The 144,027-nt window shown below is 39.9% G+C and overlaps 2 protein-coding genes across 3 annotated transcripts; one reads left to right on the forward strand and one right to left on the reverse strand.

Moving 5' to 3' along the window:
• Positions 1-12,288: 12,288 nt before the first annotated feature.
• Positions 12,289-45,534, forward strand: DLD (dihydrolipoamide dehydrogenase). Its single transcript, XM_028525559.2, has 14 exons — positions 12,289-12,432; positions 13,930-14,008; positions 22,702-22,781; positions 23,254-23,322; positions 23,890-23,959; positions 25,333-25,433; positions 25,736-25,879; positions 26,896-26,997; positions 41,322-41,512; positions 42,443-42,613; positions 42,929-43,118; positions 43,531-43,668; positions 44,575-44,664; positions 44,759-45,534. The coding sequence occupies exons 1-14, from the start codon at positions 12,394-12,396 to the stop codon at positions 44,822-44,824; spliced, it is 1,530 nt and encodes a 509-aa protein (XP_028381360.1). The 5' UTR covers positions 12,289-12,393; the 3' UTR covers positions 44,825-45,534.
• Positions 45,535-48,435: 2,901 nt separating this feature from the next.
• LAMB1 (laminin subunit beta 1) lies at positions 48,436-120,739 on the reverse strand. Of its 2 annotated transcripts, XM_028525170.2 has the most exons (34): positions 120,589-120,739; positions 120,337-120,446; positions 119,070-119,245; positions 116,341-116,476; positions 113,082-113,155; positions 106,962-107,150; positions 106,808-106,871; positions 102,911-103,113; positions 100,662-100,782; positions 98,888-99,076; positions 98,480-98,659; positions 98,232-98,344; positions 96,836-96,915; positions 83,471-83,606; positions 82,074-82,232; positions 81,046-81,173; positions 80,634-80,757; positions 79,524-79,728; positions 78,755-78,898; positions 78,314-78,545; positions 75,419-75,582; positions 74,129-74,353; positions 72,926-73,140; positions 72,131-72,227; positions 64,770-65,139; positions 61,862-62,046; positions 60,631-60,872; positions 57,762-57,965; positions 56,956-57,100; positions 54,979-55,186; positions 54,658-54,799; positions 50,507-50,683; positions 48,916-49,075; positions 48,436-48,727 (listed from the first exon to the last, which is right to left on the reverse strand). In XM_028525170.2, the coding sequence occupies exons 2-34, from the start codon at positions 120,371-120,373 to the stop codon at positions 48,591-48,593; spliced, it is 5,361 nt and encodes a 1,786-aa protein (XP_028380971.1). In that variant the 5' UTR covers positions 120,374-120,446; positions 120,589-120,739; the 3' UTR covers positions 48,436-48,590. The 2 variants fall into 2 exon arrangements, with proteins under 2 accessions (XP_028380971.1, XP_035866681.1); XM_036010788.1 differs by lacking the exon at positions 78,755-78,898.
• Positions 120,740-144,027: the final 23,288 nt, after the last annotated feature.

Here is a 144,027-nt window from a genome sequence, read left to right on the forward strand (position 1 = left end):
TCTCTTTTTTTCTTGATGAGCCTGCTTAAAGGCTTGTCCATTTTGTTTTTCTTTTCAAAGAACAAGCTCCTGGATTCATTGATCCTTAGAATCATGCTTTTAGTCTCTATGTCATTTCATTCTGCTCTGATCTTGGTTATTTCCTTCCTTCTACTTGCTCTGGGCTGTCTTTGTTATTATTCCTCAAGTTCTTGTAGACATAGGGTTAGGTTGTTTGTTTGAAATGTTTGTATCATTTTTAGGTAGCCCTGTATCGCTATGAACTTCCCTCTCAGGACTGCCTTGGCTGTGTTCCATAAGTTTTGGGTTGTTGTGAGTTCATTTTCATTTGTTTCCAGAAACTTTTTGATTTCTTCCCTAATTTCATTCCTGACCCATTCATTGTTTAATAGCATGCTATTCCATCTCCATGATTTTGAGTGTTTGGGGTTTTTTCCCTTGGAGTTGGTTTCCAGTTTCAGTCTCTTGTGATCTGAGAAAATGCTTAGTGTGATTTCAATTTTCTTGAATTTGTTGAGGCTTGTTTTGTGTCCTATGATGTGGTGTATCTTTGAAAATGTTCCATGTGCATTTGAAAAGAATGTGTATTTAGCTTCTTTGGGATGAAAGGCTCTCTCTACGTATCAGTTAAGTTCATTTCATCTAGGACATCGTTCAATGCCACAATATCTTTGTTGATATTTTGTTTGGAAGATCTATTTTTGACAGCGGGATGTTAAAATCCCCTACTATAATTGTATTATTGTCAATATCTTTCTTGAAGTCCTCTAAGATTTTCTTTATGTATTTGGGTGCTTCTCTGTTGGGTGCATATATATTTTCAATGTTTATGTCTTCTTGGTGGATTCTTGAGTATTATGAAGTGACCTTCTGGGTCTCTCTGTATGGTCCTTCTTTGGATGTCTATTTTGTCTGATATGAGTATTGCTACCCCAGCTTTTTTTTCCTGTCCGTTTGCTTGGAAAATTTGTTTCCAGCCCTTCACTTTCAGCCTGTGTAGGTCTTTTATCCTGAGGTGGGTCTCTTGTAAGCAGCATATGTGTGGGTCATGCTTTCTTATCTATTCAGCTATTGTATGTCTTTTGATTGGAGCATTTAATCCATTTACATTTAAGTTTATTATTGATAGGTACTTATTCATTGTCATTTATGTGCCTGTGTTCCCCCCCCCCTCTCTCCCTCTCTCTCTCTCTGTCTCCCTCCCTCCCTCCCTCCCTCGCTCCCTCTCTTCCTTCCTTTCCTTAAAGCAGTCCCTTTAGTATCTCTTGCAGAGCTGGTTTGGTGGAGCTGTATTCTTTTAGACTCCTTTTGACTGGGAAGCTTCTTATTTGGCCTTCTGTCTTGACTGAGAGCCTTGCTGGGTAAAATAGCCTTGGTTGCAGGCCTCTGGTTCTCATTACTTGGAACATTTCTTGCCATACTCTTCTGGCTTGGAGTGTTTCCATTGAGAAGTCAGCTGTTAGCCTTATTGGGGCTCCCTTGTGTGTTACTTCCTTTTTCTCCATTGCTGCCTTTAAGATTCTCTCTTTGTCTTGATATTTTGCCATTTTCACTATGATATGTCTTGAAATGGGCCTCTTTGGGTTCCTGTTGATTGGGACTCTCTGTGTTTCCTAGACTTGTGTAACTTTTTCTCTCATCAAATTAAGGAAGTTTTCCATCATTACTTTTTCAAATAGGTTTTTTATCCCTTGCTTTTCTTTTTCTCCTTCTGGTATCTCTATTATACAACTATTATTACGTTTCATAGTCTCTTGCATTTCTTTTAATCCCTCTTCATTCTTTCTGAGTCTCTTTTCCTTTTCTTGCTCTTTTTTGGTGTTTTTTCCTACTTTGTCCTCCAATTCGCTGATCCAATCTTCTGCTTCATCTATCCTGCTTTTCATTCCTTCTGCTGTGTTCTTCAGTTCAGAAATTGTATTCTTCATTCCCTCTTGGTCCTTGTTGATAGTTTCTATTTTCTTTTTCATGTTGACACAGTTTTCAGGGAGTTCATTGTAATTTCCCTGTAATTTCTGGTAGCTGATTGTGAGCTCATTGAGCTTCCTGATAATCATTTCTTTGAACTCAATATATTATAGTTGAGTTGCCTCCATTTCATTTAGCATTCTTTCTGAGGCTTTCTCCTTTCCCTTCATTTGGGGATTGTTTCTTTGTCTTCTCATTGTTCGTGAGACTCTTCTTGTCAGCCTCTGTTTCTTAAATTGATCTGTTCTGGTTCCCTGGGTTTATGGTGTGAACTTCTGTGATAGAATACCTGTGAGATTCAGTGGTGCAGTCTTCTTCGGGTATCCTGGTGTTCACAGCTTCTCCCTATTCTTTTTTGTGATCAGCTGGAGGGGTAAGGCAAAATGCTTTAAGACAGCAAGAGAGTATTCTATGATATTTACAGTAACTGCCAGTAGAGAAGAAATAGGAAATCCTTTGGCTATGTAGAGTGTTAACCATGATCTTCCACCCCACTAGCCACTTTTTAGAAAGGATGGAAAGAAGATAAGACTCTTGTTGAGGAGGAAAGGATTGTGAGTTGTATCTAGAAAGCAGTGAGGTTGAAGGAGGTCAGATTCTGAGGTAGGGTGAGAGTAAAGAATAGTAAATAGGTGTTATGTATGAGAGAATAGAGTTAATCACTACAGTAACAGAATTCAGAAAACTGTGAAGTGGGCTAAGATCTGGGAGGGGTGTTGTGTAGTATTTACAATTGTATGGAATAGCTCTTATTTACAGAAGTATTAGAGCAACAATCATATGACAGAATCTATGAGATCTAGATAACAAGAATAGGGAGTATAGGACTTTGAATAGTGTGCTAATGGAAGACAACTGAAGGACAGTAAATTAGCAATACACTATTAATGAGATAACAGGGGAAATCTATCAAATGATACAATATAACCAGCCAAGCAAAGAAGACTATACAGAAAGAAGGGGAATACCAAACTTCTATTAAAATAAAAATGTAAGAATAATGAAAAAAGATAATACAAATATGCAATAACTTGCAGGTTCAAAAAGAAAAAGAAGGAAAAGAAGCAGAAGGTGGAATGAAGAGATAAATTTGGAAAGTAAGAAGGGATAACACTAGAGTGAAAGAAAGAGAAGCATAAGGAATTGAGAGATATAGAAATAAGAATTAAAAAATAAAATGTTACTTAAAAAACAAATAAATAAAATCGAAGAATCAAAGAAAAAAACCTCTTGTTGGTTTCTAACTGGACAAACCAGTTTTTCTGGTCTTGCTGGCTTCACCACACTGAAGGGAGATTGGAATCGCTTTTCTCCCTTCCCGTCAGAACTCAGTCGTCCTCTTGAGTACTGTCCCCAGAGCCAGCCACGCAGTCTCCCCAGAGCCAGTCTGGTGCCTCTCCGAAGGGCCCTGCGTATGGGTCTGGACGCTCCTAACCACACTCTCCAGAGCTCACCTCCGTGAGCTCCCAGGCTCCAGGATCTTGTGGAGCATCCGCGTCTTTTCCCGGTTCACGGTGTAATCTCCGGGGATCCCGAGGGGGCACAGGGCGCATACTTCCCCCAAGTTCTTGGTTCTGGGCACTGGGGATCCTGTGGGGTGCCAGTGCCTTTTCCGTGTTCAGGGCTGTGGGGTCTGCGTCTTCCACAAAACCACATTCTCTCTGGGTTGGGGGCACAGGTCCCCCACCCTTGGTCACACAGGCTGGGGCACACACTCTTCCCAGGGCTAGGCATGGGTGCTCACAGCCCCTGGTGTGATTGTCTCTTAGTTCTCACTCCCCTCTTTGTGCCTTCAAGCAAGGAGGCCTCCCACAATTCTGCTCAATCCCTGTTTGGCCCAGGAGGGAGTGGTTGACCCAGATCTCTCCTGAATGCCCTGAGGCAGACCCAGGAGCACTGGGCCTAAGGCTACAACCTCCATGGTCCCCATATTGATCCCTGGGCCCTTATTATCCTGAGGAACTCTCCTTACCATCTGGTTTTTCAATGTCCGCTACAATTTTTGATCTCCTATTTTCATAAATGTTGTGATATTGTTGGCTTTTTGCTCTGTTCCTCTGTAGATTGGTTAGTGTTTCTCCCGTGTGTAAGGGGAAGTGGAATCTGCTCCCTTCTACTACCCTGCCATCTTCCTGTCTGTCCTTTTTTCAATTTTTTAATGATTAGGATGGATTCTTTCTTAACTGGAAATGTTAAAAGAAACACATATGATGAGTGAGATAAAGTAAAGGGTATGTCTAACTCATTTTCTCCCAAGTACCATTTCCACCAGAAGGGGTTTAAATTTTGTGAGAACAAAAACTATGAAGAGGGAATCTTTCATAAGCTGGCAGCAAGTGGCCTTGAGAGGCACACTCCAGTTCTCCAGTTTCTCTTATCTCTGTCTCAACAAGACAGAGACGGAATGAAGTGTAGGCAGCTACGGATTTGAGAAGCATCAGGAATTTTTCAACTGATTGAACAGATCAACAATATAATTGTATGGTTCAAATCTATTAAATGATTAAAAGTAGGGAATCATTCAAAGGAAAGAGTAATGGACATGAAATCAGAAAACCTGGTCATGAGTTCTGACTTCATCTCTTAATAGATTTGTGAGCTTAGACAAATAACTTCATCTCACTGAATGATGATACTGATAGTACCCACGTCAGGGTAACTGTGTAGACCAGTGCTAGCATATGTGGGACGGAATTTTGTAAACTGTAAAGTGACAGTCACATACTCATTCTTAGAGATACTTAAAGGTTCACATTTCATGACCACCACCTAATTTGTCTCATTATAGATGGGGAAATTCAACCCACTAAACCTGGGTTAAACAGTGAAAGTCACACAACTCAAGATGGATTTTGTTTTTTTGTTTTTAAGATTTTATTTATTTATTTTTGGAGAAGGGGAAAGGAAGGAGAAAGACAGGGGGAGAAGCATCAATATGTGGTTGCCTTCCGCGCATCTCCTACTGGGGACCTGGCCCACAACCCAGGGATGTGCCCTGACTGGGAATCAAACTGGCAACCCTTTGGTTTGCAGCCCATGCTCAATCCACTGAGCCACACCAGCCAGGGCTCAAGATGAATTTTGAATGTGACTTCCATGAAAGTGCCTGATAAATGTCCCAATGTATTTACAGCAGTGTAAATAATTTCTCTTTCTAGGGACCTATTATGTGCAAGATGCATTATTTAAGTTTATAAAAATAATTTTAACATTTAATGTAAGCATTATTCTCTCCATTTTACAGATGAGAAAACAATTTAGAGAGATTAGCAAATTTGTCCAAGGGCATAAGCAAATGGATTGCAGAAGGAGGATTTATGACTCTGAAGCTTTTTTTCATTACCTTTTCCCCTCTACTTTGGTGTAAATTATGTTTTTCTGTCCTTTCTTAAATTAAATTTATTGGAGTGACATTGGTTAATAAAATTATATAGGTTTCATGTGTACAATTCTATAGTACATCATCTATATACTATATTGTGTGTGGACCATCCCAGGTCAAGTCTCCTTCCATCATCATTTATCCATCCTTTACCCTCTTCTACCTCTCCTCACCCCTATTTTCCTCTGGTAATCACCATACAGTTATCTGTGTCCATGAGGGTATTTTTTTTGTTTAATCCCTTTAATTTTTTCATCCAGCCCCTCAACCCCATTCCACTCCCTTCTAACAGCTATCAGTCTGTTCTATGTATTATAAGGCTGTTTCTACTTTGTTAGTTTATTTTACTCATTAGATTTCACATATAAGTGAAATAATATAGTACTCAACTATCTATCACTGGCTTATTTTACTTAACATGATACTCTCCAGGTCCACTCATGCAATTGCAAAAGGTAAGATTTCTTTCTTTTTTATGGCCGAGTAGTATTTCATTGTATAAATGTATGACAGCTTTTTTTTTATCCACTCATTTACTGGTTGACACTTGGACTGTGTCCATATCTTGGCTATTGTAAATAACACTGAAATGAACACAGGGATGCATATCATCTTTTGAAGGAGTGTTTTGGGTTTCTTTAGATAAATTCCCAGAAGTGGAATTTCTGGGTCATAAGGTAGTTCCATTTTTGATTTTTTGAGGTATCTCCATACTGTTTTTCACAGTTGCTGCACCAATCTGCATTCCCACCAACAGTGCACAAGGATTCCCTTTGCTCCACATCATTGTCAGCACTTGTTGTTTGTTGATTTATTGATTATAGCCATTCTGACAGTTGTAAGGTGATGTCTCATTGTGGTTTTATTTGCATTTCTCTGATGACTAGTGGTGTTGAGCACTTTTTAAAATATGCATATTGGTCATCTGCATGTTGTCTTTGGAGATTTATTCAGGTTCCTTTTTTTGTCCTTTATTCTTATTTGCCCCGATGTCTTCATACCTCAGAAACCACATTCTCCTGGGTTTTCCCTTTACTCTCTACTAAAATCCTACTTACCTTTCAAAGGCCAAATTAAGTCATTATTGTTGCATGAAGACTTACTTCCCACAGGTCCCCAGTCCACCCTTATCACTCCACCTCCAAATTCTCACAGCACATAGAATTACCTTTTCTACTTATTCTTGTGCATTCAACAACTTTTTGAATGTATATTATGTGTAAGGCAATATTCTAGGCTTTGGGGATCTATTAGTGAACAAAGCAGACAGAAATATTAGCCCTTGTCAGCTTAAATACTTGTGGCTGTAGAAAATTTTATAAAATAAACACGACTAAGTATTATACAATATGTTAGAATATGATAAGTGCCATTGAAAAAATTAAGTTGGATCAGGGAAAATGAGGGTGAAGGTCAGAGGTGGTGTCTATTTCTCAATGGACAGACCTCATTGAGAAAGTGACTTGACTGAAGACTTAAAGAAGGCAAGTCAATGAAAGGTGGTTGGGGGAGACCCAAGATGGTGGAAGAGGAAGTGGAAGCTACATTAACCTCCTCCTAGGACTAATCTGGAATTACAACTAAAATATAGAATAGTGGTTAGGAGTGGGAGGTGTGAACAGATGGTCCAGCCTGAGCCATCCTGTCGCCTCATATTTTTTTCTTGCTTAAGAAACAACTCTTGATAATTGTTAATTTATTTATTAAACATATCAATGGCTTAATATCTTTGTATTTAGAATCACTTTGAAAAGTTAATGGTAAATTTCTTCATCCCTGCCCCAACATACATATTTTGTTTTTGGTGTTTCCTGCTTTTTTAGAAGTTACCAGGTTGAATGACATGAGACAACAATGTCCCTTTCAGGGCAGGTAGTACTAGAGGCTTTTGACTCTCAGTTCACTTAAACTGTTAACTACACTGTAACTCACCATTACCTACTCAACCAACCACAAAAGTTTGATTAGTGTCTTGATATAATTTTGTTGTTGTTCAAGCATCATCCAAGCAAATGAAATTTATCAAGAACAATGGTCATGATGAGAAAATGAAGTACAGTAATTTCCTCAATAAAACCACAAAATATCCACAGGAGAGAGCTGTACAGCAGTAACTCTGACATCATTTGAGCTAGTTTACCTCATGATAGATGGGGAAATTGAACCCCAGTAAACCTGGGTTAAACAATCAAGGCAGGCCAATGCCAGAGACAGTCTTCCATCACAAGAGTATGAGGTAGTAGAAAGAAGGAGCCAAGGAACTCTGTTCCTTACCAATTAGTCAGTACTGTGACTAGCATGAATGGATGTAACATGGAATTGTGGAAAGAGAAGGGTCACATTGGAGTTAGCCGCTTACTGGCCGCATGACCTTAGGTATGTTATTTAAACTCTCTGAGCTTCTATTACCTTCCCTTTAAAAATGGTCTTGCAGTTATGAGATTAAAAAATAGTTCATTTTTTAACTATAAAGTGACTCATTTTAATAAGTGGTAGTGTGTTGATCATGATTTGGGAGTTCAGGTAATCTCTGAGAAATACTTGCTGGTTCACTTTTGCAGAAAGGAATTTATGGGCAGTCTATAGGATCGCCACAGGACCAATGTGATGTTTTGAGAAGCAGTCCGAAAACTATAGAGATAGCCTAGCTAAAATTTTCCACAGGAAGGTTCTAAATAGGACATTGCCATTGCCACCACTGGCCACAGACATGGGAGCCATGGAAACTGTCAGTGGGTGATTCTAAATTATTAATTTCTTTGTGTCACGCCTTTGACTTAGGTCCTCATGGAAGTATCTAATTAGCCAGGGTTCTGTGCCTGCTCTACCTGCCCGTGTCCCAAAAGGGCCAAAGGTGGCCACTTGGGCTTCCTAGTGGAGTCTGATCTCACACCGTCACAGATTTCTTAAATGTACAAAGGGGTTTCCAATAGGCAACAGCCCCAGAAGTAACAGACATCCCCTGTAAATTTGTACTGTAAATATCTGTGGTTCTCTAAAAGCCAACTCTGCAACTCAATAGCATAGCTTTCTAGCTAGAAGGGAACTTGTAGCCTCTCATTTTAAAGTTTGGGAAACCAAGATCCTGAGATGACTTATGCTAGGTTATGCAGCAAGTGAAGAGCAGTCAGGTCTAGAACCTGGCTCTCCTAATTGCCAGTCCAGTTCTCTTCATGGCATTCTTTCCTGTCTGTAAAAAAGAATAAGATGCTTACTGCTCAGAACACTCCTACAAATTGTATGGATATTAGTTCAAGCATTGCTATCTTAGGGGAGCCTTCTGTCCCTTGTCCAACTAGTCCAAATTTCCTTTTAGATCACCATAGCATTTATCATAATGACAACTTTTCTATCTCATTATGGAAGTATTTGGTTGATATAAGTACCCATTAGGATGTAAGCTCCAAGAGGGCAGAGACTGGTTTTGGCTTTGTTCCCTGTTACTTCTCCAGGTTTCACCACAGTGCCCACTGTAGAGTGGGCCCTCTGTGATTATTGACAAGTACAGAAGTAAATGCATAAAGAGACCTTACAGACTATAAAGAAATTCAGGTTACTATTAGAGTTGTCACTACTATTACTGCAGTGGTCACATGCATACACCAGGGAAGTATCCAGTGAAAGTCTTTGACTTCTCATGTATTTTGGCTTCTCTTTTCTTTTTGCCTATGCCTTTTACCTGCTGTTCACTTGTCATCTACTCTACTCCACTGCCCCCATCCCATGTCTTCTCAATAGGGCAGGATTCTCCGCCTCCAGAACAATCCCCCGATACACTTGACAAACCACTTTACAGGGCTGGGGTGAGAATTTAATGGAGAAATGATGTAAAATCCTCTTCCACAGGGTTTAGAACATCTGTTCAGCAGATAATAACTTCCTACTCTCTTTTCCCTAAGGGAAAAATTATAGCCAGCAACTGATAGCTTATTTTAACAGAGAATGCTAGGGAAAGGAACAATAGGAGTGAATCTCTTAATGGGAAACTTTCAAGTCTGGAGTGAGGGCAGTGGAAAGTCATTTAAGGACCCCTTAAATGTCACTGTGTGGGTATCACCCTTGTCTGGGGCAGTTTGGAAAAGAGTAACAGGATATGGGGATTCTGCTTGTGCAACAGCCTTTTCTAGAGGGCCACACAGATCAATTAGGAGTAAATTAACAGCCCTGGCTGGCTGGTTCAGTAGCTTGGAGCATCATCCTGTAGACCAAAAGGTTGTTGGTTTGATCCCAAGTCAGGACAGATTCATAGGTTGCAGGTTCGATCCCAGGTAGGGACACATATGGGAGGTAACTGGTGTTTCTCTCACACACATAGATGTTTCTCTCAAATCAATGAACATATCCTTGGATAAGGATTAAAAAAATTTTTAAGCAAATTAATGAACAGTAATTGGGACTTGCTCCATGCTGGAAAAATGTGTTAATTGTGCAATCCCTCTGATAGTTTCTTCTCACTCTCCCTCATAAGCTCCCTTTAAGGTGTTATCCTTAGTGAATTCATCTATTCTTACAATTTCAACCACTCTCTGTATGCCAGTAAATTTTCAAGTTCATGTCTTGAGTTTCTATGCTCTAGACTTATGTTTTCAATAACTATTGAAGATCTCACCTGGTTTGTCCAGCTGGCATAAAAAATTCAAAGAATGTAACTCATTATCTTCTCCTCAAAGCTGTTCTTTCCCTTATGTTGCCTATTTCTGTACTGGTTTCACTACCCACCCAGCAATCTAAGCTAGGAGCCATCTTCAATGTTTCCTCCTCTCTCATTTTCACACAGAATTGTTAAAACTTGGTAGAGACCTTATTAGTGTCTTGATTATATCCTTCTAGCACTCACATTTCCCTGCATGCTCACCCAAGGCCTTTTTACTGCAAGCACCAAAGACTCTTTGCCTGAGCAATTTCTCTAGCTGCTGGCATTCACTCAGCTCACTTATTGGGTAGGCCAGAAGTGCCAGAAAAGTTAAAATCCCTGGGAGCAGCCCTCAACCAATGACTGGGCAGTTGATGGATGTATTTTGGGGACAACTCTGAAGTGCTCTCTATGCTGTCTCCTAGAGGCCGCCAGTCTCCCTGAGTCCTAATTGCCCATCTACTCATTAGTGCATCTGGAATGATTTTCATGCCTTTTCCACCCCCAACTGATGCTTCTTTGGATAATCTCTCAAGCAAACTCATTGCACCTGTAAGACAATGCTTGTCTGTGAGTCTGCTTCTACTTGTCAAATAAAACAGTGACCAATTAGATATTGGGATAAGGGGAGGAGTTGAGAATGGTTATAAATTTTTTACTATGTATGATTGGCTTTTTGTAGGTATCATTTATGTTTTAGATATAATTGAAACTGAGGTGCCAGCAGGACAACCCAGTTAGACTCAGGAGAGAAGGAAAGCCTGGAGATAAGGAACTAGGAGTTATCAGTATATATAGGCAGGTGCTAAAGCCATGAAAATGATTATGATGGCCAACATGCTATGTTCAGAGGAAAGAACAGGGAGAATGAATATTGGATGACAAGTAGCAGTCTCTGTAACAAAACTAAATATCATTCGTGTCTTCTTCCCTAAAACTGAGGTAAGGTGTAATTTTGAACTAGTGTTTAAATCCACAGAGCCCAGCACAGTGCCTGGGCAATAACCTTTCAAGAAATGTAGAATTACGTTTTATCCACACTGAAAGGACAAAGCCAGCCCCACTTGCTATTGTGGCATCATTTGTCTAGCAGGCCTATGACCTTGTTAAACATAACCGCCATTTCACTCTTCTGAGCCTGTTCTGAGGACTGGAAATGACTGGAAAGCAAGAACAGAACTAACCACTTATGCCCTATAATCTGTAGGTGAACGATAACATTGGAACATACTGCAGCCTTGTGTTACAACGCCTCAACAGCCTGGGGACCCCACGACAGCAACTTCCCCACCCTTTTTTAATCTAATTATAATCCAATAAAAACGCAAAGCCCCACTCCTCAATGCTGGGGTATCTGTCCACACCATGCCCCTCTCCTTTCTTGGTAAATAAAAAGTTTATGCTTGCACTTTCTTTCCTTTGTGAATTCTTTCACAGACTCCGTCACTGACCACCTTAACACACACTATATACACCGTATTTTGCAGTGTATAATGCTCACCAGCGTTTTGCACACATTATGGTACCCATGGTATGTAATCGTTATGATGTATAATATGCAGCCTTATTTTTCCTTCAAAATTTTGGGCCAAAAGTGCGCATTAAACATGGCAAAATAGTATAGTTATTGCAAAGAAAGAACCAGACCTTAGATTTTTTTGCTTAATCTTGAATACAATGTTTTTCTTATGAAAACCTAAAATCTCATCTACCACCCCACCCATTCTTATTTACTCTACTAGGGAGGTGTGTTGTCCAACTGAGAAGTTAGAAGACAGTGTGTTGTCTACATATTGCCAGTTAGCCTACTTAGAGCAAGATGCTGGTGGTGCCAGTCTGTGGCCCCATCCCTTACACGGCATTTGATATGGGGAGGGGAGGGGAGGAGGGCTGTAAAGTAGTAGTTAAAACCAAAGGCTTTGACCTCAAAGCTGCAGTCATCTTTCCCTTGTGAGACCACCGGGATATAGTCGTAATGTGTTATATTGTTGTAAAGATGAAATGAGGTAATGCCTGGAAAGTGCTGAAATTCTTCGGCCTAACCCAATCAAGATCTTGTCAAGCTTTACTGTCTGCAGCGTGCATTAAACGAAGAATACTCTCGTTTATTTCGTCTTCCCAGTGGATAGCACTGAAATTCCAGGTACTTTTTTACCATCACCACTCCCCTGCCAAATTATCCCGCAATTCCCTGCTGTCAAAAAGCACTATGCTCTTTACGACAGTGTACGACACTGAGCTTCAAAGGAACGACTTTCCCGGTGGGTCCGGACAGCCCGGGCCAATCACTCTGCTTCCGACCCGTGACGACAGCTGCTCTCGTGCATGCGCAGGGTTGGGAGACCTTGGCGAGGTGGTGGAAGCTTGGCGGAGGTGAAAGCTTTGGCGGAAAGGAAAGACCAGCGGCAAAATGCAGAGCTGGAGTCGTGTATGTTGTTCCTTGGCAAAGGTGAGGGCGAGTAGGTGGGGTCGTGCTGAGCCAGAGGCACAGAGACCCGCTGACAGGGTTCGGGACGCAGCCTAACTGATGGGAGTGGGAGAGGCCGATGGCCTGAGTGGGACTGTCCGCGGTCCCGCCCGTGAACCGGCTCTGCCCAGGCCGCAGAGTGGAGGTTGGGACTCGGGTTCCGGAGAGGGCCCTTCGGTTTCAGGGCGGCCAGCTGTCACACACACTCCACCCCACTCCCAGGTCAGGGCCGTGGGGCGTGCGGACGCATAGAGGCCTCTGCACCCTTGCAGGCTAAAGAAATTGCTCTTGTCCGGTCTGGCCTGGCTCTTCAAACCTATCCGTTCCTAATTTCTGTCCCTGCCTAACTTTATGCTGTGGGCAGGTGACCTTGGGGCCACTGCTTGAAAGACCCAAACCCAGTCAGCCCCAACAGGTAGCCCTAGGAATTCCTCAAAGCCCCTTCGGTGTTTGCCGCTTTAAGCTAATCTCCCTTCATCTCTCTTTTCATCTGCGTACCAAATATAGCCAAATTGTATATATATGTGGGATCGTGGCTGAGTACTACGTTGCCGGAGACCCTAAAGACAATAACGCGTGAAACTTTGTTTTCGAAGATGAGTATCCTGCGTTCCTGAAATTTGATGTGACATTGCTGGAAGCCATACATTTAGTGATGGCCAGAGCTCAGTCTCAGGACTCACATTTAGTCTGCGCCTCCTTGGTCTACCTTCCTGACCACGGGTGCAAGAATTGCCTTGGAATAGAGAACATTACTAGATCACTGTAGGTTTTGTCACTGCCTCCGTTTCCTGATGTGGTCGGTGTATTTGCTTTGTTTTTTTTGTACCTCACTGTTCTAGGAAATAGTAGCTATCCATATTCAAAGATTGTGTGAATATTATTGTGCAGTTTGTAAAGCTGCAGTAGCTCTTGAATATGAATATATTAGAACATTTTCCTAAATTACTGTCTAATTTTCTGTTCCTAGTTGATAATTCAGGAACCTCTTCATAGATTTTACATGGTAGATTTGACTTAAACAATAATTAGAAGAAAGGATTGTCATAATGTAGATTAATCAGATGCTTAGGTTAAAACTTTATTTTTAGGTTAAAACTTATTATTTGTAAAATAAAATAAACTTTTATTTTAGGTTAAAACTTGAGTTAAGAACTTTATTTTTGGCATTAAAATGACCCCTGGCACCAACAATTAGCCATGCTTTCTGAAAATTTAATAAAAATTAGCACCATCAAATAACGTTTTTTATTAGGGTAAACATGAGATGTTTGACTATAAGAAAAAGATAATATGGTAAGCTGAGGTTGAAAAGTTTAAATAATTGCTGTTATCGAAGAGGAGAAATGGATGTGTAACTTCTGGGTGGCAACTGAAAGTGCATCGATAATTAGTGCTTGATACATTTGCCCCAAATCACATGGGACCTTAAGTAATTTTTTGTTTATATAATAGGAGCATTTACTGTTTTTCTTCCAGAGAGGCCATTTCAGTCGAATATCTCATGGCATACAGGGAGTTTCTGCAGTGCCTCTAAGAACTTATGCAGATCAACCAAGTAAGTACCTAGTGAAACAGTTTCCCCTCAAAATTGTTCATGTATTTATTCACTTAAATGTTAATTGAAAACCTAGTGTGTTCTAGGTAATGAACAAGGCGAAGTCCTGTTCTTATGGAACTTCTAGTCTGGTTCCATAAAAGACAAATAATACACAAGTACCACATAAATATTTTGGGTTGTGATGGAAAATTAAAGCAGGTAATTGGAAGGAAAATCAATTATTTTAGATAAGGTGGCAGAGCTTTTCTAAGTAGATATGTCTGACAAGTGCCTCAGTGAAGTGAGGGAGTGAGAAGGTGATTTCAGGCAAAGGGGAACATTAGTAAGAAGGATCTGAGGTGAGAATTCGATTGTGAGGTTTAAGGAATTGTAAAAGGCCGGTGTAGCTGGGCAGAGACCTGTAGAATGTAAATCAGAGATCAGATGATGGAGGATTTGTAAGCCAGGCCAAGGGTTTGGATTTTACTCCAAGTGTGATGGGAAATCACCGAAGGATTTTGATCAGGAGGGTGATTTTATATATTAACATTTAAAAGTTCATTCTACCTGTTGGTCAGTTTGTGTTGGTGGTTTAACACTGCATAGAATGGTGAGACGGCGTTTTTCAAATCCTGAATGAAAGTCTTGATGGGCTTATCAAATCACATTTTAAAAAGTAGAAGGATGTGCCTGAAAGGGAGCTGTGGATTGTGGGTTTTTCTTAAATTTTTTTATGCCTTTGAAGTTTACATGAAGGATATGTGTTTTATTTTTAAAAGTATTTAAAACAGAAAGTTAATGGGGTTGTAGTAAGGTATATTGGCCTCCAAGTACCAATGATATTGATTATCTGAAATTATCTTTTCTGACATATACTAGAATCACCCATGTAATTACAAGTAAAGTTACATGTCATGTCTTACAGCTTCATTGTACCAACCATTAGCTGGGGGAAACTGTGACCATCAGTCTCCCTGTATTCTGTGAAATAATTTTATTCTGTATACTTAACTGTTGTCAATCTGTCATCATTCTGGAGATTTTATTCCTAGAAGAAAAAGTAGGGGGAGGATTCTGTCACTTGTAACCAGCAGTGAGCGATTTATACTAGCTTTTAACAGATCAAGAAATCCTTAAAAAATGCTAACTTAATGGTAAGGAAATAAGTTGGACCATTGTACCCTTTGCCCCCTTTTTTTCTTTTCACTTTTATTTAGATACAATTGCCATACACCCTTTGTCTATTTTAAGTGGGAATGTTATTTATTCTGCACTTACACAACAGTAGAAATGTTAGATACTCACTTCCAAAGCATGCAGTTAAAAACTTCATGGCTGATTCTGCACTCTTGAAATTATTCAACAAAGATTGTCTAGTGCCTTCTATCTACCAGGCAGTTTGCAGCAGGAACTTAGATTTTAATGGAATGAGGGTAGCTGAGCCCTCATGAACCAAACAGTTTAGTGATCCCTCGACATTGAGTAAATTACAAGTTCCTTAATACTTGTGTAGATGTAGTATGTAAAGTTCGATTGGATATAGTAGCAAAAGTTTTTGCTTACATATTTATATTAATCTGAGGTATTTATTTAATGGCCAGGACTGTGACTCTTTTTTAGTACTTAAAATGGCACAGTAGGTACTCAGTACATATTTATTCATTATTTCAACAAATCAGACTATCTATCTACTCTGTGCTAGTTGTTTGGGCTAGTTGCTAGGATACAGCAATGAACAAGACAGACAAGGTGCAGCTTTTATGGAATTCATAGTCCATTTGTGGAAGACAACTATCCAACCAATAATTAATTGTAATTATAATAAGGACTCCACAGGCTAAGCATAGGGAACTATGAAATCTACCTATAGATTGGGAATGTTCACAGAATTCTTTCCTAAGGAAATGATTTCAATATCTGAAAAGAGAGTGATAGGGTGTGGGAAGAGGTGTTCCAGGAAGAAGGTACAGCATGTTGGAATATTTTGAGTGAGGAAGGAGCATAGCATGTGAAAAGAGCCACTGTGGCTGAAATCTGTTGAAGACTGTGAATTGACTCTCCAAGTTAGGAAAGACCCTAACTCTTTATTTTAAGGGTAGTTGGAAAGTCACTGAAGTGTTTTATGCAGGGGTATAATATGCTTAGATTTGTTTTTAAAGATTATTCTGGTTGCAGATGGGAATGTTTATGTAATTCTTTTTCTTTCTTTCATTAGACTGTAAGAACCAGGGCTATTACATTTAAAGGTAGTCCAAGAGCTTAGAGTAGTGCTGGTAATGTGAAATGCATGCTGACAGGATTTATCTCTAAGTAGATGGAAAGAATGTACATAGGTAGGTAAGTGCAATTCTGTGGGCATAAGCTAACAGTAATTCACTGTTGTTGAAGCTTAAACTGCATGGTATTAGTAGATAAGCAGAATGTGGTGGGAGATGAGACTGGAGAAATAGTTACTGAAGAGATTTTGATGCTGTATTTACGAACTTGGATTTTATCCAAGAGATGAGAACCAATGAAAAGTAGGGGAATAAGGTCCAAATTGGGTTTTAGCAGGGAGTAACACTGGTATAGCAGTGTGTAGGGTGTTTTGGAGAGTGGGAATGAGACTGATGGTTCCAAGACTAAGGTGGATCTGAGAAGGGAAGAAATATTTATTGAGTGCCTAATAGGCACCTGGCATCCTCCCAGGGTCTTGACATGCATTATCTCTGACCTCACAACCCTGAGATGTACGTATTAACTGTCACTATTAATCCCTGTATTACATCGAAGCCCAGAGAGATTAAATAATTTGCCCAAGAAAATAAGAGGTGGTAGGCCTCATCTTTGAACTCAGGTTGTATTACTTCAAACCCTTTTTTCTTTTACTGTATTTCTCCTTCCTTATGGACTAGGTGGTTATAGGGTTATGATCAGAAAATCAAGTATTAGAATTCAAGATTTCAGAAGCAGAGCAGTTTCAGGGGGTGACAAGTATATGGAAGAAGGTCACTAAAATAAACTGAAGATTAAGGACATTGATAACTTAAAAACAGCAACCCTTCCTCTGCAATAAAACAAGTAAACCTAATGAAGTAGCTTTATACTCATTTAGTGAATCTGGTAATTAATGATTATGGTCTTATGACATCTCTTCATATTCCTGTTTTCTTTTTAAAAACAATTTTCTTTTGATTTGTCTACATTTTGATATGTGCCTATTTCCCCTTTGATATGTGCCTGTTTTCCCTAACTATAATGAAACGTTATTGAAGGTAGTGATGTTTTTCACATAGAGTAGGCATTTATAAATATTTATTGATTTCATTCTGAAAATGAAGGAGGTGCTTGTCATTTTAGTTTGAGTTCCTGATTACCTAGGAAAATAAGGGGTTATCTGAATGTTTGGGAAGGCATGAGAACATATGGTATAGGCTTTAGAATCTAAAGAACTTAGTTTGAATCTTGGCTGGATCATTTGCTAGTTGTGCAACTTTATGCAAGTTAGTTACTCTCAGCCTTGTTTTCTCCCTGGTAAATGGAGGTAATAATTATGTAATAGAGATAATAATGAGGCTTAAGTATGACAGCGTGAAGCATTTAGCTCACTGCCTGACACACAGTAAATTACCCAACATGGCAGATATTATTGCAGACTGACTTCTTAATATACCTCTTATAATTTGTTGATGATTACAGTTTATTTATAACCTGACACCTTTATTTCAGTGTAGCCTTAATAATATAGTATCTTTATTTTTCTCAGTGATATAAGTAACATTTGTATAATAATTGTAGGGCACTTTTTCCTGCTTTTTCTCTTTCAGTTCATTTTATGGCATTAACTGCCATGTTTCTAAAGTCCGTCACCTCTCATTTTACCATTTTTTGAAGTATCAATCTAATAGCTTTCTTCTGGTATTTCACTGCCACCTGAAATGCAGCTTGCTGTCTAGCTGTCTGCCATTTTTGCTGACTTAATCGTTTTTTCCTCCTTCTATCAATTTGTATATCCTTTCCAGTTTTTCTTTTTTTCTTTAAAATTTGGTGCTAATTTTATAAAATTTTCCATCAAATATTCCTTAATGTATTTCATTTAACTACTTTGTTATATCCCTATTTTAAAAACTATATATTAGAACTAAGCTGAGAAATATTTCTTGACAAGATAAGTCAGAATCATGTATTGTAAATTGGTACAGCTGAGAGCTAGCTGGTTTGTTTTTCCCAAAATTTTGTTACGAAAAATTGCAAACGTTAGAAAAGTAGAAATTTTACTCTACTTACATTGTCACATGTGCCCATAGATTTATCCATCAGTACATCTTGTTTTTTGGTGTGTTTCAAAGTAAATTTCAGATATCAGTATAATTCACCTAAATACTGGTTTATTCTTGAAGTTTTGTCACTGGATCATACCCTCCTGTATTCTCAGCTTACAAATCTTTAGATAAAGACTTTTCTGTTTGCCATTCATTTTTTGCGTGCCCAAGTACTCTAGTAGTATTCTGGTGGAATGTTTCATCTTTAGTAAGAAGTGAACTGTTTTGAGTTTTTGGTATTTTTTGTAGTTAAAATTCTGCCCTGGCCAGGTAGCCCAGTAGGTTAGAGCGTTTGTCTTGATAACGCCACACTGATGGTTCAATCTCTGGTCAGGGCACATACAAGAAGCAACCAATGAATTTGTAAATAAGTAGAACAACAAATAGATGTGTTTTTTTTCTCTCTCTCACCCCCTCCCTCTTTCCCTCTCTCCCTCCTCCATCCCTCCCTCCCCCCTTCCCTCTCTCTTCCTCTCTTTCTCTAAAGTCAATAAATGAAAAATCAAAAAGAAAAACCCTAGTAAATTGGGAAATAAAACTCTAGTTTTTTTTTAGCTTTTGTATGTTTAAGTTTTATATAAACCTATATATTATAGTTAGAAAAGCTGTTAAAAGTACAGCAAAGAAACCTGTTTTTGTAGCTTTTACTTACATTACTGTGAAATTAAAAATTAGAACCCAAATTAAGGGATATTGTTTAGGTCATCGTTTGGTTGAAGATTTGAAAATATGGAAAGGAAGAAGTAAAAATGTCATTATTTATAGATGACATGATGCTCTGTATAGAGAACCCCAAAGATTCTACCAAAAAACTACTATAAGTGATAAATGAATTCAGTGAAGTAGTAGGATACATAATAAATATTCAGAAATCAATTGCTTTTTTATATACCAAGAATGAACTATTAGGGAAACCAAGAAGGCAGTCTCATTCACAATTGCTTCAAAAAGAATAAAATACCTAGGAATAAATTTAACCAAGCACGTAAAAGACCTGTACTCAGAATTATAAGACACTGAAGAAAGAAATTGAAGAAGATACAAATAAGTAGAAGGTTATACCATGTTTATGGATAGTAACAATTAACATCATTAAAATGTCCACACTACCCAAAACTGTCTATAGATTCAACACAATTCCTATCAAGATACTAATGGTGTATTTCACAGAACTGAAAAAATATTCCAAAAATTTGTGTGGAACCATAAAAGACCCCGAATAGCCACAGTAATCTTGAGAAAGAAAAACAAAGTTGGAGGAATCATGCTACCTGATACCAAACTATAGTACAAGGCCATACCAATCAAAACAACATGGTACGGGCCCCAAAACAGGTATAGATCAATGGAACAATATAGAAAGCCAGAAATTAACCCATGCCTTTATGGTCAATTAATATTTTACAAAGGAGGCAAAAACATAAAATGGAGCAAAGGTAGTCTATTCAATAAATGGAGATGGGAAAATTGGACAGATAGAAACATGCAAAAAAATGAAACTAGACCACTTTCTTACATTATACATACTAATAAACTCAAATGGATTAAAGACTTAAATGCTAGACTTGAAATGATAAAAATCTTGCACATTTCTTGTAGCCATATTTTTTCTGATATATCTCCTTGGGCAAGGGAAACAAGAAAAAAAATGACTAGAACTATATCAAACTAAAGTGTTTTGGCACAGCAAATGAAACTTGCAACAAAATGAAGACAACACATTGAATGGGAAAACATATTCGCCAATGATAACATCTGATAAAGAGTTAACATCCAAAATGTATAAAGAACTTATGAAACTCACACCAACCCCCCCCCCACAAACAATCCAATTAAAAAAATGAGCAAAGGACCTGAGTAGACACTTCTCCAAAGAAGACATAAGATGGCCAATGGACATGTGAAAAGATACTCCATGTCACTAACCATCAGATAAATATTAATGCAATATCACCTCATACTGGTCAGAATGGCTATCATCAGTAAATCAACAAACAACAAGCCACTGCGGAAAGCAGTATGCAGTTACCTCAAATTAGATATGGAACTGCCTTATAACCCAGCGATACCACTTCTAGGAATATATCTGAAGAAACTTGAAACACTAACTTGAAAGAATATATGCATGCCTATGTTCATTGCAATGTTGTTTACAATAGGCAAGATTTGGAAGCAACCCAAATATCCACCAGTAAATGAGTGGATAAAAAAAGCTGTGGTACATTTACACATTGGAATACTAGTTGGCCATAAAAAAGAAGGAACTTTTATCCTTTGTATGGTAAGCATAAGACTGCATGGATGGACCTGGAGAACATTATGCTAAGTGAAATAAGACAGAAAAGGACAAATACCATGTAATTTCACTCATGTGGAATCTAATGAACAAACTGAGCTAATGAAATTGGAACAGACTTATAGATAGAGAACAGACTGACCACTGTCAGAGGGATGGGGGTTAAGGGAGGCCGCTGGTTGCAGGGGCTGGGTGAAAAAGGTGAAGCAAAAAAAACAAACACCATAGACACAGACAACAGTGAAGTGATTATCAGTGGGAAAGGGGGGTGAAGGGAGGTAGAAGAGGGTATAGAGGGAATAAATGGTGATGGAAGGAGGCTTGACTTGGTGAACACATACAAACTACAGGTGATACAGAATTGTACACCTGAAACCTATATAATTATATTAACCAATGTCACCTCACTATAAAAAGGAAAAAAAATTTGAAAATAGAAATACACATTATTATACATTTAATTCTGAACATGACTTAGTGAACCAAGTAGTGTGGTTAAAAAGCACAAATGAATCAGTAAAAATAGAAACAATACTTTTTTTTAATGTATTGGACTAGCTGTATTTTGTTCTTGTATTAAGTAGTTCTAATTATCACCGATATAACGAAGGAGAATCACTGCTTTTTATTTATTCAGTGGAAAGATTCATAAATTTTTGTGGATAATTGGGTTCAATAACTTCTTAGTTATCTTCCCGTACAGTTCCATTTCTGTTCAAGGCCAGCAAAGGTTTTTTTTGTTGTTGTTGAATAATAATAGCACTCCCATCCCCTCAGGGTTGTGTGTTTTGTGGGGGATAGGATGATAAGAATTTAAATTGCTATTTTTTTATGTCAGAATATAGCTACTATGTAGGGAATACTTATGTATCTTCCAGGTACTATACCAAGCTGTTTTACATTCACTTTTTTATTCTGTATTACAACCCTGGGAGGTAGATATTTTGTGGTCTTTATTTTGCAGATAAAGAAACTGAAGGTGAAGCTGATTTAATTACTCACCTAAGGTCGGATAGCTAATAAAGCTTGATTATTGCTCTTGGGGATTTTAGTTTTATGGTAGTTTAAATCGAGGAAAGGAATATGACTATATTGATTAATGGAAAAAACCCTGGAAGTAGAGACAAAAAGCTTAGTTTGTCTCTGCTAGTTGCTTGCCACATGACCTTGGGCAAATTAATTGACTTCGCTGAACCTGTGTCTCTTATCTGTGACATGTTAGATATATGCCATTCTTACCTTTCTCATAGGAAGGTCTGAGAATTAAACATCATAATATGTGAAAGTGTATTATAAAGTGTTAAAAACTGCTAAATGGTACTGTAATTGGGTTGTAAGGACAGTAGAGGGGAATGAGAAGGGACACTCTCCTAAATTATAAAAGTTGGATTGAGGAGAATGGGAATAATTGGAATCATTTTGTACATTTTTATTGTGATTATTATATTCCTAAGGGTGCTACTCAGAGTTAATTCTTAATTTTTTGTGTTTATATGATAAATATCGAGAATAGTTAATTGAATGTTCTGGTTAGCCTATTATCTTAAACTCTATAAAGTTTATCAGTATTAAAATAATGTTTAAAACATACTTGCCATGTGTTATAGGGAAGCTGATTCTCCTCCCCCTGATATCTCAGAAGTTAAGGACCTGAAAGAGATAATCACTCTTTAAGTTTATTCACCTTACTAAGTTATTACTTTATTTAAGGCAATGTTGTTATTTCTAGATTACAGAAAAATTAAGTGACTTGGTTTTACAGCTAATAAGTGTCAGAGCTGAGATTGAAAGCCAGGTATGTCAGATTTGATAGCTCAGGTTCTTTCCTTTGTATAGATGTATGTATTCCAGTGTTACCAAATTCCTGTCCATTATCAGTAAATAAAATCGTATGGAATTTAGCATGGTTGGTAGATACACAATTCAGTAGTATTTCCATATCCCACAGTGAACAAATGGAAAATGAAATATAAAAATCTGTGCCATTTTCAGTTATATCAGGGAAACTAAGTACCTAGGAATAAAATAGTAGCTTTTTTTTTTTTTGTGGAATGAACTGTTTTTGGTCAGTATTGAACAATTTACTGTTTTATATCAATTTGCTTTTGTTGTAGTTGATGCTGATGTGACAGTGGTGGGTTCTGGTCCTGGAGGGTATGTCGCTGCTATTAAAGCTGCTCAGTTAGGCTTCAAGGTAAGGGTGAGACTAAAACTGGGTTTTTATTTGGGGAGAGTTGATCGTATTCACAAAATACTTGGCAGGTAGATAATGTAAATAATTTCTTAATCCTATACATTCTATTTAATCCTGAGACTAATGAAGAGGGGGTTCATTAGTATTTTCATGAAATGGAAAGAGAAGTCCATTTTTTCCTTTCCTCCAATGCTTTTCATTTTGGCTTCTAAACATACTTTGAAAGATAGAGTAATAGAGCTGAAAGCATGTATTTGCTAATGCTAAACAAAAATATCTCTTAGAGTAAGTCACTTTTGGTGGGTTAGCTTGAGTTTTTTATTCAAACAATAGATTATAATGGACTATGTTTTATTCTAAAAAACACAGCTTGAATAGCTTTTTTGTAGAGGAAGGAAGGCATTATGGGCATTTTAGTGAACTGAAGCATGGCAGCTTATATGCAGTTAAATAATGTTTTCTTTGGTTGTAGACAGTCTGCATCGAGAAAAATGAAACACTTGGTGGAACATGCTTGAATGTTGGTTGTATTCCTTCCAAGGTGAGCATACATTTTTATACCATGAACAGGTTTCTTTCTTTGGCCACCAACTAGAAAGATATATTGAGACTGGAATATTAGACTAATAACAGTTATTAAAAAATAACACCTGGACGATTAAAAAACATGGTTTCCATTTGTAAAACTTAGAGAGCTGTCACCAGTCAGCCATACATTCCTGAAAGAGCTTCCTTGTCTGAGAACACCTAGCATTTCCATTCAGCCAGCCTCTGGTGTTACATTTTTTCCCCCTTTCCTTTACCATTAAAATAGATAATAGTAAATTCTTTTAGGGACTTTATGTATTTAGTAAGCATGACTGCCTTTTGCACCTGCCACCCTGAAATGTGTACTTAATACCTTTGCTTTTAAAGAAAATAAAGATGTTTTGTTTTTTCATTCTTATTTGTTAAACATTTTAATGTCATTATTGTTTGTCTTAGATTAATTACAGAAATTGTGTTGGTGTGGTCATATGTACTGTTATTCTGTGTACAGACTGTCATTTTCTAAGTGTGGATTGCATATAGTCTGCATTTGAAAATTAATAGTCTTGTCTTATTTTAGGCATTATTAAATAACTCTCATTATTACCACATGGCCCATGGAAAAGATTTTGCATCTAGGGGAATTGAAAGTAAGTATACTTTTCATATTTAGCGATATTACCGGCCATGCTTAACTTGACTTTTCTGGCTAAAGATGTGTGTCTGATACGTGTGTAATAAATATTTAGTGAGGGAAGAGTAGGAAGAAGATATTAAAAATATAAAGAGATTTATTTAAGAAAGGCGGCTTAATCCAGATTTACACCATGACATCTTCTGTTCCTTTGTCAGCTTTTGCATGAAGTCTGTGTATGTGTAGTCAGTTTTAATTTTCCTTAAATCTGTAAATCACTGGGTTGGCCACTGGATTCCTAAGTGCTATGGGCAGATGAAGGAAGGAAGGCCTACCTGAGTTGTTAGCAGTGGAAAGAACAGAGGAGAGAGGGAGGGATGTAGTATAGTGGAAAAGGACATTTGTTAACATTTTAATTTGGTTTGTCTGGTCTTCTGACATTCTTTTTGGGTGGTTATTTCATTCTTTCTCTCTAATGATTGTTGTTGACAATTACATCCAGAAAAGTAGTCTGTTCTAGAAACAGCTTTGACACACATGGGAAGGCTGTTTTTATTCTTCATTTGTTTCTTTGTAGCAGTTGGTTTCTGAAAGAATGAGCTATAATGTAGGCAGTGCTTTGAGCACAGAGGTGATGTGTATACACTAAAGCAAGTACTGGATTAAACTAAATGAAGAGTGGAATGAAAGCCTATTTTCCTTACCTACTAAGGAAAGAAGAGACAGTGTTAGTCAAGAGACATGCATTGTAGGCACAGGTTCATGTTCTAGCTCTGTGACCTTAGGTATACCAAATCTCTCAGGATCTTTGCTTTCTTACCTCTTAAGGTGTTTTTGATTTCATGAGCTGATTTCTAAGATATCCTTCTAAAGTTCTGTGAGTTGAGTTTATCTTATATTGTTGCTTCAGAGTTCTCTTCTGAGTTAAATGAGCGATTAAACTCTTAAGCTTCTGTATTTGAAGTTTTCTCTGTGTGTATTTTTACTAGTTTTTATTTCATGAAATTTAGCATTTTCTTTGTATTTAAAACTTCAGGTGATGATTTACTTTGCCATGTATGTTTAATTCTCTTCTAGACTTATGATCATCATAAGGTGTTTGGAGAATATGGTGTCACATTGGGATATCATGTTTTATTTTGGACTGCATTTTTCCCTAAGGTGGATTTTTTTATAGTGATTGATAGGATATGTTACTGATATGATGCTGTTGGCCTTTTACCAGCTAGGATTATTGTAACAGTTATTAAATTTAAAAATGTTAATACTGCCTTTTATATAGTTCTGTAAGCATTAGGCTGAAATTTTCCAGACCTTGATTAGTGAAAAATGTCATACATTGCTTTAAGAATTTAGCTAAGTACTAAAGATTTATTTAACAAATTACAGTGTCTGAAGTTCGCTTGAATTTAGAGAAGATGATGGAGCAGAAGAGTAGTGCAGTAAAAGCTTTAACAGGTGGAATTGCCCACTTATTCAAACAGAATAAGGTCAGTGTGTTTAATGTTCATATTTTTGCTTTATTTCATATACACATTAAACATTGCTTTATGCTGATAGAGCTATGCCATTAGAACTTGGCTGCTGGGGGATAGTTACTTAATTTAAGTATGCTAACCTGGAGTAGATTTCCCTGACATACATAACAAATGTCTTGCTGCTCCATGTATAATATTACCAAGTAAGGAAGCATTTTGTGTTGGATAAATTATTTAATAGAGTAATTTTTTGCTGTTAACCATGTTTGTCAGAAAATTTATTTTAAACTTGTGAATTTCTATATTTTATAAAGGTTGTCCATGTAAATGGATATGGAAAGATAACTGGCAAAAATCAGGTCACTGCTACGAAAGCTGATGGCAGCACTCAAGTTATTGATACAAAGAATATTCTTATAGCTACAGGTTCAGAAGTTACTCCTTTTCCTGGGATCACGGTATTTGTGCTTTTCACAATTGTCAAAACCTTCCTTCAGAAGTATTGGGCTGGCCAAAAAGTCCTTTAATGTTTTTTCCAGATGATGGCTCTGGTAGTGCTTAGTTGTCTTTAACTTCATTTGAAACAATATTGTTAGATTGTATTGTGACATCTGTCATACTAGTGTGTGTTTTTAAAAATTATCAAAATTGGTGAATTTTTGTGTAGCCATTTTAATATTGAAGATAGAAGGAAATAAGCAGCATTTTTGGTGTATTATGTTTTATTATTTCCATAAAGGTAAAAATGCAAATGCAACTGATGCACAAAAAAAGATTTCTGCAGTGTATGGAGAAGGTGCTGTGACTCATCAAACATGTCAAAAGTGGTTTGTGAAGATTCTACTACTGACATTCTGCTACTGTCAGTTTGGTACTACTGACATTTTCACTAAATAATTCTTTATAAGACAGCTGTAGGGCTGTCTTATGCATTGGAAGATGTTTAGCCGCACTTTGACCTCTACCCACTAGATGCCAATAGTGGGAGATGGCTGACATACTCAGAATATCCAGATCAATAAAGTTATTGGTGAAAATGAAAAATGTGTCTTTTATTTTACGGGGAAAAAGTAACGAGCTTTTTGACCAACCCAATACATATTATAAACTACTTTATTGATGTGATTTATGAACTTTGAGAGCTTTCTTACTAAAATACTGTATGGTGACAGTCATTCAACTTTGGGAAGTTGCCTGTCTTTATTCTCTAATGATTTTGACCAGAAATACAACACCTTACATTAAGATGTATTTCAATTTAATATGAAGTTTAAATTGAGCATTTTGTTTTGATATGCTGAAAGATAAAATTTTAGGTATTTTAATTTTTAATTGAGTATATGGACAGAAGTCATAGATACCTCAAAACAAATAAATGACTTAGTATTTTTAGTGATTGTACTGAATGAAATACTAGTTTGTAAATCAGTAGGTTTTTAAAAATAATTTTGATTGTATCCTTTTTATTTAATAGATTGATGAAGACACGATAGTGTCATCTACAGGTGCTTTATCTTTAAAAAAAGTTCCAGAAAAGATGGTTGTCATTGGTGCAGGAGTAATAGGTGTAGAATTGGTAAGTGATGTCTTTTCTGTCTCTTATTAAGTCCTTGGGGTTGGAAGTGACATAATGATCCTCTGTTTGACTATTTGTATAATATTGCATGCAGAGCAGCATTGGGTTTTCCTTAAATACTTCTAATAGTAAAGAGTTTTCAAGATATATATGTAATCATCAGGTAATAGAACATTCTCTTTCATTTTGAAATTTGTTTCCCTGTATCTTCCACCTTTCCTGTTCCCTAGAACTTGAGTAATTTTAAAAATTTTTTTGACAGCCCTTTATCCTTTCAGAAGGCAGCTCTCATTCTAAGCAAATTGCATTTCAGATAAAGACTATGACTTATATGATCTGGCTTCTCCCTTCCTTGCCATCCTCATCTCGTTCCCTCTAACTTACATATTAGAACTGTCAAACTATTTGCAGTTCTTTGAATCATGCCATTTCATACATTCTCTCTGCCTTGTTCTTCCTTCTTGTCCATCTGCCAACTTTGCTGTATTTCCAGTGACCTCTTCCCTCAATTTCAGTTCTCTTTTCCCAGGGCAGTTTTACCTTACAATCACCAAGAATTGCTCTACTTCTAAAATGACAAATTTAGACACTTGATTCTCTAACCATAAATTCCTTTCTTCTCTTATTCAGTTATTTGTATTAAACAGGCTTTTTAACTTTATCAGGTTTTCTGGTCCGTAGATCCCTCTTTGTTTTTACTGTCTTCCCTTTCCTGTCTTGACTGCTTTCCAGTTCAGTTTAGATTCCATAGTCCATCCCTTCAACTGTTGTCTTATAGGGGTTCTTTGCCTTGCTGTCATATGTGCTTGACAAAACTCTTGGTCCTGCCTTCTTCATGCTGTATCCAGGCTGTTGACTATACCAGGAGAAAAACACACCCTGCAGATTAACGCCTATATCAATTCTTGGTCATAAATCTCAACAAAAATCTCAACCTCTTGACAGTCCCATTATTACCCTACTTGGCACACTCTCCTGGTGTCTATAGTGACTGTTTCATTTCCCATTTGTCTCTAACCTCTGTCAGTACATACTGTCTTCCCCTGCCTGCAGATGACCTTGTCTGCTAACTATCACAATAAAGAGAAACCATGAGATAAAAACTACCTCAGTTTGATGCCCCAGGTTTGAAAATGTTTTTACCTGTTGTCATGCCCACTCCCTTGATCTTCTCTTCTGTAACGGTAGAAATGCTATTTTCCCTAAGATGGAGCCCTTCACCTCTGCTTAGTATTGAATTGTCTCCTGCCCTCTCAGGATCTCAGCTTTGTGATTTTTATTTTTTCCTTTTTTTTTAAATTCTTGAAACCCTCCCCTGCTTTTGCTTACTTCTCATTTGTTTTTTTTTTTTTTAATCTTCCCTTGAGGGAACGTTTATTGAATTTTTTGAGAGAGGGAGAGGGAGACAGAGAAACATCGTTGTAAGAGAGAAACATTGATTGATTGCCTCCCATATTGCCCCCACCCAGGGATTGAACCTGCATCATTTTTGGTGTACAGGATGACACTCCAGCCAGCTGAGCCACCTGGCCAGGGCTCTTCTCATTTACATTTAAGCAAGCATCTCTGGGCATCCATGTGCTATTCATACATGTTCATATGCATTTGCACTCAGAGACACAAGCTGTGTGCACATAAATAAGCCTTCTGTTGATCCCACATCCTCCTTCAGTTATTCCCTTTCACCTTCTTTTCGCAACCAAACTTCTTTGAAAGGGTAGACCAGCTGTATTGCACCAACTCCCACTCACTCCTTAGCCAGTGGCTTCTTGTGCCATCAAATTGCATTTGAACAGGACATGAGTGGATCTCTTACTTAGTCCAGTGAACTGTTTTCTTTACTGCTTTATTTGGTAGCAGTCAGCACTGCTGATTTTCTTGGTTTTGAAACTCTTCTCTGATTGCATACTCTGTTGATTTTCTCTCTCCCTTTGGGCTGACTTCTATATTTTCTGTGTACGTTTCCCTTTCTTGGCCTTCCCTTGAATTGTTAGTATTACCCTAGATTCTGTCTCAGTATTCTATCCCATACCCTTTTTCTTGTCTTTCTACAGAGTATTTTCTTCACTCCTATCTCAGTTACCTAAGGACTTACAAATATTTGCAGCCTAGTTCTTCTTCTTTGCCTCTAAACTTTATATCTGAATGCCTACCAGCATCGCTTTATTTGTAGGTCTCTTTGGTCCTCATTTCTGTAAACATATAATTTAACCTTTGCCTCTCCCTCCTCTGTCCTTCGTCCCAAAGCAAACAAAACCAAATCTATTCTGGGACTTCTGGCAATATGGAGGCATAGGTAGATACACTTTGTTTCCTCGCACAACCAAAAGAAGGACAACAACAAATTTAAAAACAAAAAATAACCAGACTGCCAGAAAATCAAACTGTATGGAAGTCTGACAAACAAAGAGTTAAAGAAGAAACATTCATTCAGACTGGTAGGGTGGAGAGGATACAGCAAGGTTGCCGCTGGGTAATGGGCGGGCAGGTAAGATGGTGGCTGGTGGACCAGGTGGTCCCACATTTGTGTGCAGATAAACCAGACAGAACAACTGGGGAGTGAGACACCACGCAACCCAGGGTTCCAGTGTGGGGAAATAAAGCCTCAAGACATCTGACTGTAAAATCTTGTGGGGGTAGTGGCAGCAGGAGAAACTCCCAGCATCACAGGAGAGTTTGTTAGAGACCCACAGGGTCCTAGAATGCACACAAAACCACCCACCCGGGAATCAGTACCAGAAGGGCCCAATTTCCTTGTGGGTAGCAGGGGAAATGACTGAAAGCCAGCTGAAAGCTGAGCAAGTGGCATTGTTCCCTCTCTGATTCCTCCCCCTATACAGCACCACAGCTCAGTGATGTGGGTTGCCCTGCCCTGGTGAATACCTAAGGCTCTGCCCCTTAGAACATAACAGACACACCAAGACAAGAAAATATTGCCCAAATGAAAGAACAGATCAAAGCTCCAAAAATAGAACTAAGTGATAAAGAGATAGCCAGCCTATGAGATGCATAGTTCAAAACACTGGTAATCAGGATGCTCACAGAAATGGTTGAGTATGGTCACAAAATGGAGGAAAAAGTTAAGGCTATGCAAAGTGAAATGAAAAGGAATGTACAGGGAACCAACAATGATGGGAAGGAAACTGGGACTCAGATCAACAATTTGGAGCAGAAGGAAGAAATAAACATTCAACCAGAGCAGGATAAAGAAACAAGAATCCAAAAAAATGAGGAAAGGCTTAGGAACCTCTGGGACAACTTGAAGTGTTCCAGCAACTGAATCATAGGGGTGCCAGGAGGAGAAGAGGAAGAGCAAGAAATGGAAAAGCTATTAAAAAAAAATATGGAAGAGTACTTTCCCAATGTGGCAAAGGAAATAGACTTCTAGGAAGTCCAAGTAGCTCAGAGAGTCCCAAAGAAGTTGAACCCAAGGAAGCACACACCAAGGCACATCATAATTACATTATCCAAGATTAAAGATAAGGGGAGAATCTTAAAAGCAGCAAGAGAAAAGGAGAGAGTTACCTACAAAGGAGTTCCCATAAGACTATCAGCTGATTTCTCAAAAGAAACCTTGCAGGTGAGAAAGGTCTGGCAAGAAGTATTCAGTCATGATAAGGAAGGACCTACATCCTAGATTACTCTATCCTGCAAAGCTATCATTTAGAATGGAAGGGCAGATAAAATGCTCCCCAAATAAGCTCAAGTTAAAGGAGTTCATCATCACCAAGCCCTTATATGAAATGCTAAAGGGACTTATCTAACAAAAAGAAGATGATCAAAAATATGAACAGTAAAATGACAACAAACTGCACTATCAACAACTGAACCTAAAAAGAACAAAGACAAACACTAAGGAAACAACTGGAACAGGAACAGATTCACAGAAATGGAGATCACATGGAGGTTTATTAGTAGAGAGGGGGTGGGGAGAGAATGGGGGAAAGGCAAAGGTAATAAAGCATAAATGGTAGGTACAAAATAGACAGGGGGAAGTTAAGAATAGTATAGGAAATGGAGAAGCCAAAGAGCTTATATGTATGACCCATGGACATAAACTAAAGGGGGAAATGCGAGTGGGAGGGTGATGCAGGGCAGAGGGAAATAAAGCGGGGTAAATGGGCCAACTGCGTTAGCATAATTAATAAAATATATTAAAAAGAAAACCAAAACCTATTTTTGCATAACATTTCCCATCTTAGGGAGTGAGTGGTACTGCCATCCATCTAGAGGTCTGAGCAAGAAGTTTGGGAATTATGTGTGTTCTCCCATGCCTTCATGATCTGGATTGAGCCGGTTACCAGCTCCTAATGTGATACTACTTGATAGAGGTCTCATGAGTATGTCCTATTTTCATATACCTACTTAGCTCTGTGTTCAGGCCAGCATCATGTCTTGCCCTAGGTCTCTCTGGCTTCTTTTATCTTTTTCTAATCTATGTTGCCCATAGTGGCTGGAGTGATCTTTTTACAACAAAAGTAGTCACGTCCCTTTCCTGCAAAAACCTTTCAGTGACTCACTGTAGCTGTTAGGATAAATCCAAACTCTTTAGTGTCAGTTAAAGGTCAGCATGATGTAGCACTGGATCAGATCTCCAGCCTCTTTGCTAGCCCTTCTCCCTCTCAAACTAGGTTTTAGGTGTATTGAAATATTGATTCCTGAATAAGCTGTGCTTTGTATGATCTGTGGGCTTTCCTACCATTTGGAATATTTCTTCCCTCTAGTCTCTGCACTCTAATGAGTCCTTCCCTGATTATTCTAGATGCCCTTAGGTACTCTTGCTGAGTGTTCCATCACACCTTGTACTTCTCATTAGAGTATTATCCCACTTTCTTGGTATTACTTGTTCACTTGTCTCTCTTTCATAAAATCTTAAACTTCATGGGGACAGACATCATGATTGTTTCATTTACTGTGCCTTTAGCATCTAGCATAGTGGCTGACATATAATAAGTACTCACATATTAGCTTTTTTTGTTACCACTCAAAAAGCATTTGTTAATATAATAACTTTCAATACTCAGTTTAGAAGATACCTTTTTGGTGAAAATTTCTTTGTTTTAGAAAAGCCCAAGTCTTTCATTTTTTGAGACAGTAATATAAAGTGTCTATATCTTTTTACCATCTAATAACACTATATTGCATTATTTGTTTATGTCTGTCCCACAGAACCATAAACTCCTTGAAGGCAGGTACTCAGTTATCCATACTTGGATCTCCACTGCTTTTGTTTGTACTTCTTACTAGGTCCTATAGATACCAAATCCATTATTTTGTCATCAGCCTTTTGATCCAGTCTGGTCTGTCTGGATCACTTGTAAATGGTGTTTAAAACTAAGCATAATCTGGATTTTAGAGAGAACATCTTTTGGTATGTGTAATATACCTTTTCTGATGTAATCCTTTAAGATCAGTGTATTTATTTATTTATTTTTAAGCACATAGTGGACTTGCAGTCAGATGAAAACCTTACACATCCTTTGCTTGAGGAACTCTGACTTTTTTAAAACCTAAATAAAGGACTTGGAACCTATAATTTCTCTTCAATTTAATCTACTTCACTTGTACCTATTATTTCAATCTATTTTCTTGACTCTATCATTCTTACACTTAACCTGCTTTTTCTTGCTTTGTGTTATTCATAAATTTGGGAAGCATGTTCTCCGAAGACATGTGCATATTTTCTAGTGACTGGTAATGTTCAGCATCTTTTTATGTACTTATCTGCTGTCTTTATATGTTCTTTGCAAAAGTGCCAATGTAAATATTTTGACTGTTTTTAATTGAGTTTTTTAAATTTTGTTACTGAGTTTTGAGACTTTTGTAATCTGAATGTAAATCCTTTATCACATAGATTTTTTGCAAATAATTTTTCCCAATTTGTGGCTTCTTTTTGTGTGTTCTTTTTTGTTTTTAAATTTATTCATGGGGGTGACATTGGTTGATAATATTATATAAATGTCTGGTGTTCAATTTTATAACACAACATCTGTACACCCCACTGTGTGCCCACCACCCGTAATCTTGTCTCCTTTTGTCACTACATTTGGCCCCCTTTGCTTTTTTTTAATCCCTTCCTCCCCCTGAAAATCAGTTGCCCATATATGTGTGGGTTTATTTCTTCTCCATTGGTCTGTGTGTCTGCTTTTTTTTTTTTTTTTTTTGCCATACCATAGTGTTTTGATTATTGTAGTTTGGTAGTGTACTGTGAAGTCAGGGAGTGTGATACCTCTGGCTTTGTCCTTTTTTCTCAGGATTGCCTTGGCTGTTTGGGCTCTTTCATGGTTCCATACAAATTTGATGACTTGTTCTATTTCTGTGATAGATGCCATTGGGATTTTGATGGGGATTGTATTAAATCTGCATATCATGTTAGGTAGTATAGCCTTAATAACATTATTTCTTACAGTCTGTGAATATGAGGTGTCTTGCCATTTCTTTGTGTCTTCAGTTTCTTTCAAAAGTGTGTTACAGTTTTCAGTTCCAAGTCCTTCACTTCCTTTGTAAGTTTATTCTGAGGTAATTTATCCTTTTTGTTGCAATTGTAAATGGGATTCTTTTCTTCATTTCTTTTTCTGATATTTCATTGTTAGTGTATAGGAGTGTGACAGATTTTTGTATATTGATTTTGTATCTTGCCACTCTGTTTATTGTTTCTAATAGTGTGTTGGTGGCATTTTTAGGGTTTTCTATATATGTAATCGTGTCATTTGCAAATAGTGACAGTTTTACTTCTTCATTTCCTATTTGGATACCTTTTATTTCTTGACTTCCAGTATTCTGTTGAAAACCAGTGGTGAGAGTGGTCATTCTTGTCTTGCTCTTGGTCTTAGAGGAAAAGCTTTCAGATTTCACCAGTGAGTATATAACCTGTGGGTTTATCATATATAGCTTTATTATGTTGAGGTATTTTCCTTCTGTGCACATTTCATTATGTGTTTTAATCATAAGTAGATGCTGAATTTTGTCAAAGCTTTTCTTCATCTCTTGGTATGATCATATGATTTTTATCTTTTATTTTGTTAATGTAGTGTATTACATTGACTTAGGTGTGTTGATCCATCTTTGCATCTCTTTTAATGTATTGTATTTGATTTGCTAGTATTTGGTTTAGGATTTTTGCATCTCTGTTCATCAGAGATATATTGATTTTTTGTTGTTGTTGATGTTCTTTTCTGGTTTTGATATCAGGGGAATGTTAGCCTTCTACAATGAGTTAGGAAGTATTCCTTGATCAATTTTTGGAAAAGTTTGGCAAGTATAGGTAGGTATTAAAGCTTTGAATGTTTGGTAGAATTCACCAGTGAAACTATCTGGTTTTGGACTTTTGTTTTTGGGGAGGTTTTTGTTTGTTATTTCAATTTTCTTACTAGTGATTGGTTTGTTTAGATTTCCACTTGTTCGTGGCTCAGTCTAGGAAGGTTATGTATTTCTAGAACTTGTTCATTTCTTCTAGGTTGTTGAATTTTGTGGTGTATAGCTTTTAATAGTAATCTTGTATAATCCTTTATATTTCTGTTGTGTTGATTATAATTTCTGATTTTATTTGAGTCTTTTCTCTTTTTCCTTAGTAGGTCTAGCCAGAAGTTTGTCAGTTTTATTTGTCTATTCAGAGAAACAGCTCTTTGTTTCATTAATTTTTTTCTGTTGTCTTTTTTGTTCCCTATTTACTTCCACTCTGATTTTTATTATTTTCTTCCTTCTACTGACCTTGGGCTTTATTCGTTGTTCTTTTTTTAGTTCTTTAAGGTGAAATGTTAGGTGGTTTGAGATTTTTCTTGTTTTTTGAGGTAGGCCTGTCATGCTGTTTGCTTCCCCTTTAGTGCTGCTTTTACTGCCTCCTCTAAGCTTTGGTGTGTTGTGAATTTCATTTGTCTCCGTATCTTTTTATTTCTTCTTTGACCCAGTCATTCAGTGGCATGTTGTTTAATATCCACATATTGTGGTTTTCTCAGCTTTCTTCTCGTAGTTAATTTCCAGTTTAATAATGTTGTGGTTGGAATATATGCTTAGTATGATTTTAGTCTTAAATTTATTGAGATCAGTTTTGTGCCCCACTGCTCCATGTTCACTTGAGAAGAATGTCTAGTCCTAAGTACAGCTACACCTGCTTTTCTCTGGATGCCTTTTGCTTGGAGTTTAATCTTTTACTTCTTTACTTTGAGCCTATGTTTGTCTTTGCAGCTGAGAAGGTCTCCTGAAAACAGTGTATAGCTGGGTTTGCTTTTTAATCCATTCACTACTTTGCCTTTTGGAAGGCCGCCCCACCATTATAGCACCAACACTATTCTGTGCCTTTTGATTGTTGAGTTCAGTACATTTAATTCAGAGTGATTATTGATGCATGAGAAGTTATCAAAACCATTTTATCTTTTATTTTCTAGTTGCTCTCTATCTCCATTTTTTTAAGAACACATATTTTATCTTTAAAATGAAAATACCTTTAATATTTTTCTTTTTAATCATTTTTTTAATGTTCAAATACACTTGCCCCCATGTTCCCACCACCACTTTCCCCAACCCCACTCACCCCCACCTCCCACCCTCAGTCCTATCCCCCTTTGGCTTTGTCCGTAGGTCCTTTATACATGTTCCTTGATGACCCGTTTTCTTCTTTCCTCTGTTATTTCCCTCCCTCCTCCCCTCTGGTTACTGTGAGTTTGTTCTTAATTTCAATGTCTCTGCTTATATTTCACTTGGTTTTGTTTATTTGTTTTGTTAGATTCCATGTATAGGTGAGTTCATATGGTATTTGTCTTTTCACTGCCTTGCTTACTTCACTTAGCATAATGCTTTCCACTTCCATCCATGCTATTGCAAAGGGTAGGAGCTCCTTCTTTTTTTCTGCTTCTTAGTATTCCATTGTGTAAATATACTACAGTTTTTTGATCCATTTATTTACTGATGGGCACTTAGGTTGCTTCCAGCACGTGGCTATTGTAAATTGTTCTGCTATGAACATTGGGGTGCATAGGTTCTTTTGAATTAGTGTTTCAGGATTCTTAGGGTATACTCCCAGCAGTGGAATTGCTGGGTCAACAGGCAGTTCCATTTTTAGTTTTTTGAGGAAATTCCATACTGTTTTCTATAGTGGATGCACCAATCTGCATTCCCACCAACAACGTACTGGGGTTCCCTTCTCTCCACAACCTGCCAGCACTTAGTATTTGTTGATTTGTTTATGATGGCCATTCTGACCCCTGTAAAGTGGTATATCACTGTGGTTTTAGTTTGCATCTCTCTGATGGCTAGTGATGCTGAGCATGTTCTCATATGTCTCTGGGCCCTCTGTATGTCCTCATTGGAGAAGTGTCTGTTCAAGTCCTGTGCCATTTTTTAATTGGAATGTCTTCCTGGTGTGGAGTCATATGAGTTCTTTATATGTTTTCGAGATCAAACCCTTGTCTGAGGTATCATTTCCAAGTATATTTTCCCATATAGTTGGTTCCCTTTTCATTTTGCTAATGTTTTCTTTAGCTGTGCAGAAGCTTTTATTTTGATGAAGTCCCATTTGTTTATTCTTTCCTTTTTGTTCTTTACTCTGGGGGTCATATTGGTGAAAATATTGCTCTGTGGAATATCTGAAATTTTCCTGTGTTCTCCTTCTTTATGGTATCATGACTTATATTTGTCTTACCCATCTTGAGTTTATTTTTGTGTATGGTATAAGTTGGTGATGAAGTTTCATTTGTTTGCATCTAGCTGTCCATATTTCCCAACACCATTTGTTGAAGAGGTTATTTTTAGTCTATTTTATGCTTCTGCTCCCTTTGTCAAATATTAATTAACCATAGAGACTTGGGTTTATTTCTGCACTCTCTATTCTGTTCCTTGATCAGTGTGTCTGTTCTTATGCCAGTACCAGACTGTTTTGATTATGGTGGCCTTGTAATATAGTTTGATTTCAGGTATGGTGATCCCTCCTACTTTGTTCTTTCTCAAAATTGCTGTGGCTAGCCAGGGTCATTTATGGCTTCCTATAACTTTTTGAAATGTTTGTTCTATTAAGAAAACAAGATTTTATTTATTTATTTTTAGTTAGAGGAGAAGTGAGAGATGATGAGTGCAACCACATATGATGGTCCCTATTAGCGACCTGACCTGCAACCCAGGCATGTGCCTTGACTGGCAATCAACAGGTGACCCTTTGGTTCACAGGCCATTGCTCAATCCACTGAGCTGCACCAGCCAGGACTCCATTGTTTCTTTTCCTTTGTGTTTCTGTCTGCCATTTGAGTTTGTTGGGCTGTGATTTTTTCATTTTTCGAGAGAGGAAGGGAGAGAGAAAGAGAAGGAGAGAAACATCAGCCTATGGTTCCCTCTTGCACTCCCCATACTGGGGGCCTGGCCTACAACCCAGGTATGTGCCCTAGACTGGGATTGAACCAGCAACCCCTTTGTTTGCAGGCCTGCACTCAATCCACTGAGCATTATTAGCCAGGGCCATTTCCTCTTTTTTTATGATGTGTTTCAGCTCTAGATTTTTGTTATGTGGTTACCATTAAGTTTATGCAAAAAAAAAAATGTTTCATGCATACAGTAGTCCTTTTCCTTCTAATTGCATTTCATGTTCACCTGTGCAAGTTCAGTTGTTTCCTTCTCTCCTTTTATGTTTTTGCTGTCACAAATTGTCCCTTTTTATGCTGTGCATTTGTTTCCAAATTGCAGGAGTTTTATAGTCTTTTAAACAAATTTTTCCTCTTTAATCTTTATGTCATAGGTGTACTTCTGAAGTAGAGTAGCAATTTTCTGCTTCTGTCTGGCATCTTACTCACAGTTTTGTATACTTTTATCATTTTGTTTCAAGTAGAAGAGCTGCTTTCAACATTTCTTTTTTTTCTAAGATTTTATTTATTTTTTTTGAGAGGGGAAGGGAGAGAGAAAGAGAGGGAAACATTGATGCAAGAGAGAAACGTCAGTGGGTTCCTCTCATACATGCCCTTGACTGGTCTGAATCTGCCACCCAGGCATGTGCCCTGACTGGGAATCAAACCAGTAACCTTTTGCTTTGCAGAGCAATACCCAACCAACTAAGCAACGTCAGTCAGGGATCAGTATTACTTATATTCAAATTTTGTGGTAGTAAATCCTCCAAACTTTTGTTAGGGATAGCCTTTATTTATTCTCTGTATCTAAAAGATAATTTTACTGGATATATTATTTTGGGCTGGTGGTTTCTCTCTTTCAGTATTTTGACTATTTCATTCTATTCTCCTGGCTTGTAAGGTTTCTGTTGAAAAATCCATAGTTATCTCATTGTTTCTGTCGTAGCTTGCAGTCTTTTCCCTTGCCTGCGTTGAGAATTCTTTGTCATTAACTTTTGACAGTTTTCATATAATGTGTCTTGGAGATCTTATTGCATGGAGATAATTAAGTGTTCTGTTAGCTTGTTGAATTCAAGGGTGTAGCTCTTTCCATAGGTTTGGGAAGTCCTTATCGATTTTTGTTTGAATAGGCTGTTACCTTCTCCCTCTATTCTCCTGGTAAACCCATTATTTTTACATTGATCTTTCCAATGGAGTCAGATAGTTCTCATATTGTTTTTTCAATTTTTTAAACTTTTCTCACTTCTTTCACTGGACTCATTTCTAGATTCCTATATTCAAGTTTGCTAATTATCTCTCCATCTGGTCTATTGTTTCCTGGGCTGTCCATTGCATTCTTCATCTAAGTTATTGAGTTCTTCACCTCCAGAATTTCTGTTGTTCTTTTTTTTTATAGTTTGAGTCTCTTATTTAAGTACTCGTTTTCTTTGTTGATTTTATTCCTGAGCTCACTGAAATGCTTTTATGTGTTTTGTTCTATCTTACTGAGGTTTTTTTTAAATAACTACAATCATTTAAATGACAGAGATGTCATTTAAATCACAGCCTTCCTTGTCTTTGAGGTCAGTTTCTGGATACATTCTTTTTCATTGAGCTACCCTGTTATTTGGTTATTTATGGTGCTCGATAGATTGTTTTCTCTGCCTGGCCATTTGAGGTAGTAAACTTACCTTTTTTTGGATGCTGTTTTGTTCTGAACAATTTAGCATGGTAAGTAGATGCCTGTCTTTTGGTCTCCAGTAGATGGTGCTATAGTGCAAGTTTTTATGATTTTCTTCTGTGCACTACTGGCACCTCTGAGATCTTGGATTGGTGTGACCTCAGTCTAGAAAAATACCTCATGTCACCTTTGGGGGTAGGCATCCTCTCTAGGTCCAAGTCACCTCAGTCTTAGGGTACCGTCCCTTTTGTGGGATGTGGCTGGTGATGGGGCTCCAGGCCTGTGAGTTCCTGGTACTGGCTCCACATAACCAGAGGCTGCTAATCAAGGTGTGCTATCTGAGGCATCTCTGCTGTCTCTGCCAGCTTCTACTTTGATGGGTGGGAGAAGGGGGGAGGTGGGCTTACAAGTCTGTAGCTTTGCTTTGATAGTAATGGTGGCTACTAGTCCACTGCTGCCACACTGCTGTGCTGCACTAAATCCCCACCCTTGTCACCCGGTTTAACAGCAGTGGGTGCTGGCTAGTAGGCTGGAATGGTGCTTCTGCCCCTCTGGCCCTGTGGATCACCGTTTCAAGGCTACAGCCTGACCTCTTCCCTGCTACTGCATCAACTAGGGTTGTGGCAGGTGCTAGACTGCATCTGCAGCCCTGTCTCTATTCTTTTCCCTTCCTGCCTTCCATGCTTGTCCTGATACATCCGCCTTCAGATATCATACTGCATGGTGTGGGTGTCTCTGATGTGTCTGTGTGTTGAGCAGGGGAATCATTTGTTGAATTGTAGTTGTCCAGCTTGTCACTTTAAGAGGAAAAACCAAGGTTTCTTCTCACTCTGTGCTGGTGACATCACTACCCTGTTTCTGTGTCTTAGTATTGTCTTTTGAAGAGTTTTTAATTTTGATGAGGTGTAATTTATATACATTTTTTTCCTTTTATGGACTGTGCTTCTGGTGTTGTAGCTAAGAAACCTTTGGTCACAGAGGTCACAGAGATTCTCTGCTATGTTTTCTTTTAGAAGTTTTATAGTTTTCTGTTTTACATTTAGGTCCATGATCCATTTTTGAGTTCATTTTTGTATATGCTTGTTACTTATGTGATGCAGACACTGGCCTGCAGTGTCTGCAGCATTATGGATGAGACGAGACAAATTCACATGGACTACAGAAATCCTGTGGAGAAAAAGAGACGACACGGCTGCTCTATCAGTGAAAGAGAGGACCTAGACCCCTGCCCAGATAGGCTTTTATTGCTTTTCTGGGCACATTACATCGAGGATGGTCCTTATTTACTAGGCACAGGTTCACTTTACGTGGTTACCTATTACAGAAAGCAAAGGAGAAGATGTTAACTAATTACATCACAAAAGAAGGGTATTTGCAAATGTAAAGGGAAAAGTGGTTGAACTGGTTACACTCATCCTTGGGAGGTTTAGCATAGATTTTAGGAAGTTACTTTAAAGATGTGCAGTAAACGTTTGCTGCCTCAATTCAGGGTGAGGGAGTTAGCAAAAAGCAAGTCTCAGAGTGGCCTAGGTACAGTGCAGGCCTGATTCCCCCTGTGAGAACCCATCCATGGGCATGAGTCCTGTGTATCAGACCTCACTTTCCACTGGCCTTTCTGAGTGGGAGCTGGGCTACATTTCCCATGCCAGGCAGAATGGTCTCCTATATTTATGTCTTTTTACCTGTTTCACATGTAAGTATTTAGAAGTTATCATTGTTAAAATGTTGTTTAAAATCAGCATTTAGTTTAAATTATAATTTGAATGAAAAAGTAAACATTTCTCCATTGAGAAAACAAAATAAGCCAGTTTAGTATTTTGCAAGCATTAGTAATTAGTTGCAGTAGGAGGCTACTTCTTACCCCTCAGGACCTTCCTTCTCACTTGTTCCTCTCATTCTAGAGGATGTTACCAGTACAGTTCCTTTCGTGTCTTTCAGTCCTTGTATGAATGTCACTCCCAGGGAGGCCTTCCCCTGGTCGTGCTGTTTAAAATTGCCCTTCCTTTCCTTTCAGGGGTCCCAGCTCTACTTGCTGCTTTATTTTTCTCATAACACTTTACTAACTTCTTTATGATTTTTACTTGTCACCAGGATATAAGGTTCCTGGTATGCCTAGTACCTAATGGTGCCTGACATACTGTAGATGCTCAACAGATGTTGAATGGAGTGAATAAATGTATAAGGTTATAAATATTTGTCAGTGTTAATTTTAAACCTCAGACCTTCTAATAAAAGCATATTAACAAAGGGAAATACCTTACAATAAACTCAGATAATTCAGTGAACATTTGCTATAGGAACCTTTATTTTTATGATTTTTTTTAAATTGTTATTTGCAGGGTTCAGTTTGGCAAAGACTTGGTGCAGATGTGACAGCAGTTGAGTTTCTGGGTCATGTTGGTGGAATAGGAATTGATATGGAGATATCTAAAAACTTTCAACGCATCCTTCAAAAGCAAGGATTTAAATTTAAATTGAATACAAAAGTTACTGGTGCTACCAAGAAGTCAGATGGAAAAATTGATGTTTCGTAAGTATGCTGCCTTTGATTTTGATATGATATCCTTGTCTTTCTTTAACAAAAATCTTCAGTTTTTCAGAGTTACTTTATAATTTTGTAATTTTAGATTATTTTATAATTTAAGACCATTTTATTGCTTAGTATAAACTCAGTATTCCTTATCAAAGGAATTCCTTATCATTCCTTATCAAATTTCAGTTTATTGAAATTCATAGTTAAGTTCATGCTAGAAAAATTAATCCAATATTCTCATTGTAATGAATGTTAATATACGTCCAGAAAAATTTAAACTCCCAACATTTAGTAAGGTGAAATTTTTTTTAAAGATTTTATTTCTGTTTATTTTTTGCGAAAGGGAAGTGAGGGAGAAAGCGAGGGAGAAATAGGCAGTTGGTTGCCTCTTGCTCGCCCCTACAGTGGGCACCTGCCTGCAACCCAGGCATGTGCCCTGACCAGGAATCAAACCGGTGACCTTTCAGTTCATAGGCCAGCACTCAATCCAATGAGCCACACCAGCCAGAACAATAAAGTGAATTCAATATTTTTAGATACTTATATGGGGAAATCAATAATATTAATTAGATTGTTTACTATGTGCCTGGCACTCTTCATTAAACACTTTTTTAACTTGATGAAATACCTTGCCTTAGGTCACACAGTTAGTGACAGAGTCACTGCTTGTACTTGCATCTTTCTGACTCTAATACCTGTGACCCCAACCTGTGTTACACTGCCTGCTTTTGTGGGATTTTAATGACAGAACTCATGAGAGCATATTTTTTTCATTGTCTGACCCTTATGTTTATATTTATAATAAAATAAACTTAACACTGTTAGAAGTGTCATCAGTACTTGAGAAATGTCTGGTTTTAGAATTCGAAGTGTATCAGTTATTTATGTAGATATGTGTTTAACAGTTATAACATGTTCGTTGTCTAGGATTGAAGCTGCTTCTGGTGGTAAAGCTGAAGTTATCACTTGTGATGTTCTCTTGGTTTGCATTGGCCGACGACCTTTTACTCAGAATTTGGGACTGGAAGAGCTTGGCATCGAACTAGATCCTAGAGGTAGAATTCCAGTCAATACCAGATTCCAAACTAAAATTCCAAAGTAAGTTGCATAGTTGCTGCATTTTTCAATAATTTTGAAGTTTATGTCAAATACTACTTTGCAAATAAGAGTTCTGTTGTGCTTAAAGAATACATTGGCTTTGGGGAAAAATAGTAAATTAATATGTGATAGCAAAATAATTAATTGAATTTTTTCATTACCCAAGATTAGAACCCAAATCAGATAGTTAAAGAACTGTATTTAATATATTTTTTGGTGACTTAATATTTAGAAACTTAGTTTTGTGAACATGGCATAACTGAAGATAAGTGTCTGGTTTCAGAAGTTCACTGTTTCTCTTGATTGCTATTGCAGTATCTATGCTATTGGTGACGTGGTGGCAGGTCCAATGCTGGCTCACAAAGCAGAGGATGAAGGCATCATCTGTGTTGAAGGAATGGCTGGTGGTGCTGTGCACATTGACTACAATTGTGTGCCTTCAGTGATTTACACACACCCTGAAGTGGCTTGGGTTGGCAAATCAGAAGAGCAGTTGAAGGAAGAGGTAATCCTGAAGTAGGGTAATTTTACTCTGGTGTGTGAATTAAGTTAATGACACTGAGAATTGTTTTTATTAATGTATTCTAATTACTATGTAGAACATTATAGATTAGTTTATATGTTTTTTCCTTTGCTAGTATTGTAAAGGAAACCATTCACTTGCCTGTATTCAAAAACTAATAACGCTAGAGCTTTTCTTTTTGTCTCTGAAAAACACACAGATAGACCAAAATTTGCATTTGTTTGTGTTTATACCAAAATATATTTCATTAACAAGTCCTTTAGTCTTTCCTCCTATATGGCCTGTTAAGAATTACTTTCTTGGGATTTATTTTCTGAACAAATGGTAGATGATTTCACCAATGGGATGAACTTTTTCAGAGTTTGAGTAGGTTGTCATTTTCTGTCTCTCACAGGGTATTGAGTACAAAGTTGGGAAATTCCCATTTGCTGCTAACAGCAGAGCTAAGACAAATGCTGACACAGATGGCATGGTGAAGATTCTTGGGCAGAAATCAACGGACAGAGTATTGGGAGCACATATTCTGGGACCAGTGAGTGTTGTAAAACCAGAAATCCCATTAGGATTTTTGAAAAGCACTGCAATTTAGTAGATTGACTTAAAACCACCAGGTATTTACATCCTGAGGTTATTATTTACCACTCAAGTTTGAGTATATAGCCTTTTTGTGCATCATTTCTAGCAAGGTACTGGCAGTACTCTGTCTTGCACACTGTGTAGTCTGCTTTCCACACCTGGAACTATGTTTATGTTTTTAAAACATGTACCTTGTGCCTGCTTACCACTCACCAATGGTTCTTTTCAATTGCAGGCTTACACACAACTCCCCACCAAATCTGGTCCTGCCTGTCTTACTGACTTCATCTCTTTCCACTCTTCCTTTTGTTAATTCCCTGCCTCATGGGCCTTTTCTCAATTTCATAACAGGTCAAACTTTTTTCCATTTTAAAGCTTTGTGCTTATGGTAGTACCCTTTGCTTTAACGGTGTCTGCCTCCAGATCTTTGTGTGATTGACTCCTTTATTATTCATGTCTCAGCTCAAATGTTACCTTCTAAGAGAAGCCTTTTCTACCACTGAATGTAAAGCATGCCCTCCCCCTAGGTATCTGATGTCACAGTAATAATAGAACTTTTGAGTGCTCACTCTGATTTTTCCTAAATACATGCATTAATTGTCACAGCTGTGTGGGGTAGGAATTGCTATTCCCAGTTTTGAGGTAAAGGAGTGGAATGAAGCACACAGAGTCTGCATAGTTGAGGTAGTAAGTGGTAAGCTTTAAGCCCAGAACCCAGCCCTGTACCTTCTGTGCCACCTTTTCTATTAAGCTTTTTCTGACTGGAAGAAGTTAGTTCATTGCTCTTACAACTAATCTGTCCCATTAGTGTAGTTGTTTTTGCCATGGAGGTAAAATTAATTTTTGGCTTGCTGTTTTAAAGGGTGCTGGTGAAATGGTAAATGAAGCTGCTCTTGCCTTGGAATATGGTGCATCCTGTGAAGATATCGCTAGAGTGTGTCATGCGCATCCGGTAATTATTCACAATACAGCAGAATTCATGGCTACTAAATTTTCTTCTGACCCCCCAGTCCTTGACTTGTAATATTACTTTTCTTCCCTTGCAGACCCTATCAGAAGCTTTTAGAGAAGCAAACCTGGCTGCATCATTTGGCAAACCAATCAACTTTTAAATTAGAAGATTATGTATATTTTTTCTGAAATTTCCTGGGAGTTTTTGTAGAGATCACATTTCTGAACAGGATATGCTTACAGCTCCAAGAATTTCTAGGACTGAATTATGAAACGTTTAGAAGGTATTTAATAGGGTTGGACAGAAGGGAATAATCTCATACCTATATTTTCAATAAATTTAATATTTTGTTTCAGTACATTAATATTGCAAAACCCAAAAGCTACTTACAGTAGCATCCTGGAAAATTTTCTTCAATGCATATTTTCATGCTGTTTGCAAAAGGTTCAATTTCACTGAATTTATGTTACGTAGCTTTTATCTCTGGTATATAGTAAAATTGGATTTACCATGGATGGAGCTGGAGTATGGTATGTGAATAGCTGTGTTTGAAGCAAGGTGATCAAGTTATTTTAAACTTGGTTTTCATATTGGGCATAAGAGTCGGTCATTATAAGATTAAAATATGTATAAACTGAACTCATGTAAATAAAAAATGATCGTCTCTTGTTTTATTTAATCCCCAAATTCTTGCAGTTTAGAGGTAGAATTTTTGTTTAGATTTTCAAGCTACTATTGAGGCTTGTAGTCTGAAGTATATAATTAATCAAATTAAGGAGGTATATCTGCAAAATTCAAACGTTGAATGGCAATTTAATTGTATTACAATGGAAAATGGAGATAAGAAAATAAACATTTCTTAAATATTCATTTGGTGGTTATTCTGAGTGTATATCAAGATGGTCCAAGTTCTTATGACTACATTTTGTGTGTATTCTCATTGCTCTTTATTATAGCTCCTATAAACTTGGATGTTACCTTTCCCCACATCATAGTATTAAGGCATTTAAAAAGTTATTACTACCGTGCCATCTATTTTAATGATACCTACTAAATGTTTAGCTTATATTTTTGCAGACACAGTGTAAAGGAATCTTTAATCTGTCTTTTCCTATGTAGATTTCCATTGGCTAAACAACTGATTCTTTAGAGTGCTATAAAATTGAATTCATTGGTAAATCTTTAAGATGGCCATTTCTTGAAGATTTTAAGAAAGTGTTAAATGACAAATAGACTTTTGCATATAACTAAATTTAAGAATCATTTCAGATTAAGTAGTTATCAAATCTGGGATAGTATAAATTTTTATAATACTTTATTTATTTTTAGAGGTGGGGGAAGGGAGGGAGGAAGAGAGGGAAACATTGATGTAAGACAGAGACATTGATTGGTTTTCTTTCATTCACACCCCAACTGGAGACCAAACCCACAACCCAAGGCATATGCCCTGAGTGGGAATCAAACCAGTGACCTTTCACTGTGTGGGACGATGCCCAACCAACTGAGCCACACTGGTCGGGGCTGGGATAGTATAAATTTAAAGAGGAAAATAAAGTATCTTAAAGTACTAGAAATATGTTAACTAGACAGATAGTCACTTGATTGCAATTTAAAAGCTATGCTAGTCTTAAGGAAAGTTTGGAGAATATAATTTATCAGTAGAAAGCTATATGGAGTAAGATACCATCAGCTGATCATAGCTAAAAGGAGACTCTTTAGTAGTCTTAAGGTTTTAATTGCATTTATATATGGGTCAGTTTCCTTTTTCTTAATGTGTTCAGTGTCCTGGATTGTATCACAGTACTTATGAATGATACGGTGTAAAGACTGGATTCTGTTACACACCTCTGAAAAGTAGTGATATCTCTCCTTTTGTTTTAGTAGGCAGTTAACTTAGCTGATCACCGACTCCAAACTTGCCGTCTTTGTGAGGTACAGCAGCTGAAGTCTGCCCCATGCATGTGTAGTTCACTGGTCAAGCAGAAATTGGACAAAGTATATGCACAGTTTGGGAGTTCCTCTCATGTGCCTGCTTTCTGGTGTTTCCCTCCCTCATATTTCAGTTCCTATGGTTGCCCTAAATGCTGTCCTTCAAGTCCTTAACCAACAGAACTTGGCTACTGCTCAAGTTGCCACTTACTGGGGTCTCTCCTAAAGTTAAAAGTTACTACAAATAGAATTTCATCCAGTGGTGATCTTTTTTTCAGTGTCATCCTCTCTGCCTTTTACCTGCTTGGTTATTCTCCATTTATCTTTGGTGGGGAGCAGGTATATGTTCAGAGTTTGCAACTGTTATCACCAGGAGGGTTGGTCAGATATGTGCTATTTGCCATTATTGAAAATGAACTCTGCATCTTTTTAAAAATCTGAAATCCTATTATGTGAAGTGCCAGTTTATTTAAATATCAAACGTGTCCCCTACTCTAGGGGAGAAGTTTCTAGTTAGGGAATAGTGAAGTATAATTTAGTATGAAGTCCTAGCTATATAGACACAAAATAATAGTTAAATTCAACTTTAAGGGTTCCCATTCAATATGAGAATGCAAATTTGTTTGTGTGGGACTGAAGTCCTGGGTAGAAATCAAATTTTAAATGTTCACTTATGTTTACTAAGTTTGCAGTATTTTCTTGGCTTGTGAAAGGTGGGACTGAGTTAGTTGTCCAGTTCATTAAGCTGATTAAAATTACTGGTTTCAAAGTGAGGTCTTTAGTTGTTCAGCCATAAAGGAATGGGGAATATTATGGTTTCTATTTTAAGTACAATACTTAGGGGGAAAAAAGACTTAGTTGCTCTAGTAGGTGATGCAGTATGACCACTTTGTTAGTTTGTAGGATTCCTACCTAAAAAAGTGACTATTAATTGCCTTGAACCAGAGGGAAGTTGCCTTACTGTTTAAATTACAACTGTTTACATAACTTTTGTTCAGGCCCAGTTTCAAATGCAGCTGTGCTGGGTGTGTGGGTGGTTGTTAAGTAGTACACTGCATAGTTTTACTCTAAGAATGTGTGAAAAAATCCCTTAGGGCCTGGGCTGTTACCCAGTTAGTTCAGGGATAAAGTTGACACAGGCTTTGTATTCCAGCTGTTTTCTTTACCTTGTGGAATAAGTGATTGTCATGTGATTGTTTTGGCCTCACCTGCAGATCCTAGCAGAGAACCTTTAGTTTGTGAATTCAAATAAAATATAAAAGGTGTGAGATGGGTGGGGCAGGGGTGGGGAGGAAATGGAGACAACTGTACTTGAACAACAATAAAAAATACAAAAAATAAAAGCTGAGAAATTACAGTGTCATTCTGTACTTGGAGTAGCACTGCTCACTTGGCACAAGCAGCACCTGTTGACCCTGGCCTGAGTTAATGTGACCCTTCCCCACAGCAACCCTAAACCCATTCAAAGTGGTAGTACTTAAAAGCCACAATTTTCTAAGAGTTGGTGCTTTTTGTTCTCTTCCCTAGAGCAAGGAATACTTATGGGAGTTCCAGAGATTAGAGCAACTAAGCAGCCATTGATACTATGCAAGTAACTCAGGCTCTACCCTTTTATCCAAAAATCACTGGGAAGTGATTTTGGGGTGGGTTTGTGGAGGGTATTGACCTAGCAAACATGAGTAAAAGCTTGTTTATATGTGTAACAGAAGTTAGGGTCTCCATGGAGGCAATCAACTTGTCTATAAGTCCTATCCACAGTGAAAATAACATTCTTTGTCCAAGGGATTCATGAACACTGACTCAGTAAAAGTAACAATTTATGAATTACACTAAACAAATTTATACAAAAGCAGTGTACTTTATTAAATTTCATACAAAATGTGGTGATTAAAAACATTAAATAGGCAATGAGTTTTACTTTGAAGTTCAGTAAGTCAGTTTTAAAATGTAGCTATTTTGCTTTGGTCACTCAGCCATCTCATATAGCCCCTCCTCCGTTACAAGCAGGTGCTATAAATAGTAACTTTCTGGCTTATATCCTTTAGGAGTGAACGGACTTCTCCTTCCAATCTTACTAATTCTTGAGCTTTATCTTCTAAATATTTTTGATTGTCTTCATATTTTCTTTCTAACTCTGTGAGAGAGAAAAAGAAAAAGTCTAAGCAATTTATATTATGATGATACTCAGGTATCTTTGCTTATAAGGCTCTGTTAAGCACCAAAGATCAAGTAAATAAATTTTTACTTTTAAATTAAAAAAAATGTGGATGCATTAATTCTAAAATTCTTTATGAAAGCATGAACCTAAGTGAAAAGACCTACCTTTCAGGAGTTGCAGCTTGCTGTTTGCTTGAGCCAAAAGTGTTTTTGCTTCATTTTGTAGCATTTCAGCTTTCCTTCTGGCATCAGCTGATTCTTCAGTTTTTTTGGCAATTAAATTTTCTACTTTCTTATATTTTTCATCAAGTTCACCATCCAGAGACTGCAGTTCCACATTTAGACAAAGAAGTGGTAATGTTAGTGTCAGTAATTACATTTAAGAGCAGTGTGTAGTCTAATCGTGGCAAGCTTGGGCCACATAGATAATGAACTTGAACAGCAAGCATTCTGGATTGAGAGCCACCATCAAGGATACTCAGGCTATTCAATAAAATAATTGAAAACATTATCTTGAAATAGTGGAATTAAATACAACATTGACAAGGTTTTTAAGAACAAAAGATTTAAGACATTTTGGTGTTATAACTGGTCTCAAGAGCTGAGCTGGTTATTCTACTGGTTAGCTTTCTGTGGAGACACTAAAGAGATTTTCTCAAAAGTAGATGTGCTGGAATCCAAACATTTAGACCTCAAAAAAGGCCCATTTTGAAAAAATTTAAAGGACCATCTGGATACTTGACTTGGGTTTGTAGAGACTCGGTATCCGGAATCAGAGTGAAAAGGCAGATATTTAATGGAAGGAAGGGCAAGATTGTGGCATATGCGGGTGGTTGAGAGGAGGAATTGGGTTTGGAAAGATGGTTACACACTTAGAACAATAGCCATTGATAACAGGAATTTCATGTCAAGGGGTCTTGCTCCTGATTGTAATCAAATGCCATATTTATGCAAAATGCACTCCCATGCTCTCAAGACTGCAGAAAACTAGTGGAGAAGACAGAGGTGGAAGTGAAATTTTATTACTGTTTCGTTGTTTTCTCCAGCTCAGAGGTACAGGTCCGCCAGTCACTGTTACATAATACCCAAAAACCAAAGTAATTCCAGGAAAAATCTTGATATTAATTTCAGTTTATAATTCCCTACTATTCATTTAAGAGTTGCAACACTCTTCCCAGGGTTAAAAAGGCTTCTTTGGAGATAAAGCCCATACAATTTAGAAATTACTTGACTTTTAGTGGGGGGAAAAATGGGTCACATGAGATTTTCTCTGCAAATCAGGCTAAGTGAAAAGCAAAGGGGTTGTTAATTCAAAATGAGTGCGGAAGGGGTGAGATGTTGGTTCCCTCCTACTAGCTGTTCTCTGCTATGAACTCTAAGCTGTTTCTACACTGCTTTTAAAGACTTCTCAAATGGGCAGGTATTTACTGGGTGCCATAAAGATCTTCCTAATTGAAACACAGAAATACAAGCTCAATATGCTTGTTTGAAGACTTCACCCCTGTGCTTTCATCTTCGTAAAACCTTATCCAAGATTGGATTTGAGGGCCTACGTCATGCTTATTGGATACTTTCATATCCACTCCCTTTCTTTTCCCTGTGTCTTTAAAGACTGCTGTGTCAGAACAAGTCATTTGGGATGTATCTGATGATTAACTGTATTAGGGCTGTGTTCCTTATTATTTCCAAGGAAGGCAGTGAGGAGACTAGTTGCTCCTGGATCAACATAGCCGTGAAGTTACAAAGATTTACTTACCTTCTTAACATCTTCTGCACTTTGTTTTACAGCATATACTACCTTTTCAATATATTCTGCCTCCCCAGAGTTTTGGGCTGCCTTCCGCTTAAGTTCTTCCATGTTCCTTTCCAGCTCACTGATGCGCTGGGAGGCATTGTACAAGGTCTCCTCAGAAGCTGCTGTTTCAGACTCAATCTAAAAGTAGAATGTCAATCAGTCAGCAAGCCCTTAATTTAGGAAATGGTAGGAAATGCTATGGAACATAAGTTTAGAGGAAGATTTTAAAAAAATGCCATTTTACTATAGACCAAAAGAAGTAATTACTATAAAGAAAAACAATTTCAAGAAAGCTTATATAAGTGCCCAACTTTATTATTTTTAATATATTTTATTGATTATGCTATTACAGTTGTCTAAATTTTTCCTACTTTACCCCCCTCCACCCTATACCCGTCATTCCCTCCAGCAGTCACCTCCTCAGTTCATGTCCATGGGTCATGCATATAAGTTCTTGGGCTTCTCCATTCCTATACTATTCTTAACACCCCCCTGTCTTTTTTGTACCTACCAATTATTATTCTTATTCCCTATACTTTTTCCCCCATTCTCTCCCTCCCCCCTCCCAGCTGAACACCCTCCAAATAACCTCCATATCTATGATTCTGTTTCTATACTGCTGGTTTTATTTTTTTTTAGATTCAATTATTGATAGTTATGAATTCATTACCATTTTAATGTTCATAGTTTTTATCTTTTTCTTAAATAAGTCCCTGTAACATTTCACTTAATAATGGGTTGGTGTTGATGAACTCCTTTAGCATTACCATGCCTGGGAAGCACTTCATCTGTCCATCCATTTTAAGGGATAGCTTTGCTGGACAGAGTAATCTAGGTTGTAGGTCCTTGCTTTTTATCACTTAGAATACTTCTTTTCAGTCCCTTCCAGCCTGCAAAGTTTCTTTTGAGAAATCAGCTCACAATCTTACGGGAACTTCCCTGCAGGTAACTATGTGCTTTTCTCTTGCTGCTTTTAAGATTCTCTCTTTATCTTTATCCTTTGGCATTTTAATTATAATGTGTCTTGGAGTGGGCCTCTTTGCGTCCATCTTGTTTGAGACTCTGTGCTTCCTGGATATGTATGTCTATTTCCTTCACCAAATTAGGGAAGTTTTCTTTCATTATTTTTTCAAATAAGTTTTCCATTTATTGCTCTTTCTATTCTCCTTCTGGCATCCCTATGATTCAAATGTTGGTACATTTGACATTGTCTCAGAGCTCCTTACCCTATCCCTGTTTTATTGGATTCTTTTTTCATTCTTGCTGTTCTGATTGAATGTTTCTTTTCTTCCTTATGTTCCAAATCAATGATTTGATTCTCCGCTTCATCCATTCTACTGTCGATTCCCTGAAATTTTTTCTTTATTTCACTTAGTGTAACCTTCATTTCTGCCTGGGTCTTTTTTATGCTGAAGTACCCAATGAGTTCCTTGAACATCCTAATAAAGAGTGTTTTGAACTCTGCATCTGATAAATTGCTTATCTCCATTTTGTTTAGTTCTTTTTCTGGAGTTTGGGCCATATTTAATTGTCTCCCCATTTTGGTAGCCTCGCTGTGTTTGTTTCTGTGTTTTAGGTAGAGCTGCTTTGACTCCCTGTCTTGGTAGAGTGGTCTACTGTAGAAAAGTATGCCTGTAAGTTGGATGGGGCAGAGCCTTAAGTACCTCCAGTGTCACTGCTCTGTGGCTCTGTGTGGGGGAGGCCTCAGAAAATGGACAAGGCCATTGCCTGGCCTCTTGAGTTTTGTCTAGGAGGAAGCTGTCTCTCATCACTCACCCTGATGCTAAGACACTTCCATATCTCCCCATGTCGAGAATGCCCTTCTAGCTGTTGCCCCAGTGTTGGAGCCCAGAAGGAGTGAGTCTGCATAAGTACTAAGTTCATTGTGGGCCTTTGAAGAGGAAACTCCTAAGAATCCCAGTTTCTTCCACTGCCCCAAACCTCCACTGGTTTTTACAGCCAGAAGTTACAGAGACTTATTTTCCTGGTGCTGGAACCCTAGGCTGGGTGGTCTGGGATCCCTTATTCATGAGGTATCCCTTCTGATTTTTTTCCATCACACATGGGTGTGGGAATGCCCATTCCATGTTTCCATACCTCTTCACACCCATCTGTGCCTCTCTGCATCTCTGTCCCTTCTACCCATCTGGATGAATGTGACTTCTTTAATTATTTGGCTGTTGGACATCCATATAGCTTGGTTTTCTGACAATTCTGAGTGATATTTGTTTTGTAGTCTAGTTGTAATTTTTGCTGTGATTGTGCAAGGAGGTGAGCCGTGCTTGCCTATGCCTCCATCTTGACCAGAAGTTAATGTGCCAAACTTTAAATGGTCTTTGGATATCTTATATATTAACTTGATTCTTTTGGTGATCTAGGCTGAAATTCATATCAAATTTCTCCTTACAGTAACAACCCCCAGGCAGCTTGATGTGTTGAGAAGCATTTTAAGGACACCTGCAAACTGGTCCAATGTTCACAGATAAGCAGATATGAGAAGAAGGATTTCCACATAAATTGTGAAATTAATGTGGGTGGGAAAACTATAACTTCCAGTTATCTTTAGTTTTTTCTGTCAACTTTAAATGAAACTTCAGTGGTGGAGGTTATGGCGCTTCAGAAACTGCCTTTAAAGTTAATTTTGGTGTTTTTAGCTAATTACTGAAGACATGGAGACCAGCGATGCTCTTTTAAGACTGAAAAGTTACTAAGATAGGGAGATGGAAACTATAAATAAAGTCATTTAGGGGAAAATATCTGCGCAACTGGTGAGAAATCCACATTTGATTTCTTATCAAAAGATAATGAATAAACTTTTTTTTAAAAGCTAGCCAAAGTAAGCAGTCTGGCCCATGAAAGAAAAAAGTTTCACTCAGTACTAACTTTTTCTTAAAAATGATCTTTAGGGATGGGGCTATTCCCATAGAATTATTTGAGGAACCATAATGTTGTAATGGAACTAATGGGTCAGTATAGACATATGCTAAAATTTGTATTTCAAATCAAATGACCCTTGACCTAAAAGCTTACCTACTAATTAATTTAGAAAAAAATTTTTAGTAGTTATAATTCTTAGGAGATAAGTTTACAGTTTTATGCATGAATAGTTTCTGACAAGCTTTTCATTAGGCACAGTTTAGTTAGAGGTTGTCTTTGTTTCTACTGTTGCCAGTTTAAACCATTTGCTGCCTCCCAGGGTCCCTGAGAAACAGAAGCACCATAACTAACGTGCATCGTCAAGCCCAATACCTCACCTATCGTTTGATTAATATTTTCTAACTTGCTTTTCAAAACAGTAATTTTTAAAAAGTTACCGAAATACTTTTCTTGTAGCCATATACTAAGAAATTTAAAAAACCTAGAGACAAAAAATAAAAATAAAGGGTTAGAACATAGCCTGATGGAAAACACAGTTTTATAAACTTGAACAAGTAGCCTGAAGAAAAGGCCTTGTCGATGCTCAAAGTTTCAGGAGGAAAAGTGGCTGATGAACTGCCAGGCCCATCTTAAGTGAGAGCAGTAGACTATGGGGGACAGGTTTGTTTCAATGGGTGACAAGAGAAATAGGCTGAAAAGTAAACATGAAGGGCTCGCTGGCTTGAGACATCTGCCAGTATTGGAAGCATCTAATTTCAAAGCATATTCTGAGAAGATGGGGAGGGACTGGATGAGTCATCCATTTTCTTCACCCAGTTTTATCAAAGAAATGAACTTCTCTGAAATTGGAAGGAAAAAGTTTTGCTTATAGACCTCTTTTGTTTTAAACAATTATATCTGCATTACTTTCAGAGAGGATTTTTAGAATAAAGCATTAAATGCATGTGAACAGTTCTTTTGTTGTCTGGTACTGTTCACACTATTGAACAGAGCCTGTGCGATCTCTAGAAAGAACAGGAAGTTGTCTCAAGCTTTTTGTGGGGTGCAAATGAAGGTGGGCTTGGTGTTCCAATGTCCTCAGAGTCCTTTTACTTCCTTGGAAACGTGTCACTTTTAGCCTCTGTGCTAAGGGAATAGTTCAGTTGTAAGAATTTTCTAACTATGAAACACACCTTCCTGATAAGAGTACATGCGAGTGTTTACACCTACATACAACAATGATCATGGTATCTCACCGAAGTTAGTAGGTTCTGGGTTCCTTGGATGTCTTCATCTGCTTGCTTAATTGCCTTTTCTGCTGCAATCTGGGCTTTTTCTGCTTCTTCCAGAGCTTCCTTTACCATGTCTGCAGTGACTTTAACATTTGTTGCACTTTTGCTGAGTAAAAGAATGAGACAATATATTATGTGTGAATGTGAAAATAGTACCGTACTTCCTTTCAGAAAAGAATATTTCTTTTAAAAAACAGCCTTCCTGAAATAACCCAGAGATACTCTTAGAAATTTTTGTTGGTTGAATGTTTTTTACACTTTTTAAAATGCCGTATCTTCGGATACCTGGCTTTTTTAGCTTCTTCTAACAACATCTCAGCTCTGGCAATGTCAGCAGCACTTTGCTGTAGAATAACCTCCACTTGAGAAAGGCTTTCAACTCGCTCTCGAATATCTTCTGTCAAGTTCTGTAACTGCTGTGGGGTGCTAGGCATTTCCATTTTCAGTACTTCATTAGCAACGGCTTCAATGCTGTCCAAATCAGCACCATCCTCTGTTAAAAACAAAGATGTTCCCATAAAGAGATAAAAACATATATGGGCCACACATTCAGCCACTTACTGGTCATCTATGATGTGAGCAGCATGGTGAGGTTACACCAAGATGAAAGACATTTTCTGTTTATGAGTATAATGTAGCTGAACAGAGAGATGAGACCTATGCACATGAGAAAGTAATGCAGACAGCAAGGACTAAGAGAATTTGCTGTAGTCTGGGAGAGCCATGGATGTTTTTGTGGAGCACGAGGAACTGATCAGGTTTTGAAGGATAATGGTATTTGAAAGAAGAAAGGACATCTTTGAATGGAGAAACAGTATGAGCAGAGCCTATTATGTGAAAGTTGAGTGGACTGAGTGGTTCAGATTGTAGAAGACAATAGAGACCAGGGTAGAAAGCTGGGACTTGATCCTAACAGGCAGTAAAAACTTTCAATTGAGGTTGAAAAAAATTGGTAGGAAACTACTGTAAATGCAGATATAAAGTGTTGATATTCTTTATAAGTGATCTGGATTCGGGAAATTACAGAAAGAAAATCCAGTCAGAGAAGCAAGAGAATCAGGATGGCATATTATCTGTCAGAATCCAAGGAGTTTCAGATGTCAAATGTGAAAGGAGGTAAGCAAAATACAAAGAGGTTAAGCTTTAACTATATCATTAGTTTTTAACCCTTTTTCTTGCTAACAGAATACCTATCTTGTTCAGGTACCATAAAGTAAGGTAAGCTTATCAACAGATTTAAATCCTGATTGTGTTTCATGTACCCTTGAGTCAGTTCCAACACCTGGCGACTCTGTGAATGAGTGATGTCGATGTAAATCCTAATTAGTGTGCTAAAGATGGTCATTCCATTCCATTTGCCAGTGACACTTATGCATAGGCATGGGATTCATTTCTTGTTAGTGAGATTTATGGAGGAGATCACTCAGAGAGTTCTGGGAAATATTTTCCTCCTTTAAAAAAATACAACAAAAGGACAGGTGGTCTTTCTTCCATTAGATATTATTGTGTCTTTATATGAAGTGTGGAACTTTTGCAGCTGCCTTGTAACCAGGAGGAGCTAGCCTGAGAATAAAGCTAATAGGCTTAAAATGGCAGAGCAGAAAGATGAAAAGTACATGGGTCCCAGGACCATGGAGCTATCCTATTACTGAACTTCTTGTTCTGTGTTACATATCTCTTTGATTAAGTCTATTTCAGTTGATAGTTTTCTGTAACTTTTAGCTGAAACCATCCTTACTGGTAACACTCAAACTGACCAGCAATACTTACGAACTAGATCACAAATTCTAGAGATTTTCTTTCTCTACAAAATACTTAAGGTACAGAGTTGTCTAACCATAGGTATAATATCCTGTAAATAAGAGCATTAGGAGGCTTTGGGGATAATGCCAAAATAAACTACTTCACTTAAGGTTCTAACAACATTATCTGTAATTTGCAACAAATCCCAAATACAAGTCTCATAGTGTATAATTTGCTCTCACTTCTTGATCTGCAGCTTGGGTATCAGATCAGATGTGTCTGTATCTGCATAAAATCAGAGGTTACTGACACACACATATATATAAACTTCTGAAGGTAGGAAACATTTCTTAACATGGAATTTTTTTAAAACTTGGAAATGTTATTTTATTCACTGCTAGAAATTGATTTTATCTAAAATGCAGATTTGAATTATGGCCTCTGAAACATAGACCCTTATCAGTTTTCTATTTCAAGAGAGGAAGAGATGTCTAAAAGTAAAATGAAAAAGCTCCTTACGGGTTAAAAAGTCTCTGATCTGCTTGATCAGATCTCGCAGATCCTCATTGCTCTTGTCCACTTTTTCTTTGGTAGCATTGGTTTTCAACAGGACATCCTGAGCATTCTGTTTGGCCTCATCTGCCCTCAGTTTTGCTTCAGAAACCTATGTATGAAGAATAAATTATCCAGGGAACAAGTTTATTCTTTCTAAAGCAGATCAGAATATTATAAATGGTCCAGAAAATCATGTTGAAAAACTAACATTTGGAATCACAGCTTTTCGAAACAAATGTCTCATATGATGTTCCTATACAGAGTGAAAGTATTCAGTATACAGATTTTTATACAGTATTGTCATATAGATAAGACTAGCATATGAATTTTTTCTAGCTGTTAACTCCTTCAAAAACATTTGGTGACCTATATTTGGTGACTAATATTCTTTAGTCTTTTTCTCAGGTACCAACATAAATATTTCAGTTAATATGAGATTAATACTTCATGTATCACTTTAGAAGAATAAGTGCTCAACTGCTTAGTACAGAAGTTTTGTAGTGCAGCTGGATGTATTCATAACCCTGTACCCACGGTAAGTAACATGATTATCCCAAATTATTGTCATGATAAGAAAGCAAATTCTTAAACACCTATGAATAAAACTGCTCATCGCTTTCCCTGACCTCACAAAAACTTGAATTTTCATACTTGGTGTGAAATGCACTTCTTATTTTAGTCAGTACTTTGAATTGATTTCTCCTTTTCAGATTTTCCACTCCATATTGAAAGTAAACAAACAGTAAAATGGAAGCCATCCACTAAATTACCATTTTGGAGAGCTGTTCGACCTCAGCCAGGGCACTCAGGACGTCTCGGTCGAAGTCCATGGCTTTCTGCCAGGCGCTGTGTGCAGCAGTGACGAGACCACCACAGCCAGGCCCCCCACACTTCCTCTGTCCTTCATCAGTTCGGCAGTTGGGGCCGCCACATTCAGTCTCGGAGCACAAGGCCCCTGGCGGCGTCCCACAGGTCTGCAACGAGCCAAGGAGCAGGCACAGGTTCAGAGAAGGAGTCTGCTGCAGTGGGACAGCTGTACAGGACCTGGGTGGCCCCAGAGAGTGTGTAGGTGGTCCTCAGCGAGGGTGTTCAGGATGGAGAGAGGAACAGAGAGTTTAGGAATAAGCTAACCTGCTTATTTCCAAGGAAACAACAAAAATTTAGCATGTTCATCAATACCTTCTGCCCAAATGAACTGGAGCAGGGAGTTCTGAGCAGGAAGCAACATTATCTGCTCTGTTGGGTTGAAGTCTGCCAAATCGAGAGCCACAGAATGCTTCTTTTCCCTTTGTTCTACCAGTTGGATTAAAAAAAAAGGTATTGGGGACCTTTTTTGGACTAGTGCCATGTTAAATACCCTGGTGAATAGGGTGACACAAAAGGCCTGTTATCTGGCCTCTTAGTAACTTCCCATCTAGTTAGGAAGACAGGGTGACTACATAAAACAGCCAAGAACAGGTCAGATGCAGCAAGTATGAAGGGAAGGGAAGCACACAAAGGAGAGACTGCTGATGGCTCGTAGTTGTCACTGGGGAAGGATGTTTCTGGTGGGCTCGGGGAAGGGGAAGTAGGGGAACATTCCAGATGTGAGAGGGAGAGAGAAAGGAGTAGGAACAAAGGTGGATGTAACTTTTTCAAATAAGCAATACCGAGACTTTCCTCCTTTCTTATCTACCAGAAACTTCCAAAGATCAGGGCTTGGACATGGCAAACACATGGCTAATTGGTAAATTAGAAGTTTGCTATGTGACGTAAAAGCCTGAGCAGGAAGAAATTGTATTTAAAGCTCTACTTTTGTGGAAAATGCTCCTACTGAAGAAGCAAAAGATTTACTGCAGTGAAAGGCAGTTAACAGAATATTCCTGAACAAGGAAAGTATTATTTATAAGAAGTAAAAAAGTACTTTTTCATAAATACAATCAATTCTCTAGCCTAATAATTCTATGATAATTACAATACCATTACATTTAAAAATAAATAAGTCTTTCCTGTATCTGGTTTACAGTGCATATCAAACTTCAGAAGATAAAACTTCTGTGTGCTAAAGAACATGAGCTTTAATCCAGCAGAGCAGCACAAGGCCTCAGGGACGCTTTCTAAAAACAATCTGACAGCACACTACAAGATCTGTTTTATTTCAACACACAGGGCAGCCGGAAAAAAAAAAACCCAGCATGGGTCTAGCTAAATAGACATAAAGACAAAGAACCACAGGCACATGAAAAAACACAAAGGGACCAAAATGTTCCTACATAAGAAGTGGCACTAAGGAGTTCTCACAGAATAATTAACCAAGACAAACATATACAAGGAGAGACAGGAAGGAGATGGCTAATCCCCAGGTAGCTCACCACATGGAAAAGCAATCAACGGACAGGTGCCCCTTTAAATGGCCAGAGGAGCCGGCCCACTGTCAACCATTCCGAGATACTTTCTCTGCTGCAAAGCAAACATCCTTTAGCATGCTTAGCTGCTTTTCATTTTAGTCTGTGGATTTCTTATTTGTAGTTACTGGTTTTTTATTGGAATTTGTAAGGAAGGAGTCAATACTGAAAGCAAAGATTGAAAGAACTGGCATTTCATGACTAACAACTTTGTGTCCTGTTAGGTACAATTTACACATTGCTCTGAGCCCCTGTTTTTCTATTAAATAGTGACTGCCTATTATTTACTTCCTATTTCCACTAGATGCTATAAAGTTTCTTAAAATAATGAGTACGTATTATATGCATCACTTAAATTGGGCACAACACAGTACAGACTGAGTTTTTGTCTATTCAGAGAAAGGGGCTGTGGGGACAGAGGAGGGCGGGGGAGGAGCCATCACTAAGACAGAGCTCTCCATTTTCTGTGCACTCACCTTCCCCTCCATTCACCCGCCCTGTTTCTAAGCTAAGACAGCACAAGCCTTACAAAATAAATGTCTATAAAAAATACCCTCCAAACTCTCAGATAGGTGATCTTATATGAAAAACAATATGGAATCAAGAGGAAGAAACAGACATTGGTTTTTTTGGCCTTCTGCCTGATTTTCTTTAAAGTCACTACTCAATTTCATTTGGCTCCAGAGTTACTGTTTAAAAGTTTCTGGAAAATGAATCTACTTTCTAGGCTGGTCTTAGGGTTAATGTTCACCAGGTAAAGTTACTGGAACAAAGGCACATTTTAACTAACACCCATGGAAAAATTCTTTAGTGCTCTTTAACTTTTTTTTTTTAGGACAACCCTCCCAGAATGATTCCGAATACTCCACTGAGATGGAGTTTGCACTTCAAATCAGAACAAAGTAAAAACATGAATGTCCACAGTATAAAAAAGGATCAAATTTAAATAAGAAGTCACTGAGTCAGTACAACAGTATGGGGGAATAGTCATGATTCTTGGGTTATACCCAAGAATTCTTGGGTTATACCAGAACCCAAGAATCATGAGAAAGAGATGGAAGATTAGAAGAAACACACTGGCTGTTGTTTTTGACCTGGCTTGGTCACCATACCGCACTCTGTGGTCCAGAGGTGGGAGCCTGGGAGTTGTGCTCCTGCTGATTCATTTGCAAAGTAAACAATATTAAAGACAAAACAGGGTGCTTTTCTTTCCCCTATAGCATGATGGCCTTGAGGCCAATCCCCCTAACCTTACCATTTCGGCAGCAGCTGAAAGGTCTAGGCTTTGTAGTTTGCCTGCCAGTTCATCCAGAAGGCGGGCCTGTTCCTCTTGTTTTTCCCTGAACTGGGACTCTCGATCCAGCATCAAGTCTTCTACTCTGTCTCTGGTGAGCGCTGACTGCTCCACAGTGCTGTTGGAATCTATGGTTGAGGCATTCACTCTCTTCTCTGCCTCTAGAGATGTCTGGAAATATTTGGTGATGCTGTCCAGGGCACCTAGGGCATGGAATGAAGTTGCCCACAGTTAATCCCCTTGTACCCAGTCTCCTCATCAAGCAATGTCCATATAGAGTGCCTTTCTAGCCCTAAGTTTACTATATGGTTTTGTTTTAAAATTTTTTAAGAAATAAAATCTTTTAAGAACCATAACTTTCCTGTTATGACTAATGAATATACTGCATCCTATTAGCACCTACTCTGGCTCTGGAGGATGCCAAACATCTGAATGAATAATTAAGTCAACCATGCAGATGTTGTTTTGGTGTAGGCACACATCCAGTCGTTCTAGATGGCTGGAGTCAGGCACCCTGTAGATTACACATCCAGCTAATTTCCCCCATTCTCAGTCATTTGTTTAGATGCACTCAAATGGCTAGTATTATAAACATAAAACAGCATGGCTGTTTAGCTTTAAGGACCTAGCACAAAAATTAAGCGATCATGCATTAAACAGGATGGACAGTGTGATCTGACATATTTTACTTTCTTTTGCTATATATGGCCTATGACAACAAGAAATGGATTTGCCAAAATTATTTCCTGACCAACCAACATTCTTGAATGTAAAAGGATCTGCGGAAGTATCAACCTAATTTCTTAACTGTTCAAGAGCCCTTTCCAAGAAAAGCCTAGAAGGTTAAAGCACTAACTGAAAAAAATTAGGAAACACACGCCACTCTAATGAAGGACTGTTGCTCACTCCCTGGGACCTCAGCTGTGACTCTTAAGTGTCTTTGTGGCTCAGGTCCCACATTTGCAAAATGTCCTCATTCGTGCCAGAGACACAATGGGAAAAAGCTTTAAGACATGGGTGTCAAACTCATTTTCCCTGGGAGCCACATCAGCCTCATGGTTGCCTTCAAATGGCTGAATAATTTTAGGACTGTATAAGTATAACTACTCCTTAATTTTTTTCCCTGAAAGGTGGTTGCACAGATTGTTAAATCCACTGTCAAAAATTGAAAACTTGCACAGAAAATGCTTACCCCGAATATCTGAATTTTTGATAAATTCCAGTTGTTCAGCAAGCTCTTGTACTGTGTTGTCGAGGCTTTCTGCTTCTGTCTGGAGAGAATCTAGGTCTTTGGCTGTACGGTTTCTCTGTGAAGCTACGTCAGATAATTTCACCTCTACTTGAGCCATCTTTTCCGTAACTTCTTTGGTTAGTTTCCTACAAGGGGAAGGGGAAGTTTACCCAGGTAAAATAAACCTTTTCACATTTTCTACTAATACTATAATTCTATAATTTCAAACCAATTCAGTACTTGATAACAATTTATCTCTAAATACTGGTTTTATTCTCCTTATCATTATGACTGTATTAAATCTAACAATTTTTCTTTCTTCAAAGACTTTGAAGAAAAGCACAGAAGCACCACTCTGCCGTGTCATGGCGGATGGGCCGTCCGCAGGGTTCCGCACCTCTGCTGTTAACAAGCATACGTATGCGTATGCGTATACAAGCATACATCCAGACTGTGGGGTTCTGGCTCCGCATGTAAGCAGCTGCGAGCCCACATAATCTCACAGACTCAGAAGACAAAGTGACTCCAGTGTAGAATTATGCCTCCTAGCCCACTACCAAAAATGTTCGTATCTGAACCTCAGGAGGGAGCTCCTTCAAGATGGGACATGCAGGAAAAAAGCCCCACAGCCACAGGAAGGCAGCAGGAGCCACCCTGCGATTCATACAGCACCCCCTTACTCAAGGTCCCATCAAAGGAGCCTCCTTCTTCCACCAAAAAGCAACCCTTTTATTTTACAAAAGAAACAAAGTAGTTATCTATTGAGAATGAAATACAATGAACATTTAGCTTTCATAACATATTTCATTGGACTTTAAACCAAACAGCATTTTGTTCTGTATCTTTGTATCTTTAAAGCTGTGCTTTGGCCACTGACTTGTATATTACTTATATGTACAGTATACCTGTGTGTATATCACAAAATAACCTTTGAGAAGAAGACCTTAGCTCTGGGTATTACTGAGTCACCGAATTGAATATAACTGTCTTCTCAGGGACACAATAGTATAAAAAACTGGAAAAAAAATGTAGGGATGCTGAAAGGTTGAGGACCAAGAGAAAAATGGTATTTAAGGCTGAGATAACATCATGACTCAATCCAGTGAAAAAGTACTTTTAAAAGGATTTATAGTTAAATTGCATTTTATAAGACAATGGCTTTTTTCCCCTGGGCTGTTATAATATAATTTCTTTTTTTCAGTGCTTTGCTCTTTACTGAACCTGTGGATTCAACATAGGCTTTTATTTCTTCTCAAGTCTCATACAATGTTACAATTTCTTAAAAAATCAAATCTAACATTGTACATTTTTAAATAATGCCACTTTGGACGTAAACCATACATCCTTGTATATCATGTTGAAAAAAGATGAATGAAGCCAGTTTTCCTGAGATGCTTACAATCTATCTCATTGTGAAGCGAATAGTGAGGCTCAAAGAGTGCTGTTTCAGGAATGTAAATCTCTTCTGACATGCTCTCTGGGGACACTGTATTCTTTCGTTCGTTTTTCAGTGCATGAGACCACGGCCAAGAATCATTTCCTGAATGTGCTTGCACTCAGAACACGGCCTTCCAAAACTTAACAGTGTGCGAGGAGGCTTAGCTGCACTAGATTTTCTAATGAGGTAAAAGTCCTCACTAAGTGCATTATCACCCCATTAGACATTTCATAACACCCTGGTCAACCACATGGTCTGGACACAAAACCTGAGGTTTGACATCAAGGGACTTTAAATATATAAGGTCTAGGAAGGACCTTGTACCAGGTACTTGACCTAATATCAGCTGTTCCCTTCCTGCAGCCCACAAATAGTGTTGAGATGAAAAGTCCATGTGGCTTCTTGGAGATGCTGATTAAAGTCTCATCAAAAAATATTACTGTAATTTTATCATAATGTAAAATCACTTTAGTGTGTAGGATATAGCTCTGAAACATCCCTCTTGCTCATGCCAAATGGTGTCTGCAATAAGAAAGCACAGCATTTGGGGTAACATGACTGCTTCTTAGTCTTTCCTGGTTTGTCCTTCAGCTACATTTTACTGTGCTGGTTTTGGGGGTCCTTTTTGGCAAAGGTGGTTGGAATATTTCAGAGCAGGAGAGATAAAGCTAGGAAAAACAGTAGCAAAATGAACCCTGGGAAGTTAGGCATCACTCAGCTCCATGCTCTCTGCTTTCAATGGCAAAATAAGCACTATCCAGTTAGACAGATGATTACCCAGAGAAGGGCTACAAGAGGATTTTCGTTGCAGAGAACTGTTATAACCAGATAAAGGAATCACTGTTCTGGTGGACCCATGGCTGAGCAGTGGAACTAACAGTCTTACCTATGGTAATGGTATTTCCCTGGTAGTAGCAAAAGATATGAGAATAACTTATATTATAATTTTTTTTGCAATTACATTATCCATTTCATAGATTGATCTTTTTGTTACTCTGTAAGGTAAAGGGAAACATTATCTTCCCCTTCTCCACAGGAGAGAAAAGAAGCTCAGGAAAAAGTGAGTCATTCAAGTTCACAAGCCTAGCAAGCAACCAAGCTGTGACTCATTATGGATCCTTTGTCTCTGAAGCCAGTGTTCTGGCCATGCTACTGCCTTATAGCGCCATTTGCAAAAAGGAGCGCTGAGTACAACATGCATACATTCTACAGTGCAGCCTCCACAATTTTGGTACCCAGTGATGTGCCAACATTCATGCACCTGATACGCAGAGTAAAGACGGCCAGAATATGAATGGCCCAGCATCTGTTTTCACTCACAGGACTAACCACACATTCTGATGAAAGCACTATATCCAAGCCATCTCTGCTGTTTATTCATGAATTTGAAACAATATTGTGAATTTTAACTTGTGCTCATTAACTACTTACTCTGCTTCCTCAAAAAGATTCCCAATGTTTTTCAGTGGCTCTGCAGCTGGGCTCTGGGCCAGGATGTCTCTGATCTCACTGACTTTCTTCTCCACTGAGTCCACAGTCTCCCGGTAAGGCCCGATCACACCACTGATCTTCAAGGCCTTGGCTTTCTCCAGGAACTTCTGGGTCCTGTTGGTCAGCTCAGCGATGATCACGTCCCAGAGAGCAAAGCACTGGTGGCAGGGTGTGCAGTCAGGGAAGACCCCCGAGTACCCTCGAGTGCACTTGTCACAGCGTGGACCCTCGACACCCTCAATGCAGACACACTGGCCAGTGGACTGGTCACACTGTGGTGTCTCAATGCCCCTGGGGTCGCAGTCACAGGCTAGAAGGAAGAGAGCAATGCCGGCTGATCTACCAGAACACAAACCTCAGTGACAAGATTTGACATTTAGAATCTTCATGACTATTACAATGGCACAGTGTCACACACTGATGACCACTTACCAACAGCTTTCGGAGAGACCACAGCAGCTTCCTCCAGAACATGCATCACCTCAGTGCTTGCTGACAACTTCTTAACAATAACAGTAATATTGCACAATAATCTTTTAAGCTAACACTTACTGTTTCTGGCACTGCAGAAATGGTTTACATGCATCATTTCATTTAACCCTCATGATAACCCTGTGGGATAAGTGACCCGCCTCAAGTCTTATGACAAGGAAATGGCTGGGCCGGGGTTCAACTTTGCAGCTTAAGAGTCTGTGCTCTTGAGCTTTGTCCTGGCTCTGCCTCTCCCCTACTCTGACTTTCTTTAGGTGCTGTCAGGGCAGACAATTCAGGTGACATCCTGATGCCACGAGGCACGTGGCTTGAGATACAACACTATAAAGAGCAGCTCCTCGCTTATATCACCTTACCTGCTCATGAAACAGAATGATGAATACTTGCAAAATGCACTAAACTTGATTTAAAAATGTTAATGTTAACCTGAATTAAAAATGTATGTTAATGTATGTGTGCAGGGGTGAGAGAGTATGTGTGGAGTTGGAGCAGCATTGTGACTTTGGAAGTTCACAGCATAGGTTGATACACAAACCGAAGGACCTATGTAAGTAGAGATCCTTAATGATGCCACTGTTATCAATCAGATTCTCAGTCTGCTCCTGCCTAGCAGGCTCCAGTGGGTGGCCTATGTGGGGCCTAGGTGTTCCAGTGGACCTGTGTCTACTTTACCATTCCCCTGTAGACTTGGGACAACTGAGGCAGATGTTTGCACCTGCTTTTAGTTTGATTACAAAATTATTTCTTTTTCGTAGGTAACACACAGGTACGCTTTAGTTCAGTCCTAAAGAGGCTTTTTACTAGATTCATGCTTGGGACAAGAGCATGTGCCTCTGTAGATTTTATTTTTACTTTCTCTAATATTTTTTCATGTATTTCACTTATAAAGGCATGTCTTGCTCTCATTCTGTCATGGGCATCTTTGAGGAGGAAAACATTGGCCCTAAAGTGTAGGATTTAAAAGGCAAGAGCATTCCCATTAAGGTTTTCCTCATTTGTCTTTTACATAAGCACATTTTTTTCCATAAGGAGAATACCTGGCTATGACCTAATCTTGCCATATGCAAACAGTTAACAAGGTGATACCAGAAAGTCTAAAATTCTGCTACCTAACAAACCATTTCAATGGAAAGATTTGCAATTGAAGACATACTTGGCAATTAACTACATAATTTGAGAAAAGCAGCCATGTTCTTTTCCCACAGCTCCATCTAATTTTGGATGACACCTATTGTCCCTGCTGATTTCTGGATCCTGACCCTTGTCCCTTTAAGACCGGTATTCTGAAGTACCGGCAGAAATTCAGCTATCTCCAGAAGACAAGGACCAGTCCAGCAGAACTGACCAACATTTGTTTCCCTCAGCTGAAAGTAGAGTCAAATTTCACAGATGCCTCACAGATGCAGTTTGATCATTGAAAAAGTTGATCCCGAACTCTCTGTGGAAGGATACCAAATGCCTCCTGTAACACGCATAAGGTTTCAATTTCAAGCTAAAGCTGGGAACCTGCTAGAGCTCCTGTGGATGTGTGCTTCCTTCTCTGCCTATTGAGTTTCCAGAATTGCTTCTCCAAGGGGGTACCTGGGAGGTGAGCCCTAGAAGACCCTGATTTATGACCTCGTAAAGAGAACCCCAAGAATATTTCTGACTTATGCAGAAACGTCAGTTCTCACCTGACAATTTAAAGATTCACAGACACTAAAATTATGAAGGAAACTCTCCAATCATCTCTCACACTCACTGGGATCTATAACATTATAAGCTAACTGTGCAGGCCACCTCTGACAAGGTCCAACAGATTTTCTCCTCCTTAAAGGCAGAAAGGGACAGGAGTTCAGGTAAGTAGCTAAGCCTGTAGCTTAGCCTTGCTTTAAGAAATGGGATTATTGGGCAGAGGATCAAAAGCTTTCTCTTGGAAAGGAGAGTGTATATTCAAAGGTGAACAAATCATAAAGATGAACAATATCACTTTGAAAATGAGATAATCATTTTAATGAGCTGTAAGAATTCTACCTTTATCTGTAAATACATTTTTGGTTATGTGGTTACTCTACTTTTATTAAGTTTTCTCATCATTTACAACAGGGTGTCTGAAAGGTAGGTAAATGAATACTGCACCATTTTATAGATATTGAGGCCTGGAAGAAAACACTCGGAAGTTAATGACAGAATGAGAAACAGCCAATGTGAACCTTTGCCAGTAGGTACAGTTGTTCTGCTTTCTTTGTATCTTCCCCCTCCTTCTTGAGACTGCCTCTGCCCCCTGAAGAAAGTCCAACCTCAATGGCTTGGCACTGGGGCTTTACACAATCTGGTGAAACCGAACCTCTCCATGACTCTCCAGTAAGATGGTGTGTTTCCTGAGGGTGTCCCCCCCACCCCAGTCTTTTTGCTAGATGTTGTCCTTATTGTCCTAATTCAGCCAGGACAATAACCCCCCCACTCTAAATGTCACTGACATAGAGGATCCAGCGGGTCCTCACTTGGGTTTATCTTTGGGCAAGTTGCTCACCCTTCCTGAGCCTGAGAGTTCTCAAATATGAAGTGGAAATTATACTTACAGGTTGTTTGTTGTAAAGATGGAATCAGGAATATGTACATAATATCCCCCAAAGTGCTCAGCACATGGCAAATTCTCCATAAATGACCACCAGAGCTAATCTTTTCTATGAAACCTTGTCAAACGACTCCAGTTCCCGCCGGTCTTACCTCTCCTGGCAGGTGAAAAGGTGTCCACTTGTCTCCTGCCTCTGCCACCATGTCACTCACCCTTTTCAGTTATGGAACGACACTCCAACCAACTGAGCCACATGGGCCAGGGCTAAATACTTTTAAATCTCTCAAATGTGATTTTGTTTCTCTTCACATCTTCTACCTCCCTCATTCACACTTTTTTTTTAGCTTCAGTAATAATGGTACTTCGGTTGGGGAATGAGAGTTAGAGAGTGACTATGATTTCACCAGCAGAAATGAGCTGGCTGTCTGGTCCAGAGGTAAGCACTTTTTCTACAAAGGCCCAGAGGGTAAATATTTAGGCTTTGCAGGCTATATGGTCTCTGTCACACTATTCAACACTAGCACTGTAGCGTGAAGACATCCTGGACAATATGTAACCAACAGGCACAGCTATGTCCAGTGAAGCTTTCCTGACACAGGCAGTGAACTGGATTTGACACATGACTGTGATGTGCCTACCTCTGTTGTAGCCCAGCACTTCAGGGGTCGTGCTCTGTGATTAGGGTTATGGAAGACAAGCCTTTCCTGTACTAACAAGAGTGTTGTAGTTCTCTAAAGAACCAAATTAAATCTGATTTTCTGAGTCGCACTGACAATAAAGAATAAGGTGCTCAAAATGAATCCCAGGCTGAGAAAAGAATACAAGCATTCTAAAAATGTATGTCTGAGCAAAGAAATGGACTTCATTTTTCTACTAAAACAATTTGAAACGAGAAACAAGCATGGTAGCCACTCTCACCTATGCCCCACACTTCAGTTTGCCTGGGTATAAGAGACACTGGCCTTTCCCAAGAGCCAGAGGCTCTTTGCTATCTATGAGTCAACAGCAAGATTCCTCATGTGACCCTTTGACTCCTGAGGGGCCCGATGCAGAGATCCAAGCTGAGGTTTTCTCTGGCATGGTCAGCAGTGGGTTGATGAGACTCTCTCCACATCCCAGCACAGTGGTGGGCTTGTTCAGACTTGGCATGACTGGCCAAGAGCCTCAACCAGCCCGGACAATAGGAACATTCAACAATTTGTAAGTTTGAGACTCTACTCATTTGTCTTTTACATAACCACATTTTTTTCCATAAGGAGAATTCTTAGCTATGACCTAAGTCTTTCTATAAGGATTTGTTAATGAGGTGGTGCCAGAAAGTCTAAATTTGTGCCCTGTTCAACTGAAAGACTTAAAATTGAAGACTGTTTGGCAATTGATTGTGTAATTTGAGAAAAGTGGTCACATTCTTTTCCCACAGTTCCATCAAATATCAGACAACACCTCTTCTTCTCCCAGCTAATCATTGGGCCCAGCCCCTTCAGTTTTTGTCATCCCATTTCCATTTGTGACCACATTCCACTATATCTAGAGCCCTGAGTTCTACCTGCTTGTGCACCTGTGCCCCCGCCCTCACCAGATCACACTGGTCCTGCTCCTAGGCCACCTGTGCGTATAAGGCTCTGCTGCTGGCAATGACTGCACAGTGTTAACTCAAATCAGTTCTCACCCTCTCTAGGTGCTTTGGCAGTTGTGATCTTCCTCCACAGTGTGTCAAAAGCATTTGAGTCCCAACAGTTTCTTTTGTAATGAACTGACCTTTCTTATGGGCAAAACAAAGGATTTGGCAAACACTGATGTCATGGATTTCACTCTTTGCAAAGTTTCTAAAACATGATCAACTTTTGACCTAAAGAAATTGATACTATTCCTATAAGCCATAATTTCTCTGGCAAATTTAGAGCCAAAAGCTTAAAGAAAAGATAGAAGGGTAAGTTCTGAGTACTAAAGAAACAACTCTCTGATTGGCTCTGGTTCTTGGTAACAGGCTTCTCATTCTAACTAAGCTTAGATGAGCAAAAAGGTCAGAAAGCTTTGGCAGCTAAAGCTATTTATCCAGTGACACATGCTAAGAGAATCAGGCTATAAGCAATGATAGAACCATTATCTGGAGAAAAATCAAGCCCTTGGGACATTAAGGGCATTGTGAGATTGAGGGATTTAACAGAATAGTGTTTAGAACTCAGGAGAAATCAGATTTCAAGCACGGATGCTTTTGCAGAAGACAGCTCGTGCAAGTGGTGCACAGTGTGTCCCAGACCATCAAATGAAGTGAGAAAATCAGCTCCTATTAGCAATCAATATCTGGACTGAGCACTGGTGAACGAAAAAGCACCTATTAGTTGTCACAGCAAACATCATCTCCTCTGTGGAACAAACCTTACCCTAATCCAACATGTTGGTCCAAATCCTTCTGGTTATGCCTCAGTTGGGAAAACAAACCATATGCCTTTTGTTCTGGTCTCATCCACTGTTTGAAATTTTCTTGCTGTTAAAAATAGTTGGTTGATTTAAGGAACACATAGTATCTACCTTTCTGACCTTTACTAGGAGATAACTGAATGCACTGCTACCTTGAACATCTGCATTGGTTCTCGCTACAGTTGTACCCCCAAAAGGAAAAGGTCATTTCAAATTCAGAGTCCACAGTGATCTAGAATTTCAGATATGTAACAAAGAAAATATATCAAAGAACAAATATAAAACTACAGAGATATTTACCTATAGTTATAAACTTAAAACACAGAAAAGAAAGCCCAAATAGGAAAGAAAGAATAGGAAAAAATAATAGACACAACCTATTAATCTTTTCTGTAAATGTATTTACTTTAAGATCCTAAAAGTAATCTGGCAGATCAAAAAAAAGACTGCAACAACATAAAAATTAAAACAATCCTCTAGGTACTATGACCCACCCTCCACTCCCCTCGTGGGGACATCAACACAAAGTGCAAATGCCGAGGCTTTTAACTGTCAGCAGAATCTACTTGAACACACTGTGATCAAACCATCTCACTACCACAAGCACTTAGCTGGGCACATGCCAGCAAGGAAGCTGGCCACACAACACTTTTCTCAGGGGGAACTAATCAACTCACCAAAATACATAGTTAATATAAGCCCATTTTGGTTAACAAACAACTCAGTTAAAAAATGGGCAAAGGACCTGAATAGACACTTCTCCAAAGAAGACAAATGGATGGTCCATAGACATATGAAAAGATGCTCAACATCACTAATCATCAGAGAAATGCAAATGAAAACCACAATGAGGTATCACCTCACACCTGCCAGAATTGCTAAATCAATAAACAATAAATATCTGTGAGGATGTGGAAAAAGGAGAACCCTTTTGCACTGTTGGTGGGAATGCAGACTAGTGCAGGCATTGTGAAAAGCACTATGTAGTTACCTCAAAATATTAAAAATGGATCTGCCTTTTAACCCAGTGATCCCCCTTATGAGAATATATTCAAAGGGACCCAAAACACTAATTTGAAAGAACATAAGCACCTCTGTGCTCACTACAGCATTATTTACAATCACCAAGATATGGAAGCAGCCCAAGTGCCCATCAGTAGATCAGTGGATAAAACAACTATGGGGCATTTACACAGTGGAATACTACTTGGCTGTAAAAAAGAAAATTTACCCCTTGTGAGAGCATGGATGGACCTAGAGGTCACTGTGCTAAGTGAAATAAGCCAGTCAGAGAAAGACAAATACCATATGATCTCACTCATATGTGGAATTTAATGAACAGACCAAACTAGTAAGGAAAATGGAGACAGACTCCATAGATGGAGAGCAGGATGACAGCTAGTAAGTAGGGGGTGGAGGGATTGAGCAAAAGGGGAAAAGGACACATGAACATGGACAACGATGTGGTGACTACCAGGGGGCGGGGTGGGTATAAGGGGACTAAATGGTAACGGAAAAAATACAATAAAGATTTTTTAAAAAGCATTTTAAAAAGCAATTTTGTGTGTATTTGTGGTACATATGTGTGTTTGCACAGAAACAAACAGACATTATCCTGAAAAATACAGCAGGTCCACTTTTTATGCCCTCAATTCTATGGGACTAGATTGTTAGATTTTTTAACACAATGAGTGTGAATTTCTTTTATTATTAAGCATAGAATTTTTATAGACAAATTAATTTGTACTGTACTTTAGAGTTTACAAAGAGCTCTTACAGATGTTCTCTCCACTCTGATCAAATATCAAGCCAGGAATGCCCGCAGCCTTACCTCGGCACTCCACGTTGGGGTCTCCCCAGAAGAGCTCCTGGCACTCACTGCAGGTGCGGCCCCCAAAGCCAGGCATGCACTGGCACTGCCCCGTGAACTGCGGCCAGAAAACAGACCTAGGTCAACGGGCTGCAGGGCAGAAGCTAGTTGCACTTGCTTTCTTGGCTGCTAGTTAGGGGAAGTGGGACTGAGCTATTTGCCTGAGAAGACCTCCACATCCTGACGAGAAGGGATTCTTACTTCTACCCTGGGTGCTGGGGCTAACTTCCCTGCTGCAACAGAAGCCCAGAGCCCATTACACTCTATTCGCATGTTTCCTCACCAGTCACTAACAGGCCACTTAGGTCTCCCCTGCTATGGGACCCCTTCTTTCTTAGTATGTGTCAGAAAACATGAGTACGTCTGACAATGTTGCATATGGCTATTTGGTTCCTTTCAGGCTGTGTGGCCAAGAAAACAGTCTGATTCAGCAGCCAGGGACTGGAGAGAAACTGTACTCTCCTATCCTTTCTAATGTGAGTCTTCAGTGGGGGCCCTGTATTAAGAGGCTATGGTTGCATCAGATGGAGCCTCCATGCCTAGTTATGTCCCAGCCAAGGGGACAAGTGATGGCTGACATCTGGTCTGAGCTGTGTTTGCCAAGCTGTGTGTCCTGTGGTAATAAAGACTGTGACCACAGGAGAAGGTGCCTTTCTCTCTCTAACTGGGACCAAGGCACCAAATAGCTGTCACCTGGACTCATAAAGGCATCTTTCCTTATGCCATGATGGCCTCACCCCAGCTACAGTGCCTTACCTCATTACAAGACGGGCCAAAGGAATGAGCAGCATCGCAGTTACATGGGTCACACCCAGTCCCGCTGGCCAGCTGCCAGGTATTGGGTGCACAGTGGTCACAGTTCTGCCCGACCACATTAGGAAGACACAAACACTGGCCCGTGGCTTTGTCACACTGGCAGTCAGAGCTGTTGCAATGTTCCCGCATGGTGCCCAGGGAGTTGCAGACACACTCTGAAAAAGAGCACAGCCACGTGTACGTACAAAGTTGCATTCATAAAACACACAGCCAATGGGAGATTCAGCTAGCTATGTCCCAAGGGCTAAGATTTTCACTCTGCAAATTTCAACCTGGAAATGCAAAAAGTAGGGAAAGGAATGGAGGTTGTTAAAAAAAATCTACAACTATTGTTCTCCAGAAGTTCTGATGATGTCCTGACATTTCCCAGGCAGACATGAACAATGACACACTCTGTCTAGCAGTATTTTCAAAATACGCAGATTTAATAAGCTGCTGGCAAATCATTGTAAAGTTGAGGATTTAACTGTAAATAATAAAAAATACACCATGGGAACTGAGCTATCTAATGATTTCAAACTCTTGGCAGGGAGCAAAAGTAATGGTTGTGTCAGACAGAGAAGGTACAAGCCCCGTAAGCTAGTAAGGCTGAAGGAATCCAGTCCTGCTGGTCCTCAACATTCCTCACGTGTTTGTGTACACAAAGACAGGGCCCAGGGCTATGCAGCAGAGGCAGGAGGAAATGCTGGATCTCTTGCTAAGAGAGAAATAAGGAGTTCTGAAAGAGAGACTTCAAGGATGGTTCTTTCTTTTCCTACCCATCAATGACAGAAAAGGTATGGACGGGAGTGGGTATCTAGGATCTACACATCCTAGCCAATCAGCAGGTTCCTGGGTAGAACTTGTATAAGATCAATATACTTTATTGGATAGCATTTATCATGGTGACAGCTACATATTTTTTCTTTTGGTTTTCTTTCTCAGGCACTGGGTCATGGCTTGAGACTTCATTTCTGCTAGAAAATGAGGATATAAAGAAAATAATCACTCTCATCCTTCTTTTGTCAAAAGTGAAATTTTACCTCTCTGAACAACTGACAAGTACACTCCCAAAGGAAATAAATACCAGAAGAACGAAATCTTCCAATGAAGGAGCAAATGGAAATCATTCTAATGAGGGGGGAAAATGAACGTGCATCTTACTCCGACAGTCCTGCTGGAGGGCGTCCCCATAGTAACCAAATCGGCAGAGCTGGCAGTGCTCCCCTTCTGTGTGGTACAGGCACTTGAGGCACCTCCCAGTCTCCTTGTCACAGGCTTCTGGGTCTGTTGTGTCAATGTTGTGGTGGCAGTGGCAAGGCTGACATGTCCCCCCAACATCAGAGGGATTGCCAAAGAAGCCTGGGGCACAGTCATCGCACCTGGAGCCTATTGTCCAATGAAAGCAAGCACAATAAACACCTTTAGCGTGCTGACAGAAAGGTCTAGTCCATCCACATTCCTGCGGAAAGTCAACCCAGGCTGTGCTCCTCACCACACTAGTCACCCAGTCTGGGGTGGCCACACTTTCAGAGTGAAAACCCAGCTTCTAGTTGTGAAGGAAAGAAGTATTTTGTCACCTGTAACACTGCTGCAGCCTGGCTCAGAGGCCACAGTGGGGCCAGGATGGCTGTAGCAGTTCCAGCACATGGGACGTGGAGGTTCGCATCATCCATGGGTGAAGCAGATTAGGAGCTAAATTAATGATCTAATAGAGGAAAGCTTAGCTTGGTGTTAAATCTTAATCTAAGGATTATACTAACTAAAATATCACTGCCCTTGCCTGAGCAACCCCCCAAACGGGGTCCTTCATGATCCCAAATTCCCTATCTGAGGAATCCCAAAACTAAAGGCAAACGTTCACTGAGATACAGATAAGCATATCTAGTGTTTGAAAGAGTGGCATCAAGTGTGAAATAAAAGGGAGTTTATTTTCACAACTCGCTACACTCCTTGAGTGTTGACAGATAATATAAGCATAACAAACAAGAACGCTTCTAGCGTTGACCTATTCAGTTGCCTGGGGACCCTCTACATCATATTCTTTTCCTTTTGGCCAGTGGCCACTTCACTACTTTGAGATTCCTCTGCTAGAATCTGCATTAGGGAAGAAGAAGTCAAATGGAAATTAAAATTTCTACTACTTATTAAGTGTTCATAGGGATTCCTTTATGGATTCAAATGAGCTTGCTCTTCTGCTGTGTATCGTAACATTATCATCATAGAGGCTCAAGAACTGATTCTTGCTCCACATGCCAAACAAAAAAAGAGCATCTTTTTAGATCCCTTCACTTTTAATTAAGGACTATAAAAATGAAACTAAAAAGAAATAAAAATCTTTAAAAAAGTAAATAAGTAAACATGAAACTAAATTGGCTCATTCTTCATCTATTTTCTTCATTAACAACTAACTCATAAAGACTCTTTTTCTTCAATAGTCTCAACATTACTTACCAATGTACCCCGGATTACAGACACACGCAAGCTGTAAAGTAACAGGATCTTGATAGCAGCCACTGGCAAATTGGCGTCCACTGTCGGGACCATCTGGGCAAGGACAAGGACGGCAGTGATCTCCTGACCCAATGATGGGATCACCATAGTAACCAGCCAAGCACCTATATCCATCACAAAAGAGAGAAGGCCGTGAACCAGACTTGCAAGAAACCTGTCACAAGAAAAAGTCTTGGAAACTGTGTTCTCTGTTTGGGAATGCTCATTCCCCATTCTTCATGTATCCACATGGGGCACTTCCCATTGGAGCAGTGGTTCTCAGATGTTAGCTCTAACAAGAATGCCCCAAAAGGACTCGTTATAAATCAGATGGTTGGGCTTCTCCCCTGTTTCTCATTGAGGTGGTCCCAGGTAGTGCTGATGCTGCTGGTCTGGGGATCACACTTGCAGGGCCACTTTACACTCCTGGCATCACCTGGACCCTTTCTCACTCCTCCCTAGAGGAAGAGGTATGTCTCCCCGTGTGCACCCTACTGTCCTATCAGGTGCCTGCCTGCCTGCCTGCCTGCCTGCTCAGAGCATTCCAGATGGCTCCCTCCTTGCATTAAGGAGTATGGGGGTGGGGGTAGAGCTTGTGGTTATCTGTCTCTGCCTCCATCTAAGAGGCTGACCTGTCAACAAGCCCCTGGTGGCATGTTCTGTAATCTAGCGTGTACCAGAAATAGAGCTGATAAGGAAGCTCTCTAGCTACATGACTGTTGTGTCCCTCGGGTGGCTTCACACTTGGATAGGGATGAGGGGTGTTTTTTATCAACTCCCAAACCCAGCAGGTCATATCTCCTCTCCTCACAGATAGGGAACCCATGGAGGTTAATGATTTGCAAGGCTTACACACTTACTAGCAATGAGCCAGGGTTTGAATCTAGCCTCCTGACTTTTGGAAAGGAATTCTTTGACATACTGCTTCTCAATGTGAATGACACCTAGATTACTTTTTAACTTCCTATAACATAGGAGCTTAAAGGAATTTGAAGATCATCTAATCCAATCTAGTTATTCTACTCACAGGAGGTTGGATACTTGGAGAAGTGAGAGAACTTACCCCAGGTAATAAAGCAGGACAGAAGCAAAACTGGGCCTGGAACTCAGGTCTAAGGATTTCCAATTCAGTTTGTTTTTCATGTTTTCCCCCCCTTTTTTGAGGCAGAGGTAATATTTTTTAAACGGGTGTGGGGAAGGATGAAGAAATAGGAGGGAAGAGTTTTTCAGAGCAAATTAATCATGCGCTGGGGGAATTGGTGGTGATGAAGCAATTTCCTACAATGGTTTTTGAGAAAGTTTTCTAAGTGAAATAAATCCAAATATATCATGACAGAAATTGAGTGTTCACTTCCTGCCTTCCCCTCTGCTCCCCACTGCAGGAACAATCTGAGCCTAGAGCTTCTTTTTCAATTCACGGGGTTGATACTAATTATCTTGGAAAAAGGAAAAGAATGACAAGGAATTGGCTCAAACTAGACAGCAGAATCCCAAATACTTTAATAAAGTTTTGTCATCCAAACTAGGGCTAAATATCTTCCCTCCTCCCACACCCTCTCTCATTCTCCAGCAATAAATCAAAGTGCTTTTTACAAGTAAAATCCAAGAACAGTCAGAAATACCAACGAAGCCACTCTCACGGAATGTTCTTGCAAAGACATTGCTGAGTGTGCCAACTTCGAATAAGCATGTAAACAACCACCTTTGTTTATTGTGTGCCCCTTTTTAATTTGATTTTCTCATCTGTCTCTTTTTCTATAACTTATTTTCCATCTCTTATCGGAAGAACAATAGAAAACTTAATGCAGAAAACAAAAGATGACACCAATATACTAATTTCTTCCTCTCAATCTGGCATAACTGTTTCCTTGTAGTCTTTCAAATACAGTTTTGTGGTTGGAGGGAATAATTTTTACTCAAAGAAACAATAACTGGGACCTCCAAATTCGTGAACAGCCTCCAGCATGGAGCCAAGACCACACATCTGCTTTCATGAATGCCTCATGCCCTAACCTAACTGCGTATTCATTTTTATTCACAGTTTCTTTCCTCTGATGAGCAACTTTTGTACTGACTGAAGCAATTTGCTGAAATTTTTAACACAAAAATCCTATATAGAGTAGGTGAATATTAAAAAAGAAAAAATTTATTGACACATAAGGTGGGATATTAGTACCAAAAAAAGCAGGTTCTAATAGCATGTCTGCCTTTCTTAATTAGTGGTGAATAATATAAGTTGGCATGTTGTTTTTTCATATGAACTATTTCTTATTGACTGAGCAGGGCTGTGATATTATTAGAAGCACATTCTATGTCTTATTCTTACCATATACAGGGCAGTGCTTTGCATCCACAATAATTATCCAGTTCACATTTGCTAACTGGAGAACAGATCTACTTTTGCACATTTTCTATGGTCTCCTGAAAACTGCAGCTACATAAAATGTTTCAAAAAAAAGCTATTTAAAATGACTAACCCCACTTGGACTGGGTTTCTACGTTGGCCAAAATCAGGCATTAACATCTCACAAACCTCACCCTAGGCCAGAACCTGCTGAGATGGAAGTGAAGTCTGCACAGTCTATGGCAGTCACTAGGGTGGCTCTCGAAGAGGGCAGATTCACGTTGGCTGTGTTCTCTGACATACCCACAGCCCCAGAACAACGCCTGGCACACGGAAGGTGTAAACTAAGTATGTATTAAATGAATGAGATCCTAGAAGATACTGAAGTGGTCAGAAATGACTGAGCCATCTGGACTGTGGTAGAGATCCATTCTGTGGTTTCTCTAAGCCCCTGTTTGCTCAGCCAAAAAGGATTTCATTCCCTTTGCTTTTAAGAGGCTTCCTCCACGTACCTTTCACAGTTATGGCCTGTGGTGTAGTCCTGGCAGCTCAAGCACTCTCCTGTTACTGAGTCACAGTCATCAGCATGGCCGTTGCACTGGCATGGCTGGCAACTGGGAAAGCCCCAGTACCCAGGTAAGCACCGGTCACACTGCCGAGTGTACACTCCCTGGAAACAGTGGCACTGGCCGGTGATGGGGTCGCAGAAAGCATTGACAGATCCTTGCAGGTGGCACTCACAAGCTGCAGAGATAGGCAACCGAGGAACCTCCTTGAGAGACTTATTAATGCAGACACACCCCTTAGATAAGCACCCTCGTGCCCAGGTCAGGATGCTAGTGGGTTCCTGTGATCAATGTCCAGAGTGAGGCACTGCCTTCGGAAGCTACAGCAACCACACCAGTACGCTTCAGATCATCTGAATGAGTACATTACAATTCTGATTAACCTACGTTTGCATCCACTGGGGCCGAAGCCAAAGTTTCCAGGAGCACATCTGTCGCAGGTTCTCCCAACCACATTCGGCCGGCACTGGCACTGGCCTCCGTTGGGGTCACAGACGGAGCTTAATGAGCCCTGAGGGTCACACGCACATGCTGCAGGGAAAATAGAGGCCAGAACCTGTGACACAGAACAGCTGCTACCCCCCAGGAATGAGGGCAGCTTGTTACACCTGGCTCTGAACTGGCCTGTCCCTTCCCTTGGGCTCTCCCTGACCCTTCCTCCTTTACTACCTAGGCTTATTCAGAAGTCCCACAGAAAACAATCTCATCCCTATGGAAGCAACAGGAGACAGAATTGGCAGATACAAGCAGCTTCTTTAGGAAGAGGCCATTGAGGTTTTCTCCCTTTGCCTCCAAAGCTTAAATATCACAGGACCTTAAGAGAAGAGCCAGATGACCAATGGGGGTTGGTCAGGGGGGATTTCTCTTTCAAGAGAAAAACACATTTCAGTTCTGTACTGCTCCTGTTCTGATTCCATCCTCATGGACTTTCCCTCTAGTCACCTGTTGTGTATTTCTTGAATATTGATTGTACTGGCAATGGTGCTCTATCACTGAAATATTCCTTACAAATCAATAAATAAAGACAGACTATCGCTGAGACACTATTTTCTTTGTGCTGACAGAGCTATAGGGCATGCCTTCCAACATACCTCATGATGCCAAGTGTGCTCTTGGCTCTCAAGAAAGGAGCAGGAGCAGCTGCAGTAATACGTACCCAAGCCTGTCTGGTGTAACAGGGCAGAAATGCTAAAGATTATGTTTCTGCAAACGTCAGTCATTGGCGTTTTCACAACGCTTCTGCTGTTCTCCAGGCATCGGTATCTCTGAAAGGTTTCCCAGGCACTGTTGGTGATGGACCCATCTCCCGAACCTCCCACAGTGAAGAGGTCCAGTGATTTACAGAATGGCATGAGGACAAGCTATGAAAAAATGAGAACAGCAAAGTGTTCTTACAGTGATATCTGGTTCTGGTGTCATCAATTAAAGCGAAGTAAACACCAAAACCCAAAATGCTCTTGACTCTTGAAAAGAAAAAAAAATTAGATTCACTTAATAAATCTTCCCATTCTTAAAATATTCTTGCCAGAAAGAATTTAGATAGCCCTTACATAGTTTGATGGGCATTTTTTAAAGATTTTATTTACTTATTCTTAAAGATTTTATTTATTTATTTATTCATTTATTTATTTATTTATTTATAGAGAGGGGGTGGGAGGGAGTAAGAGAGGGAGAGAAAGAAATATCAATGTGTGGTTGCCTCCTGCACACCCCCACTGGGGACCTGGCCTGCAACCCATGCATGTGCCCTCACTGGGAATCAAACCGGTAGCCCTTTGGTTCACAAGCTGGCACTCGGCCCACTGATCCACACCAGCCAGGGCTCTTTACTTATTTTTAGAGAGAGGGGAAAGGAGGGAGAAAGAGTGGGAAAGAAACATCAATGTGTGGTTGCCTTTTGTGTGCCCCCTACTGGGGACCTAACCCACAACTCAGGCATATGCCCTGACTGGGAATCAAACCAGTGACCTTTTGGTTCTCAGGCCAATACTCAATCTACTGAGTCACACCAGCCAGGGCTAGTTTGATGGTTTTTGAAGTGTTATTTTTAAGATACTTCATATTTTCAGAAAGAATCAGCTTGAGTAAATCCTTCCCAGAGAGTGGAGTTTTATTAAAATAAATGAGCAAATCAGCCTTGGAGGTGAAAAAAAAAAAGATTCTGCCTAGCCTCTCAGCATTACCCCTCCACAAACCCTCTGGGAAAGCAGATGAACACTTTCTGCCCAGTCTTCCCTGCTTGTGTCTGAAACGGCCTTGCACTTACTGAATCGATAAGCGTGTAGGGACTCTCCACACCGCTATCGGAGGAGGTGTACTGGGGCAGCTCTAACCTGACTGTGTAGTTCACACCCTTCTCAAAACACACAGGGCGTGGAAGGACGACGTACCTGCCCCAAAGCAAAACAGAACAACAACAAAAGACAAACTTTAAGTAACCAATCAATTAATCAAAGTGCTACACAACTCATTCTGAAGGAAGAAAGTCAACAGTCAGTGGTTGTACAGTAACTGTACAACGTGCAAGGCAAGATATAATAATAATAATAATAATAATAATAATAATAATAATTTATTAGTTTTTTCAACGTGCAAGGCAAGATATAATAATAATAATAATAATAATAATAATAATAATTTATTAGTTTTATTGAGCTGCAAACCATTGTCACACTGACCTCGAACCAGGTGATAAGGACACCACCTGGTTGTCATCATCAGGAACTGTGTTACCACATCGGCTGCTGGTTGGAATCTTCCCAGGTCGCTGCACCATGATGACAGCTTTTTCCCAGTGGTCAGGTAGCTAGAACAAGAAACAATCAAGCAAAAGGACCATCTGCATTGGCTCACTACTGCCTGTTAATAAAAACATCTCCTGATCCATCATTTGCCAAGTTTAAATGGAAAACACTCTCTTGCATTGCCCTTCCCCTCTTACCATTTCTTCTGCTACGGCCCCAGTTCCGCCTGAATCCCTTTTCACCTGGACAATGAAACAGCTTCCCAACTGCTCTCTTTGCATCTCCCAAAGTCCCATTACTTCCACTTTAAAACACGACTCAGATCATGACAACCCCCTGCTCAAAGCCCTTCAAAAGCGCCCTCTTAAGAGAGAGCCCATGTCTATCTACTGATTTAGCATTTTTCCAACAGGATGTCTGACCACATCCCATATCCCTCACCTGGTTGTGTGGAATGACTCTCAGAACACTCTCCTCTCCTCTGCTCATGCTATTCCTGACTTCCTCATGTCAAGATCCCATCTGTGTTTAAGGCAAGGCCTACATCTGAGTCTCTTTGAAACATTTCGGCAGCTCCTGGCCCGGCCCAACTGGCGTGAAGCTCTCATCTGCTAGCACTGTTTGTCTTTCTGCTCTTACACTGCCCACTTCCGGCCTTTACTACACTCAGGGTGCATGCCTGCCCCTGGGCAGTGCAGGCCCAGAGGGCAAGGGGAGGATCTGATACAAGCTCATTCCACCTCAGTTCTTGGCAAGGTTAAGTGCCTAACAAGAAATTGCTAAATGTTCCTGAAATTGAATTGAAAAAAAAAAGTACATTTTCAATTGCATGGAGGCTAGAAAGTCAAAGAGAAATTCTTCTATCCCAGTGCAACCTTCAAATTTCACAAAAACAAATTTCCCTTAGGTTAGATTCTTCTACCAATATCCTCCCCACCCCCAATAATTCACCAAGGGTTTACCTGTGGCTCATATCGAATTAGGATGTCATACTCCATGGAATATGGGATGTTGTCAATGAAAAACTCCAGATAAGCCCCTTCGGGCACTCGGACAAAGCCCGCTCCAGTCCAGGAGGGAATCCGATCCTGTACATACTGCCGCTCCACTATGGTGACCCCCTGAGGACAAGGACACAGTCTTTATGTTTTATGTGAAATGCAGAAGTCAAAGAAATCTGAGTTCACCCAAAGGTCCAAAAGTGTATATATTATACCTAATTTTTACAGTAACATTTCCGAGTAGATTGAAAACATTTTGAATGTATAGATAGCAAATTGGCTTCTTTTTAGTTTTGTGGTTGAGTTGGTCTCGGGACATTAGAGATGGGACTCAAAGGCCTAGGACAGAGCTTCTATGATGTAACCAGGGCAACGAGCATTCAGGAAGGAAAGAGAACATCCGAACTGCTGTTATCAGCAGGCCTAGGAGTGACAAGGAATTTCCCAGATTTTCTACAAGGTGAGTCCAATATTTAGTGGATTTATTTCTGTCTTCTCCATTGGCATTTGTTTCAGGCTTCAAGTACAAGCGAAGAAGCTTGATATAATCATGCAAGTTCACTGCTGATGGATGTTCAATCATGAACATTCACTACTGATAAGTTCATTGTGACTCACTGAGACTGAAAATTGATCAAGTTGAGCTACTTAACTCAAGCAAGCATGTGAGTTTGTTCACAGGGGTATATAATACCTGTGATCTGTCATCTCCAAAGATCAAGTCCTTCATTCCCTGAATGTATGTGTGTGCAGCTCTCCCCATTAAGAAGTAGCGCCTACATTACCCCACCCTCAGATCTAGTCTGGTCTTATGACGTGACCAAAAAAAGGTGAAAAAATGACACTCTAGGATTTCTGAGCCCAGGTTTTAGGAGACCTGATAGTTTGCTTTCTCCTTGGAAGTAAGAAGTCTCACTATCCTGGCTCTCCCATGCTGTGGGGAAGCCTAAGACAACTGCTTGAAGATGTCATGCAGAGAAAAACAGCATGCTGAAGTGCCAGATATACATTTAAGCCACTAAATTTTGAATGGCTTATTACACAGCAACAGCAAATAGAAACAATATCCTCACTGACTAGTTACTATAGAGATCAACAATAATTGTGGAGTGTAAGCGGAGAGAAGAATGAAGAAGGAAAAAAATACCCACAAACACCAAATGTCCCAGGGTCTCTGAGTTAATAAGTCTTTGATTTATTTAGCTTTAAATATGGCCATTCTCAAGTCAGTATGGTCCCGATCCTTACTTTGGGCTCAATGACAAAATATGCCTTAACTGATCTGTTTACAAATGTGTATATGCCATTCCTGCTCCCCAAACACTGTGTTACTAACCTGCCAAACACCCACTACTTACAGGCCCAAAGTTGGCTTCCTCTGCTTCATAGATGTAGTGATCCAAGGTGGTAAAGTAGTACCCCGGTTCCACCTCATTGCACTGACGTCCAATCATGTGGGGTCGGCAGGTGCACTGGCCCGACTGCGAGGAACAGCTGGAAGGGAGCGGAGCTGGGTCAGCATGGTCACCGCTAATACAGGAACCCACTGGACGCAGTTGTACATTTGCCATTAAATATTACATGGGTAAAATATTCAGGTGGGTTTTTTAAATTTTCTCTAGAAAGTAAAGTACTTAGGAAAAATACTGCCTGTGAATTAATTCCAAACTCTGCAGTTGAAAGCTCAGCATGACCTGGTCTTTCTCTTTTATCTCCCTTGCCCGGTTTTCACTGTGCTCCATCCACACAATGTTAGGGTTTTCTGTAGATACAACAAACATTTTTGTTTTGATTTTTTTTTTGCTTAGAGTGTTTGCCTTATTTCCCACTGCAACACCCTTCTTGGGCCCTACACAACTCCTAGAAAGGATAGTTCTAACTTAGCTACCCCAGAGGTGAACAGCAAATTCAAAAGGATAGCACTCAATCCTGCTCACGGTCTCCACTGGGGAGATGACACTGCCACCCACTGAGTCAGCCACATCAGAAATGTGGAAGTCAGTCTTCATATCGATCAGACACCACCTTCTGTGATTTCACCTCCTAGCATCTGGTAGTCTCTTCCCCTTTCATGGGCTATGCTGGCCTTTCTTCCTCCTCTCACTCACAGTAAAAGCAGTTACAGTCTTTTAATCAGCATCCTTGTTGCCAATCTTCCAACATCCCAACCCAAACCACCACATCCAGAGCTTCCCAAACAAACCTTTCTAAGATGCATTAACCATATCACTTCCTGGCTACAATGGCCTGGGCGCAGTGCAACAGGACTTCCACAATCTGGCCCGTCTCTATCTTTCCATCCTCATCTCCTCCCTCAGCTCTCCAATCACACTAAACTACTTACAATTTCTGAAATGCACTGGGTGATTCAGTACCCCTTGCCTTTGGTTATACTGTTCAGCCTCAACTGCCCTTCTCCCTGATTCACCCAACAAAGGTCCAGCTATTCTTTCCAGAGAGAGCTCACCAATGGCTCCTGCTATGGCATTTCCTGACCATCATCCCGCTCCATAGAATGAACTGCCTTCTCTTTCATGCCACCACCTCCTTGCCGAAGAAATGATGTATTCACAACATCTACAACAAAGCTTGTCAGGTGGTAGGCGTTCCTTAAAGTTGAAACACTGTAACTTCAAATCCTACTTCAAATCCTTTGATTGGTTCCCTCCCTCTACTATTCTGGTGCTTCCGGAGGCACGCTGAAGCTGTTCCTTATCTGTACTGTTAAGACATTTATTGCCTTCTTTCTAGTAACATAACTATTGGCAGACCTATCTAAACCCTACTGGCCTGTAAACTCCTCCAGGGTCTGGACTGTGCCTTATTCACCTCAGTCAGCCCTGCAGGGCTTGGCCCAGTACTCTGCATGCAGAGTACACTCAAGCATTGATTCAACAAATAAGTGTGTGAAGGATAGGAGATTTTGAGTTAAAAAATAAGAGACTTAATGTAATAATAAAACTTCAGATCTGGCCAGTGTGGCTCAGTGGATTGAGTGCCAGCCTGCAAACAGAAAGGTTGCTGGTTCAATTTCCAGTCAGGGCACATGCCTGGGTTGTGAGCTGGGTCCCCAGTTGGGGGTGTGCAAGAAGGAACCAATCTATGTCTCTCTCGCACATTGATAGTTCCCTCCCTTTCTCCCTTCCTTCCCCTCTCTCTAAAAATAAGTAAATAAAATCTTTAAAAAAACTTAAAAAAACTAGTCATTACTCTTTTAGGTAATACATGCCTTGGGATAAAATATAATGCATTCATGTTGTTCTCCGTCTGTGTCTTTTTCCTCAGTATCATGACTTCATGTACATGGTAAAACCAAATTACACACCTCATTTTTACTTCATTAAAGTCAAGATGTGGTTTCAAATTGTTACTTTAAACACATTCTCAGACTTCTCTTTTTTTCCTCATCCCAAACTTCATTTTAAAACAAGTACCTAAGTCCCAATGAAGTCTTCTTCCGTATACCATGGAAGTCATTTTTATCCTACAGGAATCTGAACACTTAACATCCTGTAGCCAATTCCCTGAGCAGGAAACACTATTCCAGTTAGGATCTAGCCCTCTTTGGGCACAGTCCACCAACAAAAGCCATTTTCAAAAATCCAGGCATCAGACATTACATCATATGGACAAAAGAAAATATTTCCTCCCCAGATGTTTACTGAGGGAACAAATGTCCAAAACATGAACCACCGAAGGAAACAACTTGGTCCTTTATGTGCCCTCCACAGAGAATAAGCAATAAAGCTGAGGAAAAGGACAGTGGGCAGACTCCTGGTGTGGCCTTTTACCTGCTGCCCAATTGTAAAGAAGAAACAGTGCAGGAGAACCCGATCACTTGAAAGGAATTCCCTTAACATCTGCCCTGGCAATCTCTCCTCTTTGCTAGGCATGGCTCCAATTCAACACTTACTCCTTTAGTGAACGCATTCACTTGTGGCTTTGCCTGCCCCTGCGCAGATGGCCCTCACACCTATGGCTCCTAGCACCCATTCAGCTGTGCTTTGGTGAGACACTTCCAGCCAGGAACAGGGCATTTCCATGGTTTGTCCACCTGTCATCTTTAATTCATCTTGTTGCCAACTGCTTGTCGCTTCTCACACTGACTTCTTATCTTCAGTTCTGCTATTTCTGTCAGCAGATTTAAAACTCTGCTGATATGGTAGGTGAGACACAAACTTCCCTTTCCTTTATCCTCAATATCCAAGTCTTATTTCAAGATGTTTCTCAACTTAGTTTCCCCTTACTGTCACTGCCACTATCCTCATGCAGTGTGTCATCATTCTGTACCGCTGCTCTAACAAACTTACAAACTGACCTCTTGAGCTAGATCTTCCCTCCCCCTGCCCAGCCCATCCTGCCTACACTGCTGAACCAATTTTCCCATAGCATTGCTTTCATCATTTCACAAAAATCCACAACGGTTTCTACCTATTATATCAAGTTATGCTGTCCCTGCCTGGTTTCCAGCAGCCTCTAGAACCCATGCTTCTTATTGTGGTGTCCGCCCTTTGCTTTCAGATTAGCCACCCTCCTTATACTCCTCCACAAATATTTACTGAGCAAATATTGGCCCTGGAAGCTGTGCTTCCTGGTGTTAATACTCTCACATTTTGGCCCATTGTCAATTTTCTTCTGAATCTATCCTTACTTCCTTAGTAAAGTCTATTGTTTCTGCTAAATGATAAGGAGAAAGAAAAATGAGGGAAAAATAGTCCTTGTTGTAAGGAACTTATAATCTAATTTGGAAGATAAATAATAAAGCAATTGACCAGTACAACAAATCAAAATGTTGTAAATACCTATATTGAACTACGAGCAATGTACTATGGGTTGCAGGGGTGTCCAACCTGCAGCCCATGGGCCATATGCAACTCAGCATGGCTATGAATGCGGCCCAACACAAAAATCATAAATTTAGTTAAAACGGTATGAAATTTTTTTGTGATTATGTGTCAGAATGTATTTAACATGTGGCCTAAGATAACTCTTCTTCTTCCAGTGTGGCTCAGAGACGCCAAAAGGTTGGACACCCCTGGAGAGAAAAGCATTGTTTGTCCAATTAAGAGCAACATCACAGAGAATGGCAAGAAATACTCCAGGTAATGAGAACCAGAGGTCTGCAACCAAGGCTACTATATCCAGCAAGGCTCTTAATTAAGATAGAAGGCCAAATAAGAAGCTTCCCAGACAAAAGAAGTCTAAAAGAATACACCTTCACCAAACCAGCTCTGCAAGAGATGCTAAAGGGACTGCTTTAAGGAAGGGAGGGAAAAGAGAGAGAGAGAGAGAGAGAGAGAGAGAGAGAGAGAGAGAGAGGAACACATGTACATAAAAGACAATGAATAAGTACCTATCAATAATAACCTTAAATGAAAATGGATTAAATGCTCCAATCAAAAGACATACAATAGCTGATTGGATAAGGAAAAATGACCCACATATCTACTGTCTACAAGAGACCACCTCAGGATAAAAGACCTACACAACAGGCTGAAAGTGAAGGGCTGGAAACAAATCTTCCAAGCAAATGGACAGGAAAAAAAAGCCCGGGGAGCAATACTCATATCAGACAAAATAGACTTCCAAAAATGGTCCATAAAGAGAGACCCAGAAGGTCACTTCAGAATACTCAAGGGAAGAATCCACCAAGAAGACATAAATATTGTAAATATATATGCACCCAACATAGGAGCACCCAAATACATAAAAAAATTCTTAGAGGACTTCAAGAAAGATATGGACAGCAACACAATTATAGTGGGAGATTTTAACACCCCACTATCAAAATGGACAGATCTTCTAAACAAAATATCAACAAAGATATTGTGGCACTGAACAATACCCTTGATGAAATGGACTTTACTGACATATACAGAGCTCTCCATCCAAAGGAAATTAAATATACATTCTTTTCAAATGTACACGGAACATTTTCAAAGATAGACTACATGATAGGACACAAAACAAGCCTCAAGAATTTCAAGAAAATTGAAATCATACCAAGCATTTTCTCAGACCACAAGGGACTGGAGCTAGAAACCAACCCCAAGGAAAAAAACCCAAAACACTCAAAATCATGGAGATTAAATAGCATGCTATTAAACAATGAATGGACCAAGAATGATATTAGGGAAGAAATCAAAAGGTTTCTGGAAACAAATGAAAACGAACTCACAACAACCCAAAACTTATGGGACACAGCCAAGGCAGTCCTGAGAGGGAAGTTCATAGTGATACAGGCCCACCTAAAAAAGTTAGAAACATTCCAAACAAACAACCTAACCCTACGTCTACAAGAACTCGAGGAACAACAACAAAGACAGCCCAGAGCAAGCAGAAGGAAGGAAATAACCAAGATCAGAGCAGAATTAAATGACATAGAGACTAAAAGCACAATTCTAAGGATCAATGAAGCCAAAAACGGGTTCTTTGAAAAGATAAACAAATCGACAAGCCTTTATGTGGACTCATCAAGAAAAAAAGAGAGAAGATCCAAATAAGCACAATCAGAAATGAAAGACGAGAGATTACAACAGATACCACAGAAATAAAAGGATTATAAGAAATTACTACGAATAACTGTATGCCAAGAAATTTGAAAACCTAGGTGAAATGGACAAATTTCTAGAAAAATATAATCTTCCAAAACTCAATGAAAAAGAAGCAGAAAGCCTGAACAGACCAATAACAACAAAAGAAATTGAAGCAGTAATCAAAAAACTCCCAACACACAAAAGCCCGGGACCAGATGGTGTCACAGGAGAATTCTACAAAGCATTTAAGGAAGAGCTAACCCCTATCCTTCACAGACTATTCCAAAAAATCCAAAATGATGGGATACTCCCAAACTCTTTTTGTGAGGCCAACATCATCCTAATTCCAAAACCAGATAAAGACACAACAAAGAAAGAAAACTTCAGGCCAATATCACTGATGAACATTAACTCTAAAATCCTCAACAAAATATTGGCAAACTGCATCCAACAATACATTAAAAAGATCATACATCATGACCAAGTGGGATTCATTTCAGGGATGCAAGGATGGTTCAATATTCGCAAATCAGTAAATGTAATACATCACATAAACAAAAGCAAAGATAAAAATCACATGATCATATCAATTGATACAGAAAAAGCATTTGATAAGGTACAGCACCCATTCATGATAAAAACACTTAGCAAAGTGGGAATAGAGGGAGCATTCCTCAACATAATTAAGGCCATATATGAGAGACCTACAGCCAACATCGTACTCAATGTGCAAAAACTAAAATCTTTTCCTCTAAGATCAGGAACAAGACAAGGCTGTGCACTTTCACCACTTCTATTCAATATAGTACTGGCAGTTTTAGCCACAGTGATCAGACAAGAAAAAAATAAAAGACATCCAAATCAGAAAGGAGGAAACAAAACTGTCACTGTTTGCAGATGACATGATAGTATACATAGAAAACCCTATAGACTCCACCAAAAAACTGCTTGACCTAATAAATGAATTTGGCAAAACAGTGGGATACAAAGTCAATATCCAGAAATCAAAGGCATTTCTGTACACCAACAATGAAACAGCAGAAGCAGAGATCAAGGAAAAAATCCCATTTGAAATAGCAAAAAGAAAAATAAAATATCTAGGAATAAACCTAACCAAAGAGGTAAAAGACCTGTATTCAGAAAACTACATAACACTCAGGAAAGAAATCAAAGAAGACACAAACAAATGGAAACATATACCATGTTCATGGATTGGAAGAATTAATATCATCAAAATGTCCATACTACCCAAAGCAATTTACATATTCAATGCAATTCCTATTAAAGTACCAATGGCATATTTCACAGACATAGAACAAACACTTCAAAAATTTATATGAAACCATAAATGACCTCGAATAGCTGCTGCAATTTTGAGAAAGAAGAGTAAAGTAGGAGGGATCACAATACCCGACACTAAACTATACTACAAGGCCATTGTAATCAAAACAGCCTGGTACTGGCATAAAAACAGGCACATAGACCATTGGAACAGAACAGAGAGCCTATAAATAACCCCAAGTCTCCATGGTCAATTAATATTTGACAAAGGAGGCAGCAACATTAAATGGAGTAAAAATAGCTTCTTCAACAAATGGTGTTGGGAGAACTGGACAGCCATGTGCAAAAAAATGAAACTTGAGCACCAACTTACACCATATACAAAAATAAATTCAAGGTGGATAAAAGACTTAAATATAAAATGTGACACCATTAAAGTCCTAGAGGAGAATGTAGGTAGGAAAATCTCAGATATTTCACGCAGAAACTTTTTTACTGACTTGTCCCCTAAAGCAAGGGACATAAAGGAAAGAATAAACAAATGGGACCTCATCAAAATTAAAAGCTTCTGCACAGCTAAAGAAAACAGTATCAAAATTAAAAGAGAACCAACTGTATGGGAAAACATATTTGCCAATGATACCTCAGACAAGGGTTTAATCTCCAAAATATATAAAGAACTTACACAACTGCACTCTAAGAAGACAACCCAATTAAAAAGTGGACAAAGAACTTGAACAGACACTTCTCCAAGGAGGACATACAGAAAATCCAAAGACACATGAAACGATGTTCAATATCACTAGCTATCAGAGAGATGCAAATTAAAACCACAATGAGATACCACTTCACACCAGTCAGAATGGCCATCATAAACAAAGCAAGAAACAACAAGTGTTGGAGAGGTTGTGGAGAAAAGGGGACCCTAGTGCACTGCTGGTGGGACTGCAGACTGGTACAACCACTATGGAAAGCAGTATGGAACTTCCTCAGAAAACTAAAAATGGAGCTGCCTTTTGACCCTGCGATTCCACTGCTGGGACTCTATCCTAAGAACGCTGAAACACCAATACAAAAAGAACCTTTGCACCCCAATGTTCATAGCAGCACAATTTACAATAGCTAGGTGCTGGAAGCAACCTAGATGCCCATCAGTAAATGAATGGATCAAAAAACTATGGTATATTTACACAATGGAATTCTATGCAGCAGACAGAAAGAAGGAGCTCCTACCCTTTGCAACAGCTTGGATGGAGCTGGAAAACATTATGCTAAATGAAACAAGCCAGGCAGTGAAAGACAAATACCATATGATCTCACCTTTAACAGGAACCTAAACAACAAAACAAAGAAACAAGCAAAATATAACCAAAGACACTGAAAAAAAGGACAGGCTGACAGTGCCCACAGGGGAGAGTAAAGGGAATTTCAGGGGACACCCAGAAGGGTTCACGGGAACAAACTTAAAGGACACATGGTCAAAAACTAAGGGGAGGGTGGTAATGGCAGGGAAGTGGGGAGGGTTGGGAGGGGGACTAGATTGGGAGTAAAAAGGAGAAAACTGTATTTGAACAATGATTAAAATAAAATTAAAAAAAGAGCAACATCATGAAAGAGCTAGCTCTAAAGGTCACTTGTTCTCACCTCTATGCCTCCAGCAGCCTTCCTCTCATCTGGAAGGCTTCCTACCCACTTGTCACACCTCTCAAATCTCATTCATTTTCTTTTTGTTACTTTCTTTAAAGATTTTATTTATTTTTAGAGCAACGAGAAGGGAGGGAGAAAAAGAAAAAGAGGGAGAGCAAGATCGATGTGAGAGAGAGACATCGATCAATTGACTGTCATGTGCACCCCGACGAGAGACTGAACCCACAACCCAGGCATGTGCCCTGACCAGGAATCGAACTGGGAACCTTTTGCTTTGCAGGATGATGCCCCAACCACCTGAGCCACACTGGTCAGGGCCTTACTCACGTTTTAAAGTCCAAGCTCAAATGCTACCTCCTCCACAGTGAGGCAAGAGGTTTATTACATGTAATTATTCTTTCCTGTGTTCAAGTAAAAATGATATTGGATAGAAATGGTACATGTTATAAGTTTTTATTTCCCTGAAACTAGATATAGATTTCATTGATTGCATCAGTGAGGCAGAATAAAGATTTAAGGTAAGACAAAGAAGTCAGGCTCTGTGGTAGGTGGAATAATGACCCCAAAAGGTGTCCATGGCCTCATGCCCAGAATCTGGGCATATGTTACCTCACACAGCACAAGGGACTGATGTGACTGAAGTTAAGGACCTTGAGATGGGACGCCATCCTGGATTATCCAGGTGGGCCCAATGTAATCACATGAGCTCTTAAAAGTGGAAGAAGAAAGCAAAAAAAATGGGTAAAAGATGTGACAAGAGAAGAATCTGATTCACAGTTGTTGAAAAAGAAGGAGGCCATGAGTCAAGGGATGTGGGTGCCCCTGGAAGCTGGGAAGGGCCCTCCCTGAGAGGCTGCAGGGAGATGGGGCCCGTCCTGTAACTGAAAGCAACCGAATCCTGCCAACCACTTGAATCAGCAGGAAACAGATTCTCCCCTAGAGCCTTAAGATAGAAACACAGCCCTGCCGACATCTTGATTTAGTCCAGACTGGGGCTGACACATAGGACTGTAATCATATAAACTGGTTTTAGGCCACGAGGTTAATATACCATGGCAACAACAGAAAACTAATACAAGTCATATTTTTTCTACTTGAGTGAAGGCCAAGATTATTTTTGAAAAACACAGATTTCTCATAAGTACAGAATTTAGCAACTTATTTAAAATTCTATTGGAAGGAAAACTCTATTTCACTTAAAAAGTGATGAGCAGAGCAAATACTGTACAGTTTCAATTTTCTCTATTACTAAGATATTAGGGGAAAGATAAGGATAAAAAGCATCATTCATGAGAACTACCACTGTTCAACACTGATGTCTCCTCCATAATTCTGATTACCAATAATAAGAGTTGGTTCTTCAGTGACGCACAGTAAACACTACTCATTTTATCCAGAGTAGTCCTCCCCCTGACCCCCACAAAGTAAGATATTGTCTTAAGGGGAAGGAACTGTGCTCTATATTCCTTTTATGTCCAAATACTTATAATTAACAAGGGGTTAGGTATCCACTCAATATACTGATGAAAACATATATTAATTTCTGCTCTTGTTTCAAAGTATAATAATTTCAGTTCCTCATTTACCAAGTGCTGCAAGGCCCACTGTGCTGGGTACAAAGGAAGATATAAGAACAAGTAAGATGCAATCCCTGTCTAAAGACACCTTTGGAGCCCTGGCTGGCGTAGCTCAGTGGATTGAGCGTGGGCTGTGAACCAAAGTGTCGCAGGTTCGATTCCCAGTCAGGGTACATGCCTGGGTTGCAGGCCATGACCCCCAGCAACTGCACATTGATGTTTCTCTCTCTCTATCTCCCTCCCTTCCCTCTCTAAAAATAAAAAAAAATTAAAAAAATAAAGACACCTTTGGAATACAAATAGCTATAAGTAGCCAAATAGAATAAGTGCTAGAAGAGATGCGGAAGTAATGCGTTGTTGGAAGCTAGGGATTTCAGTGTAGAAAGTTAGAAGTCTTCAATCCAGATATCAAGGTCCTAAATTAATTAAATGACTTTGAAGGATGATGTAAAGATGTTTACATTTTTCTATGTTTCTTCCCCCCTTTAAATTTTTTAAAGTATTTTTTATTCTTATACTATTACAGTTTTCCCAATTTTTTCCCCTTTATCCTCCCTCCACCCTGCTCCCCCAACCCTCCAGGCATTCCACCCACCCTTAGTTCATGTCCGTGGGTTGTACAGAGAAGTTCTTTGAGTTCTCTGTTTCCTATACCATTTTTATCTCTCCCCATCTAATTTATGCTTACTAATTATGATTCTTCTTCCCTGTACCTTTGCCCCCCATTCCTCCCTTCCCAGTCCCCACTGAAATCCCTCAATGTGATGTCCATTTCTCTGATTTCAATGTTTTAAAACATTTAAAAGCAGCATCTACCTAACAACCATTCTTACTTATTCATTAAATCAGGTTATCTGGTAGGCAAATCTTCAATAACCTTACATTATTTACATTAATTAGGTTTTACCTCTTAAAAATATTCAAAAGTTCAGATTAGCTGTCAACATAATAGACATGGATTATTAAGCTTTTATTGTTCTACAACAATGCATTTGGCTCATTATACAAAACATTTAAAAAGTTTTTCCACTTTGCATGATTTTTATACACTTAGTTCTATCCCTGGTCAAAGTAATTAAGGAATGTTTGGGATCACATTTAGAGATTGTCTCTCCTAAGGAGTATGTATTTAGTTTTTATATTTAAAAAATCTTGTTCCTCAAAGTCTTTAATTCAATCAACATCTATTCAATACCTGCTAAGTATCCAAGGTGAAACAAAGGAATGTTATCAGATGAAGGCATTTGTGAGTGGTTGCACAAATCATTCATTCAAGAAGTATTTCCTGAGTGTCTGCTATGCACCAAACATTCTCTAAGGGGATGGGTGTTCAGAAGACTGGACCATGACCACTCTTATGGAGCTCTAGAGAAAGTCCCCATAAGTGAACCTTGGAAAAGGATCACAAAAAAACTTTGCTGACTCACAGGACCAGAGGCATCTTTCGAGGTTCTTTTTTCCATTAGTCATGCCAAAAAACAGAGTGTCTCATCAATCATGTTCAAAAGATCAAATTACCTGCTTTAAAATCTCCACTGAAAATTTTTACTTCACAAACTCCCTTGATTAACATATTCTGGTTTTTGTAAATTTTTGCAAGAAATATAAGTGGCAGCTCAGGGGCTGTGTGTGGGTAGATTTAGAGACAGGAAACGTGTGTGGAATAGAGAAAAAGAGGAAGGGAGTGTAAGTAATATAAACCATTTAGGGTAAAGGAACATAGGACATTCCTGACTTTAAGACATAATTTGGAGAATCACAGATGTCATTTTCATCTAACCAAGAATAACTGTAGGTGTGATGACAGCTTTGAATTGGGGAATAAATTAGTCAAGGAATCAGCGGTGTTCTGGGAGTCACAAAGGAAAGTCATAAAAGTGATTCCATAAGCAGACAAGTAGTTTGTCCTTCTCTCCGGCTTTTATGGAATTATCCTTGCTTTCTTCCCTCTGGAGGTTCTCTAACAACAGACATTCAATACTGGAGTTTCAGAGGGCTACATACATGCTTTACTGAGTTTACTACACTATTTAGAATAAAACAAACCCAAATACAGAGGCCAAACAGAACTTGCTCTTACTGCCTGAGATCTCATTCCTTTCCGGCAGACTACTAAGGTGTTGGGAAATAATCTTGTAAGAGAGTCAATTTTTGAGTACATGAAGCTTGCTCAATGAATTCAGCATGTTCTCTGTGGGAAAGTTCAGGGACAAAGAAACATCTGCCTGTTCTCTCAGCGGTCACTCACACTATCTACACCAGATGTTCTGAGTTTGATCCCATAACCAACAGAGACCAAAACTCTCTTTCAATCAAAGGTAGTTCATTAAACTTCCAAAAATTTAACATCTTGTCAAACATGTATTATGATAATTTCTGGTAGAGCTTCATGTCTCATCTCTTCAAGGAATACCAGCGTATTTAAGTAACCACAAGTTATTATATGTAATTTTCATTAATAGGCTTGGAAATGGAAAAATAAAAGAAGAAAATGAAAAGATTCTTTACACAAATCAAAATGGGAGTTCCTTTTTCATCTTTTAGATTGCTGAAAAAATGTTTGATAATACCAAATGCTGGTGGGAATAGAGAAAAAAGTACTTGTACAACCAGTTGGTAGAAAAATAAATTAGCACAACCCTTCTACAGAACAACCTGACATCCACTTTGACTTCAAAGTTCCATCGCTGGGAACCTAATCTGCAGATGCATCTAACAAACACTCATCAAGATATATTATATCTACAAGGATATTCACTGCAACATTTTAAAAAAGCAAAAAGACTGGAAATAAATCATGGCACTTTCACATGACAATACAAAACAGGGCAGATGAACACACTCAGATGTGAAAAAGATCTCTAGATAAAAAGAACAAGTTGCAGAATTGTGTACATAACATCTATTACTTTGATTTTTAAAAAATGTCAGTAAAACAAAGTGGGAAATCACGGACTATTTTTTTTGTACTTGACTGTTTAAAAAAATAAAACCTAACATGTTATTTTAAAAGCAATGAGAAGAAATTGTAATTTTTAACATGTATTCTGAGCATTATTATTAATTTCTACGGAGATAGAAGGAATTGCTAACAGTGGGGCTTCTAGGTAGTAGAACTTGGGTAAAGAAAGGGTAGGATAGCTGTCTGAACTGTTTGAGATTTTTGGAACTATGCTTGTACATTGTTCCCATAATTTACAAAAATATTGCAAATAAAAGCACAAAAACAAGGAATAGCAACACCATTAAAACCAAGAAACACAAGCCCTGGCTGGCGTAGCTCAGTGGATTGAGCGCGGGCTGTGAACCAAAGTGTCACAGGTTTGGTTCCCAGTCAAGGCACATGCTTGGGTTGCAGGCCACGGCCCCCAGCAACCACACATTGATGTTTCTCTCTCTCTCTCTCTCCCTCCCTTCCCTCTCTAAAAAATAAATAAATAAATAAAATCTTAAAAAAAAAAACAAGAAACACAAACATACTAGAAAAATGTCAAAGTTAACTCTTGGAATGAATAAATCTTTGAAAGCATTGAGACCACAGGTAAAAGTGACTATCAGGATTCAAACCAAAGGTGAACATTCTCTGCATATCTTCTTCAGAGACTGAATGTCACTCCTCTGGGGGATCATGAGGGCCTCCCTGGGTGACGGAGTACAAGAGTGCAAGTGAAGCCCCACTCACCTATTGTTTAAGGCTCCCCCAATGTCACAGTCACAAGGTCGACATCCATCCAAATCGTTGCTTAAGCCCCAGTGCTCCGGCTGCAGAACAAAAGAAACAATGCAGCCTAAGTGGGTTCCTGTAATTACAGAATAGACTCAGCAAGAAGCAAGTTATGGCATGTTTTGGTTGTTCCACCAAATGTTCACTTGCACCGTGAAAGAAGAAAGCCTACAAAAGAAATGAGTACAAGTATTCTGAAATAAGGACACCCAAACTGCAAGTCACTGGGGTCAAACAGGGTGTCACATAATTGCATGGTAGGCCAGATCTGAGCAGTGTCTTTGCCCTGCAAATAGCCTGTGTCCAATAATCACCATGAGAAGGAAGCAAAGATGCCAATTTTCTTCAATAGAATTGCTCCAGCAGTAAGAGAGTTCTGGCAAATGTCTGGTAGGCCTTTAAATTTTTCCTAAGTTCAGTCTGTCATAAACTCCAGAAAGAAAGCTTTTCAAGGATTTGTTTATGTGGAAACATAGTCTAAAAAGCTAGAACTATTTTCACAAGGGAATGTTGAGGAGATCGCTATATGCTGAACCCCTGGAGAGGGAGATAAAAAGAAATGGCACAGCATCTATATACCTGGGGAAAAGAGCTTTTTGTGCCTCCACAGGCACACGTTTCCTAATGAGCAGGTAGGGACCAGGTTCACCACTCAAATCAGACTTTCAAAAATTTACTTCAAGAATCTAACAGGATATAGACACTATGCATATTCAGTGATCATAAATATAGTTTGGGTTCAGTAGACCTCTTCTCCCAAATTATAAAAACAATCACAAAAATGTTATAAAAGATATAAAATAATTTTTAAAAATTACTCTCATAATTACTCCACCTGGAATCACTGCAGCGAACTTATTGGTGTATTTCTTTCCAGATTCTTTCTTGATGAATTTTTTTACTATGTAACCAAGATACTACTCATATCCTGAGTTCTTTTTATATCACCGTAAGCATTTCCTCACATTACTGTTGTTTTCAGTGGCAACCAAATGTCACACTGTATAGAGCCCCAACTGTACTCAACTATTTTCTCCCACCATTGCTTCTAAGTTTTTTTTGCAATGATTAATAAAAGATACAATAATTTATTGGGTGATCACTTCATTAGGTGTATAAATGTCTAAACGCTCTGTTGTACACCTGAAACTAATATGATATTGTATGGCAACTGTAATTGAAAAATAATGTTTAAAAAGATATAATAATTCCTCCTTTGTGAAGTATCTACTCACGTTTTGTAACATTTACATATAAGGGTGATGATAAAATCTCTATCATAGGGAAAAGCATTCTCTGTTAAAACTTGTCATATCCACAAGCTAACCATCCCATGCAATTAGGATTTACTTACCTGACACTGGTCACAATGCTGTCCTGTCACCAGACGCTTACAGTAGCAGTAACCACTCTCGGAGTCACAAGGATTCCCACCAGGGATTGTTCCCAGAGGATTGCAAGCACAAGCTTTATTGATGATAAAACAAAGTAAAGAAACATACACCAAGTGAGTCTGAAGCAGCTGTCTGGGTTTAGACTGCAAAGTAGAATGGGGCTTATGCACACCTGAAAACTCCCAAACTTTGTAACAAATGCACTTACATTTACAACCAAATGGATCTTCGGCACTTAAGCCATAGAAACCTTCTTTGCATATATCACAGTGTTCTCCTTCGACATACAATTTACATCGACACTGACCAGCAATGAGGCCAGTAGAAAAATCTGTGTAACTGTCACAGATTCCCCCATTCTGAGAACCAGCTGGGTCACAGGTACATGCTAAAAAGAATGAAAAGCACCAGGTTTGTATAAATATATACATATATTTCCCTTCATTTTTCAAATGTCACACAAATAGGCTAAAGATGGCTGGACTTCCAAGTAAATTCCACTCCCAACATCCTACATAGTAGATGTAGGATGGGTCTAATGCCCATATTATGAGTTCCAGTAGAGGGCCAGTGACTACAAGACTATTGAAACTGAAAGATGACCTTCCTCACTTACGCTCACAGAAGTTAGGGTCTCGGACGTCTCTCTCTGGGTGCTGGTAGTAAAAGGGTCTGCACTGCTCACAGCCCCGGCCCATGGTGTTGTGCTGGCAGTCCTCACACACTCCCCCACTGACATTGCCAGTGGCCAAGTAGACTGCCATGTCAAAGTGGCACGAGCTGGAATGTTCATTGCAGTTACACTCTGTGTAGAAAGACCAATGTCAAGAAAAGTCTTTTAGGTCTATTTGCCAATGGAGGAATGGGATGGTAAGAGGAAAGTTCATTTTGGAAACTAGGGATGAAGTTCAGGCAAACCAGCAATGAACAAGAAGGCACTTGTGCTAAAAAAGGATATATCCACTTATGACATCAGTTTAAATCCTCTATCATGTTGGAAGCCTTCCAAGTGTAAACTTTATGAAATAAGCTCAATAATCTGCCCTCCTTGGAAGAGAATGGGCTACAAAAAGTTTAAACCCTTTGGGGAAATTCCCCTCAGAAGTTCATTGGCAGGAAGGATGTCATTGCACAGAGGACACCTTTGAGTCCCACTCAGGGTGGGAGGGGAATATATCACTCCAGAGGATTTTCTAGGCAATTGGTTCCTAGAAAAGCCCGTGGACTGCCAGCTTTGAGGAACAGGGTATGAAGATCTGACTCCCTTCCTCACATTCCCACCACCACAGGAAGCCAGGCTCTTTAGTGAGAATTAAGGTCTGCTTAACAGCCAGACATCCAGCCAGCTTCAGCGGTGCAGTCCTCTCCTTCTCCAGCCCACTCCACAGGGATCGTGGTCCAGCCCAGCCTTAGTCATCTCACTCCAGGATCAGCAATCCACATGGGTTCCTCTCATCTTCTCACAATGAAGCTGAACTGAGCTTGGCCCTCACGGGGCTTTACATTCTGGCCTCATCTGTCTCCTCTGTAACACAAGCCGGTGGAGATAGGAAATGTGTCTTATGTGTGCTGATGTTTCCTCAGTGCCCATCAGAGTCTCGTCCTTGATACCTTGGCTGAATTAAACTCCAGAATCATTTCGCAGCATAGACTCTGTGCTGGTCACCAGAATGTCCTTGGGGCTTTGTTCTCCTTCCCTGAACTCCCTTCCACCTTCCCCCTCTCTTTCTTTCTTCTCTTTACCTAAACAATCTTAACTATTCATGCAGCGCTGGCTGGGCTGTATCACTAACAAAACCTTGACCACTCCAGCCCTCACAGCTTCCTGAACTTAAAGAACACCCCTTCTTAGTGGGGGCAGAGGCAGAGGGAGGACAGTTTATGAGAATCACTATGTGGGGGGTTGAGGGGGTGGTGGTGTTTCAAACAACACCTCTGCCCAGAGCATACCTCTGGGGTAGAGGGGTAGATGCCCGGGTGGATGGAAGGATGGATGTATAGATGGAAGTAAGCCAGAGGCTGCAGCTGGGCTGGCAAAGAAACAAGGCCAAACATTCTCTGCCATATCTCAACCTTAATGATCAACCAGGCCATATTTTTCTTTCATTTTCCTCTCATGGGCAACTTTCTTTAATAATGTACAATGTCAGGGACAACATCTTTTGTTTTCTACTGAACTGCTAAACTCATAGATGCTGCTCAGTAAATAGTAGTTTATTACTTTAGCTGAGTGAATATTGGTTTCCTAAGGAATATCAGGGTGAAGCTGGGAAAGGGGTGGTAACGTCTCTTCCTTTTTATAAAACAATATCCTGTTATCATATCTCTAATCAAAAAAATGGACAGCAGAGTCTGAATTGATTTAAAATGTCCTTTTGATTGAGACTTACTTTTACAGGCATTGCTGTTTCGACCTTCAGCCGGTCTCCAGGGTAAATCGTGGTAGAAATCCAGACACAGCTCACAGTTTAAGCCCTTGGTATTATGCCTGCACATACAGTGTCCATGAACCTTGAAAGTTGTACAAACAGGAAAGAGCGAGGTAAGAGATATGCCAGTGGCTAGATTTTCTCCACAATCAATGGAAAATATAAACCCCTTTTCATACAAATTCTCATCTCTACTGTACCACAATGGGGATTTCTTTGTTTTTAATTTATTCCTCCCCACAGTGACTTCTATCTATTTTGTTGATGGCTATATATTCATCTCTAGGAACCGTTCTTATTATATTATGTATACTCAATAAATATCTTATTAAAGTATCAATGAAAAGAACCCAGATGAACAAAATTAGTAAGTTGAGAATTTAAAAGCACACTACTTACAAGTTAAAAAATGTATTATGATAGAAATCAACAGAAGTTATAATGGAGAATTAAATGCATACCCCACCACCTGGGAAGCAACTCACATTACTGCAGGTTTTACCATTAAGCCAGATAAGAGGTTTTTGTTTACTTGTTTTATTTTTTTTTAAAGATTTTATTTATTTATTTTTAGAGTGGGAAGGGAGGGAGATAGAGCGAGAGAGAGAAACATCAATGTGCGGTTGCTGGGGTTATAGCCTGCAACCCAGGCATGTACCCTGGCTGGGAATCGAACCTGCGACACTTTGGTTCGCAGCCCGTGCTCAATCCACTGAGCTACGCCAGCCAGGGCTGTTTACTTGTTTTATTTTTGACTTCAGACACAGCACTTAAAATTTTTTTTGACCAATTATTTTACATTTTTCTTTTACATTTATTTTTTCCTTTAAGAAAGGAAATATAAAATCTTAGAAAAAGATACACATTATTTGGCTTTATGAGGGCCCATGACGCATTGTGTCCCTGCAAGGCATGCTTAAACCCTTGAGGCACATAAATTCTTTCAGTCTACCCAATACACATGTCAACGGCATCTCACCTTAATGTTAGTTTCTATGGAATGGAATTCAAGAACAGGACAGACAGGTCCACCCTGGGCCCACTTTGATAGGAATGCAGTTTGCAGAAGACTAAAATCCTGTCACTCCGAGGTGGTTTCACACAGACTAAAATATAGCTCCAGAGTACACACCACAGGACTCTACAGTTTCTGAATAAACAGTCCAAGGTACTGCAAGATGTGTGACCATGACATGACCACAAAACATTAGCTACACATCCAATGTGTTACATTAAAAAGTAAATGTAATCTTCATAGGACTCTCTGAAAGATACAGCAACAAGACTAGGATAAATCTCCCTTTTAGGCTCCGTTAAAAATTCTCCTTTATCCATGCAATAAATTTCTAAATGGAAGAAAAGGAAGACAAGTTTTAGAGAGTCAACTACACTCAATCCTACACCTTCTTAGATGAAAACTAACAGGCTTTGAAAAGGCAAACAGCAAGTGGGCAAGGCTCTGCCTTCACCAGGACGGGAGGCCCACAGCCCGGTGAAGGAACCCTGGGGCAGACTCAGGAGAGCCAGATTTGAATTTCTACCTGCATTTGCTTATTTAAAGCCCTCTGGCAAATTACTTACTCTCTGGTTTCTTCTAATAAGGACAGTTGGTTTAATAGTTCTTGTCTGGCTTTAAAATCCTATGGGTCTACAAAAATTATGAGCACACTCAGAAAGTTAGGTAAAATACTCTAACTTTATCCATTTTGCAAATCTCCCAAATTTTTAAAAGTACAAAATTTGAAAACACAGGGAAAAGTAAAACTAGAAGATATAAAGGAACAAGGCCCATTTGATTCCCAAATGGTGTCCTGTGGCTCAGGGTTCAAATTGCCAGGCTCTGTGGACTGGGATCAATTTATGCCTTCTACCATAAAGATTGGAGTGCTTGTGATTTTTCATCTCTTCTAAAGTAAAGGAAGAATATTATTATTTAGAAAACATTTTTAACATTTATTGATTGAAATATCTACTGTAGCAACAGTCCACAGCAACAAATTCCAAAAATGAATTCAGTGCCTATGAGCAGTCCTTACACTCTGATAGTCCAAGAAAGTCAGCAAAGAGAAAATCGGCTATGCTACAAAGGTCTAACTGTAAGTCTGGAAAAATAAAACCCCTAGAAAATGTGAAAGGCTGAAGGTATGACTAGCTTCAATTTTCTTTTTCCACTTGTATAAAGCAGAAAGCCAAATGGAACGTGTGCTTACCATTCCTTCTACCTCTTCATTGACTCCGTCCACAGGGGCGCATTCGCTGGCATGGCCATAGCAGAAGCAATTTCCACGAACTACCATGTCATAAACGGCATAGTAGTACTTCTCTCTGATTTCCATTCTGGAATCCAGAAGGTTATCTCCCAAAGTATGCAGTTTCACAAATTTGATTCTCAGGTTGGTGATTTTTAAGAGATCTATAAAGGCCACCAAGAAGATGAAAAGTCTAATACAATGAGCAAGACTTCTTTTGCAATTATACATCTTTCGTCTTCATAGAAAGACTTGACAAATAAAAATGACTTAAGCCAAGTTTACCCCCCTTGTCTGATGTAGATGATCACAGCAGTAAAGTTTAACATAATGTAACACTCTCTGGAAGGAAGAAAGGTCACAACCTTCTCATGAGTTTAATGAGAATGTTTATTCTATGACGGATTTATTTGCAGACTGCTGTTTCAGGAAGAACTACAAAAGTGGAGAAATTTAAGAATGTGGTTACATGATTACCAGAACCTACTAACACATAGTAAGCTAAACTGTTGCAGTGCCATCTGGTTTCCATAGCAATTAGTATCATTCTCAAAATCAGAAAATTCCATTCAGGTGGTAAAGGGTTTACCACAGCACCCCAAATTCTCATTAGTATTGTCATACAATAGAAAGAAACATACAGGGTGGGGCAAAAGTAGCTTTACAGTTGTCCATCTGTAAAATAATATAATAATTAACAAATAATACAATAATAAATGAGGTTTTATGTACTCACAACGTAAACCTACTCTGGCCCTACACTATATTTCTGTATTTATTTTTGCGGAGGAAAACTATTAGAATTGCCCGCCATTTAGATGAATCCAAGTTACTAAAACAGATTTAATACCACAGGAGAAACACAATCCAGATACAGAATTTCTCAACCAATTTTTCAAGCAGCATGACGATCTATAACTTTTTTGTCATATTTTTACAATACAAATTCACCAATACAATTACCAACACAATGTAGGGGCAGAAGGATAAAAGAGTTTAGTATTAGGATGTTGGGGCAGACTGTTCTCCTACATATAAGTTACTTGTAGATCAATTTGTCTTATTTTATCTTCTTTTTCCTGGGTCTAAGGCCTCTGCTGATCATGGAAGCTGGGCTGTCTGTCAACTGTACTCTAGTCACTTTTTAAGAGCCATGCCACGTTCTGACCAACGTTTTCATTCATTACTGCGTTGTTCTAGCTAAAGTGGACCCCAAAAGATTGATTGGTCCATCTGCCCTCCCACTGAGCTCTGTAGCCCAAAACTGCTCCTACGCTTTACATTCGTCTCTGCTGACATATTGTTATCATTTACAGCACAGGGTAACAGGGAACTGGCCCAGTGCATCAGATACTTTCAAAGCCCAAGTACGATTTTAAACACTTATAATATATGCATAGCTTACAATAGAGACTATAGAAAGAGCTGTGGGTTGAAAGAGAAAGTCCATGAGTCCATGCATTAAACTTGGGCTCTTTGTAAAATCAAAAACTAAACAGAGAAACTGTGGTCTACTGAGCTGAATGGAATTTATGAATGCCAACATTTCCTCCTGCACAAATGCTTCTGCAAGGAAAGAGCACAAGTGCCTATTGACGAAAGGCCAAACAACAAACTTGAAGAGCAGCTGGAGTATTTAGAAGCCCTTGAACTGATCTTTGTGGAAGCCTTCAGAAGAGCAAACACACTCGGCTCCACTTCCCTGCCATATTTAACAACTCAGCCTTGCACTGACTGGTGTTCTAAGAGGGAAAATCACTTTTGAAGTGAATCTCAAAGGTCTTGACAATAGAAACAACTAAAGGGATATTGTTCCCTTGGTTACAAAGTAAATCAAAAGCATGGAACAGCTGAAATGGATGCTTTTTTGATACAGAAATAGATTTTTCTGATGCCATCTAACAATAGAAGAGAACAGAATTATAATGTCAACACATTCCCCAAGTCCCACAAATTTCACTTAAAGAGGAAAGACTGTGAGTCCTTTCAGGGACTTGGTGTTGGTGGGTGGAGGGCAGGTTGTCTCAGGGGCCCAGGGGACATTTCTCACAAATGGATTTTGAGAATAGGGCGGGCAGACCTCACAGAGCTCACTCATAAATGGCACAGGACTGGACACACCATTAAATATTTGTTTTACAACAGAATGAAAGAGTAAATTATAGACCAGAGGCATCTGGGCCACATGTAAAATTAAGTGAGGAAACAGCATTCTTCTGGCAATATTCCCTGGACTTCTTCCATTCTTCAGGCTGGTAGTTCCATGGGGCCTTGATTAAAACAGGGCCCTGCTCGGCAGGGAAATAAGAATCAGCCTGCCCCTGCTCACCTGGCTGCATGCACCTCAGTGGCAGGAGAGGGGCCTCACCCTTTCACCTGGACCACAGGACCAGATCTATGAAAGACCCCAGCCACAGTTGATAGCAATAACAATAGTAGCGCAGCTTCAATATGCCGGAAACTTTCTATGTCTCAGGCATTTTGGTAGGTGGTTTACATACATTCACTCTCTAAGCAACTCTAAGGTCAATATTACTCTCCCCATATACAGATGAAACCCCTGCTCAAAAAAAAACAGAGGCTTAAGAAAAGAGGCTTTAAGCAAATGACTTGCCCTAGGTCACATAGCTATTATAATATATTGCACTGGGATTTAAACCTAAGTCTGTCTGACTCCAAAGCCCATTCTTTTAATTTAGTGCACATTCTGCCTCCCAAAAAGATCAAAATGTAATTCTGAAAAAAACATAGCAAAGTTACTGAACACTACAAAGAGCTCTGAACTAAGAATCCTAACATAAGGGTTCAGGATCTGAGTGACATTACTTAATGTCACCTTATACCTGTTTTTCAACTCTGAGCCTCGGTTTACTCAGCTGTGAAATGGAAATACAACCCTCACCTTGTTGAGCACATTGAGCATGGCTGAGACTTCTGATTTCCGCTTACTATTCTTTCTTCTCCTCTTCCTTTGACAATAAGAGCCCCACTCAAGAGTATGAGAGAGCAGAGGGGCAGCTAGCGAGAGATCTTCTGCAGAGGCACCTGCTGTGTAGCCATGTGGCTAACCATAGCCAATGGAATGCAAGTAGAAGTGATAACAGCTTTGTGTCACTTGCCCTTCGCTTTCTCCCCTCCCACAGGTTGGGACAAGTACATTGGTCTGGCTCTAACTATATGGACAAAGACAGTAAGGCAGAAGGAACCTGGGAATCTGGGTCACTTACTGGCTAGGGTTGCCAGATTTAGCAATAAAGATATAAGATGCTTAGTTAAATTCGATTTTCAGATAAACAATCATTTTTTAGTATAATTACATCCCAAATATCACATGGGACATAGTTATACTAAAAAAATAATTCATTGTTTATCTACAAGTAAAATTTAACTGGGTGTCAATCTGTATTTTATCTGGTGAGCCTACTCATGGCAATTGAGCTACTCTTCTCCAAAAATCCCCGTGGGTGATTTTGTAAGAGAGAAATAAACTTCCATTTATTTGAGCCATTGTATTTTGGGAGACCCTTTGTTACAACAGCTTTATCTAATAGCTTAATCTATACATACATATACACATATACATATACTGAGCAATAAAATAAATAAGGTATTGTGAGAAGCATAACTGTTTGAGTACACATGACAAAAATTTTTTACTCTTATCAAAATGTGTTCCCCATCAGTGAGGATTGTGATTATTGCCGATTTTAAGAGCTTCTGGTAGGGTATTGCAGAGAAAGAACAAATGAAGAGGGTAGATTTAGCACTGAATATTTAGATTCTGGGCAGAAGTGCTCTGGGTAAAAGTTTTTCTATGATTGCTATTTTCTGTAAACTTTTATTTGAAAACAAGCTTACTCTGTATTCTTGGACTATAAGGATCTTCTATTTTGAAAGCAGGATCTAAAGCACGAAATATCACCTAAAAATAGATAAAAGAGTAATTGGCATTTTTGCAATAATCAAAAACTATATTTGCAAGTAAGATGTAATACAAAAACAGCAAACAAACCTCTCCTTCTGTTGATGGTTCGATGTCAGAATATCGGGAATCACAAATTATATCGTCAACTTTCTTCATGGGGCCTGTTGAAATGCCTGGAAAGGAGCTCTCACAGTCATAAGCAAAGTATCTGTACACGCCCCACGTCTTCCCAAAGTCAGAGGACCGTTCTATCAGCATGGCAGCTGGGCGGAATGTCTAAAGACAGGGTGAAAAAGATTTATTTAATGTTTTTTATCTGTAATGGGTTTTTAAAAAAAACCCTCAGATGACAATATCACTCAACTGACTGCATGTGGTTGGTATTTCAGAATGTAGCTGGATTTCAAATACTTCAGATGGTTCCACGGAGCCTCTTCTCAAGAGGAAAGTGTCTAGCCTCTAAATCGCACTTCCTCCCACCCTACCGAAGATTAGTAAGCTGTTTCTCTTTAGAAGCTGATTATAAACGGGGCTTAATAACAGACAAGTCTTGTATATTTAGTCATCAGACACATAATAGGATTGTTCAGTTTGAGTGCTTGTTCTTTTAACTGTTCATTTAATTATCCAATAGATGTGTGGTAACTGCTACTCAGTACCACACATATGTTCTAGATAGTCTAATGAGGTATCAATATGGGTATAAATCATTTACACATAATATGTCAAACATCAAAGTAGAGTCACATGTGGTGTACTTTGGGAAAGCAAGAGGGAGGAATTACTAACTCAAGAATCTGGGGAATCCTGCAATTCCACTCCTAGCTATACACCCAAAAGGACTGATAACAGACTCAGACCAATAAATGTACAAGAGCGTTCATAGCAGCATTATTCACAACAGCCAAATAGGAGAAACAACTCAAATGTCCATTAACAAATGAATGGATAAATATAAACTATATACCTGCAATGAAATGCTATTTGACCATCAAAAGGAATGAAACTCTAATATTTCCAACATAGATGAGCCTTGAAAACATTACAGTAAGTGAAACAAGCCAGGCACGAAAGGACAAATATTGTATGATTCCACTTGTATTAAATGTCTGGAATAGGCAAGTGCACAGAGACAGGCAGTAGAATAGAGTTTTCCAGGGGTTGTGGGAGGGGTCAATGAGGAGTTGCTGCTTAATGGTGCAGAGTTTCTATGTGGAATGATAAAGAAGTTCTAGAAGTAGTGGTGATAGTAACACAATATTGTGAATATGCCTAATGCCGTTGAACTGTACACTTAAAAAGGGTTAAAAAGGCTAATTTCGTATTATGTATATTTCACCACACACAAAACTGGCGAATGCTTCAGAGAGAAGATGGCATCAAACTAAATCTTAAAAAGGTAACTGGGTGTTTCCCAGGCAGCGGCGGAGGACGCTGCAGGTGGCAGAAGAGGTCACTTGGGGCAGAATAGGAAGGAATTTGTCTGCAGTGCGAAGGGGTTTACTTTTCATCTTTACGCAATGAAAGGGAAACACAAAGATTTAACTGAACAAAATGAAACCAAGCAATAGGGAAAAGATGAAGGACTTAACCCAAGCTTTACAATTTGAATACAGATAACAGGTTGGAATTGACCGTTCTGAAAATTTATTAAAAGTAAAATATATTGAATTATATTTCAGTGGAAAGGGAGGGAGAGGAAAGAAACACAGACACCTGAGTTTGGGTAGCTGGGAGGACTGTGCTACTAACAACAAAGACACAAACAACTTTGTGTCTTTGAGATGCGAAGGCATTTGGTTCTGGGCTAATGACATGTGAGCCATCCATATAGTGACGCCCACTAGACAATTAAAAAGCGGTCAAGCACATAGCTGCAAGAATGGAGCTTGAAACATGGATTTGGGATTCACTGTATACTTACAATATTTGAAACCTCCACACATAATTTCCCCTCGAAGAGCAACAGACAAAAGAGAGCCAAAGTCGGAGCTCCAGGAAAATGCGTCAACAAAGGGCTAGACAAGGAAGCAAAGAGAGTGGTGCCCAGAACTTTAATTACATTAAATCATTTAACTTTCTGTTATGGGCTGAACTCTATCCTCCAAAAATTCTCATGTTGAAGACCTAACCCTCAGTACCTCAGACTACGACTGTATTTGGAGGTAGGCTCTTTAAAGGGATAAAGTAAAATGAGGTCACTGGAATGGGTCCTAATCCATTATGACTGGTGTCCTTATAAGAAGAAATTAGGATACAGACAAGAACAGAAGGAAGACCATGTGAAGACAAAAAGAAAAGACAGTTATCTGTAAGTCAAGGAAAGAAAAAGCCTTAGAAGGAAGCAACTTTGCCAATACCTTGAGCTCAGACTGTTGTTTAAGCCACCCAGTCTGTGGGACTTCGAATGGAATCCTAGGGAACCAAAACAGCCTCACAACACACTTACCTTAATGGATGAGGAAGCTGAGGCTGAGAGACATCAGCTGACTTGCTAGCTGTCTGTGGAGCTTAGATTCAAACCCAACACTAGACCTACCTTTCTGCCTCACTGGCTAATGGCATAATAGAAGACTGAAAAGTGGATTTCAGAGAAGAAGGAATAACAGACAAAAATCCTGGAAACAGACGCAGGACAGAGGTTTGGGGGGTTGATGTGAGCAGAAGCAACTGGAAATAAGAGGTGAGGCAGAATGGGCAGTAAGAGTAGGCACATGCTTAAACACTGAAGCTAGACAAGGTCTACCTTGTCTACCTTGTCTTTACTTGTTCAAGTAAAGTGGAAACCAGGTTACGATGAAGATCAAGGAAGTTAAACAGAAGCTGAACAAAGACACTTCTGAACTAAAACTAGTCCTTGACAGAAATTCGGGTGACAACTATGGTGTAAACTAGCACATCCCCAGGCCTCCGCTTGCCTCTCTTAATAATTCTGCTGGTCTTTTCCACTGATAAAAGAGACAAAGGTAAGGAAATGGAAGATCACATTTTGACAGATTCTTTGACTTATTTGATTACTAGTTGCTCAAGTTCCTTCTCTCTCTTCTCTTCTCTTCTCTTCTCTTCTCTTCTCTTCTCTTCTCTTCTCTTTTCTCTTCCTTTTCTTTTCTTTTTTGACCAATTCAGAAATATAAACAACTATACTTAATTAGAACTTCAAGGTCAGGGAAAAAAACCCAGTAAGCCAACTGAACCAGGGCAAACTCCTCGCAAGAACAGCTCCTAGGTGGCGCTGCCTGGGGAGAGGCTAGCCTGATGTCTGTGTCACAGGGGAGCAGAGAGGGAAAGCCCTATAGCCAGTTCTTGCTATGCTTCCTTCTCCCTCCTTCCTGGAAATGTCTAAGTCCCAAAGGACCACTGGCAGGTTATCCAATTTCCTGTAGTGTGAAGAAGCTGCTGGAAATGAGAACAACACATTTTACTGACAGAACAGAAGACTTTCCACACTCTTTGCTTAGTCACCAGCCTTTTCAAGGCCTCACAGTGCTGCACAGTTGCCTCTGAATTTATACTAAATAAAAGGGCTGTGGATTTGGAAACATCTGGCCATATACAAAAACACTGTATATATGCTGAATGAATTTTGCTAGCTTAAGAAAATGCAATCCTCTTAGCATTCAGCCATGGCCATGTCAAACAGGAATAAGCAAGACATGTATTCATTCTCATCCCCTTCCTATCCTCACTATTGTTGCCGATATCACCACCCTCCTAGACATTCAGCTTAGACCATGAGTCATCTTTAAGCTACTCCTGTCCTTACCCTTCCTCTCACTGCTCTGCTTCTAATCTTTCTCTAATTCATGGTTTAACTTTTGATTCTAAGGGTTCCAACTGACCTTCTTAGAAAACAGGCTCCACATCTTGGCGATGATTCTCAGGCAGCAGTAGCAGGGTAACAGGGGATATGTGCAATCTAAAGAAGCTTCACGTAATGCTGCCGAGACATCTGGGCTGAGGATCCCAGACAGCCTCTGCATGGACACCAGGCCTCTCCTGAGTCAGCGCTTTTTACACACTGACATCAACAAGAACTGTCCCAGGCCCTCCTTTGCATTTCCGCTTGCCTCCATCCCTGAAATACAGGTCTTATTTCCTGTCAGTCGCTCCCTGTTTCCTATAAAATTCACAATCCTTAGGAAGGAGTCAAGGTCCTTCTGTCCTCTTACTTCCCTTCCTCCACACACCACCCCAAGGTCAAGGTAAATCTACATTGTTCATGCTGAATGACCCTGTCAGAAGTATGCTCTCAGACTGTTTCCTCTGCCCACGATGGCTTTTCTCCCACCTCCTCCCACTGAAATCCAGCTTGCTCTTCTTGGCACAGGTCAAGGGCAGCCCCAGGCCTCTCCTCATGAAGCTTCCTCTCGTATCCCAGGCTGAAGTTAATCTACCACTCCTCCGTGCTAATGTACATTATCTGACCTTTTGCTGTAGCTGTTAGCACGCTCAGCCGTGAACGATGAGTTATGTGCAAGTATGTTTCTCCCTGAGAAAACAGGAAGTTCCAGGAGGGCAATAACTCCACTATCTTTAAAATATCCCATAAAGCCTGGAGCAGTTTCTGACAAATGGAAGGTGGTTAGACTCATTAATTTACTTACTCATGTCTCAGTAAATATTTGCAGAAGCAATTCTGGGCCAAGCATTAGCATATATAAAAATGGTCACAGTCTGACTAGGGAATCCCACTGGGGCCTATTCCACTAGGTCAGGGTAGTGAGATTACCCCTATTCCCAAAGCAGAGGGGTATAGGGGTCACACAACCCTATAATGTAGGTGTTACTGCTGTTCCCACTTTCCAAAAGGGAAAGCCAAAGCTCTGGCCATGCACACCAGTAAAGGGCAGAATGCAGGTTCATACCCAAGTCACAACCATAGAGATTGCTTTTCACATATGGACTGGAACCCAAAGATGAGTTCTCACTCATAAAGTATGATACCTTGTTCCCATTCTTCACGTCTCAGTTAAATCACCACCTCCTCCATCTGACCTTCTGTGCTCCTGGACAGAACTGCATCTCTGGCCCATTGTACTCACTTGAATGAGTTTCAACTATAGAATCTATGCCCAAAGGACTTTTGGATATAAAGGAATTCAGAACTACCCATATATGTAAACAGTTGCCCTTTCCAGAGTAAAAAATAGGACCATAAACATTAATAAAGATGACTGAGTATATTCAGGTGTCACATAACAGGAAGGCAACATCCTCGCAAGTAGCTGAGTTTTAATTCTACCTGCCAGGTTGAGTGTGTGATAAATGAAGGGACAAGGAGTAAATGAGGAAGGTGTTTAGGGGAAGCCTTCCCCACCCTCTCAGTATCAGGTGTCACTGTGTAAACCTTCCTCCTCAAGCCCAGAATTCCTCCCAGTCACGTTCTGACCTCCACACCCACACATGCTCCAGCCTCGCAGTCTTCAGGAGCAGATAAATATGAGACTTTCATGGCTACCTGCCCACATGGTAAATCTACCCTGGCACCTTTTCCTAACCTGAGAGGGTGCAGATAAGGCCCCCAACTCCAACTGGAAACTATTCGCAAGTGATTTGAATCTGAGAAGTAGTAAGTAAATTATGGGCTTTGTGTGCACCAACATGTACTCGAAGCCGAAGCCGTGTGAAGCCTGTCATTTCCAGGCAGCTGCTTGAGAAGAAACAAAGGGACTTTATGCAGAGACATTCCCCCCTCCTGGAGTCATTTTACATCTCAAAATGAAAAAGGATGAGAAAATCCACATTTAAGAAGGCATACACAATTCTTAAGGAACTGTAAACTGTTTTCGCAAATTTTGCAAAACCTTGGAAACTAAAGACAATACACTTCCTTTTCAGTTACCAAACTCAGCATTAAATCACTGACACAAGCAATCAGATCAGGGATTTACTCTCCAGATGTTTTGTTGTGGTTTGGGAGAGTCAGAGCCGCCTCTCTCTGTGGGGAAGTAAGAAGATACCTGATTAAAAGTTTACAGTTGAATTACCTTAGAATAGTGGCTTTCTCTACTTATTGCCATGAAGATAGAGTGTTTGTTAAGCATAATTATTTATGCCCATGTTTAAAAAACTGCCCAGTTCTCCCAACTGATGGCAACACTAATATTTAAGTTCCCATTCAGGTCAGTTCACAACAGGCATCTGTTTTGAAAGGGGGATTGAAAGGATCCTCACATGTCCCTTGTGGGGAAGTTATGGATTCCTTACCTTGAAGGTCATAATGAGATGAGTAAAATGGAATTCTGCTTCCAAATCCAGTTGGATGGTTACATTTTCCACGCCTACAGATTAAAAAAAAAAGGAAACAGCAATGTAAACAGGAACATCTGTGAACAGTTGAGACTATTTTCTTAAGTTATCATTTTGCTCCTCATAGAAGTCCTCTGTGCCTGAAGAGGCAGATACGATGACAATAAACCCCTGTCCTGACTAAGGTGGTGAAGCACAAATTGGAAGGATCCTTCAGCCTTCCACAAATCCTTCTGGAGCTTAGCATGTTGAATCTGCCCACTGGAATATGCCATCTGGCAGCATGCCTCTAGCTGTGTCAAGGACATCTTTACTTAGGAAACAGTGAAACATCTTCCCATCCCTCTAAGCCAAGAAGCTCTCCAAGGGGAAAGGAGAGGGGCACTTCCTGAACACAGCAGGGGCTCGGCTTGCAGTCTAAAACACAGGACACAATCCTCCTTCAGGAGAAATACAGATACTCTTTTTTTTTCTATGTAGCAGCAAGGAAAATACGAGTTTTACTCCAGTTTAGAAAAACCCATCTCTGATGGGGAAGGCTTTGGATGCATTTCCACAATTGAAAAACTATGCCAAAGAGACAAAGCGTTGGTCCAATAAACAAACTAGCCCAGACAAATACTAACATCTCCTCTTTGAGGGGAAAGCCTGAACAAACAAATGAGCCTTTGCACCATGTCCCGAGGGTATATCAGACTGACTGTAACACACAGAAAGGCCACTGGAATTCCAGAGATGGACTACATCTCTGCCCCAATCCCTTGTGCCCTGCCTGTTTGGTAAAGGAGACCTTCCACCTTTCCTGTGCTTCAGAGAGCCTTTAGGGCCCATCTTCCAGAGCAAAGGAAGCCTTAAATGCTAGAAGACAGGAATGGGTCAGAATGAATCATGTCCCCAGCTGGTGTATTTTCAGGAAATCAGTCGGACTTTTGAAATAAACTCTCCAGCTGGGAAACTACCAAGGCAATTGGGGGAGGGGAGAGTGGTCACTGGAACGGATGTAAGTTAGCTGGAATGTTACAGAAAAACATCTGTAACATTATAATCATCCTAACTTTCCTAAATTATTAAAAAGAACCATATTATAAACCCGTTCTGGACATTTCTTTTCATGTGAAATGTTAGCCAAACAACTATATGTCTCTCCTCTCCCAAGCTTTTAAAAACATAAAATATTTGTTCAAAATGAAGAGATAACGAAATAATAGAAAGTACAAACAAGACTGGTACCATTCCTGCAACGCAAGACCACACGCTTCGACGCATGGCCTGAAAGCACATTCCACTTTAGATTTATGACCTAGTACAGCACTACAGTTTTTTTAATATGGGAAGAAAAACCCATCGAGAAGAAGCAAGACCATTCTTAGACAGTGTATTTGATTTCTATCAGATCACCACATAGGGGAAATTCAAAGTTAGCCAAGCCCGAGAACTGATCATTTAATGCCACCATGGAAAGCTCAGTTTGGACAAAACACACAGAAAGTAGATAAAATCACATTTACAAAGAAAAGTCCTTAATTGTGCACCCTCACTATCAGATGACAGAGAAATGACAGGTGACAGTAACCACTGGTCTGACTTTCCAGAGACCAAGCCCCATCAGTCTCATGTTGTCTAACCTTGTCTCAGAGTGACAGAGAAATCAAGCCCCTCTCATTGGAAAACCCTTCTTTCTGGCATTTGGTTTCTCTTGTCATACAAATTAAAAGCTGTAGAAAATTTTTACTGATGTAACCAAGAAAAACCTCTTCTTTAGAACCATAGCACAAGATGAACTATTTTACTGTCCATCACCTAAAATGGGAACAGTCTTTCTTCTAACACTGAGGCATCCTTCTGTTTCCGTTTCCCTAGAAGAACATGAGCAGTCAGGAAATGCTCCTCAATTAATTGTAATAAGTTCTACACTATCTCAGGGGTCCTCTGTGTTCAGGTGTAGATTTACAGAAACTTTCACACTGATCTATGGACCAAGAGATCCTCCTCCTATAAGAATTAATAAGGCTCTAACAAATACATGCTTTCTGGGAGCCAGTCTATTTCAATCAAGCTGGTAACCAGTGGAGTTCCAAGGCCAACCAGTGAACAATTCAACCCTCTCCAGAAACCAACAGTCTTCTAGAAAGCATGTGGGATTTCCTAGTCAATGATGAGGAAATCTACTAAGGGAGTTCTTTACAGAATGATGAATGACTGCAAGCATCCCAAAACATCTCAGGTATAGGGGGTCTAATAATCAGATCTAGTAGTGTCCATGCTTTCTATGGCCAGGCTTAGGTTTACTTCTGAGAGCCCTTACTCATGATTTTTTAAAAAATCTAATGATACCTGGTTAATTAACAAACACAGTAACTCTACCTTTATTCCCCAAAGCTCAGCATTCAAGTTTAAAACAAATGCAAAAATAATTTTGGCTTAATTTCACAGTAATAGTAATATCATATTTGATGAATTTATTAAACCAAAAGCCAAAAGGCAAAGAGGAGATGACAGATCAAACTGACATACTCACTGGGGAAACTGACTTGGGCAGTTTACAGAAACTTTCACACTGATCTATGGACCAAGAGATCCTCCTCCTATTAGAATTAATAAGGCTCTAACAAATACATGCTTTCTGGGAGCCAGTCTATTTCAATCAAGCTGCTAACCAGTGGAGTTCCAAGGCCAACCAGTGAACAATTCAACCCTCGGTCAACATGTGTATGACTTGGGGTCATACCGAGTCTTTGAAAAAGACTCGAGTCTTTGACCAAGTCTTTGAAAAATCACATCTAGTACTTATTCATCGTACTATCAATTTTTCTTTAGATAGAAGGAAGGTGGTGATAGTGGTGGGGGCTGATTCTGCCCTTTTACTTGGGGTTGATCCAAATGAGACATGCTATATTTTTGTGGAAGAATAAGGGCCTGAGATAGTACAGGCTTTCCCATGCCCTCCTCAGCACCTACACACTCCCTAAAGGCCCCCCTCAGAATGAGGACTAGGAATTACTTTGGTCTAGCATGAAAGACTGCTTTCTTATAGGGAGTGCATGCTTGGGAAGAAGGATCAGATTTTACTAAAGAAGTTAGTGCTTCAGGCAGTAAATGTATCAAAGGCCATGATCACAGGACAGAGGAACCATAATTACAAGTACCCAGGAGTCTGTCAACCCCTTCCAAGTGACCAATCACACTCCACAAACTTGTTCCTACAAGAACCACATACCATTTTCAGATTGCCACCACATCTTAAGGCGGTTTGGAGCAAATGTAGTGACCACATTTTCAATGAGATGACTATCTGGATTGAGGGTCTCATCATAAGGATCTTGTGAATTGCATATGAAGCATTTTTTGTCCTCCTGAAAGCAAAGTGACTTTCATGAGTCTGGGAAATAATCACTCACATATACACACACACACCCCACGATAAAATTCAAGCCCATAATACAAAAATCAAACCTATTTGCTTAAAAAAAATGGATGCCAAAATTACTTAAATAATGGATCACATGCCCTTCACTTTAATTTACAGTGTATGAAATTCTCCTGAAAATTTCCTCCTCTTTTGCAAATTCAAGGTCAAAAGTAAAAGGTATTGTTTTCACCACCTATTAATTTAATCAAAATGAAATTTCTAGGCTTAAGCCTTAATCTCACTAAATAGCTAGACAAGCTTACTCTTCAAGTGAAATGCAGAAGAGGTATTAGAGAATTTTTGCAGACATAAAGCAAACTGAAAAGGAAAAGGAAAAAAAAAAACAATTCACTTGGCCTGATTTCCTAAAACCTACATAAGGCAGAAATCAACTATCAGGCAGATGTATTCAAGAACCTTCGGGAACTACAGAACAAGACTTCTTAGCTTCTACTCTGCCCAAGCTGTGAACCAGCAAATGAGTGGTGGTGGCCTACAAATGACACACTCCTCAGGATATCTGGGGACTGGGGTACCGGGCTGTCCCATTGTGCTGGGAGCACTATAGATTGTGACCAACTCAAAGAACACCAAAGTGGACCTGAACTGGAACTGAGGAATACTTCAGGTTGTAGAGTAGCTCTGAACTGCTCTCTTCTCACGCTCCTGCTCCCTACAACGGGGGCCACAGTACAGCCACCCTGGCAGTTGGGTCAGGAGAGTTCAAAGAATGCTCTTTGTATTCCAGTATGGTAAATCATAAATAACATGACTTAACAGTTCCCTCTTCCCCACAGAGCTCTGGTTTCTACCTAAGTTTTCTGAAATGCAGATTACCCTTAAGTCTGAGAATGTACTGAGACTGAAATCTATAGACACCCACACACATCTTACAAAAACATTTAGCAATGGGGGTATTTTTATGAGGACAATATCAACTGGCAGCACTTTACAATTCTATTTATTTATCTTCTTCCTCCCAAAAGAATTTAGAACCTGGCAAAATGTACTAATGAAAATACAGAGACCAGAAGTCAGGGGTGCAGTGGGACCCTGAACAAAACAAGCTTCCTGACTTGTTTTTCACACCCGCTAAATGCCTGAGGGAAAGTGCACGGCCAGCCCCTTTCTTTAGGATCTGGTATCTGTGGAGAGCACTCCACAATTTCTTGGCTAATCACCTAAACCAGAGAGTCTGGTTCTACTTGCTTTTAACACAAATAGTCCAAATCTCATTCTGGTCAAAACTGGTTTCAGAACTGGGCGATTCATTCCAGAACCGCCTGGCCTCTGCGGTAAATGCTAGCATAATATTTTAAGTACAATGCGTATGCTAATATTAGAAGAGGTAACATCTACTGCCTTCAGTAACTTTTCAAGGACACTAATACTGAAGAACAATTACCAGAACTTACAAAAAGTTTAATTATAGCCTCTCTTTTAATCAGGAGGAAACAGTCTAGACATCTCTGCATAAATCTGGAAGCAAATGAGTGGAATCCACTTTACCACATTCCTTCGGTTTAATTTATCACGTTTCCAGAATGGGCTCCCCTTCTGCTTTGTAAAAGTGACTCCGTGTTAAGGAATCTGCTATGTAAACCACACCACACCATCTCACCTCTAAAGGGCAGGTATACAGGTGGATGAAGCAACCAAAATTAGACCAATTGGTTTGGAACTTGCCCCACTTGTAAGATTAACACCTGCTTGCCTGAGAGGCCAGAGATATCAGTCTCCTTTTTAAAAATCAAGGAAAAAGGATTCTCATTCTGGATAGTTTCCACTTTGTTTTCTTCTAGAATGTGTTGGCTTTATAAAAATGTGACTTCTGAAATCTAAAATCTGGTTCTACTTCTGGAAACAGAAAACACCCTGAAATTCCATTTAGGTCCTCATCTATCAGGGTACCATGGCAACCAGGTCATTTTTGAAAGCATTTGATCCTGGTATCTAATAAAGGTGGATGGGAGAACAGCACCAAACGAGGCGAGAAAAACAGGTCCGATGACTGGAGTGACCTTACAAGGTCAGCGGTGTAATATCCTTTATCCAAGTGCAAAATTTGAAAAAAAAATCCAAGATCACTTCTCGTTATTTAAAAAGGAGCTAAAAAAGAAAGAAGATAAAATAAAGAAAAAGAAAAGAATTTTTCACCCGTATTTCCACAGGGGAAAGATTAAGCGCTCGCTCGAGCACGCACACGCACACACACACAGGATTTCTGGAGCCCCTGGAGGGGGTGGGTTGGAGCCTGCGAGTTAGGGCAGTAGCAGGGGCCAGGTCTGTCTGCAACCCTGTCTTTCCATGCTGCCTGTGCCGGCAGCGGTGACCACAGGAAGCGTTTGGCGGATGCAACTGTGCAAATTGAGATGGGGCAAAAGGGTGGGCTACCAGCCGAATCCCGGGCCTCCCTGGCTTTGCCGACTTCCTGTCTGGATAGGTGGCAGGATGAGGAGTCGTCCCCTGTGCCAGCTGCTTTGGTCTGGACTGGAGGACGTGCGCTTAGAGCGTCCAGCTGGGCTCTCCGCGCTCACCTGGAGGTGGCTAACGATGCAGTAAGGCTCGGGCGTGTGCAACCCGCACGTCGAGGTTACCGAAAGCCTCTGTGCTCGGCCGATGAGAAGGTCGCCAGTGGCTGGGTAGCAGCTGCCCTCCGCGCAGCCGTAGCTGAACTCCGGTTCTTGAGCGCGCACTCGGACCCCGAACACCACTGTGGAAGGGGCAGATGGGGGTGGGGAATGGGGGATTGCGAGTAGAAAGCGAGTCCGAGCAAAAGGAACAAGCAGGGGCCGGGATAGTGTAGGTTCAGAAGAAAGCCGAACGCACAGAAAAGAGACAATGGAGAGGTGAGTGAGGGAAAGGAGGGGAAGGCGGGGACGTGAGAGGCGAATTCGGAGAGAAACACAGACAGGATCTCAGGCTTATCCAGCAGCCAAGGGCATCGCGCCCACCCTGATTTGCCCCGGGGTGGGGGCAGCTCGGGACACAAAAGACTATGTGCAGACCCGCCACTTCGACGTGACTTGACCTGGGTGCAATGTAGCGAGCGGGCAGCCAAACGCTGCACATCAGCGCTGGAGTGTGTATGTGAACCCGCGTGCACGCGGCAGCCCGTGCATCCTCGCTGTGAATGCGAATGTGTGTGCGCGCGGAAATCTGTGATCATGGGGACACAGGGGAGAGTGTGTGCCTGTGTGTGTGCGCGCACACACGTGCACGAGCAAGGACCCCTGGATGTGGGGCAGAGGTGGCGGGCTCGCGAGGGAGTCCGCTTCTCGAGCAAGGAGCGAGCAGAGAATTCCCGAGGCTCTGGAGCGGCTTCAACGCTTTGCCGTTCCAGGGTAGCTCTGCGTCCAGCTGTTCCTGGCGCCATCCGGGGGCAGACAGCGCTAGTTAATTAAAGCCACATGGCCCCGATCTGTTCCCAGGACGAAGCCTGCCCTCAGCTCAGGCACTTTCCTGGGAAACGGGCTCCTGGGAACCTTCCGCAGCGGCCCATGCCACCCCAAAGAGCCTTCCCCCAGCAGTGGAGAGCCCCAGCAGGAATATGTCAAGTCCGGAGCAGCGGCCGCTGGACCCGGAGCTCTGAGCACAGAGCCGGGAGTATGCGGGTCCGCGATGATCTTCGCGCGCCGTCTTCAGCGGCCACCGATGGCGCTGGCGTTTAATCCCAGGGCATAATTTCCATTCCAGTCCCTCTTCCTATCCCCCAGGTACCCTCGAAGCTGGGTCAAAAGGCTTTGGGGTTTTCTTTCCCCACATCCAAGCCCACCCCTTCCCCCACCGTTTCCTCGGAATTACCTAAGACACTGAAAGCGAACACCTGGAACAGCCCCATGTCCAGTCCCTGCAGCCGAGGGGACACGGCAGAAGAGCGATCACCGAGCCGCTTGCCCCGTTTTCCCGTGTTCCTTTATGGAGCAGTGGAGTGGGGGGGGGGGAGGCAAATGTTCAGAGAGAAGCGAGGGGCCCTTCCATTTCCTGCCGCTCCCACGGAAACGGGGGTGGGAGGGTGGGGAGGGGGAAATCGCGCAGCCACTTTGTTCAGCTCACCCGACGATGCGAGCGCTCTCCCAGCGGCCGGCAGCCCAAGCCAAAGAAGGGAATTAGAAAGTTTAGCCTAAGGAGGAACCGAGGGAGGCGCCTCTGCTCATGCGCATTTGGAGAGTCAGCGGAGGGGGAGGGCGGCGGGAGGCCACAACTTGGCCTGGAGGGACGCTTTTGTTTTAAGGACGCGCCCGCCGTCGCTGCAGGGTTTTGGCTCTTCCAATATCCCGCGAGGGGCTCCGGGGAGCCACCCCGTGAGGGTCCCCAGCGGTGTGCAGGGGGCGGGCTGTGCCTGGATTGGTCTTGGAGGTGGGTGTTCAGATCCGTGGGCTTGGAAGGCTGGTCGGGACCTCCCGCGCTCTCGTGCAATTTACTTTTGTGAGGAGTGAGTGAGGAAAAGGTGCATTACGCTACTAACTCTTGCACTAAGCACTCCAGGAAGGCCGGTTAAACCTTTACACAGGGTCGACAAGTCAGGCTGGTTCCTGAGAAACGAACTGTCTGGAATAGGTGTCGCTGAGCTTGGACTAGTCGGGACATCTGTGTCTTCGTACCAGGGAAGAAAACTGCGCTTCACTTCGCTTCCTTTGCGCACACATTTATCCAGGACCTGCCCCAAGTGGCCACGGCATTGCATTAGCCATCTGATTCCGTTTTTAAAAATAGACTTCTTACCTGAATCTAGATAATGGCTCTAATTCAGTTAATTTCTCAATAGGCACTTTTGTTAAGTGATGCCTTTTCCCATTTCACCTTGACAGGGTTGACATAACAAGGAAGCTGGAGGTCTCTTCATGAGACGCACTTCCTCACAATCTTAAGCACCACGTCGGCAATACTAGAGAGAAACTCTGTGGTACCTATACAAATAATGAGGTAGGGGAGAGGGGCTCTAATGAAAGGTCTCGAGCGACACCGTGTGTGACCTGTCTGGTTAAATAAAAGGTAAAGGTAAGCTCACTAATCTCCTAGGAGTTGGAGGGGGAAGAGAGGTGGGTGGCAGGACTCTGCCTCCCTCTCCATGAATTAGCCCAGTTCTGCTGCCTTAGCAACGGATGGAGTCAAGGCTTTAGCTTTCCTGAGTCCTGCTCTGGGCAAAAGTGCCTGGAAGAGGGAAGTGTAATTAGTTGTTAGTCCTAGTCAGGAGATTTCGCTTGTTTTCTGATTAATCACCCAGGGAGAAGGGGTAAGTTCCCAGTTAGTTGGTCAGTTTTTAACTTAGCTGTAATGAAATAGGGCCCAAGAAACTTTAATCATTAGACCATAGAGTAAGTTGCTTTATGAGTTTAGAAATATGCTTTAGCTGAGGGAGGCAGGAGCCGCAGGTCTTAGTGATGCATTAATTATTCACCAAATCAGCACTTGCCCTGCTGCAACCTCTAACTTGCTCAGGATCCTTGTGCTGGCTGGGCAGCCCTGGGAGCACTGAGAAACCAGGTGCTATTTCAAGGTTTAATGTTGCAATGCAGGGCCTTCAGAGCTTAATTAAAAGTATCAAATGAAAAATCTCTTTTACCCTTGTCCAGTTTTTAATATCCTGGGCCAGAGTTGTTTATTACAGTTTTTCATCCATACAAATTGCAAGCATTGTTCAGTTGTGCCTCTTTCCAGAGACTGCCCTCTGCTGTCACAGCAGCTGAGCCCTGCTGGTTACAAGGCAGTTACACCTGTCCCTGGCCAGTGTCCTCTCCAAGGGCAATGAGTTCCTCACCCTCAGCACTCTTCTGAAGCCCCTCACTGTCCAGACCACCTCACTCAGTAGTAAACTTAACACTACTAAGAAAATTAGAAATTTGTTGTTGTTGTGTTTTTGTTTTTGTTTTTTGCAGGTATATGTGCAGGGGGGAGCCTGTGTAACACTCACTCACCTGCCCACTCTTTCTATGAATTTGTCTCTCTTTACTCCCACCTTTATCTTCTGTGCTTTTGTCCCAGAAGTGTGTGCCCTCTTCTCACCTCCTAAGAGCAGTGCTCTCACACACAAATCTGCTCCATTTCCCCACCTTAAGGGAACTGCCCGCCCCCCAGCCAAACCTGCCTTTATCCTATGCATCCTCCACTTTCCTCCTTTCCTCCCTTTGTCTTCATAGCCCAGGTGCTTGAAAGCATAGTCTGCATGTACCGTTTCCCCCTGCTTTTCCCTTTTTCCTATCATAATGACTTCCAGCTTGACCAGCAGTCTCAGTAATTACAACCAACCCTCTGGTCACCAAATGCAATGGGCATTGTCCTATTAGATCTCTTTGTGGCATATATTTTACAGGATCCCTGCCTTCTTCCTGAGATCCTTTTTTCCTTGGCTTGTAGGACACAATTCACACAGGACTCTGACTACTCCTCTTCCATTTCTCTTTCCCTTCTCCAATCCCTCAAACTTTGGTGTTCCCAAGTTTGTCTCCATCTTTTCCTTCTATACACTGCATCCATATCCAGGATCTCAGCCACCTTGGACTTGGTACTCCCCACATCTATAACTCTAGCTTGTGCCTTGCTGAGAATTTACATTCAATTTCTAACAGCCCACTGAATATCCCTACTTTGATGGCCCATAGGACATGTGTTATAAAACTGAACTTGGCTCTTCACAGAGTGGAGTGGAACAAAATATGTTATTTTTCCAATTTCAATTACTGGCACTGGATCCACCCCTTAGCTCAAGACAGAAACCTGGAAAGAGGGTTTGTAAGGCGCAGTGCAAAATGAAATTGAGCATATGGGGCCCCTTGTTCAAAAGTTACTGACTTCAAGATGGTGGCAGTAGAGCATTAAATCAAGTCTGGGGCTCTTCTTGGAGGAGCAGGGCTGGGAGATCAAAACCACACAGATCAAAGTTGAAGTCCGCTCAACCTGGGAATCATGCCTGGTATTCTCTCTGCTTTTCTAGCAGCTAGTCAACATGCCTCCATTGCTCCCATCTCATTGACTTAGGTCAGTCTCTCATCATGTCCCAGTGCCCACAGGAGCCTCCTGGCTAGTGTTCCTACTTCCAAACTTCTCTTCTCCAGTCTAATCCTTCATAATATTGCCAGGAGGATTTTTCAGAGGCACAACTTTTGATCATATTGCTCCCTTGTTCAAGTTATCAATGGCTCCCCTCTGCCCATGAGAGCTTCCTGAAGTTCCCTATACATGACATACATTTTTTTCAATTTTAAGTTTTTTAATTAAATTTTATTTATTTTTAATTGAATTTATTGAGGTGACATTGGTTAATAAAATTATATAGGTTTCAGGCATGCAATGCTACAATATATCATCTGCATATTGTGTGTTCACCACCCCAAGTCAAGTCTCCTATCACCCTCCATCCCCTCTGCACCCTCTCCTACATCCCCCCACCCTCCTCCCTCTGGCAATCATCACACTGTTGACTGTGTCCATGAGTCTTTCTTTTTTTTTCCCCTTTGGTTAATCCCTTCACTGGTCTTCCCCACCCCGCAACTCCCTCCGCTCTGACAGCTGTCAGTCTATTCTCTGTGTCCCTGTATCTGTTTCCACTTTGTTAGTTTATTTTGTTCATTAGAATGTACATGTATTACATACTTTTTATACCTTCATTTCTTTGTCTCTTCTACTTGGACCCTCCTTCACCTCATCAACATGGTGAAACAATACACCTTTGAAGCCTCCACTTAAACATGACTCTCTCTTCCTCCTCCCTCTTTCCACCCCTGGCCCTTTCTACTAGCACCTTCTAAAAGCCTGTTACAGCATGAATGACATAATGCTGTGACTATGTGTTTACGGTCTTATCTCCCCCATAGACAGTGAGACACGTGGGGCACACTGTAGGTGCTAAATGAATGTTTCTTGAATGAAAGTAAATGAAGACTAGACTCCATGTTTAGGTCCAATTTCTACCTAATATGAATTTGTAGTCGAGAAAAAGAAGTCAACAGACTTCAGTTCATTTTAGGAATACTTTCAAATTTCACTCATAAACAAAGTCTTCCTTTCACAGGGAGTTGTATTTCATATAAAAATGTTACAAATCTAGGAGGAATGAATCACTTTTGTTAGTAAAGTCCCTCATCGAGGCTCTACTCCTGCTGACATGACTCTCTCATCCCTATGTGTACTTACCTTGATCCACCTGCCTCAGTATAAGGAGTCTTTACTGGAAAGTTCTGTGGAATTTTGAATGGCAGGTGGGATTATTTATGGTTGGCTGCTCCTTGGCCAAGAATGCATGACATTTATCTCCCTGAGGCCTTTATTATTTTGTTTGGAAAAAACAAATAAACACAAAACTGCTTTCAAGGTCACCTTCACACAGTCTTAGAATCACTTATGAACCTCATTTTAAATGCTGATTGACAGTGAAACAAAGATGTGGCATTCTAGACTTTGAACTTTAGGTCCTAAAATATGGCTATTTATTTAATATAACTCTCATGAAAAATAGTAGATTTTTGCTTTTTTGAAATAGATTTAAGTGTGCTGTGCGAGTTCAGAATTGATCTAGAAAAGTAAGTCCCATGACTGGAAGAATTTGGGACACATGTCATACACACTTTCCACATGCCTCTTTTATAATATGCAGGACAGGGGTTTGTAATTTTGTGTTAAATGTCTTTGACCCCAAGAGGTTTTTGAAGTCAAGGATTGTATTTTATTGGGATTTATATTTCCATCAGGTGACAGAGTTTCTAATGTACTGTGTATACTCAATATCTACTTGTTGGATGAGTAACTAAAATTGAATAACCCCTCCTTATAACCATTATTGGGGCACACAGGGGTCTTTGCTGCCACTCTCTATAACATGGAAACCATCAGGGCCTGAATCATGCAGGGAGTCAAAGCATTTTCAGTCTCTGACCATACAATAAAAACTGCTGTTTGGGCTTGCATTAACATCCTTCCTCGGGTAACAGAACCTAGATTTTTTTTGAGGGAACTAATCTTTTCACATTGTCAACCCACATAACTCAGATGCAGCTAATCCCTCCATGGGTTCCAGGCTAATCAGTGCATTTCCATCTCCCTCTTCTTAGCAATTGGTTCATAGATGGGTATGCAACTCAGCTGTTCCAGTTAGGTGACTTCTGGGACTTTCGTGGGAATTACTGTGATTTTCATGTGAGAGAAGAAAATCTTTCTTTCCCCCTAGACTTGGAGTTGTATGGATGTCAGCCGGGAACTGGTGATGGCTGGTTGAGACTGGGGCCAACACAGACAAAAACAGAAATGAGGGAAGCAAGAGAGCAAGTCCTGAAGGACCACCTTGGTGTATCCTGATCTAGCTATTCCTGAAGCAGACCTACTTTACCTTAGCCAATTAATTTCTCTGGATATGTAGCATGAGAGCATTATAAACCTTTGTTGTTTTTGCCTGCAATTTGGGAAGTTTGTTTTTTTTTTTCTTTAAACTGCACCATAAACAGCCAGTTTATCCTGGCTGATTCAGGCAGATCTTTATCACCGCTATCTTAAAAATAGTCATCTGTCTATTCTTAAATATCCCAAAAGAAATATCACAAATGAGAGTGTACCAAAGTCTATATTTTAGTGTTTTATGACAGTCACTAAAATAGGTGTAAGAAGGCCTCACCCACACTCTTTCCAGGCCTTCTACAAGGCTATGTGCCCATTACATTTCACCTCCCAGAAACGTGGCAAGATGGCACTTAGGTTCAAGATGGCACTATGGCTGGAACTGTAAATAGGGTGGCACTTTCTACCCATCTATGCCCATGAATTCCAAATCATTTTTAAAAATTTTTCTCATCTATATTTAACACTCTAAATGGGACAAGTTTTTTCAGTTCACTGTTTGTTCTTTGTTTATGGAGTTTATTCTTTTGTTGCTAACCTGGCACTTTAAAAATGAGTAGGAGAGAGATTAATGTCAGAAATAAGGCCAGAGAGCTTTAGGAAAGCTCTTTAAACATTTTATCAGATGCATAGTGGGACTAACTTAAATATAGTCAATTAAATACCTTAAGACTTGACTACTAGTCATAAACCCAAGTTTCATTTTTTTCTGGCATATCTTTACCTTCCTTCATGAGTGCCTTGCCGAAAAATGGAAGAACAGTAAGATTTTTAAAAGTACAAATACTTGCCAGTTCACAGATAATGAAATTTAAGGCCTTCAAACATAAGGGTTTTTGTTTGTTTCTCTGGTCATCTTTTGTCACCTATAATAGTTATAGTCACAAACTTTTAAAATTTGTATAATTAGAAATTTAAACAATTATTACAACTATTTACCATAGAAATATTTGATCTAAGCTATATACTTGAACAAAATACATTGGCATCTAAAATTTGTGGTCTGTTAAGACTGCTTTTTGTTTTAAAATGTTTATTGAAAATTACCAATGATAAATTGAAGAGGCAACTAACATTCAATGGTTGATAGTTCAATTTTAGAAAAACTTTTTTTAATTAAGCTCAGTTTATCTCTTATAGGAACCCACCTAAAGTTGTGTTTTAAAGATTATTTTAAAACTTTTATTTTAGATGATGATGTTACTTTCCTCAGTTTTGTAAGGATGCTGAAATCCAATAATAGCCAGAGGAGGAAAAAAGGAATTTCTGTATTCCAATATTTTAAATTTTAAAAACCCTTCTTCACTCTGATTTTTCTCCAGATTCTGTTTTTCTCCATTTGAGAGGTTAAGTTCGGCTCCAGTGGGCTCCTGAAATCTTTGTCATATCTCCCTGTGAATTCCTAGTCCCTTGCCTGGCACATAGTAGATACTTAGGATATGTTTATTGAATATTAAGCACTTCTTTCTTAACTTATATTTTTTGAACCTAGGCAATATATTTGTACCAGAGGCTTGAAGTGATAGTCTAATCTCCTCTCATGCTGCAAACCTATCTCATAGTTCTGGGTTAATTATTACCTACAGTGATCCAGGAAACTGGATTTAATTAGCAAGTTAAACACTCCACTACTATTTATGGCTTCTACTGCAAGTGGATCCTAATTCTCAATCCAGTATTTTTACTCTGGGAGGGTTGGGGTCTTTGATCAGAAGTGATGGAAATGCTGGTAAAAGCCATCCCCTCTCAAGTAGCAGCAGTTCTTTCTCATCTCTGCCATTTGTCGATGCCCTTGGCCTTCTAGAAGAATTAATTCTTTAATAGCAGTTCCTCTAAAAGAGTAAGACTGCTCTTCTGGAAAGAGACTTCTTTCACTATGCTGCTGCACTTGTTGCTGCCAAGGTTGCTAGTCAGGTTTCTGAGCGCCAGCCCACCCAGAGCGAGTGCTGTGTTTTCATCGCACCAGAAGCAAGTCAACACTAGGTCTCACTGCAGGAATATGTGCTGTTTTACATATTGCACTGTTTGCCAGACAAAAAAATCATAGTATGTGTTGAAGATGGCAAATGAAATGCTGCTATTAACCTCTAGGATGAAATGATTTCTTAGTGATCCTATTTAGAAATCATGGAATATGGAGCTGACCATTCATTCAGTCATCTACTTGAATAATCCAAGAGGCGAAAATCACCACTATTTGGTGGGCCTTTGACTTCAGGAACTCCACTTATCTGCCCAGTTAGTATCATAAGCCTTAGCATCAATATCTCTCTCTCATTTTTTAATATTTTTTGAGTGCTTGCTATGTGCTGAGCACTGCTATGGTCTAATGGTTTATATCAGGGGTGTCAAACTCATTTTCACTGGGGCCACATCAGCCTTGCAGTTGCTTTCAAAGGGCCAAAATAATTTTAGGACTGTATAAATGTAACTACTCCTTAACTGTTGAGGAGTTGAAATGACATTTGGCCCTTTGAAGGCAACTGTGAGACTCATGTGGTTGGCCTCCAGTGAAAATGAATTTGATGCCCCTGGTTTATATTCTACATTTAGAGAAGTCTAGGGTTATCTTAAATGTATACACTATTGGTAAAGATCAATAGGAATTAAATTCTAAAATAAAGGAAGAACATTACAATTTTCTATTTCTATAAACACAAATGTATATGAGGGGGAACCCCCCCAAAAACAGAATTTAGTTATAAAAAATTGTGTACTTATTCTTACATGTTTAAACTTCAGCTGCCTTCGAAGCACTCTCCATCTGATGCAGTACACCTACTGATATGTTTTTCCACTGCTCAAAACAGTTTTTGAACACATTGATTTTGATGCCTTTTAGTGCTTCTGCTGTTGTTTTGTTTCACTTCTTCCACATCTGCAAAATGTTCCCTTTTGAGGGCTTTTTTACATCCCAGGGAAACAAAACAAAAAAAAAGGTTGCTCGGGAGGAGATTGGGTGAATGGGGAGGGTGGGGCACAGAGGTCATGTCGTTTTTGGTCAAAAACTGCTGAACATTTAGCACAGTGTGGGCAAGTCTGCTTGTAAATCACCCATCATGAGATGGGCAAATGTGTTGAAAGAGTCTTCAAAAAAATTTCACTGAAGCTGAAGTAGCTTCTCACAACAATGCCAGCTGGTACAGAGATACAGATGGGTTCCCAGAACACTCACCTAGCTGAGGAAGCCTGCACTACAAGAGGCCCGCCCTCCAGAAGATAATTGCAGTTTTTTTTAGTCCCCCATCATATACACATGAATAGACAATGATAAGGTTCTAGGAGAGGCATAGCAAGTAGATAAAAGTATATCCTTTAAGAGAAGGTTCAGAGATTGTGTTTAGGATGGAGTTTAAAGGGAACTCTTGTCTTATCTGTAAAGTTTTTTTTTTAATTAAGGAGACCATATTTGTCTACAACTGGTGTAATTAAAAACAAAAATTCTAACCAAAAGTCTTTTTGGAGTATAAATATTTGTTATACTTTGAGTAAAGCATACTATAAATGTTGACTATGTCTGGGTTCTTACCTTGAAATTCAAAGACCCATTAAACTTGTTATTTCTAGTCACTAATAGATTTACTGAATGACATGACAAGGTTCTTAAACTGGACGATGCAAGTCGCATTTCTGTGTGGCTCAGTTTCCTCATCTGTGAAACAAGTACAAACTTCAGGGACCTTAGCATATGATACAGGCTCTTTGAAATCTGGCCCCAATATAATCTCTCATCTCTGTATTCTCAGCCTACCTGCCTCCGACCTGATCAAGCTCTAGCCTCGATATACTCACCATTCTCAAAACCCAAACACTATTTTTTGGCTCATCCAGTTCTTTCTGCCTGGAATGCATTCTCACTCTTCTCTGTCAAGCCAGCTTTTACTCACATTCAAAGTCTACCTCTATGATACTTCACATGTGTAACTTTATGAATTCTACTGCCCAGGTACAATACTTGGACATACATATATTGCAGAAAGTCTTCTACATTGTTCTAAAAGAGATGTGCTACCATGAGGCCAAGCAATCCACCTCTTGCATTCACTTCTCTACACCAGCACCAGCATGGCACAGAGCACATGGTAGGTGTGCAACAAGTATTCACCAAGTCCCTGGTTAGTGCATTAATGTATTTTTCATGTGTGCTAAATTGCAAGTGCTTGAGAGCATTCTAACTTCCCTAGCATTGAGCCCAGAGCTCACCAGATATTTGTTGAATGCATTCATTTAGCAAATGCCTGGAATGGTACTCATGTGCTCTCTGGGGAGAAAACATTCATAGGTAGTTTTTTAGCCAGAATGAGTCATCCCCAATACACATTAGTGCTTTAAAAGACAGATAACATGTTTAATTTTATTCCATGGGAAAAGTTTAAAAGTGAGCAGTGCTATGATTTAGGTACATGAAGCACTCATATACACGATGTTAAGTAAGGTGCTCAGGAACTGCTCTGTATGGTAATGTGCAGAGTGTAAACATACATGAGGATTACCAAGAAATAAGCTACACTTTGAGAGCTGTGTAAGAAGCCTCAGGGTGGAGATGATAGAGTGACAAGTCGGTATCCCCAAGTTTTGTGACCTCATCTGTAATCATGTTCATGGGGGCAATAGCATAATTGATCATTGGAAAGGTGACACTATACTATAGAAAGGCACATCTGTAATATATTAAAATTTAATATATAGGGGACTTCTGGCTAAGATGGAGGTGTAGGTAGACACACTGTGCCTCCTCACACAACCAAAACAAGGATAACAATTTAAAAATAAAAACAACCAGAACTGACAGAAAATCGAACTCTATGGAAGTTCGACAACCAAAGAGTTAAAGAAGACAAACTCATCCAGACCAGTAGGAGGGGAGGAGTCGGGCAGCTGGGTAGAGAAGGCTCCCAGCAAAGCAGCAGCTGGCAGACCCAATGAGGCAGTGCATTGTGGAGCAGGGCACCAAGCACAAGGCGGCAGGCACACCAAATGGTCCCACATTCATGCGCAGATAAACCAGGCAAGGCTGGGGAGTGAGATACACAGTGCAACTCAGGGCTCCAGTGCAACTTGGGGAAATAAAGCCTCAAAACACTGATTGAAAACACCTGTGGGGGTTGTGATGCCGGGAGAGACTCCCAGCCTCACAGGAGAGGCTGTTGGAGAGACCCACAGGGTCCTAGAATATACACAAGCCCACCCACCTGGAAATCAGCACCAGAGGGGCCCAAATTGCTTATGGGAAGCAGGGGAAGTGACTGAAAGCTAGCAGAGAGTGGAGCAAGCGCCATTGGTCCCTCTCGGACCCCTCCCCCACATACAGTGTCACAACACTGTGATGAACGCCTAAGTCTCTGCCCCTCACTACCTAACAGGTGCATCAAGACACACAAAAAAATGGCCCAAATGAAAGAACAGATCAAAGCTCCAGAAAAAATACAACTAAGCAATGAAGAGGTAGCCAACTCTTCAGATGGCTACCTCTGTCAGATGCACAGTTCAAAACACTGGTAATCAGGATGCTCACAGAATTGGTTGAATGTGGTCACAAATTACAGGAAAAAAATGAAGGCTATGCTAAGTGAAATAAAGGGAAATGTACAAGGAACCAATAATGATGGGAAAGAAACTGGGACTCAGATCAATGGAATGGACCAGAAGGAAGAAAGAAACATCCAACCAGAAAAGAATGAAGAAACAAGAATTCTAAAAAATGAGGAGAGGTTTAGGAACCTCCAGGACATCTTTAAATGTTCCAACATCCAAATTATAGGGCTACCAGAAGGGGAAGAGGAAGAGCAACAAGCAGAAACATTATTTGAACAAATAATAAAGGAGAACTTCCCCAATCTGGCAAAGGAAACAGAATTGCAGGAAGTCCAGGAAGCTCAGAGAGTCCCAAAGAAGTTGGACCCAAGGAGGAACACACCAAGGCACGTCATAATTACATTACCCAAGATTAAAGATAAAGAGAGATTTTTTTTATTTTAAAGATTTTATTTATTTATTTTTAGAGAGGGAAGAGAGGGAGAAAGTGAGAGAGAGAGAAACATCAATGTGCGGTTGCTTGGGGCTGTGGCCTGCAACCCAGGCATGTGCCCTGACTGGGAATTGAACCCGTGATGCTTTGGTTCACAGCTCGTGCTCAATCCACTGAGCAACGCGAGCCAGGGCTTTAAAGAGAGAATCTTAAAAGCAGCAAGACAAAAGGAGAGAGTTACCTACAAAGGAGTGCCCATAAGACTGTCAGCTGATTTCTCAAAAGAGACCTTATAGGCCAGAAGGGGCTGGAAAGAAGTATTCCAAATCATGAAAGGCAAGGACCTACATCCAAGATTACTCTATCCAGCAAAGCTTTCATTTAGAATGGAAGGGCAGATAAAGTGCTTCTCAGATAAGGTCAAGTTCAAGGAGTTCATCATCACCAAGCCCTTATTACATGAAACGTTAAAAGGATTTATCTAAGAAAAAGAAAATAAAAACATGTACAGTAAAATGACAGCAAACTCACAATTATTAACAACCACACCTAAAATACAAACAAAAAGAAACTATGCAAACAACTAGAACAGGAACAGAACCACAGAAATGGAGATCCCATGGAGGGTTAGTAACAGGGGAGGGGGGGCGGGGAGAGGGAGAAAAGGTATGAAGAATAAGTGGCATGGATGGTAGGTAGAAAATAGAAAGGGGGAGGGTAAGAATAGTATGGGAAAAGTAGAAGCCAAAGTATGACTCATGGACATGAACTAAAGGGGGTGAATGTGGGTGGGAGAGTGTGTGCAGGGTGGAGGGGACTGAAGGTGGGGGGGGAATGGGACAACTGTAATAGCATAATCAATAAAATATATTTTTTAAAATTTTAAATATATATAATGTATTTTTCAGACCATAAGATACACCTAGGTTTTAGAGGAGGAAAAGAGGAAAAGATTTTGAAGCAAAAAATGTGGTAAAATATTTAATAACATAAAAACATAATATTTCACCAATGTAAATGTAAACAGAACTCAACAGCAGCATTAACAACCATTATTCCTCCCATATTGGGGGGGTGTGCATCTTATAGTCCAAAAAATACGTAACTTTAACTGGAAAAAACATGCCCAATAATGCATATAAAGATATTTATGTTATAGTTGACAAAAGAAAAACTGAAAATAACCTACAATGATTATCAATAAGGGACTAGTTAAGTAATTAAACTAGACCCATATAATGGAAGACTAAATAATTGCCTAAAAAGATGGGGCCTGGTCCTGCCCGGCATGACTCAGTGGGCTGGGCATCACTCTGCAGCCTGAAAAGTCACTAGTTCCACTCCAGGTGCCTGGAGTGCTGGCCAGGTCCTGGATGGGGGAAGTGTGAGAGATAATCAGTCCATAGATATTTCCCTCTCTCCCTCCCTTCCCTTCCTTCTAAAAATAAATAAATAAATAAATAAACAAATAAAATAAATCTTAAAAAAATTTAAAAAAGGAAAAGATGGGGTCTATTTCTATGATGGAGTAAAGGGGGGATCACCCAGGAATTCTCTGTATATAAAGCCCAAAATATTAAATTGCATTTCCCCTCTTATTTTATGATTTTTTTCATAATGAAAATATTTAGCCCTTTTTCTAAAAAGTTATTTCAAAATTAAAGTAGTTTCCTGTGGTTGCATTCTCAGATTAAGCTTTTATATTTAGAAGTTCAGTTCACTGTAACAGACTCTGCAGCCTACATGGAGATATTGGGCAACATTCACATCCTTAAGAAAAGTCCGTCTTCTGGCCAGTGAAGACTAGGGAATAATAAACCAAGCTTGCTGCTGCCTTTTAAAACATGCAGCTACTTGATGGAAAATTGAGTTTGAGTTGAGTTGAGTAGGAAGTGCTATAGCCTATTTGGGTGTGAATGTGATGTTATAGTGGCCATGGTTAATTCTTGTCAACCACTTCCTTCCCTTCTTTGTTCTAATCAAAATATGACAAGCAGTCTTCATGGTTGAAAGTTGATATTTTTTCTTAGAAAAACATGTTCACATAAATGTTTAAAAATTTCAAATTGTCTGTGTATTAAAGTTGTGCCCAAAATGAGTTAAGAGAAAATTGAGTTTAAGGAGAAAATTTAGTATACACATTTCTATATATGTGTTGTAGAGAAAGATATGTAAGATGTATATGTGATATGGTGGTCTGAAGAATTGAAGAGCAGGTTTAATAAAGTAAAAGTATTACTGAAACATACCATATCTAACTACATTGACCTTTTATACTTATTTGTAAGAAATGTTAGACTTCCTCTTTCCAAAAGAAAGCAATTGTTCTTTTAATCTTGAATATTTAATCTTTACCATTCATATTTTGCTTTCCCTAGATGAGTCATAATGCAGTGGGGCCAACACAAAGATAGGCTTGAATGGCATAAAGATTTCCAAGTTTTTATTTATTTTATTTTTGTATATTTTAAGGTTATTTTGGTGTCTTATAATATTTAACAGTTTATTTTTTATTTTTTCCATTACCATTTATCCTTCTAATACCTTCTTCCACCTTTATACCCACCTAGAGTCACCACACTGTTGTCCATGTCCATGAATCTTTTTTCTTTTTTGCTCAAGTGTTTATCTTTAGATATGGGATGTTTATACAGCTTTTCCAAGCTTTGGGTTTCTTCTATCATGCAAATCTCTGGAATCCTCAAACACTAGTTTGTTAGATTTCTTTTTCTTTTTTTAAATATATTTTATTGATTATGCAATTACAGTTGTTCCATTTCCCCCCCTTCATTCCCCTCCACCCTGCACACTCTCTCCCACCCACGTCCTCCCACTTTAGTTCATGTCCATGTGTCACAAGTTCTTTAGCTCCTACATTTCCCATACTATTCTTGTCCTCCCCCTGTCTTCTACCTACCATCTATGCTATTTATTCTCCATATCTTTTCCCTCTCTCTCCTCCTCCCACTCCTCTGTTGCTAACCCTCCATGGGATCCCCATTTCTGTGGTTCTGTTCCTGTTCTAGTTGTTTGCATAGTTTCTTTTTGTTTTTGTTTTAGGTGTGGTTGTTAATAATTGTGAGTTTGCTGTCATTTTACAGTTCATACTTTTTATCTTCTTTTTCTTAGATAAATCCCTTTAACATTTCGTATACTAAGGGCTTAGTGATGATGAACTCCTTTAACTTGACCTTATCTGAGAAGCACTTTATCTGCCCTTCCATTCTAAATGAAAGCTTTGCTGGATAGAGTAATCTTGGATGTAGGTCCTTGCCTTTCATGATTTGGAATACTTCTTTCCAGCCCCTTCTGGCCTATAAGGTCTCTTTTGAGAAATCAGCTGACAATCTTACAGGCACTCCTTTGTAGGTAACTGTCTCCTTTTGTCTTGCTGCTTTTAAGAATCTCTCTTTATCTTTAATCTTGGGTAATATAATTATGACGTGCCTTGGTGTGTTCCTCCCTGGGTCCAACTTCTTTGGGACTCTCTGAGCTTCCTGGACTTCCTGGAAGTCTATTTCCTTTGCCAGATTGGGGAAGTTCTTCTTTATTATTTGTTCAAATAACATTTCCACTTGTTGCTCTTCCTCTTCCCCTTCTGGTAGCCCTATAATTCGGATGTTGGATGTTTAAAGATGTCCTGGAGGTTCCTAAACCTCTACCCTTTTTTTTTGAATTCTTGTTGCTTCATTCTTTTTTGATTGGTTGTTTCTTTCTTCCTTTTGGCCCACACGATTGATTGGAGTCCCAGTTTTCCTGCCATCACTATTGGTCCCCTATGCATTTTCCTTCATTTCACTTAGTGTAGCCTTCATTTTTTCCTGTAATTTGTGACCAAATTCAACCAATCCTGTGAGCATCCTGATCACCAGTGCTTTGAACTGTGCATCTGATAGGTTGGCTACCTCTTCATTGCTTAGTTGTATTTTTTCTGGAGCTTTGATCTGTTCTTTCATTTGGGCCATTTTTTTTGTCTTGATGTGCCTGTTAGGTAGTGAGGGGCAGAGCCTTAGGTGTTCACCAGAGCAGGGTAACCCAGTCTCTGGGTTGTGATGCTCTATGTGGGGGCGGGGTCTGAGAGGGAACAATGGCACTTGCTCCGCTCTCTGTTGCATTTTAGTCCCTTCTGCCACTTCCCCCAAGCAAACTGGGCCTTCCTGGTGCTGATTCCTGTGTGGGTGGGCTTGTGTATGTTCTAGGACCCTGTGGATCTCTCCAACGAACTCTCCTGTGAGGCTGGGAGTCTCTCCCGGCACCACAACCCCCACAGGTGTTTTCAATCAGTGTTTTGAGGCTTTATTTCCTGTTGCTGGGACCCTGGCTTGTGAGGTCTGTCTCAGTTCCCAGTTTTGCCTGGTTTATTGGTCTGGATGAATATGTCTATTTTAACTCCTTGGTTGTTGGACTTCCATAGAGTTCAATTTTCTGTCAGTTCTAGTTGTTATTTTGTTTCTAAATTGTTGTTGTCCTTATTTGGGTTGTATGAGGAGGTACAGTGTGTCTACCTACACCTCCATCTTGGCTGGAAGTCTGTTAGATTTTAAGGCTGCATTTAACTTCCATATATACTCCTTTCTAGAAAGTTCACAGTATGGTGATACCTTTAATTGGCTCAATTAACTGAGAATCAAAAAAAAAAATTTGGATTAGTTTAAATGCTTTAACAGAAGTAATAACCCGGAGAGTGGTTTGAGTGTTTCAGAGTTCTAGAACTTGGTTAGATATCACATAAAACTAATGCTCCCAACCAACTTGTTCTCTTAGTAGTCAGGTTTATTTTGTTTTCCTTTGTAATCAAATGAATTTTGTTTAATAAATGTGTATTGTAATTAATGTTAGATATAATACATCTTAATATCTAAAATTTGGCCTACCTTCTTATTTATAATTTAATTATAGCCCTATTTTTAAAACTACATGGAATATTTGGAGGACTGAAAATAATTCTATTGACTGTATTAGTAACTGCATTATATGCTCACAAATGTTCACTAACATTTTGATAAATTTTTCCTATTTGGTTAGCTACTTTGACCTTTGTTTTCTTTCAAGCAGAATTACTTTCTGTGAAATATGTATTAACAGGTACAAATTATTTAACTTATACAATAAGCCATTTTTGTGAAGAAATAGCTTAGTCAATTTAAGTTAGTTCTGCTATATTTGATAGTCCTTTTAGTAGAATCTAAGGTTAGTTAAAAGAACAAGTTGTCTTAAAGTAAAGGGTGCAATAGAATGAGTATTATCTCAGGTTATATTTCCTATCCCACCTGCCTTGGTATTTCTGCCAACTAACTGTGGGATCTTGGCCAAAGTTAACCTCAGTACTCTTCAGAAAATGAGGGATTGGGGCTCGGGAATTCTTAAACCCCTTCTCTGAAGCAGCGGGAGTTTCAGGGAGCATGTCGCCTGTGAGAGCCCCCTGAGATGCCTGCAGCTGGTGTCTCTAAGAGTTTGCTGAGCTGTATCTAGTACTTTTCTGACAGCCTTTTTATATCTTTTCCCATTAGGGGTAATATCTTTCAAAGGTAGATTTTAATGTTCACTGTGAATGTTTTGTATGCTTCGTATTTCAAAGTCTTCACTGCAAAGAAGCACCAGTACCAAAGATTAGATTTTAATTCTTGGTGTCATTTTGAGAGTAGAGAGAGCTTTGAAATGCAGTTCATTTGATCTATGGGCATCTAGTCAGTAGAAGAAAATGCAGCCAGCCACCTATTCCCTAGCGTTTGGTATTTATCATCAAAAAGAGCACTGTGGTTGTGTATGGGACTTTGCCAAATATCCCTACAAATCATGCTCTTGGCTGTTAAAAATTACACAACTTATATGAACATGAAGGAAACACTACATTTCTATTCAAAACCCCTGTATGTTCTGATTAATATGTTTGATATAAATTATGGTATATAAACTTGATATAATTATTAGCTTGCTTTGTCTAACAAAGTTCGTTCAGTTGGCAGAGTGACTCTGAGGCAGTAGAAGCTTCCTGGAATGGACACTCACAGCAATTAATAAGTACAGCTAAGGATCATATGCAGGTTCCAGTTATGCCTCAGAAGAGAAGTTAGGTGCTGATGGATGAACAGGTGTTTAGAAAAGTTCTACTTTGGCTGCTTTACGTTTGAAGGAGAGGGGGCAAATCTTTTATTCTATCCCAAGGAGCTAGAGAAATAGGGCTGAGGGCAGGCAGCTCTGTGGCTGAAAGCCTGAAAGCTTATAATGATAAAAGCCTGTGAGAACTCTTTGACTAAAGTTCTTAAATTTTTCACTTTTCTGAAGTACCAGAAAAAAATTGTGTCTGGGAAAGAACTTTTAGTTAGAAGCCTAAAGTGAATAAAAAGAATCTTCTATTCAAGCTTGGTTTTGGGGGAGAGGGAGGAGGAAGAGTGGGTATGTATGTGCTGGGTTTGTATGCAGGAGGGTCTAATTAAACTATTTGTTTAATGGCTAAAAATTACTGAGGAACATACAAATTATAGTTGCATTTATATAAATTTTGCTTGAATCTTCAGTATATGTAAACACATAAACCTTTATATTTATATATAAAATGTTTTCAAATGTGTCCTTTCATGTTTTATGCTTAGCCACTTAATGCAATTGCTTTTTCCTCGACAAAGCCTAATTGAATGAAAAGGAAAGGCTTTTCTTCAGCGTGGCTGGGTAAGCCTGCCTGGGCAGTACAGTTGCTGCCTGTCTGTGAGGCCATGACCTTCATTTGGGAGTGGCTCACCCTGATTCTTGGCTTTGTGACTTGGAAAGTAGCAAACATACATGGAAACATACGTGGAAAGGAAAAGGTGAGTGAACAAGGGCAAAGGGAAGACTCTAGATTTGAGAGGGAAAAGGAAGAGGGAACCTAAGACAACAGAGAGTTGTGGGAGAATAGCTCCTTGGTTTGGGGAAATTTGCAGAGAGAATGGGGCATTTTCAACAGCCACTAGAGAGTATGGTAGTTGTTGAGAGGGGGAACGATGGGGAAAAAGATTTTTGTCCATGCATTCTATTACATTCTGACATTTCTTCCTCTAAATATTGAGGTATATATTTAAATTATTCCCAATTGCATTTTTAGAAGGGCTGATCTGGTTTTACGTTATGTTTGAAAAAAGTTAAAATTCAACAATGGTCCAAGGACTGCCTGAACCAGGTAGTCCAGGGGAGTTGGGCACAGACAGCTTTAACCCACAAGGTCATTGTGCCTCTCCAGACCAACTCGCCCTTCTATGTCCCAGGAGGCTGAACTACATGGAAATGCCAACCAGTTTTCTTGGTCTAGCAAATGGCAAGCATTAACAAGAGCTAGGACGGTGGGGGCTGGGGGAGGGGGTGACATCAAAATGTTTATGTTCCAACATGCAGGGCTGTCATGCCGGTGGCATCCATTGACTGGATCTCCTTGCTTCTGTTAAGTGGTCCGCCTACACAGTCTGTGTTCAAGATGCAATTATCCCTGTTTAAGGGACCCTCTGCCCGGTGCTGGCTCTGAGATGCTGCACTGCCTTTTATGACTTTCCTCCACCCTATCCATGTTTTTGTAAAGAGTCCCCTTAATAAACTGTCCCAGCTTGTGTCCTCAGCTCCTTGCTGGGACTGTGAAGGTGCAGTCAACCAGAGACCTAGATTTTTTTCTGTCTTGTTTCACCAGGATTATCATCACCTACATGGTTATAGCTGGCTCACTATATTCTGGCCCAATGGAAGGGCAAAAAAACCAAATGGAGGGTATATTAGTTTCCTGTTGCTGCTGTAACCAATCACAACATAGTGGCCTAAAACAACACAACTCCTTACTGTTCTGTAGGCTCCAAGTCTAATGTAGGTCTTACTGGGCCAAAATAAAGCTAGCCAGGTGTTGCATGGCTGTGTTCTTTTCTGGAAGCAGTGGAAGAGAATCCCTTTTCTTGCTTTTTCTGGCTTCTAGGGGCCACTTACAATTCTTTGCTTCATGGTCCTCTTCTTCTATTGTCAAAGTCAGCATCAGCCCAAGTCCTTCTCATGTGGATGTCTCTCTGACTCTCTTCTGCCTCTTTCTTTTACTTTTAAGGACACTTATTACCTTGGGCCCACCCGCATAGTCCAGGCTATACCCCATCTCAAGATCAGCTGGTTAATACCTCAATTCCATCTGTAACTGTTATTCTCTTTGCCATGTGATATTACATATAGGTTACAGAGGTCAGGACATGAATACCTCTTGGGGCTATTACTCTCCCTGCCACAGAGGACAAACAGCTTCCTCTTAAGGGTATGCTTTAGGAGGTGCATTTAGCATGCTCACTAACATTCTGCTGGCCAGAATTCAGTCACGTGGTCACATTGGACCTGACAGGGAGGTTGAGAAATAGAGTCTCAGTAGGCAGCCATGTGCCCATGTAAAATGTGGAGGTGTTCTGTTGGCATAAGAAGGAAGAGGGAGAATGGATATTGCACAGGAATTTTTAGCCTATGCCCGTCAGGCTCATTTGTTCTTGCCAGCTTGCTTTCACTTGGTTTTTCCCCATGATGCTTTTGGCTAGTTCTGCTGGCCCTGAGCTGCCTTCACCTGGGATTGGCTTCTAATTTAGGAGAAGACATAGGGTTGTTTTCTTCATGGACCACACTGGCTACCTCACAGTCCCTTGTTTCCTGATCTTTATAATGACTTTCTGATGTGACTGGCTGGGTTGCAAATGTTTCTACCTGGCCTGTGGTAAGAGGGTTTCCTCAAGCTTACTGGCCCACCTACATCATGTCTGACCTCTGCAGTCCGTGTCTTGCTCCACCTTCCACATTCAGTGTCTTAGATCCTATCTGCCTGCCCCTGTGACTGCCAGTCATCATCATGGCAGGCCTGGTCCCTTCCCTCAGTGTAAACTTTGGCTCTCTAACTCCTGCCCTTCACTCAACCCCTGCTCTGAGATGCTCCGAGTTCAGTCTAGATGTCTCTATGAGTATGTTGGTCTCTCATGCTCCTCAACAGATCTCCCAGTGCTAGGTAAATGTAGGTTCACTCAACCCAAATTTAGGAAACTATTAAAATAATTATAACAGAGGCAAAGAAAGTGTATTCATGTTGATCCATGTAAATATTTTATATAAAGAATCAAAATCATTATCAGTTGGCAATCACATATAGTTGCTTTATACAGTTTAATTTATTTAACTTATTTTGTTTTCTATTTACATCAGATTACTTTTCTTAGCTGAGAGGCAGAGCCAGGCCTTCTACCATGAGAGCTGATGGAGCATCACAGGCAGAGTACATAAATCTAAAACCATGAGTGAAAATATGTGACACAGCTCACAATGATATCCAAATGACTCAGAGGCAAAATTTTACTTTCTGTCCCTATGAATTTGGGCTCTGGTGTCTCTGGAAGGATGTTGTTACTAGATGACACACCATTTGTGCCACTGAGAACTACATACCCAGCTATTTGAGGCTCCTCATGCTAAAGGATAAATAGGTCCAAAAGCAGGGGAGAGGGGGTTCTACTTTTGACTGGGGTAATTATCTTGACTCGTAAAGGGAAATAGATCCACAGTGGCAGCAGGGTGGTGTGGCTGGAATCTAGACAGTCTAGCACTGCCTTGTCCAGAAAACAAAAGTAGCACAAGAGCACTGTATCCCTACCTATGCCAGACCTCCAGAGGCTCAAAATGCTCAGGAAGGAAGGTTTGGGTCACTGCCTGGTAAAGAAGTGCTTGCTAAAGGTGGAGGGAACACAGAACGAGTAGTATGGAGTAGTTGGGGTTTGTGATCCTAACCATAGCTTCTTGAAATTATAGAAATGTGATCTTAATCTGTTTCTCAATATGTGATGTTTTGTATGTACTCATGTTTTTATACACACACACACACACACATACACACACGCACACACACAGCATTTAATTTCTTTTTATCTCCCTTCTTTCCCCTACTCTTCTATATTTGGTGGATATTGGTGGTAAACTCCATCATTTCCATCACAGGCTGTGGTATTTCAGGATAGAATTGTCACAGAGTGGGAAAGGAGCAGAGTGCAGCTGGAGACCACAAGCTTGGAGCTGGTGCACTCAGTGAGCAAGGGGAGTTTGGGATGATTCCCGTGAAGCCAGAGTAGACATGCTCTCCAATGGCTGAGTGCATGCAACATTATGGTTGCCAGAAACATTTGTTTTAGAAGAAAAAATGGGATTAATAGTGTATGATATTAAGTGGAAGTCAAAGAGGTGGTCTATAATAAAGCTTTGTAATTTTCTGATGCCTGGCATCAAAATCCTTCCTACCTAAGAATATTCCAAAGATAGGTGGTAGCAAAACTCCCCTCCCACAATCAAAACCAAAGTGGGCAGATATTTTCCAGTCTTACTGCCTGGCAGCACATGAAGAGGCTCAGCCAACTGGATACTGCTACCAGGTATCTCAAGTCATGAGAGAGTGACAGAAGATGCTGGGACAGTTGGAAGTTAACAGCATGGTGCAGAGCGTCCAGCAGGGCCAGCATTAGCAGCTCAATCTGAGCATTACTGAGGGGTGATCTTGGGTATATTCCTAGATGCATAATTGCCTTTTGTTACATTTTCTCCAACCATTTCTTCAATTTTATGCATTATTAGAGAGCCTTTCTGTAAATTCCTTTTTTCCTTATAAAACTGTCATTGTTTTTCAGTGTTTGCCACCAAGAATTCAGACTGGTAAAATATTTAACTGTTTTTTAATTGTTAGTTATTTGGATTCTTTGCTTTCTTTTTCAAGTGTATTAATCTTTTTTTTTAATCCTTACCTGAGGATATGTTTATTGATTTTAGAGAGAGGAGGATGGAGAGAGAGAGAAAGACAGGCAGAAAGACAGAGATGTAGTTGTGAGAGAGAAACATCTATCAGTTGCCTCTCATACACACCCTGAGCAGGGATTGAATCTGAAACCTAGACATGTGCCCTGACTGGGAATCGTACCCACAACCTTTTGCTGTAAGGGACGATTCTCCAACCAACTAAGCCACTTAGCCAGCACTGGAATCTCTGCATTTTTAACATAAGTAGTGCTGCAATAAATTATTCACAGAGCTTTTCCCACTTGTATTTAAGATTATTTTTATACACAATATCTTAAAATTTGTTTTAATTTTTCAATTACAGTTGACATAAAATATTATATTAATTTCAGGTATACAACATAGCAATTAGACATTTATATAATTTACAAAATGATCACCTCCACAGGATAAACGTTGCTACACATTGTTAAATTACTTTGCAATGTATAAGAGATACTGTTTCACTTAATCTTTGCCTTGCTAATATCTTGAACAAGTGATACAGCAAGTAATAAAAGTTAAAATGATTTATCTGACATCATCGAGGAATGAGATTTTTCACATATATCTTTTTCACAAAAAGATAACAAATTATTATTTTCAACACCAAAATTTTAAAAATATAACCATTTTAAAGTGTTTTTTAAAAATACATTTTATTGATTATGCTATTACAGTTGTCCCATTTCCCCCCTTTATTCCCCTCTACCCTGCACACCCTCTCCCACCCACATTCACCCCCTTTAGTTCATGTCCATGAGTCATACGTATAAGTTCTTTAGCTTCTACATTTCCCATACTATTCTTACCTTCCCCCTGTCTATTTTCTACCTACCATCTATGCTACTTATTCTCTGTACCTTTTCCCCCTCTCTTCCTCCCACTCCCCTGTTGCTAACCCTCCATGGGATCTCCATTTCTATGGTTCTGTTCCTGTTCTAGTTGTTGGCTTAGTTTGCTTTTGTTTTTGTTTTAGGTGTGGTTGTTAATAATTGTGAGTTTGCTGTCATTTTACAGTTCATACTTTTTATCTTCTTTTTCTTAGATAAATCCCTTTAACATTTCATATACTAAGGGCTTGGTGATGATGAACTCCTTTAACTTGATTTTATCTGAGAAGCACTTTATCTGCCCTTCCATTCTAAATGAAAGCTTTGCTGGATGGAGCAATCTTGGATGTAGGTCCTTTCCTTTCATGATTTGGAATACTTCTTTCCAGCCCCTTCTTGCCTGTAAGGTCTCTTTTGAGAAGTCAGCCTACAGTCATATGGGAACTTCTTTGTAGGTAACTGTCCCCTTTTCTCTTGCTGCTTCTAGGATTCTCTCCTTTATTTTAATCTTGGGTAATGTAATTATGACGTGCCTTGGTGTGTTCCTCCCTGGGTCCAACTTCTTTGGGACTCTCTGAG

The sequence above is a fragment of the Phyllostomus discolor genome, chromosome 10, assembly GCF_004126475.2.
Source record: "Phyllostomus discolor isolate MPI-MPIP mPhyDis1 chromosome 10, mPhyDis1.pri.v3, whole genome shotgun sequence".
Lineage (NCBI taxonomy): Eukaryota > Metazoa > Chordata > Mammalia > Chiroptera > Phyllostomidae > Phyllostomus > Phyllostomus discolor.

Coding starts and splice junctions, on each gene's coding strand:
- DLD (XM_028525559.2), top strand. CDS start 12,394: ATGCAGAGCTGGAGTCGTGTATGTTGTTCCTTGGCAAAG. Junction 12,433..13,929: donor TATGTTGTTCCTTGGCAAAG/GTGAGGGCGAGT, acceptor TTTTTCTTCCAG/AGAGGCCATTTCAGTCGAAT. Junction 41,513..42,442: donor GATGGAAAAATTGATGTTTC/GTAAGTATGCTG, acceptor TTCGTTGTCTAG/GATTGAAGCTGCTTCTGGTG.
- LAMB1 (XM_028525170.2), bottom strand. CDS start 120,373: ATGGGGCTGTTCCAGGTGTTCGCTTTCAGTGTCTTAG. Junction 107,151..113,081: donor ATCTCATTATGACCTTCAAG/GTAAGGAATCCA, acceptor CCCTGTCTTTAG/ACATTCCGCCCAGCTGCCAT. Junction 78,546..78,754: donor CGGCCCCAGTGGATGCAAAC/GTAGGTTAATCA, acceptor CTATCTCTGCAG/CTTGTGAGTGCCACCTGCAA.